Below are 144,179 nucleotides of genomic sequence, written 5' to 3' on the forward strand. Positions count from 1 at the left end.
CATAAATTTTTGCTGTGCACTCGAGAAGAATGGTTGAAAGTCTAATTTCTATGGTGGAAAATAGACGGGAGTTTGCTGAAATTAATTCCAAACAGATTTTTTTGGAGAAGTGCAGCTCCGATCCCATAGTTAGAGACATCACATCGAATATAGAAGGGTTTTTCTGAATTGGGAAAGGCAAGACAAAGTGTTCCACCTGTGAGTTCCTTCTATACTTTATTGAATATTTGCTGTAACTCTGGAGTCCATTTAAACTCTGTTTTATCGCGGAGTTGGAGATAAAAAGGCCTCAAAATCACTTGTATATTATATATATTTCGTATTGCAATTGAGAAATCTGATGTAGTTTTGTATTTATTTTTTATTTTTCGTTGGTTGTAGTTTTAAAAATCCACCAATTTTGGATTTAAGTGGATATATGTGATTATTTTGAATTTGGTGTCCCAAAAAATTAACTGAATCAAGGAAAAAACATTCATCAGCAGCGGATTTAAAATTTTCATTTTTGAGAATTTTGTGAGATTGTTCAAGTGGTTGTAGCATTGTGTCTGCTGTAGTGTCTTGTATAAAAACATCATCAAGGTATGTGATAACTTTGTTTTTGCATATTAGTGGTTTAAAAATACTACTAAGATGAAAAAGCTGCTGGTCCAATGGATATGTCATAAAATAGACGTTTAAGGCAACATTTTTGTCCTGCTATAACAAAATTGGAGAGCCGTTGGGATGGTTTATCTAAGGGCATCTGATTAAATGCGCTATTCATGTCTGCTATAGACAAAATATGTCTTTTAATACGTGTGAGTATTATTTGGATTGGCTCTATGGGCCAACTACACTTTGTTTCGTCAATTATTTTGTTCAATTGGCGAGCATCTAAAACAGGGATTCTCTTTTAGGGATTCTCCTTTTTTAAGAATAATAACTCTATTAATGAAAGTGTTTCCCGTGGTAAAAATCGGTCTTCACGGTTGCTATAATATCAAAATGTGTTAAAATGTCGAGTAAGTGTTGTACTCGGTCTTGTAACTGGAGAGTAACGCAATTTGCGCGTGTTTTTCTGAAATGAATACGGCTGGTGCTTTTAATTGTCAAGAAGAATGTAACACTCTCACAGAAAAATAAATTCTTTCTACATTATGTAAAATTAAAAACTTGGTATTACCATTAACGATCTAAACACAAAAAACACCTGATCATACGAGAACAGTTTCCCCAACACACTTGGAATATGACTTCGTATTGGATGCGGGAGCCAAACTGAATGTACTCAAAAATGACACTTGGAACGAAATTGAATTCTACTTTGATTTTCCCTACACCGAATTCAGAAGTAGCGTAACATTGTTTAAATTGTGTGATACATTGAATGTACTCAATAATGGTACTTAGAACAAAAATTAATTCTACTTTGATCTTCACTATATCGAATATCGATGTAGCGTAGCATTGTTTAAATTATTTTAAATTGTGTCAGAAGCTGTGCTAATTGTTCAAACTGTGTTTGTGTTAATTTTGCGTGTTCAAAGTTGAACACCGTGAGAAATTCTCTGTCTACTTCTCTGAGTTTTGTGACGTTAAATGTTTTATGGAACCTTTTGTTGTGTTTTATATTCACGTTGTTGCTGTTTAGTGAGGTTTAAGCAAAAAAATTTTTTGAGTGTTTCTGATGCACCGTTTGTGTGATAATTTGAAGTGTAAGCTTCCATGAATTCAGTGAGTTCATTGATGCGATATTTTGTGGTTTGCAAATCAGTGAGTGAGATATCTTGTTGTGCATACCCAGTTGGGCCAAATATCATTATTGAGTACATTCAGTGTAGCACACAATATAAACAATGTTACGTTACATCTAAATTCGATGTAGGGAAATTCAAAGTAGAAATTAATTTCGTTCCAAGTATTATTATTGAGTACATTAAGTGTAGCTCCCGAATCTAATTCGAAGTCAATTTCCAAGTGTGGTGGGAACTCTGTTCTCGTATGATCAGGTGTTTGTTGTGTATACATTGTTATTGGTAATACCCAAATATTGATTTACATAATGTAGAAAAAATGTATTCTTCTGTGAGAGTGTTACATTTTTCTTGACAATTAAAGTAATCATCTTGGGTATCCTGGTTTATATTTAAGTGTAAATCATTGAGTTGTTGCTCTAGAGTTTGTTCCTCTGAAACGTTCTGTGTTTTTGTATTTTCTGTGTTAGACATTGGGTCGTCTGTGTGTTCTTCATCTAGAAGTGAGTTAATGTAGTTGATTTCATTTCAGAGTCAATTACAAGAGAATGGTCGTCGTGAACGCTTTCCACCTTTATTATAAGGAGGTGATTGTAGTCTACAGTTATCTGAATATATATTATTAGTGTTGTAACCAGACCTATTGTTATTATTGGGGGTCTTGGGTATGGTGAGCCATTTCTGCTCGGTGGTTTGAAGTTACTATTACCGTTATAAGGTTTCAAGTGTGAAGTTTTTTATTTAGACTTCTGTGTCGTGAAGTGTCACGTTATCTCTACTGTTGCTTCTAGATTGATAAGAAAATGTTGGTGGTTTACGTGTCATATTATTTGATGTGATTTGTTTGTTTAGAAGGTTTTGGTTACTTTTCCTTGCTTGATTAGAAGTTTGTTCCTGGAAATTTGGTTTTTCCAGTGGTTTTGTGTATCTTTTATCGAGGCATGTAGAAATGCTGTGTCCCCAGCGTGAACATTTTTTTGCAAAATTTCAGAAAGAGTGGTCTCCCTTTAAAATTTTGGTCATTTGAGTACTTTTTTCATATCACGTTGATCCCATGTGCAATATCTTTTTCCATCATACGTATATCATCTACTGTGAGATGATCAAATTCTTTTGAAAGATTATTTATTGATGAAGAAAGAGTGGTTTACGTGTTTAGCTTGTGTCTATCTATGTGTGTTCTTGTGATATCTTCTTGATGTTTTGTTTCTACTAATTGTGCAAAAGGAAGTTGTGGCTCCAAGGCAGTGGATTTGCGACTCACAATCTTCTTAGAGCTTTTCTGGCTAGTTGTGGATCGAGTGTTTTAACAAATGCGTCATTCAATTGTGCATTACGCATATCTGAGGCGTTATTAACATATGCTTTTCAAGTCTTTTGTTCAATTCTAAATGCTAGTGTTTTTATTTGCTCACCAGAAGCATGCGTTATGCTTTCCAATAATTGTTTCGCTTGTGTTTGCGATTGCTGATTATCAAATTTCATTTGAAATTCATGGCAAAACGCTTGCCAGTTCTTTTTTATTTCTAGTGGTGGGTGTGAATACATTGATGTGCCGGGCCAATTAGGGTAGTTTGTATCATGGCAATTCGTTTCAGGACCCAAGCTTTATGGTATGGTAAATCAATTTGCTCTGGTCCGGCAGTCATTACCATGTTTGCTGTGATAGCATTCGATAAATCCTCTGTTGTATATGTCGGATCAGTGCCATCAAAGGGTTTTAAAGACTGTTGCATGAGCACTGAACCTACTAAATAAGGGTACATCATTTGTGTATTCCTGCGGCATACAACTGACGGTTTTTTTGTAGAAGCCGCCCGTCGATATTAAGGGGTTGGAGCGTTTGTTGTTCGTTTAGCATTTTGTGAATTGGGTTGTCTAACAAGATTTCCTAATTGTTGTGAAGTTGTTTGGATATTTTGGTTATTGGCCAGTGTTGGTTGTAGTGAAATATTTAATATAACAGGTTCAGTGGTAAAGTCTACAGAGTTTTTATCTTTTTAAGCGTGGTAAAGGTGTGTTTACATTTGGTAATGTAGATAGAGTTGTGTTTAATGGATGATTTTGTTTTTGTTTATCTTGATAAATTTTTGTGTTATTAGTGGTTTCATTAACAATAGTAATTTTATTATTTCAAGTGGTGTTTTGACCATGGTCCTCGAGATCAATTACTATATTTACTGTGTGTGATGAAAAGAGTGTTCCATCATCTAGTAATGCTAAAGTGAAGTTAAAGACTGTCTCTGTATTTTCGTTAATATAAGTGTCCTTGGGTTGCGAGTGGGCAATAGTATGTAGCTTTTCTATCGGTGATGCTTCAAGAGACATATTTGTGTTTTCTGGAGTGTCTGTACATGTAAATGGTTGGGTTTCTGCGTTTTTATTTTCTATTTCGATTTTATTATGGTTGATAGACAATTTTTGTATAGTTTCCGATGTTACTTCTGTAATAGTTATGAAATTTTGTGATAATCAGTTCGGTTCATTGATATAATGTAGTGTTTCTGGTAGTTTAGATATTAGCTGTTTATACGTTTCAGCTATTAGTTTTGTGACTGGAAAAATATGCCATACCATACTTTTCAAAAATCTTTGTTTATACCAAGTTAGAAGAGGTAGCGAGTCGAGAATCTCTTCTTTATTTAAATCTGTATCTTTTACAGAGCTTATGTATGTTTTGAAAAGATGAGTGAAACCTTCAATTTCTTGTCGAGCGATTTTAAGTACACATTCTTTCCGTGATTGTAGAGCAGCGGTATTAAGTGTAGAAGCTAAACGTTTAAGAAATTCAAAAGAAGATTTTCTAAATACACCCGCTCTATCCAAGGGTTGTAATTCTGACCATACTCCGTTAAGGAATTCAAAAAGTGAATCTGATAGTGGGTTAAATAAAGTGTCATATACGAGGGAAATATTTGTGTTCGTGAGAGGATTACAAATAAATTGAACGGAGCCCTTTGTGATTTGAGCTCCATAAATTTCAATTAGATAGGAAAGAAAAGCATTTCGTGAAATTTGTGATGCTTTCTTTGGTACAGAGAAGAAAAGTTGTTGCTCTACTGCAAAATAGTGATATTTGAGTTGTTTTGATATGTTTAAAAGTATTTTTAATTCATCTTGGTGTTGGTAGTGTTTAACTTCAAAAGGTAAAATTTCGCGTGCTAGACGCTTGTTCTGTTGTGTAAGAACAGCTATTTGTAGTTCGTCAGATTGTTTATCAAGATTAGAGGAAGTTTGACCAGTGTGGTGGTTCATTTTATTAAAATTTATGTTTTAATATTAAGTATTTTGATTTTGTTGCGATTGTGTTTCCCGTTTTCTAAATTTTAAGCGTAAAAAGAGTATAAGATTATATAAGCTAGATCTAAGTTTTTTCTCAAGAGAGAATAGTGTGTCTTGTGTGAGTTCTTTTAACGGTTAGAGTTTGTTAACTCACGAGTCGCATCAGTTAAGGCAAACCCATTGTGGGCTCCTTTTACAGCCTTAAGATACAAAGAGTTAGGGCTACTTATTTCTGCGCGCGAAGGAGGCTTATCTATATCTCTCAGACTAACCGACTCAATAAAACACTGAAGACGTAATTCAATTATAACGGTAGTTATAAAGAAGAACACCGGAGTCAGAGATACGCACATCGTGCAACTACTCTATTAGACTTATGAGAATTATAAAGTCTTTTCATAAGTCGACGTCTAAACCTGGGTATAAAGATCACAAAACCATTAAAGTAGTGCAGTGTGAACAATGAGTAATTCAAGTCTTCTATTCAGTCCATAAAACAGTGGGAGCAGGAACGTGGGAGCAGGCACCAAAAGCCATACAGAGATTCACAGCAGGAAAAAGCGGGAAAAAGATTCTCTTTCTGATTTTATAACATACTTTTAGGGAAAAACTTAGCTTGGAGCTGTTGCGTAGCACCAAACTTTGTGGCGCGCGATTCATGCGCTGTTGTCGAAGACTGGATTGGAGCCATAATAGAAGAGGGGCTGTATTGAATCACCTGAAAATTTTCAAATCCAAATTTAAAATTATCTATTATGCCCTTTATCAATCCTACAGTGGTTATCTTCATTTATTTATGACACTAAGATTTTGGACAAAAAAACTGAACAACGTCTCAAAACAATTAAAAATCTCATAAAAAATGAGCTCAAACCGATGTTGTTTGCTCAGCACAAAAGAAAAATTCCTCAAATTTTTGCGAGTGAACTGAAAAAATTTTGTGATATTTAAACCATTTTCACGACGCGAAAATTCACAACTTGGTTGCCCACCTTGAGATCCTTTGAAAACTCTGAAATTGCATGTTATATATAAAGTTACATGTAATGGATGCAATTTCATCTATGTTGGTCAAACCAGCCGACATGTAACTACTAGAAGTTCGGAACCACAAAAGAAAGACTCCCCTATGGGATATAGTATCCCATCAAAGCCGAAGTCTTTATTTATTTTGCAAAATAGAAGTATTCAGCGGGTTGTTACAGAGCTAGATCAAAATAAATTTAAAGAATAAGTTCCTAAGAAAGTTATTACAGAATATGAATGAGTTTTATTGTTAACGAGAAAGGCAGCTCGATTATATGAGAAGAGGTCTTGATTATGGTTTTTGGTTGCCGTCATATCAATGATTAATTTATCTTGGGTTATTTCTACCAATTTCTCTTATCAGTTTGGGATTTTCTCATGATTATTGTTAACCGCATTGGTCCCTGCTGGTTAAACAAACAGATAACAGGTCTTTCTTTTTGAAGAATCTCGTCAATAAGAAAATCTGTTGACATGTCAAGATCAAAATCCGTGATAATTCCCATCATAATTTATGAATCTTTTCAATTTTTTTGGTTAAAATGCGGTTCGATTTTTTTGTTTATAATCTATTTTGCTGCTCATATTAATTGTAAAATTTTCGAATGGTGCACTCATTTCGTATTTTACAAGTATGTCAAACACTTTGTACTGTCGGGAAACTAATTCGTCTTGCTCTTAAAGAACAGAGTGCTTCACTCGCTCAGAAGCCTGATTTCTATGGATCCAATTTTGGGTCCAATAGTTTTCTGCTTTTCTATTCCGTAATTATCATTTAGGTTTCGGGCCTCCTTGTCTTCCGTAGTTTTTTCTGCCTCCAGTTTGTTTTTGAAAAAGTCCTCCCGACCACCCCTGTTCGGTGACATAGCAACAATAAAGTTTTGAAATGTTTCAGATTTGTGGCGGTTGTTGCACTCTGAGGCAGAAAAAGAAGCTCATAAAGTTTCAGAGAACGACTCAAAGACTCTGTGCGCTCATTGCGTCCAGCCTTCTCTGAATGACTTTTTCGGATTTCTGTTCACTTTTTACCCTTCCTCTAAGTTTTATGATACATTTAACGGCATTCTCTAGCTCCCAATTTAAACAGTCCCACTCACCTACCAGAGTGACACAATCCCATGTTTTTCGCTTCTGCTAAATTTGTAGCCTCTTCCAACTCCTTGTTCAACTTTTAAACTTGCATCTTGCAGGGATCCCGTTGATTTCCAGCGTTAACTAGTAACCTCTACGTCTGTAGAAAGCAATCTTGTAATCTCTGGTAAAACAAATTTAACAGCGGAGCTCCTTTTTGAGCCCAGCCTCGGCACTTCCCAGAATTTCACTGTTGTCCGCCTTACTCTTCTGCTCTTCTATATTCAATGCAATTCATTCACCTCCATCACACTGATCGGAGCTCTGTCCAGGGCTTAAGCTGCATCAATGCTAATACATATCTTTTTTAGACAACACTGTGATAAACCTGGTATCTTACTGTTGACTTGAATTCGTTTAATTCGAGTAAACAGTAGCAGTATTCGCCATAATATGTTCTTGCCATTCCTACATATTATGGAATACAATTAATCAGGTGCATCAATCTCAATTTTGGCTATTTTTGGCGCAGAAGTAGCCATTTTTACTTTTAAAGCTACAGTTTTTGATCACCGTCACACAGTTCATGATATTGCGCTTATCAATCAGTTCTAGTGGTCGGCCACAAAAAGTCCATTAGCCTTTCTGCAATTCAAGTGCGTTCGGGTACAAAGTGTTGCAATTTCTATAGACAACTTTAGAAATAGGGTCCATTTATCTTATTCCTTCTGAACTTTTGTCAGAAGACAACCTATCTGGTAATTCCTCGGTACAAAACCAGTTTTCTACTTGGACGAAATTTTAGCGCAATTCTTTTCATCTAATACTCCTCCCGTTCTTTCCACGTGCAATACCAGGGCGTTTCGTTGAATTATGAAAACATGGTAAGAGTTTCCATTTATTGGTTTAGTTAAAAACCTAGCTCTCAGCAGTTTTTCTATTTGACAATTTGGTAGCTCTATTTCTTCCCAATTTTTGAACCTACCTCGAAAATGCCACAAAAAGATCTAATCTAGCTTTGTTTCCCTGAGATATGTCTCAGACATATCTACCTATCTGTTGGTGGAAAATATTTTTCTCTGACCCTCAAGGTTTCGTCTATGTAATATAAGTTTCTGTGGTTTGTTTCAACATTTTATTCTTGTTTGGTTTTGTTTTTACTTGCACTACTAAGTATCTGTTTTGCCTAACTTGCTTGTCAAAAACTCATTATTTCCAGCGTTGACTATCTTTGCTATTGTCGAGTTCGATCATTTAACCATCGTAAACTTTTTAGATTTTGTATCTTGGGCAAATAAATATTCTACCGAATCTCATTCAAATGTATTGCCTTGATAAAACAAGGTTCGATCTTGTCAGAGGGTCTTTAAAATATAACCAAGTTCCTTCAGTTGTTTCCTAGTTTTGAATTTCAAATTAACAAACATATCTCAAAAAACATACATCAGACATATATCAAACTATCCTTCTTCTGTTGGGTGGTACCTTGGGCGCAGGTATCTTTGTGTTTCTGCCATTGTTGCTTGTGATAGTAGTAACTGACACACCTGTACTCCGACTTTTTATTGTTTCTAAAAATTCTTTCTCAAATGTCTCAATGTTATTCAAATGTTATTCAGTCTCAATGTTATTCAATCTCATTCAAATGTATCGCCTTGATATAACAAGGTTCGATCTTGTCAGAGGGTCTTTAAAATATAACCAAGTTTGTTCAGTTGTTTCCTTATTTGGAATTTCAAATTATCAAACATATCTCAAAAATACCACACAAAGAATTGATCAAGCTATTTTCCATTGAAATCTGTCTCAGATATATTTGTTGGTGAATTCCGTGATCCTCAAACTTTTGTTTGTGAGCAATAAACTTCTGTTTTGCGTTTCAAAAAAATGAAAATTGTCTACCTGTTCGGTTTCATTTTTAAACTGAGCAATTAATTTTTTTTCCTGTCTGATTTGCTTGCCAATTTTTTGTTGCTTCTAGCGTTGACTCTCTTTGCTGTTATCGAGTCGGAAAACCTAATTATCGTAAAATTTTTCGGTTTTGTGTCGTGGTCAAACAAACAATGTACTGAAGTTTATTCAAATTTATCTGCTTGATATAACATTGTTTGCTCTTGTTTCAGAGTGTCTTTAAAATATAACCATCTTCCTTCAGTTGTATCCCTAGTCTCAATGAACAAGATTCCCATGAAAACTTCAGCATTTATCATGATGTTATCTTTTTGTTTTCCAGCTTTTAGATTTATTCAGTCCACGGGGTTGAAATATTTCACTCGTTTCTCATGTTTACTATGCATTAATGTTTATGATACCTCGAAAATGCCACAAAAAGATCTAATCTAGCTTTGTTTCCCTGAGATATGTCTCAGACATATCTACCTATCTGTTGGTGGAAAATATTTTTCTCTGACCCTCAAGGTTTCGTCTATGTAATATAAGTTTCTGTGGTTTATTTCAACATTTTATTCTTGTTTGGTTTTGTTTTTACTTGCACTACTAAGTATCTGTTTTGCCTAACTTGCTTGTCAAAAACTCATTATTTCCAGCGTTGACTATCTTTGCTATTGTCGAGTTCGATCATTTAACCATCGTAAACTTTTTAGATTTTGTATCTTGGGCAAATAAATATTCTACCGAATCTCATTCAAATGTATTGCCTTGATAAAACAAGGTTCGATCTTGTCAGAGGGTCTTTAAAATATAACCAAGTTCCTTCAGTTGTTTCCTAGTTTTGAATTTCAAATTAACAAACATATCTCAAAAAACATACATCAGACATATATCAAACTATCCTTCTTCTGTTGGGTGGTACCTTGGGCGCAGGTATCTTTGTGTTTCTGCCATTGTTGCTTGTGATAGTAGTAACTGACACACCTGTACTCCGACTTTTTATTGTTTCTAAAAATTCTTTCTCAAATGTCTCAATGTTATTCAAATTTTATTCAGTCTCAATGTTATTCAATCTCATTCAAATGTATCGCCTTGATATAACAAGGTTCGATCTTGTCAGAGGGTCTTTAAAATATAACCAAGTTTGTTCAGTTGTTTCCTTATTTTGAATTTCAAATTATCAAACATATCTCAAAAATACCACACAAAGAATTGATCAAGCTATTTTCCATTGAAATCTGTCTCAGATATATCTGTTGGTGAATTCCGTGATCCTCAAACTTTTGTTTGTGAGCAATAAACTTCTGTTTTGCGTTTCAAAAAAATGAAAATTGTCTACCTGTTCGGTTTCATTTTTAAACTGAGCAATTAATTTTTTTTCCTGTCTGATTTGCTTGCCAATTTTTTGTTGCTTCTAGCGTTGACTCTCTTTGCTGTTATCGAGTCGGAAAACCTAATTATCGTAAAACTTTTCGGTTTTGTGTCGTGGTCAAACAAACAATGTACTGAAGTTTATTCAAATTTATCTGCTTGATATAACATTGTTTGCTCTTGTTTCAGAGTGTCTTTAAAATATAACCATCTTCCTTCAGTTGTATCCCTAGTCTCAATGAACAAGATTCCCATGAAAACTTCAGCATTTATCATGATGTTATCTTTTTGTTTTCCAGCTTTTAGATTTATTCAGTCCACGGGGTTGAAATATTTCACTCGTTTCTCATGTTTACTATGCATTAATGTTTATGATACTCTCTGAACAAACTCTGAGTCGCTTCGGACAACATCCATCCCGTTAAGAATTTCGTTAGGAGCACTGACTTCAAGTTCTCCTAGCCCATGTAACCACATTTTTTATCCCTGCTGCAGACCTATTGTTTTAAAGGGTAAAACGTTGGATTTATTTGTGATTTTTTGTTGAGGTACGTTGCTTCGTCATGCCAATGACATTTTTTCAGAACAGTTAAAGTATATGCGGCTCTCTAAAAGCAGTATTTTGATATACTCACGCTGTTCTCAGGTTAAATGAGTCCTTCTCGCTTTATTTGCTCCACATTGATGTGTGAGGTTTCGCAATTGGTCCATTCCGTCGTAGTGAAATATTGCGTCTGCAGAGTTTTCTCAACTTCATACCCCACAATCTCTAAAGATTGTAAAAAACTTAATATGCTAACCAATTGGAGAAGCTTCCAGTTCAGCTACACGTTCCAATGTGAGTTCAACTGACTCTGTATTTTGTTGTATCAACTTTTTTTTTGAAAAAGTACGTCATTAGCAATTTTTTCGTCTGAATCGTTATCCTTTAATAAAAAATAATTTTCCAATTTCCGTGATCTTGTTATTCCCGACGCACTTCTTGTTTGATATTGCCGTTCGCTGACATTTTGCAAAGTAGAAACCGTGCTTCTATTTGGAAGTTCGTCGCTTCTTTCGGTTGTTTCCACCAGGCTATCGTTCTTCTGTTGGGTGGTATCTTTGTGTTTCTGCCACTGTTGCTTGTGATAGTAGTAACTGACACACTTGTACTCCGAATTCTTATTGTTTCTAAAAATTCTTTCTTAAATGTCTCATTGTTAATTTCAGCACTCGGGTTAATTTGACTATATTCCTTTTCAAGAGTACCTTCTCTTTTTTTCTTTGCATTTCAATTTTATAGTAGTTACTTCAATTCCCACAAATTTGTTGGCCACCCTAAATTTGTTTTGTTTTATTCTCGGTTTACTGATTGCATTCTTGGTTTCTGTTTTATCAGTTATAGCACTTCTACTGTTAAAACGTTTCAGTTGTTTGTTGTGCTATTTTCTTTTTTTTAATGGCACATTTTCAGAAATCAAATTGAAATCGTTGATTTTTTTCTCGTTTTAATTCTGATCCACTACAAAAAACTTGGTATACGAGTTTCAATGGAGGGATTGAACACCCTTACTAAGACACCTCCTGTACATTGCGGTCCAAACGCGCTATGGTGATAGTTTGTTTTCGTCTTTCTGGCTCCACGTCCGTGCTTTCTCTTACATGTTCATGGCACGTCTGTAGTTCTTCTTTCATGCAACCGATATAATCACTCAAGGTCTGGGAGACCATTGTTTATATAGTTTGATACGTGCAATGAATTGGCAGAGCGCTAGATCTTCGAAAAGAGAGGTTAAAAAGGGCGATACTTCGTCACTGAGGGAAGTGATGATCTACACGCCATCACTGCTAGCGGAAGACAATGGCTCTACTTGTTGTGATGTTCACGCAGAAATGTTGCAAGACTCTCTTCTATTGTGCTGTTAGTACGCTCTATCCTTGGGTTTCCTTGAGGACGATAAACTGTTTTTGATTTCCTGTCAAATTTCAGCTCTTTACAAAATTTCTTGAAAAAATTTGACATAAAGTAACTGCCCCTGTCACTAAGGAGACTTGTCGGACGACAAAATCTTGAGATCCGATCGATTAAAAGGGCCTTAGCTGCCGTTGGTTGCTCATGGGAATTGGTTCGTACCATTTTGTAAATTGATCTCCAATTATGAAGTTGTTCCAACATGGCTTGTGTGAAGGTCCCATAATGTTCAACCCAACTTGTAAAGAAGATGAGTTGGTTTTCAAGCTGTCAGGCTTTGTATGCGTTTCTGGTGTGGCGACTTCTTTTGACTGCATACTTTGCAGGAACTTACCCAATCGTGAATATCTTTTTTCATCCCGCACTCAAAGAAACGTTTGCGAACCAATCAAATGGCTTAACTTAACCAATGTTTATGAGGGACTGGTAGAAATAACTTTAAGTTGATCTTTGAATAGTTCTTTGTATTAAATTGTTCAATTCGTGTTACGTTTGTTTCTCTTAATTAGATAAATTTCTTTTGGTAAACTTCTAAAATTAATCCAAAAATTTCCAAAATGCCCTGGAAGCTGCTGCCATGTTATCCCACTGAGTAAGTTTCACGCTCTTAATCCAGTATTTCAGTACAGTAAATTCGGCTGTATTCTTCTGATGCTCAAATAATTGTTCTAGGTCCTATTCCAATTGACCAGATGTTTTTGTCTTTCGGGTTCACTTGGTTCACTTGATTGCAATTGTTGTATTCTTCTTCAATCTGTGGGACTTTCGACAGACATTCGTGAGGAATATTCATTCCAGCTTCGCATTTGATTTCAAAATCAAATTTTTACCCATCCGGCTAATGATCTGTCTGGTTGCTTAAAACTATATAACCACAAGAGGGTCCTATGGTTGGTAATGAATTAAAATTTTTTGACCCGGTATAAAATTTCTGAAGTGTTGAGTAAAATAGACTACAGCAACAAGTTCTCGTGTTGTCGCAGATTTGTTTTGATTACTTCTACAAAGCGTTTTACTGGCGTATGTAATCACTCCGTTACCACACTGTTGTCTTTGGGATATATTTGCGCCAATGCGAAGCAGAGAGGAGTCCCTGGTCAACGTATATGGGTCAATGTCTTTCAGATAACGCAAAATGTTTGCTATCTGTAGTGTGTATTCTGGTTGCTCAACTGCTGTTTTTCACTCCTTGCTGAGAGTCAAAATCTTTCATGAATCTTCTGTAGGAACCCTCTAGTCCCAATATAGCTCTCAATACTTTTGGTATTTGTGAACTTTTAATTTTACAGACTGACGCTATCTTCTCTGGATTCACCTCTACGCCTGTACATGATACAATTTGATCCAAGACACGAATTTTTTCCTGAGAAAATTTACTTTTTTACCCTTTTATTTTTAAACCGACCTTTTTGGCCGTCCAAATACAAGATCCAGACGATTGAGATGCTCCTTAGGTGGTCTACTGAAAGGTGTCCATAGGTGTCCAGCTACACTAAAGCCACTTTGTAGGAGAATCCCGCAACGATCAACTCCATTAAAGTTTGGAAAGGCCCCGGCGCTAACACCAAGCCTATGAGCAGTTTATTCCACATGTAGAGATCATTAGATTTACAGAAGCAACTCATGTTGTGCGACTCTTCATTTAACACCATTTGAAAATATTTCGATGTCAAATCGAAATCGGAAAAGTAGCAATTTCTTTCTAGAGAGTCAATAACGTCATTAACTCTTGGCAGCGGCCTACTGGTTTTCTCGATTTGTTTCTTCAGACCTCTGGAATTCAAAACTAATCCTGTGATTGCCATCTTTTCGTTCACCAACATTGATGGTGCTGCACAATACGAATTGTTTGTTTGCTTCCTCTAAATCTTCAATTTTCTATCATTGCATTTCTTTTGCAATAATTCCTTCGGAACGGCTGTGCGTTATCGTTGAGTTTTTTCTGTTTGAGTTTGCCACAGTTTCCTAATTCATTCACGTTATGGGAGAATGCTTGTGATGTCTCATGAATGACTCTTGTACTTTTTGTCTCTGCTGATTTTTTAGATTAGACCTTTCCCAATTTGCGTGTCTTCATACTTGAAATGTTTCCAATGATTTTATTTGTTTTTGATCTGCAAAAATTCCTTTCCCCACGAGGTTTTGTTTGTTTTTGAGATGGGTTCCCATTTTCCTGCTCCTATAAACGGTCACTGGTGCGCCCGTTATATAAAATTTTTTTCCCAACTGAATCCATCTTTCATTGATATCAAACTGGTGGCTAAAACAGGCCAGCCCTTTTCAAATCAAAATTTGCAATTGATTCAACTAATCCCTCCAATCCTGAAGTTTTTTCTCCGCTTCCATCAGCCAATCTAATTTTCGTCAGACATTCATTTTTGTTTTGCATATAAGCCTATATAAAAGTGTTTTTCCCTGCAATTACAAAAATTTTAACACCTTGCCTTTTCTCTGCTAGAAACGGCGTTGAAATTTTAATCTGTTTATAATATAATTTCGCCACGTGTAAGTTCAATACACATTTATTGCTTTTTATGAAGTCAAATCCCGGCAGACATTCCATACCTTTATTCTGCCGTCATCACAAATTCCTGTTCGATCTCCGGTAGTCTTAGTTGTAACTATACAAACAGAATTACTCCTGTTTTCGCAGCTGAGTTATTGGTTTTTAAAACTCGTTTCGTTTATGTTTGCGCACTTCCCCGTTTCCCAAATTTGTCTTATGTGGACCAACTCATAAGCGTTACACTACTTAAGCCATCTGTTCTCATAAAGTATGATTCCTGCGTTTTGTACATATGTGTTGGTAGAACAAATTCTAATGAGTTTACAGTTATTAGTGGGTTTTTTTGAAAAGGCAGTCTAGTTTCAAATGTTGGGAACTTCCCCATAGGAAACGATTTTGAGTAGATCTCGAGATGTGTCCTTCTTGTTCACAGGCTCTGCACTTGAAACCTTGTCCTTCAATTCTCTTATCCAGTTCATTTCTTCCAAAGATCTGTCTCAGTGGCTAGGTCCTGGCGGTGGTATACGATGCCTTTCGCTGAACCTGCGATCTTGTTGCTTGCCTCTATCATCTCTGAGGTTTTCCATTGTCAAGTCTGTTGTCGCGCCGCCGTCCCGGGAATTGCGTTGTTCCCTCGATTGATTCTTAAGGCTTTCATACTGTTTGTCTGACTGTTTGTTCACCAGCTTGGTGACCGTCTCCACTAAACTCTTTGTTTCGTCCGTTCTAAGAACCGCACTTTTTGGTGCTTGCTCTTCGTCCTCTTTTCTGGAAACAGCTTCTAGATGCAACGCTTGTTCCAAAACTGTTTCAATTTTCACGCCGATTTAATATATGAGGTCTAACCTTACCTGACTATGGTTGATTCCTTCTAGGAATTCTCTCAAAAACAGCTGATAACTAATGCTTTGCGGCTCCGTTGGATAAGCCTTCACGACCATCTGCTTTAGATGTTCCAGAAAATCTGTCAAATTTTCTCGTGGTTGCTGTACGTGGCGAGCTAGTTGCAAAGTAAAACAATAGGTTTTTCCTTATAGTTTTGTCAAAGAAACTATACGCATCCATCTTAGTTTTCTCATGTAGCTTGAGGTAAAGTGCGATAGAACTATATGGCAGATTTTTGCAGCAGGGTTTCATCATCTTGGCAGGCTGGATCTCTTTCTGTTCGTCTCCACTTTTGCAATTCGGCTAATAGCTCGAAGTGGTTCACGTAGCATTCCTAGTTGTTTGAACGCGTGAACGCTTCCGGCAATAGTACTCTTTAAGTCGCGCTCTTTGCCATTTTTACGTTCCCCTTCTTAAACTGTACGCTTTAAAAAAACCTTGTTTTTTTGTCCAAAAAACTTAATTCTATTCAAGCAATTTAGTGGGCTGACCGTCACTGAAATCTGTTCACTCCTTTTATTTCTGAAAAACTAATTTAATTGATTTAATTTACTGTCCACAGTTTTTTTCGCAATTTTAAACAATTTTTAAAGTACAATCTTATTTTTGAATTTTGTCCCAACTAGGTCTTTATAGGTTTTGAGATTTTTAAGTTTTCACTGAACTCCAATTTGCCTTTTTAATCCTTTTATAAAGTATTGAAAACTATGGTCCTTTTTTTGCTCTAACTACATTAAAAGCAAAACTAGGCGCATCATTTTTCTGTCATTAATCCATTTATTGAAATCTCGTCGACTCCAAGAACTTCTTTGTGTTCAAAAACAAAATTTTTGCAGCATAATTATCCTGAAGTTTTACTGTTTGGTTCTTTTCGTTTGGCCGTTGTTACTCAAAAACTCACAATCACAATTAGGATCGAAATATAGCTTTTGCCAAGACTAAAAAACGCATGCACTGATTACCCTTTTAAGTTGTCGATAACAACAAGTGAACAAATTTGTTATTTCTACTCACTTCATTTTGCACTCTTTCCCCACATTGTACTTCTCTTTTCCACAAACGATTGAAAGACAGAAACCACAAGAGTAATTTCTCACTAGGGGTTCCGTTGGGAAAATGATATTGGCAGAAATATGGTACTAGTAACGGATGCCAGAGCAATGATGAGCTGTTTTGAATTCTGATGTGTTGTCCCAAATCATGTTTTACAAGTTTTTCAATTCTTGAATGTTTTTGTCAATTTAAAATGCTTTTCTTTGTGTTTGTGTCTACCCACCGACAAATTTGTTGAAGCTTTTGAAACTTTCAGCTGATTTTAAATCTCCGTCAGCAGCATAGTATCCGTGCATGTTTTGATGTTATGATTTTGGTTGAAAAGTTTCTGTAGCATTTTACTTCTCGAGTGTAAGTTGAAGAAAATGTTCAAATTCGAAGCCTTTAATTAATTTGCATAGTTAGATCAAATTGTGTTTAAAGAATGTAGTAGTAGTAGTAGTAGGAGAGTCTTTAGGGTCGGAGCCCTCGGGTGTGGAACCCTTCAGTTTTCGTTTGGCACGAGTTTTTTCATTGGTTTGCAGATTCCACAGTTGCATAGAAGTCTCCAGGTGCAGCTGTCGAGTTCGTTGTAGCTTCTGTGGAAATAGTTTTGGTACATCTCTGTCAGAAGTTTCTTCGTCATTGGCTTCTCCGTTGTCCTACTGATGATGTTGAACAGCTTTGTGGCTCTGAAGAAAAAATTTTCGTCTGATTTATGTAGTCGGTGTTTGGGGAGTTCAAATTCCTGCTTTTGTCTTGTTTCGTTTTCTTTTCGCTTTGGCAGTTTGTCTTCGGGGACGTAGTAATTGCCTTCTAGGATTGAGAGGAGATAGAGGACATCGTGCATTTCCATGTACATGGAGAGTGGGAGTATTTTCAGCGTTTCGAGTCTTTGATGGTATTCGTCGTTTCCACCGCATATCCACTTTGTTGCCTTTTGCTGGATCTTCTCGATTGATTTCATGTCAGTGTTCGAAGGGTACCAGACTTGGGAGGCGTAAGTGAGTACGGGCACTACGTATCCTATGTAAGCGTTCAGTTTCGTTTCCATTGAGGTTCTGCTCGAAACATTTCGTTTGAGTGTGTAGAAGGCTTTCCACGCTTTGGTTGTTCTAAGTTGGCAGTTTGCGCTCCAAGAGAGATTTCGAGACATTACGACTCCGAGATCTTTTTGGGTGGCAACGGTTTCAAGACCTGCTTCGTCACGCTGGGCTAGATCCCCTCTGATGAGGAGAGTTTTACTTTTGCTAACATTTAGGTCCATATGGTTTGCTTTGCTCCATTTCTGTATTTCCCCGAGAGTGGTCTCGCATTCGTGTTCACCGTGGGTAATTGCTTTGAAATCATCCGCGTATCCGAAGGCCGGGATGTCTGAGATTTCTTCGGGGAGATCGTCAATGTAGATGATGAACATCAGAGGCCCCAAAATTGATCCCTGAGGTACTCCGCTGGTTACATTTCTGGTCTTTGATTTGCTTGTTCCAATTTTGACGCGTTGCGTTCGGTTTGTGAGATAGCTTTCGAGTAGTTGGAGTAGCTTTCCTCCGAGGCCAATGTTCTCGAGCTTCTGGATGAGTCTTTTGTGCGCTACTTTGTCAAAGGCTTTTCTGAAGTCAACATACAGAGTTCGAATGTCATTGCATTTTTTCGATTCAAGTTGCTGGTATAGTTCGTCTGTGAAGAGGATGAGTTGAAGTACTGCTGATCGTTTCTTTCTGAAACCGTGTTGGGAGTCAGAGAGGGTTCTTTCTATTGGTGGGTAAAGCCGTTCGAAGATGACTTTCTCGAAGACTTTTGAGACGTTCTTCAATAGACTTATTGGTCGATACTGTGTGATGTCTGCTTTGTCGTTTGAGTTCATAAGAAAGTTTTTACAGATCCGAAACTGAAAGAGTTTTATTGTATAAGAAAAAGGCTGCTCGATTTTATGAGTAGAGGTTTTGATTATGGTTGTTGGTTGTGGTTATATCAATGGTTAATTTTTCTACCAATTTCTACCAATTTCTCTAATTGGTTAGGGATTTTCTCATGGATAATGTTAACCGTATGGGTGCTTGTTCGTTAAACTAACAGATGAACAAGATATTAAAAGAAGAACTGCCGGATTTTTTCTGTACATTTTTTGGATTGGAAAATGGTAAACGGACTGGTTATATGGTACTAGAGGGGGATAAAATCAGGAAAGATCCGAAATGCCAACAAGCTAATTGAAAATCTGTCTCCAATTATAGCCCCCCCCCCCCCAGCATAGTTGTCAGACGACCTAAAGCCCCCCCCCCCATAAAGGGGCTATAAGTCATCCATAATAGGGGCTATGTTTTTATGGGGGGTATTGGCTGTAATGGGAAAGGCTCGAAAATCTTTGTCGCATGCGCAAGGTTATACACCTTTTGAATAGCACCAAATGTAGTCCGACAATGTAAATTTATTTTGTTTAACTGTAATCAATCAAGTCTTTTACCTCACATCTCGGACAATAACCTCGACTATGTAGAGCATTTTTGACCCACAGACGTTGACATATAAATTAACTTATTTTTTTTTTCAATAGACGAGGTGAGTACATCTTAAGAACCTCTTAAGAACCTCCAATAGACGAGGTTCGTACATCTTAAGAACCTCAGAGCAAAAGCAATGATCAAAACGTCGCTTGGCTCATGAACTTAATTTTATTTTAATTTTATTTCATAAATGATAATGGCGCTTTAATTAATTTTGCTTTCAATCTAATGTTCCTCTCAATAGATTGCCCTTTAACAGACAACTGTTTTTCATTACACTCAGACTTTGCTGAACCCGAATTGTTTTATGCACTCTCTTGAAAGGACTTCCACTATAATTGCTGTCGAAATATACCTTACAGTATTCTTTGAAATGAATGTAAATTGTTTGTTAGTTTGTTTCGGGGGTAAATGTTCATGGTTGCAGCAAGATACCACATTGCACGTGACGGAGACAGCTTTTCGCAAATAAAAGGTTTCAAATAACTTGTATACTTAGTTGGTTACTTTTAGGCTATGTCCTCAGTCGATAATTTCTGCGATCGAAATTTCGTTCTTTCAAATGGCTGACCCAAGTAATCCTTACGTACGAAATCGTTAAAGCTTGCGTAGCTGGAGTTTCCATGCTCGAGTAGCAAAGCAAAGCTCTACATGGAATTGCGTATGGTATTTGAGCATAGTAAGTGAAGATATCTCTACTGTAATGTAAATCAAACCGAACTGCAATTAGACAGACTATATTGACCGTGAAGCGTAATGGTCGCATTACATGTATATATGCATCAACTGAACGCATTGTCTGCTATTAGTTGTGTCGGCTAAGTAATATATAGGGCGCATTTCTAAACAGCCTTGGAAATATACATGTTGTATTGTAAGGCAGTTCGTTGTATGCTGTTACTGTGAGGTTGTGAGTTTAAATGCCACCGTTATTCTCCCAACGTTGAGTAGTAGCACGTTATATACTGAGACAACCACACGTCGTATATGCTTGCTGCCTGAAAGTGCGTTAGTATATGCGCTAAAATAGTGTAAGAATTTTATGTGTTAAATTTTGTCCTCAGCATTTACTGTACTATTAAAATCCAGACTTACGAGGTAACACTAATTGTATTCTGCGAGTTTATTAATGAGCGGAAACTCAATGTTTGATGCAAAGTCAATTTAAGTCACAGAAATTAACAGTTCAAATTTTGCAAAACTGGTCTGTGCATGCTCAACTGTTTATCATATGATACGTTCTGACTGAAGCTTACCTAGTTTGTTATACAACGACAGAACAAATATAAATTTATTACTCGCTCTGTAGATTGTCATTACTTAATCTCGCTTTTGTTAAGTAAGCTTTGAATTCAATTGCCCTTTGACTTTGCTGTGTGGTCTTAGAACGTTACTGTCAATCGATATCATTACTTTAAAGTCCATAAAGGTTGATTAAAATGATGTTGGACAAGTTTGGCCTGCGTGCCTTTTTGGGTTTCTGTTTTATCATCCCGAATGTATTTCTGGCACCGGCTGACTCCAGCGGCGTATTTGTAGATGTGTGTGCAAATGTACAAGGGAAGAAAGAGCCAGTTAGTGAGTGGGGAACATACACTCGCATCACAAAGGATCAGACAAATGATTTCTTTGACTACATATTCTCAAAGATTCCTCCCGGAACTACCAAGTGCAAGGTGACTACCGACTTCCGGCTTAGCAGGTCAGGTTTATTTTCCTTCACACTCACAGGTGAGACCAAGCGATCCTGTATAATTTTCTGGGCAACGGTACGCGTGCGTGCTGTATCATTTTTCACTGGAGCGAGTGTTCTTGTTCATTCGCGTGATTAAGTGCTGGTCATGCGGGACTTACCTCACTCTAAAAAATGACCTCTTCGCTATCAAAATCACTTTACTTTAAAAAATCCAGCATTAAAAACTGTTTGAATGCAAACAAAATGTATGCAATTGATCTAGCCTCTGAAAAAGGAGCTTCATGTTGGCTTAATGCCATGCCATTGAAAAAGTATAACTTCAATCTGTCCAAGTCTGAATTCCGAGATGGTATTGCTCTTCGGTATGGTTGGGAGCCCCCCAAACTTGCGTCCAACTGTGTTTGTGGCGAGCCGTTCACAGTTGCCCATGCCCTTCACTGTCCCAGAGGCGGGTATACCCACTTAAGACATAACGACATCCGTGACTCGCCAATCTGCTTGAGGAAATTTGTTTTGATGTTGAAATCGAGCCTAATCTTCTGCCGCTGCAAGGTGAGTCCTTTGCAAATAAAACTACCAGCACTGAAGATGACGCACGATTGGATATTAAAGCCAATGGCCTCTGGGACAGCAGATTCACAAAAATGTTTTTCGATGTAAAAATCTTCAACCTCTTTGCCAAAAGCTGCCCGAAAAATATTGAAGACGCGTATAGCTACCACGAAAATATCAAAAAATTGAAATACGAGCCTCGAGTTATAAATATTGAGAAGGGCATTTTCAGTCCGTTGATTTTTTTCTTGCACAGGAGGAGCAGGACCTTCAGCAACTCGGGTGATAGAGCAAGTTGCCAGCAAACTGAGCCTTAAGAACGACGACTTGTACGCCAACATCATCACGTTTATCCGAACGAAAATCAGCTTTGCGCTACTCCAGAGCTCCGTACTCTGCCTGCGCGATTCCCGCTCGCTCCGACGACCGCAGCCGGTCGAGGCTTCCATGGGGGCGGTTGTCGAGGAAGGGAGGCTTTTAAGTTGACACTCCTTTATTTGATTTTCTTTTAGATTTGTTTTACGTTCTGATAATTTTTATCTCACTTTAAGTTAATTGCTGGTTTGTAGCAAACCCTTCGCTGTACCCAACCTTCTCTCTTCTCCTTTTTATATTCGTTCTTTTTCTTAACTGGTACCGATTGAACTAATTTTTGTAAATACTGTTCTCGACCTTTCTGTAACTGTTCTGATTAAACCTCACATACATTTTGTCTATATGCTATTGTAGTTTGTTCCCTTTTAATTAAAATTTACACTTCTTAATTCATAGAGATAAGGTCAGCTGAGTGTGTGTCACTTGAAGGTTTTGTCAAGACCATCTAATAGAAGCACTAATAAGTTATACAGATTATAAATCAAGATATAACATCTCAGCAATTAATAATTAGAAAAGAAATTTTTTGGTCTATTTTTTAATTAATAGCCGCCCTCATCTTCTCGGCCGGCTATTATAGCGCTCCTATTTTTTACAATTCAAAGAATTTGAATTGTATTGGGGCGCTGTCTTTTTACGACTCGGAAGAGGAGTATTGGAGAAAACAGCGGAGCGAAAAGAGAGTGGTTTTTGTTCATACCGCTGTTTTTGAGAGAGCGAGAATTTGATGTGTGAAAATTTTCTCTAAGCGAGCGAATTTTTTTGTTCACGTGCGGCTTTTTAAAGCAATTTTTTTATCTATTTCGGTTAAGAGGTTTGGTTATGATTTTGTTTTAATTTTAGGCTGCTTTCGGTAGTGGTTTGAAGGTTTCTGGAAATTCATGTGAATTTGATGATAATATGCAGGTTTTTAATGTATTTTGCCGATTTTCGGGCTAATCTTTGCGTTTTTTTGACGATTATTTTGTTTTACTGGCTCAAATGGGTATTGAAAAAACCCCTTCAAATTTATGATAACAATTGTTTACAGTTTTGTGGGTAAGAATCCTTTTTTGTTGAGAAATATGACAAAAAAACTGCGAAAGTTGGAACTTTTTCTTAATTTTTTTGCCATTTTTCGTTTTTTTTTCTGTTTTTGGCTAAGTTTCTTAGCCTATTATGACTTGCCTATTGTTTTGCGAGCATCTGGATACCCTTTTGGTTGAAGGAAATTTTCTTTGGATTTATATGCTTTAGAAATATTAAAAAATTTACTAACCTGTTGCAGTTTTTCAGTGAAAGTTGTTTTTAAGAGCTTTTTTTCATAATTCAGCCTAAAGTATTTTTTCAAAATTCACATAAATGGTTTTTGTAAGTTCTAGTTGTAAGACATGTTCTGAGCTTACCTTTATTAGGGTACTTCTGGAACTGTCTTATGGTTGTCTCAAGAATAAGGTGTACTCTTAAGGCTTACCTGACTAACTAAAGTTCTAAATCTCTAGTCTGTTACTCTTCTATCTGAGCTTCAGTAGACAGTGCACGGGCCCCAATGCTAATGTCTAACGTATATCTCAATACAAAACAAGAGCGGAGTAGAGAGAGAGAAATATACTTTATTATTATATCAGGTAGGTAACTGGTACTGACTAAATAGCCTTCTCTTCTGAGAAGAGGGAAAACAGGTAAACATCCAAAGGAAAGAAAGGAAAAGATACTATTCCCTTTTTATCCAATCAGGGAAGAGTATTTTCAGTCTTTATTTATTTAAATAATAAAGTCTTTCAAATAGTCTTTTCTGGAAGTCAGACTTGACTCCATCTTTCCGGGGTTTTGAGTTTTTTGAAATTATCTTGTATAATCTAATAAGTCAATTTCTCTGTATTCTCTCTGAAGGATTTTCTTTTTTGAATGTGCTGCTTTGTATCGGTTCGTCAGCAAGTTGATTCCTAGACATCGGTTGCCCAAAGAGCAAGGAGTGAACATCAACAACCACAAAAGTATCTATTCCATTACCACATCCAGTGGGTAAAGATCATTTCGGGTAGGCCCAGTGTTGATGTTAGTTTGGTTTAGTTTGTTGTTGTTAGTTGTTAGATGTTCAGAAAAGTTTTTCTCTATTATAACCTGTGTTAGGTTTCAATGTTCTGTTATACTTAGTATCCCTTCCGGTTGGAAAGAAAATTGAAATCTATATGTTAAGTGTTAAATATATTATGTTATATGTTATGGAATTCGATGGAAAAATTGAGGGTAATTGGTTGGTTAGGTTGTCAACACAAGTTGTTGACACGATTGAGAAGTGGCATGTGACTATTTGGCCATGTTGGATTAATACAAATTTTGTTATCGAATATGAACATGTATTAGTAATTCAATTTCTCCGCGAAATCAGAAGTTATTCTGATGCAATCAATTTTTACGAATTGTATTGCTATACTTCTACATTTTGTCTCTGTGTTGTTTTTTGTAAAAGGTTTATAGATCTCGCTTATGGGTTTGTAATGGATATGTCCAAAAATGTCGAATTGCCTTATTCAATCAACTTCTATTTCTTTAACTTCAGAAATTAAGTTAAAGTCTCTGTCTGCGCGCTTATTTTCAATCATTCCAAATAATCCAAAGACTCTTTCGGTATTTAGAGTACTACTATATTAGTTGTTACTAGATAAAGGTAAACCTGTTAGTTGTTACTAAAACTTTATGAACTAATGGAGTGTATTCCATATATACATGTGTTGTATTTTTCTAATGAGTGATTGCATGTTTTACATTCGTTTAGTTATCGGTTTGTTTTCATGTTTTTACATGTGAAATTTTCGAAGTTGAAATACTTTTGTTCTATCTGTGTTGGAATTTCTTACACTGTGATGGTTTGTTTGGAAAATCATGTAACACTTCGTTGTGTTATTTTAATTTTAAACCTGTATTTCTGTTCCAATGTTGTGTAGTTAACTAGATTGTCCAAGAATTTAAAGTTCATATCTGTTAAATTGTCATGTGAATGACTTATAGTTTGAATGATGTTATGCGTAAAGCTTATACATAAAGCTAGTATGTCTATTGCATTACTCATTGTTTATTAGTTGCATTTTGTTCACACTGTATAGTGTATATTATTATTTGTTCTACTTTCCGTCAGTTTTGTGTTGAATTACAGTTGTTAGTTATTTTTTGGAATTTACTTATGTACAACATTGCATATAACTAACTATGGGAAATTCTTTGCATATATACATGTACAATTTAGAAATAATGTTAGAGTCTTAGAAAAAAATAAAAATTATTTTTGTTTTTTAGATTTTATTAGGTATTAAACATCTAAAAATTAGTACAATGGTACATGACTGTAAATAATACAAATCGTTAATCTGAGGTATGATTAGTCAATATAATGATATGAAAGGGTTTTACAAAGTTTTTGAGTACGAAGTATGGGATTATACAAATACATTTAGAATGAAGGGGTAGATTATGAGTTATGAAGAGATAACTAATTATCTAAAAGGAACATAAATAACCATATATGCAGAGATCAATTTCATGGTTAGTTGTTTATTGTTACTGTTGAAATAGATTTAAACTATCAGAAGTTGTTACTTGTTACTGTATTGGGATTGTTATAATCTCTCCGTTTGTTTCGGATGGTTTGTCCGTTCTTTATAGGGATTATATTCTTTTACAAAGTGGTCATCCTTCGAAAGGAAATATGCAAGTAAGTTCGTAATATCATGTGTTGGGATGTCCGTAATGGATGCTTTGACTGTATTGCATAACTCTTGTTCTAGTTCTGGTATTTTCCGTTCGTTATTGAAATTAATTCTGTTCGTAAAAGCGCGGTTTGCTACGCTACCTTCGAGGTGATAGACATGGTATTCCTCGCAAGGTTGTAAAGCTTCGAGAGGTACCATTAGAGGCCGTTCAGGTGTATCTTTCGGTTGAAAGACGTAGTAATTTTTTATTGGGTCAAAGTTTCTAAGTGTGCCCAAAGTATACTCCCATTTCAAACGATATCCGTAGTTTAAAAAATAGGGCGATGTGAGCTGGTCGTTTATGTGAATGTAGCTTTTCGAAGTATTGTGGTTTTTATCCCGTAAAAATGTGTAGTATATGAGATTATGGAGAAGTTTAGTCTCATGTACTCTGTAATTATTATTTTGTACGTCTTTTGGCGTTGGGTGAAGAAAATTGAAACTAAGTTGAAATATTTGATGTTCATATATACTATATGCAGATAGATCTTGAGAGGCTGTCGCTATTAGCAGATCATAATTACATGTTACTGGAAGCTGGAATTCGTAATCATAATCGTACAGAAATCTTTCAGTTAGACTGTAGAATTGTTTGAGTTTAGGATACAATGTCTGGCGGAGTTTGTCTCTCCCCATGTTTTTTGTGCTACGTTTAACTGTGTTCGTGTTTTCTGGTGGCAGAGGCGGGAAGTACTCTGACACACGGTCTTTAAGATTGTGTAGGGGTGTCATGAAGAAGTTGTATTCTCGTGAATCGAATGGCATGTTAGCCCAATTTCTATATGACAATAATGGATTGTAATTGCTACTGTGTGGGCTATTAAGTGCTCTAGGATCTTTGTACTGAAACCAAATCGTTTCCATAACTGTTGCCGTTGGTGTTTGCTCATTTGTTGATTGATGGAAAAATGATTTTTTATTATTTGATCTCGGTGTTACTGCATATGGGAATCTTAGATTGTTCGGCCTGTTATTGGCTGTTTTCGTAAATAATTGTTGTTGAACATGAGTTTGTGTTCTCGGGTTTCCTATAACATAGTCAGATGGTGGTGGCGGTCGCATTGGTGGTGGGTAATTTGGAAGTGGGGGTGATGTGTACGATTCCGTAGTTGAACGGTTTTGATTGTTAACTGGTCGGTTATGTTCATAACTATGTAATTTTGTACTTGTGCCTTGTTCACTAGTATTAGTAGTTCTGTTATTATTAAATGATTGTAAATTCCGTCTATCCTCATTTTTTCTTTATTGGTGAAATTTATTTCTAATTTTACGCGCTATTTCCTGTGGAGTTTGGGTGTTCTCTGGAGTGTTATCCAAGTGTACTCGCATAGTTGTTACTCTTTCATCAGTGTTCCCCATTTGGTCATCTGTTTGAGTTCCACAGTCCGAGGCGTTGTCTCTGATTGTACCGGGACTTGATCGTCCGGATCCCGGGCTTAGTTACCCCTCTTCAACGTCATAGTTGAAGGGTGAATCTACTTTGTATGGTGAATCGTGATCCATACTGGTAGCCATATGCTAAAACTCATGGATGATTACACTTTGAATAACATAATGGTTACAATTGGTATAACGACTGTTATAAAAACTGTTTGTACTTTTATTAGTTATATACCCACTCGTTAGTGGTTACTTTGTTATATGTCTTCATGCATTTTGTTTTCAATAAAGTAAACGTTCTATTTTTTAAAATGGAAGGGGGGTGTGGTGGGATACAAAACTATTGTTAGTTGTTCTCTAATTCAAATCTGATCTTAAATTTCGTATGTATCAGCCGAATGAGTGTCAAAGTATGTGACTTCATTTGTGTGTGGCTGATCATTTTTGAGTATGTCTAAGCTATGACTGCGGTTATGCATTTTGTTAGCCGTTAATTTTAGTTGGTCAAAATCAATTGGTGGAGGGTTTTGTATATCGAGAAGTTTTGATGTAGGTATTAAATGTTTTTGTTCGTTAGATAATGATGAAGGTTTCGGAATTTCATACGGTGTTGGTTGATTAATTGGTAATGATGTTTCATATGGGTGGTTGTTAAATAAAATATTATGTTGCTCGATCTTTTGTGCACTAGGGATGGGTGCTGATAAACTGTTTCCTAGGCATTGGTATGCCGGAGGTGGTGTGATCAGTTGTGGTAGTATTGTTTGTAGTTTATTCTCTTTTATTGTTTCTAACGGTTCTATTTCAAATGGTTCTGGTTTATATTTTCTTTCTGGTAATGGTGGTTTCTGTATCTTTGTCGATGATTCCAAAGTTCGTAATTGTAATCCGTTTTCCGTTCTACGAATTGTAGTGTTATAATGTTTATAATTCGTATCAACATAAATTTCTGTTGGTATTTCATTGTTATTATGAGTTGATGTTGTTACTTCTGTTGAATGTCTACGAAAGTTAGGTTTATGTTTTTTTTGGTCTGTTATTCAAGTTCCCATAATTTGAATTATTATCATCACTGTCGTTATCTATATCTTCTTCTTGTATTTGAGCTACTAACTGTGTAAGTGTTTGTGAGAATAGTCCAAAGATTCCGGTTAATAGTATTTTTGTTATGCTCGCTTGTTTTCCAATTGCTTTATGAATAGCAAAAGCGTTATAGAATTTTATAAGATTTATGAATAGTATCATGCTAATCATAGCATAAATGATAGCCATTTTCTCTAAGATGTACCATGGCCAACCAAAGATTGTTAAAATTTGTTCTTTTAGCCATGCGCCGTCAAAAATTTCTTTCCAGTTAACACTTGGTTGATCTATTTGGAAGTTATATCCATTGATGTTCAAATCTCGTAGCAATCTTAGTGACTGTTCATAGTTTTTGTATGTTTGTAATAACCCTAATTGTTCGAGTTCTAATAGTTTTAGTGCATTAGCTGATTGTGCTTCCTGTAATGGTTGTTCCCGATCTCTCATGTATTCATGTAGTAAATCTTTTTCTTTCTTGCACTAATTGTTCCTTACTATAGATTCCGCTTTCTATTAAACTTGCTTTACTAAACATGTTGTCTAATACTATTTCCTCAGGTGATATAGTGTTTAGTACTGTTTCGACTTTAACTGGATACGGTGTTAATCTGTATCTAGCTGCTCCTTCGGTATCTATAGATATGAGTTGATCAAAATTACTATATGAACACGGTACCTGTTTTGCCCAAAGGTACGTTTGGCGTTTTAATTGATGTACGTCTTGTACTCTATTTTTGTATAGAATTGGTATTTTATCGTAACATTGACGTGTTTGTGGTACATAAAGTGGTGATGATTTTTTTGCACATTTGTACATTTTCATGACGTTAACTCCTTCTTGTTTGACAAATATCGATCTATCTCCTGTAAGGATGTATTCTAGAAGTGGTGTGTTCTTTTGTACTTTTGTTAAAGTTAGTTGTCGGAGATTCCGAGTTTGTTCACAAATTTGTGAATAAAATTCGATTGCTTGTAGACTGATTCGTGAATATATGTTACTCATATATAAGTCCATTTTCATATGTAGATGTGTGTTTTCATTTACAAAGCCGTAGTAAAATTGTTGGTTATCTTCATCTTCGTAGCGTGTGTGTGATGATGTGATTTCTTTTGTTTTTATTTTTATGAATTTTTCATCGTCGAATTTATCTTTCTTTCTTGTGACTTTTTGTCCTGTATGCATATCAAAGCCATATTCGTATATTATGTAAATATCATCGTATTCTGTTTTATGTATTGGTTGTGGTGATCCGCATTCGTGTTCAACTATTGGGTATACCTCAAATCGTGTCGCTATTGAGGCTGTTTTATTTAATTTTATTTTTTCTTGTATATCTGGTTTTTGTACTGTTGTCCATTCTGCATTTGTTTGTATCCAGTATCTGTCTTGGTATTTTACCATGTATGCATCAAATCGAATTAGTTCAAATAATTGACAATGTGTTTGTGGTTGCCAAACTATTGTTGCTTTTGTGAAAGGTGTCGGCAGACACTCTCCTTTGTGGAGGTCACATGGTAGTTTTGTTCCCATGTATGATATTTCTTCTGTGTCAAGATTAAGTATTAGTGATACTTCTCTTATTTCTAATGTCCAATCTAGTATGTCTATTCTATTTTGTTTTCTTACTCCGGTCAAACAGTTTGATTGTGCGTTTTTTATTTCAAAAGGTATCCACGTTGGATTTGTGTAATCATATACTATCCTTCCATATGGTGGTACCATTGGAGTATCTCAGTGAAATTGTATTCTACCTTGTAGATCTTCAATTCTCTTTTGTAATGGTGGATTAGCTATGTAATTGAAAGATATGTTGTATCGTGTTGGTTTCTATTTTGTATTTTTTAGTAGTTTAAGTCTGGCGAGTTCGTTACGAACTTCGTCTGGGTCTAATATTTTTGTTCTTTGTGCATCTGATACATAATAGCTAGGTCTGTTTGCTCGAATATAGTGAGTGTGTTGTGAACACCATTCTACTCGTTCCTTAATTGTTCCTGCAACTGCGTATGCTTTGATTTCTACTGCTTGTGCTTTTGATAATAGTTGGACTTCTGTTTTGGTCATGTCTAAATCTAGTGGTTTGAATTTACATGTACTGATTTTGTTTAATTCGTAGTACTTAACATTCGTTATTTCTTCTGCATCACAATCATAATGTTCGATAAAGATGTCTTGAGGTCCGATTGCTGAACCATTTATATTTTGTCCTGTTAATTCTACATAGTCTTCCTTTGTTTGGCGTTTTTGCCTTTTGTTATTTAGTTGGAATTTTTCCATTATACTATCTGTTAGACGTTCTCTATAGAAATTCCAGTTTCGTGTCCATTTGTTAATAGCTATTTCCCACATTTGTTCATAGTCTGAACTATTTCTATATTCTTCTAGTTCTTTACTTTTGTCAGTGTATATGAATAAGTTTGAGTTCGTTTTGAATTTGGTTGTGTTACTAGATATATGATCCTCCAATTTGTTGAAAGCTCCTTGTGCTGTAGTGTGTGACATATTTGTCTTTGTTTTGTTTTTATTTGGAAATTTCTGGATTTGTTTTTCCATTCGTTCATTGATACGGTTCCTAATTTGTTCTTTGATTCTATTTCGTAATTTTTGTTGTGATTGTATTTTTGTTTCAATCTTCATATAAATAAATAGTGTTATTAATAATAATAGTATTATGGATTTTAGTTGAAACGGCATGTATATGATAAGCCTGTGTGAGGGTTATAAAATGTTGCAAAACCTAAAGTTTGTTTAGTATATCTGTCGAATTTATTAAATCAATGCAGATGAACGGTGCTGGTGTTGTTGTAGTTACTATAGAGGGTGTTGTTGCATGGAATGGGCGATTGAATATAGTGTTGTATTTGATCGTTGCATTAAACTTTAGCTCCAAAGATGGTGTTGCTAAAACTTCAAGTGCTGTGTTTCGTTGGCGATGTGTGAGATTTAAAGTATTTGTAAGTCTATCTCTTGACCAATTGGTAAGGGTATCTCCAAGGTTGGTAGGTCCGTATAACGGTGGAGGTGGATTCCAAGTTTTGTGATCTAATGCAAAAAGATATGTATGTTCATTAGTTCTACTTAAGGTAGGTGGATTCGGATTTAGTACTGGTGTTGCTCGAGTTCTACCTGGATGGCTTGATGCTAATCTTAATTCCGGTATAAATGATGCTGGTGAAAGTGCTGTATTTCGTGGTGGTTGTAATGAATTTGTTAGTTCTACTCGTGGTACACTTATTGATGTGTTAGATGATGACGGTTGATTTGATCTTTGTGGTGTTGTATTTGTACTTGCTGTTTGTTGTGGAGAAGTTGCTGACCAGAGTGAGCTATGTGGTGAATGTACTGGTTGTATACGAAAATGGTCTTGGACAAAATTGAAATCTTGTCTTTGTTGAAATGTGGGCGGTAAGAAAGGATTTGCTCTTAATTCAGATGATGTAGGTGTTGGGATAGTATTAACACTTGAGTGATCGCTTGGTGAATTTATATTAAAATTATGGAGTGTTGGTGTTCGGGTTGGTGTTCCGGTTCGACTAGGTGGTTCTGATTGTCTGGTTTCTATAGGTCTTATTATGTTAGATTCTATATCAGTGGAGCCGTACGAGACTAATGTTGAGTCTTGTGTTGGAAATGATAGTGAAGCTCTACGTTGTCCGCGTAGTAGATGTCTAGTTTCTGTTGTATCACGCCGTACTGTATACGGGTTTTCGTTTCCAGGGTCTGTATCGTCTACTTCTGGTGATGTCGGTGTATTTGTTAGATCTGTTACTTCGTTATGATGTGGTTGTTCTTGAGTATTGTTACTACTGTTATTGTTAATATTACTGTTATTACTTAATGACTCAATTTTTGCTGACTTTGTTTTTTACGCTCCGGAACCTGGTCCGTTTGGTGGGATATGAATATATGGAGGTGCTATGATTATCAGTGGTGTCAATTCTTGTTCTGGTTGATGTGTTTGTGCTCCTAAGTTTGATATCCAAATTTCGTTATTTTGGGGTCATAAGTTTAACTGGTAGATTACAACGTTTCCGTGAAATGGTGATTCTTCAGGAAATCCGATTTGTAGGTAGAACTTTTGTGAGTGTAGTGTGTAATATATAGATTCTTCAATGTCGGGGTTTGGATCAATTTTTATGGGTGTACAAAGTAATCTATTAGTCCTAAACACATTCGTACTAAAAAAATATACTATTATTGCAATTTTAATGAATTTAAATATTTCCAGTTCTACTATATCGATATCTGTTTTACATATATGATAAATATCAGAATGAGCGTTTTGCATTTACCTATTGTATCGGTGGGCTTGCATATACCACTCTACGATTTCTGATTACTTCGTTTATTGTTACTATAGCTAAGTATGTGGATATAACTACTATGCAAGGTACCAAAAATATAGTGAGGAAGAATATTATTTTAGATAGTATTAAATAGATTGCTACTAATGTGTCTGAGAAATCAATTGTTGAAGCTGGTTTATCGTGTGAATGTTTGTACGTTGTTGTTATTTGATGTTTGTTTTACTTTGGAATTTGTTAATGCTTCACTGAAAAGTGACAATTATTTGCTGTAGTAACTGACACTAAACTGTGTCGCACTGTTTAATAATTTATTTCAATTTAGTGGTATACTACAATAACAATGATTGGTATCATGTTATTCTTTCAGTTTATCGTCTAATAGTTCGATAGCTTCTTTTTTGCAGACTAAAAGAAAACTGTTTAGTTTATTGATATCAACACATCGACCTGTGTGTATTTGTTTTTTCAATGTTTCGAATTCTGTAATGGTTTCGTTGCAGAGCGTTATGTCTTTTAATAATTCAAAGTGCTTTTCTCCCCAAAAAAGTTTTACTTCTTGTCCGGTTTCAGTTATGCCTTCAACAATAAATTAAACAATTTTTGTCTGATATTTTGCAGTCTGATACTCTGATACTATCGTTATTGAAGTGTATATGATTACCAAAAGGAAAATCGAGCTGAATAAAGTTGTCTTTTTGTACTTGAATTTTTATGAAAAGTTGATTGTTGTTTAATGATTGCATAAACTCTGATACGCTTAGCATTGGTGGTTTTTCATCACAATGATGACTATAGTGGTGAATTAGCCTTTCTGAAAAGAAGTTAAAGTAATTCACGTTACCTGGTATTGCTGGATTGTTTTCTGATGGAATGATGGTAAAATTGTTTATTAGGAAGAGGCAATGCAATATTTCTTCATTTTTGCTTATCGAGTTTTCGAATAGGTTTACTATATCTGAGATATGTTTTGAGAGTTTATTTTCGATTTGAAAAGGTACAAAATAGAAGAAGTTTTATTTACTAAGAGTGTTGAAATGAGAACTCCGAATGAAGTTATCTGAATTTTCTAACTGTTATTTTAGTCTTCAGCTTAGCTGAAATTTTCAAAATTTTTTCGAGTTATTCAGTGGTTGTGACTTGTGCGAGACAAAATCGGAGTTGTGATTTTTACTTTCTTGTTTCTTGCTCTCTACGATGTTTCTGACATTTACATATCTTCCGTTTTTCATTTTTTGGGTTTTTAAGCTGTCAATTTTAATAATTACTGGGTCTAATTAGATTGTTAGGTTCCTAGTTCTTGAATTAAAGTTTCTTATGACATTTTCCGGATCTTTTGTTCTCAAGATGTTGTTTTTCTTTGTAATTGGTGTATTGGTATATAATTAGTGTATTTGATGGTTAGTTGACGTACTTCCATCATGGTATGTTATGCTAATTAGTCTGATGTTGGTGCCAATTTTACCATTGTCTTTTGTTTTGAAGTAGGTTGTTTGATCATTGGTATGGCTGGTGACGCCAACTTATACCAAGTAATTTGGTGCAAAAAGTCTAATTACTAAACTTGTGTTACTAATAATTGGATACGTTGTTGCAGTCTTTGCAACTTTGCAACTTTTAAATGTTAATTGGTAGTTTGGTACGAATTGCTTTGTTGGAGAAGCTTTGACGTAAGAGAAGTTTTGACGTAATTGAAATGTGTATTTCAACTACTAATGATCTTGGTAAGATCTGTCTTGTTATTCACCATTTTGTTCATGGTGCTGTAAAATGTTAATTGGTTTGACATTTTATTTTTTTGTTACTAATTGCGTCTGCAAAGAGACAGTGTGTCTCTGTAAATTGTTTAACATCCTGTAATCCTCTTATGGATGTTTGTTAATTTGTTAGTTTCTTCCCTTTAATGGGTCCTTGTTGGGTTTTAGTTTTTTTTTGTGTTACTAATGAGATGTACTAATGATGTCGTATAACGTCCGTTTCTTTACTAATGATTTCTATGATATTTGTTAGATAACGTCCGTAAGTTCACTAATGAGATGTATGACGTCCGTATTCGGTATGACGTGTATATGTATGACGTATTCGGTTCTGTGCGATAGAGGTGCACAGTAGATTAACTGTTCATAATATCGAAGGTCTATTGGCCGAATGTTCATGTGTAATGTCTATTGGCCGAATGTCTGATGGCCGAATGCCTAAATGTGTGTAGGGTACGGGTGTGTCGAGAATGTGAATGGATATAGTGTTCTTTTATGTGAATTTATATATATTCAAAGATAACGTGTATTTATGAATGTAAACGTTTATTTGTGTGTTTTAGATCTGGTTGTTGGAGATTACGTTGCGTTATTGTTGGAAAGGAAGTTATTCCATTTATTACACATTACAGGATGTTATTTTCTGAGGATGTTATTCTGTTATTCGTTCAACCGATACGTTATTATATTTGTTACTAGTGGTATATTCTTTTTTATCTATTTGTACTCATTATTTTTAGCTTCGGTTTTTATTGCTGTTACAACCGTTTTATTAATTATTGTTTTGTTACTTTTACCCTTTTTCGTTTACTTCTGAGTCATCATTATTGTGTACTTATTCCTTATTATTGTTTAGTCCCTATTTTATTTTCATTAGTGTTCTAAGGAAAGAACGTCGTGTTCTTAAATGTGTTCTTGAATGTCAGCGTGTTCAAAATATCTATTCCATTCCGTGAGGTGGATAGATCCTCAATCCTGTTAGAAAGGATTTGATTATTTGTTTTTTGATTACTTGTATCTTTTGTTCTTTGTTTATTGTTTAACATTTACGATCTCGAAACGTCTATTCCAGTTTTAAGCTTCGCAACGTAAAATAATTTTTATTCTTGTTTCTTTGATTCTTGTTACTTGATTTTGTTTACATGAGAAATTACCCTTTGTGACATTCATAGTTAAGGTTCCAAGGGCTACTATCAAAAACCTATTTGTATTAGTATATCTTTTATGGAGATGTTGTATTTGTTACTTGATTCTTTGTTATTTGAACATTTGTTATTTATTTTGCCAATGGTAATGGATGCTGTTATCAATTGGATGCTGTTGTCAATTACTATGTCTGATGGAGAGTTCGAATGAAGGTTGTATATGGATGTTAGTCGGAGACGAGAAGATATTTTGGTCAGTAATGTTTACAGCGGTTATTTAAACTTTCAGTGTGCATGACTGTTAAATCCCTTTTTGTTTTTATATTCTGTTGCTTTTATCAATTTCTCACTATAAGGTGTTAAGCTATATGGTGGTAGTTATTCCTTAAAGATATTCATGAAATGTTAATATCCGATTTGTTATTTCATAATTAATTCATAAAATGGGTTGTTATATCTCCGGGTATGATCCAATGTTTTAGAAAAGGTATAATTGGTTAGTGGTTAGGTGAATGATAACACCTTGTAGTAGTTTCATTCTTTTTATGTTTTAATCATGTTTGTTGTTTATAATCTGTTCCTGTTTTAATATAAATATCATTTTGTTTTATGTTTTTACTGTTCCTGGGGTTTTGCACACAAGGTTAGGGTTAGGTATGTGTGTTCGTAGAAATACTGAATGTACTTAGGACCGTACATAGGAACGTGCATAGGAACGTATATAGGGATATTGTAGTGATTGTAATCCGATAGATTTTAGAATTATTCGTAAATATTATTTAGAAGATGTTACGAAGGTGGGTGTTAAAAATATTTAGTATAAATAATATCGAGACATTAAGTGGTTACGAAATCTGATTCGTAGCTGTACTACTGATAGCTGTGTGTATGGTTTATCATGAAATGACTTTTGGTATAATGGGTCAAGTGAAATGAATATTTTATACATTTATAATTTTGAAGTATTTGCGGATTATTATACGTAGGTTAGCGAAAGTGTTAAAATTGAAAACACAGTATATAATGGATTGTTGTAAGAAATTAAATGTATAAGTTTTCAATATCAAATGTTACAAATACAATGAATATCGTTGTATTTATACTAGGTATTAGTATTAGTATTATTATTCTTATTATTACTATTATTATTAATTTGGTTACTATTATTATTATTATTATTATTATTGTTATTATTGTTATAAATATTATTTATTATTGTTCTTGTTTATTGTGTTAATGTTATTTTCTTCTTACGAAGATTATAGTTATGAGTTTGTTTAATTTCGTCATGTGTTATATGTTTCTTGGCTGATGTTTGTATAGTAGGTTGTTTTAATATTGGAATGTCGTTTGTTAATAAGTAGTTTTGTAATTCTAGTTCAATGTGTCTTTCTTTCGGGTAATACGGTACGATGTGATTTCTGTGTATTGTAATATATTCCTTATTGTTGTCTTTCAATATGTATGTTGTTTCTGTAGGTTTGTCGATAATAAGATAAGGTCCTGTCTTTAGTGGTAGTAATTTTTTTGATACGCCGTCAATCTGTTGTTGGTTTGTTATTAATACAAAGGTATTTTTCTCAAGAGGTTTTGCTGTTCTGAATAGTACGTTCATTTCATCTGTTAACTTTTTCCTGTTCTGTAAAATTCTTCTTATTGTTCGATATGTGTCGTTATAATGTTTTTCTTTTTCGAGGAACCATTTTGCAAATGTTCCTTTTTGTAATTTTGCTATTTTTGGGTGACTAAATTGTTTTTCTAAATGGGTATGTGCCGGTTGTGTGTTGCATGCACTTGTTTCCGTTGGGTTGCAATTTCCCATTTCTTCTGTTGTTGTTCCAAGTTTAATTTTTGTTGGTTCTCTTGGCTTTTGGTTGAACACAACTTCATATGGTGACATACCTAATCGTGTTTGATATTGTGTATTGTACGCATATGGAAAAAACTTTGCTTTTCTTGACCAATTTTGGTATTTCTCATCTAATAAAGTTCTGATAAATTGTCCGATTATTCTGTTTGTTCCTTCTACTAGTCCGTTTGTCCAAGGTGCATATGTTGTACTTGGTCTAAACTTGATTTCGAAATAGTTACATAAATGCGTTAATTCTGTATTAATGTATTCCGATCCGTTATCGGAACGAATTTCTTCTGGTAATCCGAATTTCATAAACCAATGTTCAAATAATGCTGTGAATGCATAATGTGCATTATTTTTGATTGCACACATTATTGTTACATAGTGTGAAAATGCGTCTACTATCACAAAGATAAAATTGTTTCCTTCTGATGTTGGGTGGATTGGTCCTTTTGTATCTATCATAATCATTTCGTTAAAATATGATTTTGTCGGTGCTAATTGTTCTTGTTTACTTTTTGTTTTATTGTTCGCGAAAACTTTGTTGGTTTGGCATTTGATGCAATCTGCTATTAGTATTTTTATCGAGGTTGTTAAGTTTGGAAAATAATATTTCTCCATTATTTTTTTGTTTTTTCAAGTCCTGTATGACCTACTGTGTCTGTACAATGGTTTTCGTAGAAAACACATAATAATAATGTTAGTGGTAGACATATTCGCTGTATTGTATTTTTGTGAGTTCGAATTATAATTTTAATGACTCCAGTTTGTTCATCAATTATTATTGATTTAAATTTTCGATAATATGCGAATAGTCCTTTGTTTCCGCGTATATCCAATGTTACTGAATGTGGTTTATTGTTGTGTTTTTTCCACATTTTTACTTTGTGAAGTACTGGATCTATTATTTGTGTTTCTCTGATCAGATCTTCTGTTATTTTCGTTTTTTCATCATAGAAAATGTCTGTTATTTTTGCGTTATCGTAATTATTTTCTTGTTTAATATTGTTTATGAGTCTAAGGTAGTCATCGTCATGATGAACTGTGTATGATCCTTTTTGGTTTCTTTCAATGATGAGATCGTCTTTCTCTACGATTGGTGATTGCCAATTTTTTGTTTTTTGGTTTGTATTTCGGTATTAAATTTGTTTTTGTTTCTTTGTTATATTTCTCGTATGAGATTGGATGATATTCGTTTTTATCAATATTTATTTCAAAATAATTGTTATGTATGTTAGCTAAAACTGGGTAGTGTGTTTTTTCTTTATTGTCTTCATCTGTGTTGTTACATATGCTGTACTTGCATTCTAAGCTGTTAGCAAATGGTGTTTTTGCGAAGAAGAATTTTGTTTTCCGGTATTTCTACTGTTATATCGCGTGTTTTAGTAAAGTGTTCTTCATCTATTGTTCTGCTGAGAAGGTCTGGTAGGGCTAGGTTTTTCCCTTCCGTCCAAATAATGTGTAAATTTGGAATTTTCATCAGTATAAGTTGAAATCTGTAAACTCTGTGATTAGGTTTGTTCTTTTGTGTGAACAGAAAAATTATTGGCTTGTGATCTGTAAATAAGATAATTGGGTGATTTGAGCCTGTTAGTATAAACTCATATTCTGTTAGGGCGAATATAATCGCTGAGCATTCTCTAATTAATGTAGATAATCGCATCTCAATTGGTGTGAAGAGTCTAGAGTTTGCTGATATTAATCTCATCTTCTTTTCAGTTGGATGCTGTTGTAACAATGCTGCTCCAATGCCTGTGTTTGAGGCATCTGTTATGATATAGAATGGTTCTTTGGTGTCTGGCATTGTTATTTCGAGTTTATGTGTTATTGTTCTTTTCATTTGTTCAAAAATAGTTTGATGTTCTTTTGTCCATTTGAAATCACTTTGCTTGTGTAAGAGATTGTACAGTAGTTGAAGTATTGGTTGCATACCGTAGACATATTTCGCAAGGAAATTTATTGTTCCGAGGTATCTCTGTAATGCTTTCATACTGGTTGGTGGTTCCAGTTTCTGGAATCCATCAATTCTTGATGTAAGTGGTTTCACTTTTTTATCTTCGATTATGTGTCCAAGGAATTTGACTTTTTTCACAATTAAATATGTTTTATCAGGTGCTGCTTTAAGATTTTCTTTGAGAAGTATTTTTTGATATTCTATTAATGTTTCAAACATTTGTTCATAAGAAGTTGTTTGTATGAAGATATCATCAACATATGTTATGACTGTTCCTTTCCTTATTAGAGGATATAGGAAATGTGTTAATATTGATGCAAATGCTGCTGGTCCAATTGATATTCCGTAGAATAATCGTTTGAAACAGTATTGTTCGTTTCCTATTGTAAAATGGGTGTATCTCATTGATTCTTCGTCTAAAGGTATTTGGTTGTATGCACTATTTAGATCAGCTGTTGTAAATATTGTTCCGTTGATTCTTGTGAGTGCGACGTCAACTGGTTCTATAGGCCAATTGCATTTTGATTCGTCTATCATGCTGTTCAAGTATCTTGCATCGAGTACAATTTTTAAGGATTCTCCTTTTCGTAATATTATTACTGGATTTGTGAATGTGTTTCCTGTTGATAGTTGTTCTTTGTTAACGGGTGCAATTATGTCATATTTTTTCAATACATCTAATAGTTTTTGTATTCGTTCTCGAAGGTGTATCGGCACTTTGCTTATTCTTTGTTTTTTGAAAATTGCATCTGTTTTCATTGGTAGGTTTAATTTTACTTTTGTTTTTCCGACGTCAAATTTTGTTGTTGCATATACTTGTTTATAGTATAGTATGATTGTTACTACCTTTTCAAACTCTTCTTGTGTTAAGTGTGAATGTTGAAAATCAAACATTTGTATAAATTCTTTGTCTTGTTCTGGATATTTGTTAATATTGAATTTGCATTTAAAGTTTGGTTTTCTTTCAAATGTTGCTACTTGATCAATTGTTTCGTTTTCTTGTATGTTAAGTATTTCATTAATATCGTTTTCATTTTCGTATGTTAGATGATACAATGCTGTGAATAAGTCTATTGAATTTGTCTGGTATATCTCTTCATTTTGCCGTTTAAATGTAATGTTTCTGTTCATGAAGCCAATTAATCCTGTATTTATGGTTATTCGGTGTCTATTTTTGTTAATTAATAAAATGTCTATGAAGTACTCTTCATCTGCTGTGAAGTCCTTTATATCTGTAAAAGATATATTCTGATATTTGTTTATTGGTTCAAAATAGAAATGTGATTTATGAATGGTTTTTTCATTTGATTTTTTCATTTGTTTGAATATCGGAATTGGAAATGTTATATTTTTATTTTGATTTTGTTCGATATAAATTATTTCTCTGTTAAATATCGGGTATAATCGAGAATAGTACGGATAACCTTTTGTGCTATTCATATAGAATATGATATCGTTATCTAAAATCGTGTTTGTATTTAATGTTAGTCTATTAGTGTTAACATTTATTGTTTCTATATATTCTTTGAAGAATGGGGTTCCTAGGATATTATGGTTGCATTGTGTTACACAGAAGTGTATGTGAAAATTGTTTTGAGGCTTATTTCTGTTATTTGAGATTCTGTCTGGTGTTAATGTTAGTGTCACTGTTCCAAATGTTTCTGTGGTTGTGATATTCGCTGCTGTTAAAGTTTTGTCTGCTCTTTCTAATTGTATTTCTGGGTTATTGTATTTGATCTCGTTCCAAGTATCTTCATTTAGTAAATTCAATGTTGCTCCTGAATCTAAAAGGAAATCGATTTCTAGTATCGGTTTTTGTTTTGTAAAATCTTGTTCAAATTTATTGCATTGATACATTGGTAGTATCCAAGTTGGGTTACTCTCCAGTGTATTTATTATTGTATTGCAGGTGTCTTCGTTCGCGTTGTAAATATTATCTAATATTTCTTGATCTTCATCTGATGATTCTGATGTGTACTCATATTCATCAATGCCAGGTGGGTCATCGTTTTGTTTGTCTGATTCTACGTTATTTATTCTGTTTTTGTTATTATTATAATTATTGTTACTGTTATATCTGTTTCCATCATTGCGTCGTTCTTTATTATAATGTCTGTAATTGTCATTTTGTGATTGATTTCTGCTGTTATCCTTGTTATTAATGTTTGAGTAATGTCTGTTGTTACTATTAGAACGTTGTCTATATTTGTCGTTTCTACTAGAATCTCTGCTGTTGTATCTTTGTCTATTATTGCTATTATAACTATTATTTTTGTTATATGGTGACTGTTGTCTTGAATTGTTTCTGTCTGTATATCTTGAACTTGATCTACTATTGTTGTGTCTATTATAGTTATAATTTCTATTGTAACTATTACTTCTGTTTCTACTGTAATTATTTCTGTTATAGCTGGTACTTCTGTTATTGTAGATGATTGATCTCCGATATCCTTGATAATTTCTATTATCTCTAGGATTTGTGTTATTATTATTATTATAGCTATTTCTTGATTGTGATCTATATGGTGTTCTACTTCGTGAATTGTTATATATTGGTGACGTTGATGGTAATTGTCTTCCGTTAATGTTGTTTGAATCAATTCTTCTGTGTGGTAAGTTTTGGTTATTTCTCATATGACTATAGAATGACTTTTCTTTTGGTCGTGCTATGCTTTCTCGACGTGATCTTTTAAATCATCTACCTTTAGTATGTCCATATGAACTGCAATAACTACAGAATAATGCAAATTTCGGTCTTCCTTTTAAATTCTTTTTGTCATATGTATTATTAATTCCGTTAAGAACGTTACATATTGTTCCTTCAAATTGTTCTAGGCCATTTTGATTAAGTTCGTTTATATTGTTACAAGCTATACTCATTTGTTTTATATATTCATTGATATTACTTGTACTTTGATTGACTTCGTACAATCTTTTGTGATTATTAGTTATTGTTCTTGTTAAATCCATTTGGTCTATTTTGTCTATTAATGTTTTGAATAGCATCTCTGGTTCCCTTGGCGTTTGTTTATGATTCGCATGTTTTTTCAACGCTGCTGTTTTTAGTTCGTTGTCTAAGCATCTAATGAATGTTTGATTCATTACACTATTTCTATAATCTTCTGTATAGAGTGAATATGCTGTTTTTACTAGTGTTTCTATTCTTAATGCAAGCGATCTTAATGATTCGTTTGTGTGTTTTTGCAATTGTTGTAATACTATTTTCGCTTGTTGTTTTGACTTTTCCGAGTCGAACATATCTGAGAATTCTTTACAAAATGTTTCCAAATCGAGTTTTGTTTCACTCGGTAGTGTTGAATACCATTTTTGTGCTGGTCCTTGTAATGTATGTAATATTAAAGCTGCTCTTTTAACTTTCCATTGGTGATGTCCAGGTTTGTTTACTGGTTCTATGCCGCTGCTGAATATCATTGCTGCAACTATACTATTTAAGTATTCTTCAACAGTGTATGCTGTTTCTGTACCATCGAATGGTCTGATTGTTGTAGGTACTGAACCACTACTAATGTTTTGTTCTATTTGTGGTTCTTCATTAATACTCATTGATGTTAATTGTTTATAGAATGGTAAAGGAGGTTCTGTTACAGTTGTTTCTCTTTTTTCTGTTGTAATAGAATTTGTTCTTCTAGTACGATTTTCTTGTTGTCTGTTATTTTGGTTATTGTTATGATGCATATTAATATTATCTATGTTTCTATTGTTCTGTATGTTTTCGGTTTCTGTTCTGAAATTATTTTGTCTTTGAAAGTTTTCTAGAGTTTTGTCTAGTCTATCGAATACCATTTCGAGGGCTTCGTCTTGTCGTTTTTCCATTTTTCTGTTCATTTGTTGATATTTCATTTCCAGATTATCTATTAGTTTATTTGTGTGGTTTGTTACTGTGGCTGTTATTTCATCTTTTAGTTCCATGTAATTATTTGCTTGTTGTCCCCAATATTGTTCGTGTTGTTCTTGGTTATCATTTAGAGAACTAATATATGTATTGTTTCTATTATGATTATCTCTCGTTGGATATCTCTGTCGCAAATTTTGATTCACTGATGGTGGTAATTGGTTTTCAAATCTTATCTCTCTTCCTTCTGAGTCTGAGATATCTATGTCATCTACTATATTTTGTTGATTTTCAAATAAATTCGATGTTAATAGTTTATCAGGTTTTATTATTGATTTTTGTTTTGATTGTAAGTTATTATTTGTTTGAATATCTTTCGGTGTCGATGTCGATGTTAGACTTCTTGATAAGTTAAATGAAGAAGATCCTGCCTGTCCTTGATCCGTGATTTTTACATGACTTTGTAATCCTTCAATGAAATTTATGCTATCTGAGCATACTTTTAATGTGCTTTCAAAATGTTCTGAATAGTGTTCGCTATTCCAAATGTTTTGTAGTTCGTTACATAAATAACTGATTTCCTCGGGAAATGTTTCTCCGAATTGAATTCGTTTTTCATCAATGTGTTCGAAGTTGTCTAACCAAAATAGGAATGTAAATTCAGATACTATTTTTATTATATCTAATGTTGATGTTTTCAAATCAGATTTTAATTCAATTATTTTTGTTAGCCAATTGTTATAATTTTTTATGTCTAGTCGTAATCTATCGTTTACTGACTCTATTTGTTGACGATGTTCGTTTAGGTATCCGGCTGTATTCCTTAGTGTTTCGTAAGTTGTAGATGTTATTGCTGTCAGTTTTGTTTCATCTTGTAATTCCTCATGTCTTTTTAAGAATATTTTAAGCATATCCGATAGTATTGTTTCATTTTGGAAATTAAAAAATATCTTTTTATTTCCTTTTTCATCTGTTAGTGTAAATGTGTAATGTTTGTTATCTTGATCTCTATCCAGTAGTATTACTGGTAGGTAATGTACTAGATGTTTTCTGTTTATATTAATCTGTTGTACATGTTTTGTTTCTTTGAAGAGGTTATTCTTCAAGTTTGTTATTATTCTGTATATAATTTCACGGTTTTCTTGTGGGCAATCGCTAGCAATTGTAAATGGTATTAAGAAATTGTTAGTACTTGTTTGTTCATCGTAGTTGTAAGCCATAATGTTCTTTTCTTTATATGCGTTATGTTTACCAACAATAATTTTGTTATTAGTTTATTAAGAGTTGTTTTCCCAATTTAGTTCAGCACTGGTCGCACCAGATAAGACGTGTTCTGAGCTTACTTTTATTAGGGTACTTCTGGAACTGTCTTATGGTTGTCTCAAGAATAAGGTGTACTCTTAAAGCTTACCTGACTAACTAAAGTTCTATATCTCTAGTCTGTTACTCCTCTATCTGAGCTTCAGTAGACAGTGCACGGGCCCCAATGCTAATGTCTAACGTATATCTCAATACAAAACAAGAGCGGAGTAAAGAGAGAGAAATATACTTTATTATTATATCAGGTAGGTAACTGGTACTGACTAAATAGCCTTCTCTTCTGAGAAGAGGGAAAACAGGTAAACATCCAAAGGAAAGAAAGGAAAAGATACTATTCCCTTTTTATCCAATCAGGGAAGAGTATTTTCAGTCTTTCTTTATTAAAATAATAAAGTCTTTCAAATAGTCTTTTCTGGAAGTCAGACTTGACTCCAGTTGTTTTGATGAAGTTATTTTGGCAGAGATAGTTTTTTCGAGATCTCAATTTATAACAAAATTTGATCAGATTTTTTATCATATTTTAAGAGATTTGATTTTATTGTGTTTTGTTTCATGGTTTTGTTTCAAGATAATCATAAATTAGAAACATGTTTTGTTTGATGAGTAGTTGGATGGCTTTTAAATCGGTTTTCACTTCGAGTCGTTTCCGGAATTCTTCCCGCAATGTTTTGTCTTTAAGATCTGTTCACACATTTTCATGATTTTTGAAGTCAAATTGGAGTAGTGATTTTGGTCACGCCGAAACAAGAAGTGGAGCGAAAAAGCGAGTGGTTTTGCGACGTGAAATTTTTTGCTCTAAATTTAAAGTAGAGTGACAAAATGGTGTTTGAACAAAAATTCGCTTTCTCGCTAGTGGTTTTTTGTTCACATGCGGCAATTTCACTTTGATTTTTAAATGATTCTCCCAAATGGTTCTTTCTAAATGGTTTTCCCAATCCATTCATAGTCCGTTCTAGGTCTAGTTTGCTGTTTAGTCAATGAAAATTCTTCGAATTATACGCCAGGACTTGTCCTGCTATGTTTTTACAATTCAAAGAATTTGAATTGTATTGGGACGCTGTCTTTTTTTTTAAGATCTGTTCACAAATTTTCATGGTTTTTGAAGTCAAATTGGAGTAGTGATTTTGGTCACGCCGAAACAGGAAATGGAGCGAAAAAGCGAGTGTTTTTGCGGCGTGAATTTTTTTGCTCTAATTTCAAAGTAGAGTGAGGAAACGGTGTTTGAACAAAAATTCGGTTTCTCGGTAGTGGTTTTTTGTTCACATGCGGCAATTTCACTCTGATTTTTACTGTTTTTTTTTTGTTTTTTGGATCGGATTTTTTTCTTAATGGTTTTCCCAATCCATTCACGGCTCATTCTAGGCCTAGTTTTTGGTTTGAATTAAATTTTCAATTCTCGCTAGTGGTTTTTTTGTTCACATGCGGCATTTTGACATTGATTTTCTGTTTTTTTCTTATTTTTTTTATCTGATTTTTTTTAAAAATGGTTTTCTCAATTCACTCATAGTCCATTGTAGGTCAAGTTTTTCTGTTTAGTCAATGAAAATTCTTTGAATTGTACGTCAGGACTTGTCCTGCTATGTTTGTTTACTTCGTCGAACAAAAAATGTTTCGCTTTACCTCATTTTGCCGCTTTTTCAACATTTTGCGTGAAATCTTTTTGACTTCTCTAGGCTAGTTTCTCCCTTCTCTCATTCTGCTTAAAGTGATTTTGAACATCAGTAGCTCAGCAAAGCAATTCAAAATGAACAGAGTCAGTATAAAAAATTGAAGTCAGAAATAGAAACGGGATAAACCCATCAAGCCCAATTTTAGATGCCCGCTATTCGAACGTCGTTCCTATAAGTCTTAGTGACCGTCTCTAATGCTTATTGGTATTGCTAATAACCCCTGTAGCCTCTCTCTAAGAAACAGAAATTGTTCAACTATGAAATGCCATCAAAATAAATCGGACTTAAAAAATGGTTTTGTACAAAAATCTTTTTTCTCGATATCTATTCTTTCAATATCCCAATCATGCTTATTGGAATCAACGGCGGCTATTTTCTGGCAATCTGCCGGGTATGTTTATCTTTTTGAGATAGTCTGCTAGCAATGTTTATGATTAGCTTTTTGATTTTGGTTTAGACACTACGCTAGCTTGGCAGACCCGAACAAACAGATCTTCAGTTACTATTGCGCACAAGCAGCTGAGCGTGGCTACGAACACATTCTGGCCAATATGGAGCCGGGCAAACAACAGTTTATCAAGTGGGCGGAATCCCTCTCTGAGTTTGGAATTACGGGAGCCAAGGGATACCCCGACACGGAATATAGCGACGAGGAGCTGAACGAGAAGAAAGAGTATGTCGGACCAATTTTCGACGCTATCAAAGACCAAATTCCTGAAGGTACTTTTTATATTTTGTTAGAAGGCTGAGAGAACAAACTTATTGAAATTGTAAACAAGATAAGCTTGACAAGAAGATCTACCTGTTCAAGAGAATGAGTTATAAGAGATGCCCAAATTCGAGAGCTTAGGAACAGCTATTGAGTAATATGGTCAATTTTTTGCTCTCATTTCTTTGTTCTGATCTCATTAATTGGTGTGGCAACCGCTAAAAATTGTAGCAAACTAACAATTCCCGACTTAACAAAGGGTGTCAGAAAATAGTGCGAATGCCCGAATTTTCTATAGCTCTTTCTTTCAATCAATTTTAACCGACTGATTTGTTTCGAGTAAAGATATTCGAGTAGTAGCAGTGAAAAACTCGTCAAACTTCACTTTGAAATTTTTGAAAAGTAAAGCATAACCCCTTCTCTTGATATTTAAACGACTCAAAGAGTGAAGAGTGTGTACCGCCATAACCCCAATGCGTTATTCAGTCCCCAGTTACAGAGTACGTACAGGAAGTACTATTTTTTTTACCGGAAGTACTATTTATTCAGGCAGTGTTCTGACCTAAAAGCGAAAATGGGTAGAGTTTTTAATGTGAACTTTTTTCCGATGGAGAGAAGTTTTTTGTTCATGTGCTGCGTTGAGTGAATGACTTTTCGACGTATGAAAAATGTTTTTTTTGGAGATCAGTGCGAATAAATAAGTTTTTTGTCTGTCATTTTTCGTCCATTTGGCTCATTTTTTGCTTTTAGTTTAGTTTCTTGGTAGAAGTATTTTTTGATCGATGTTGCTTCAATATGTAAACCTCTGTAATTGATATCAAATTGTTGTCGAGAGCGCAATAATGCGTTTAAAATTCGAATTCGGCTAATTTTTCTCAACATTTTAGTGAATTTTTTGCTTTTTCAAAAGTCAAAAATCTAAGAAGTTGAAAAATGAACCAGTGTTGTGTATATGATGACATCCCTCTGATCATTCATACGATGAATGCGTTTGTGTTTGATTTGAAAGGATTTTGTTTTATGAAATTGTACATACACTAGTCCGATTTCAACTCTGTCCGATTTCTTTCAAGGTTTTTGTATTTTGGTTTGATTGAATAGAAACAGGCTTTCTATTCGCCGCAAGAATTTTTTTCATGTTATTGATAACTCAATTTTTTTAATGGTGTTCGGAATGTTAGCCGACTTCAAAATTAGCCGAAGTAGTCAAAATTAGAAAGTTATCCGAATTAATTGGTGAGATAATTTCTTTAAGCAAGCATAAGTGGGACGCCCAATTATCTAACTCACTTAACATGAAATTAACGCATCTGGCCATGCCTCGCAGGCCAAGGCCATGCCTCAGCGGCCTATGGGACTTAATACGAAACTATCACAACCGAACATAATATCACGACCGAACATATTATTCTCCCAATAACATTTGTGCGTTCTCAAATCTGATTGGTACATTTTTTTTCGGCTATTACTCACAGCACCATTTTTGAGACAAGTGTTTGAAATTCATTGAAAAATTCTTACTAAGCTTTTAACAACGTTGACATTTTCGGATCTCTGGATTCTGTTTTTTACTTTTTTATTTACACAGGAGGTTTGCTTTGTAATATTTATGAACCTCCAATGATAGAAAAGATTGGTGTCAAAATTTCTTAGAATCTAAAAGTCATGATCTTAAAGTTTATGTTTTTTCATGGTTTTTGCACGAGGTTGTGATCGTTTTGATGATTGCTTGCTTCAACAATGTGAATGCTGAAATGTTTCTTATTGCGACAGTGGTTTAAAATATTACCAAATATTTAAATTAGCTCGGGCTACGCAAAGAATTATTGTTCTCATTCAAAAGATAATGGTTTGGGCTGCAATTGGGATTTTCTGAGATGAGCCCACGCTTCGGGTCGCTCACGGAGTTTATCGGCTTTTTTTTACACGTGACATACCTCGCTCTCAAAAATGACTCCTTCTTTCATAATTTTTTTCCTGCTTTAGTTCAAGGAGATACTGTCAACTGAGTGAATTTCACTCTAATTTGATGTTATCTGAGACGGGCTAACGGAAGAAGCAATAAGTTATACTTATTGTTGTATACAGTGAGTATACAAAATACAAAATCTCCGCAATAAATAAATAGAAAAATTTCTCTCTAAGTTCTACCTTTTCAATTTTTTAGCCTGCAGATTAACCAAGCTACGCTACAACTCTGTTGCAAATTGCCACAGATGTTCATCTACTTAATTTTGAAGCAGTTAGAATGATCTGAATTTTCGGAAAATTCTGACTATATCGTCGCTGTGATAGTGGCATCTTGCGCCGTTTTACGATAGTGGTTTGGGCTTTTTTAAAATGCTTTTTGTAAAAAAATGGTTTTGTTTGTTTCTTTCTTTATTGAGTTAGATTTTTGACATATTAGCCGTTATTTTTCCTGTAACTTTGTCTCATTGAGTTTCTACAAAGTGGGGTTTCCAAAATTTGAAGTTTGAAAAATGAGTTTTTTTGTTCACTTTTGTCACTTTTCGACATTTCCTTGTAAATTAGAGAAGAGTTTGAAATCAAGCTAGCTTTGTTCTCACACTACCTTTGAAATGTTTGAAATGGAATTAGAGATTGTTGTTTGAACAATTTTTCGGTTTTTGAATGTGAATTTTTTTCCACGTGCGGTAATTTGATTTTTAGGGTGTTTCTCCTAATTGTTTAAACTAACTTTTTCAAAAACTCTTACGCGTGTTTCAGTAATGTATTAAATTTTGTGAATTCGTTAAAGGGCGGTAAATGGTTTATTTGACTTGGACAGCTTGTTTTAATAAATAAAAGCAGTGATTTTCTGTTTTGACAGTGTTTGTAGTTCTTTTTGTTGTGCTGGCCCCTTGCCTTTTTTTAATGTTCTCACTGTTTAACAAAGGGTGTCACATAATAGTGCGAATGCCCGAATGTTCTATAGTTCTTTCTTTCAATCATTTTTAACCGACTGATTTGTTTCGAGTAAAGATATTTGAGTAGTAGTGGAAAACTCGTCAAACTTCACTTTGAAATTTTTGACAAGTAAAGCATAACCCCTTCTCTTGAAATTTAAACGACTCAAAGAGTGAATAGTGTGTACCGCCACAACCCCAATGCGTTATTCAGTCCCCAGTTACGGAGTACGTGCAGGATGTACCATTTTTTTGTTACCGGAAGAACTATTATTCAGGCAGTGTTCTGACCTAAACGCGAAAATGGGTACAATTTTCAATGTGAACTTATTTTTTTCCGATGCAGAGAATTTTTTTGTTCATGTGCTGCGTTGGGTGAATGATTTTTTGACGTATGATAAATGTTTTTTTAGAGATCATTGCGAATAAATAAGTTTTTTGTCATTTTTGGTCCATTTGGCTCATTTTTTGCTTTTAGTTTAGTTTCTTGGTAGAAGTATTTTTTGATCGATGTTGCTTCAATTTGTAAGCCTCTGTAATTGATATCAATTTGATATTGAGAGCGCAATAATGAGTTTAAAGTTCAAATTCGGCTAATTTCTCAACATTTTAGTGAATTTTTTGCTTTTTCAAAAGTCAAAAATCTAAGAAGTTGAAAAAAGAACCAGTGTTGTGTATATGATGACATCCCTCTGATCATTCATACGACGAATGCGTTTGTGTTTGATTTGAAAGGATTTTGTTTTATGAAATTGTACATACACTAGTCCAGTTTTGACTCTGTCCGATTTCTTTCAAGATTTTTGTATTTTGGTTTGATTGAATAGAAACAGGCTTTCTATTCGCCGCATGATTTTTTTCTTGTTATTGAGGTCTCAATTGTCTTTAGTGGTGGCAGGAATGTTGGCCGACTGGAAAATTAGTTGAAATAGTCAAAATTAGAAAAGTTTTCCGAATTAATTGGTGAGATAATTTGTTTAAGCAAGCATAAGACGCCCAATTATTCAATTCGCTAAACATGAAATTAACGCATTTGGCCATGCCTCGCAGGCCAAGGCCATGCCTCAGTGGCCTATTGGACTTGATACGAAACTATCACAACCGAATATATCACGACGGAACATATTATTCTCCCAATAAAATTTGTGCGTTCTCAAATCTGATTGGTCTCTTTTTCGGCTAATATTCCATTGGGGTAATTTTTCTTTCGGCTATTTCTCACAGCACCACTTTTGACTTAGGTGTTTGAAATTCATTGAAAAATTCTTACTAAGATTTTAACAACGTTGGCATTTTCGGATCTCTGGATTCTGTATTTTACTTTTTTATTTACACAAGAGGGTTGCTGTGTGATGATAGAAATGATAGAAATGAAAAATGAATAAAGAATAAAAGATTGGCGTCAAAGTTTCTTAGAATCTAAAAGTCATGATCTTAAAGTTTATGTAGTGTTTCATGGTTTTTGCACGAGGTTTTGATCGTTTTTTATGATTGCTTGCTTCAACAATGTGAATGCTGAAATGTTTTTTATTGGGACAGTGGTTTAAGATTTTACAAAATAGTTTAGTAAACCCGGGCTACGCAAAGAATTATCGTTCTCATACAAAGATAATGGTTTGGGCTGCAATTGGGATTTTCTGAGATGAGCCCACGCTTCGGGTCGCTTCTGGAGTTCGTCGGCTATTTTTTTCACACGTGACTTTCCTCGCTCTCAAAAATGACTCCTTCTTTCAAAATGATTTTCCCTACTTCAGTTCAAGGAGATGCTGTCAACTGAGTGAATGTCACTCTAATTTAATGTTATCTGAGACCGGCGAACGGAAGAAGCAAAAAGTTTTACTGATTGTTGTATACAATAAGGTATACAAAATACAATATCTCCGCAATAAATAAAAAGAAAAATTTCTCTTTATGTTCCATCTGTTCAATTTTTTAGCCTGCAGATTAACAAAGCTACGCCACAACTTTGTGGCAATCTGCCACATATGTTTATTTATTTAATTTTTCAGAGATTTCGGACTATATCGTCGCTGTGATAGTTGCATCTTGCGCCGTTTTGTGATAGTGGTTTAAGCTTTTTAAAATGCTTTTTGCTAATAAATGTTTGCTTATTTCTTTTTTGAGTTAGATTTTTGACAGATTAGCCGTTATTTTGCCTGTAGCTTTGTCTCATTGAGTTTCTACAAAGTGGGGTTTGCAAAACTTAATTAAGTTTGAAAAATGAGTTTTCTGTTCACTTTTGCGTATGCAATACTATACGTTTTGTTGAATGTCAAGGCTGTTTTCAAATGAAATTGATTGCCAAGTCGATTAATTTCATATCTTCTGATAATCAGGCAGGACTTGTCGAGCTCTTTTTTACCGCCCCAAACACCTGGTTATATAGGTGTCTATAAGATCTTACCACGGTTTTCGACATTTCCTTGTAACTTAGAGAAGTAAGTTTTTGAAAGCAAGCTGGCTTTGTTCTCAGATTACCTTTAAAATGGATTTAGAGATTGTTGTTTGAACAATTTTTCGGATTTTGAATGTGATTTTTTTCCACGTGCGGTAATTTGATTTTTGTGGTGTTTCTCCTAATTGTTTAAACTAACTTTTTCAAAAACTCATACGTGTGTTTCAGTAATGTATTAAATTTTGTGAATTCGTTAAAGGGCGGTAAATGGTTTATTTGACTTAGACAGCTTGTTTTAATAAATAAAAGCAGTGATTTTCTTTTTTGCCATTGTTTGTAGTTCTTTTTGTTGTGCTGACCCTTTGTCTTTTTTAATGTTCTCATTGGCACTCTAATGCGGTGTAATAGAAGCGATGTAATACATCCATATGATACCTAAAAGTTTTCACTATTTTGTCACAACTTGTTTTCAAAATTTATCAGTATTTGTTTCATACCCAGTTTTGATGCCTGATCACTTGTTGATATGACATTAATGAGTCTAATCAATTATATCGGCTTATAGCTATTGTTTTTCATGACTTTGACTGTTTTGTTTTCTAATTTCATAAATTTTTAGATAACATTATGAAATCAACTTTTTTTTGAGGAAATTTTATGAGTTTTTGCCTCTTCTTGTTCGTTTTGTTTTCTTTTAACTTAGTATCTTTAATCCTAATCATCGTCGATTGCTAATGAAGAATAATTGAATGAATGAATTAGTAAATTTATGACTCGAATTCATAAGGTGGGCTTTTACGAATTTTAAAATATTTCTGGAGAAAATATTGTTGGTTTTTCGAGTTTTGCCCGTTTTCGTAGCTTTTCTTTGGTCTTGTGCGGCGTGTCAATCTTCAGTTTTAATGGTTCCAACTATGAGCTATCATTTTCATTGATTTGTCGTTTTCACCATTTGTTTTTGAAAGTTTTTGGAAAATTTTTAATTAGCGGAGCTACTAATGGTCGATTTATGGCTTCTAAGGTTGTATGTTATTCTAAGTATTTAGTTTTGTTCTTTCTTGCTCGTACTTTGACGCTGTTAGTTTCCAAAAACGATTCTAGTTTTTGTCAAATTTCTCAGTTTTTGTCCTTTGCTAATTTTGTATTTTAAGCATTCTTAGGATGGTTAGTTTCAATAAATTTATCATTTGTTTTCAATTGATTTTTTAAGCTTTATTTTTTGAAATATAAAATTTTGTTTTTAGGGTTTTTTGTTTATATTTGCGCATACAAGATTATGTGCTTTGTTGAATGTCATTAGAAAAACTCTATAAGTCTCAAAATATATCTTACTCGAAATATGTCTCAGGATTATTTTAAAAATGATGTTCCTCTTTGATTTTATTCTTTTTTGTTATTTTGAGAGTACAAGTCAAAGATATATCCCAGCTAATTTTAATTGCTCTTGAACGAAGTTCATAGCAATTATTGTAAACGTGTGTCTTTTTTATGCAAATTTTTCGCTTGACAATTTTGACTTTTCGCGTGACTTTTACGCCCCTGACTTTTTGCGTTTCGCGTGATCTAAAATTTTGTCTCAATCGCAATTTCAAGCAGCTGAACTCAATTGGCGGCAATTTAATACTAAAAGTCAAACGAAAAATGCGCCGAAACTGGTGTCATTTTTTTTACTTTAAATGTTAATAGTGGTATATATTAACCTCTAATGTGGTTATTTGAAGCCCACCATTGAACTTCTTAGTCCTATTAAAGCTCCCCCTCCCTCCCCCCCCCCCCCCCGGACTGAAGCAGGCTGCAATTGATTAGAGCTCCCACTACTTTGTTCAAGAGCAATTCTTCCGATGTTCAGTCGGTTATGTTTTAATCTGCCAGCTAGTTTTTTTGGTTTAATTGACCTGTTGAGTGAGATCAAGTTTCAGCATGTATTTTTTTGTAGAGTTAAGCAACTACCAGTTTCAAAACCTTCAGTTTTCTGTGTTTCAAATTTTCTTGTCTTCTCAGTTTTCCCAATTCTGAATGTCATAAAAAATCCGAACATTATAGCCCCGGTACATTTCCATTTTGATGTGTCGTGTGTCTTCAGCCTTTCGTATCTGTTTAAGAGCTGTGCCCTGAGCCGTCGTTGCAGACAATATTCTACTTCAAGGAGAAAGATGAAAACCATCTTCACTACTGGAAATTCCCAGTCGCATGTGGGGAAAAGGCTGACACAAAAATAGAGATAGAGGTCATGCAGGACATAGAGAACTGTGCTGTCAAGGATGGCAAACTCACTCTGGCCTTTAACTCGGAATTTGCCGTTGGCAACCAGCAGTACCATGAAATGCTTGATAAGATAGACCCAGAGACTGACAAGCAGAAGGGTGGGTGCGCAGGTCTGTCATCGTCGCCTATGACCGTGATGGTGGCAATCTTCGTATCATCAGTTGCAGCTCTTCTCTCCTTGTAGGAATAATCGCAACAAATGATAATCACACTTGATAAATTCTTGACTCTTATTAAATTAATAATTGCTCTCAAAAAATAATGCAGCAGTTATTTTAGTAACTCTCGAATTTCTCCACGTATCCATACATAAGATTTTCGATAACTTTACCCCACTTCCAAAAAATGTGAGTATCTATAATTGATATTCCTGCTCTTTCTATGGCAATTCGCACCTCTTACAGGTCTAAATATAATAGCACTTTCAATCTAAAAACGTGGGTTAAGTTGCGGACGCATGTTAATGGAAACAAAAATTTGCTTATGAAATCAACCCCCCTCCCCCAAGGATAATGAAATTTTCTCAACGTTGATTGGCAAGCCGTGGAAATTCGACATTTATGTAAATTTTGTTTTCTGTGGGCCTTTTCTATTTTGGGCCAATTTTCCGGCGTTATTTCCATAAAGAACGTTTCTGGTTAGCTTCTGCTTTTTACAGTTTCAGAGCTTTGATTGACAGAAATCAGTGATTGTTTGAGAGCAATTATAGTAAGTGTCATAAAGTTGGAACGCAAGCGAACGTTCGAAAAGCCCGGGGCATGCAAATGGGCAGTGTTTTGCTAGATATCTGTATGTTTTAAATTTGAACTTTGATCTTTGAAACGTTCGATAGCGTTGCAACTTTATGGGACTGACTATGTTCAAATGAAATTTGTTATGTTTTGTACTGAAGCTGTGATCTAAATCTGTCCTCAGATTACATCAAAAATGGGATTTACTCTCCACTTACAAATTGTGTTGATAAATAGTACATTAATGTGTAAAAAAATAGCATGCCAGCGGCATGAAATTTATATGCCATCTAAGCTGGGGAAGAGTACAGAATAGATCCCAAAATTATTATTGTCTTAAAAGATATAAATTTATACTAAATTTATACTACGATTCACCCGGGCCGAGTTTGTCACCATCAAAAATTTTTGTGGACTTGAATTTGAAATGACTGTGTAAGCGCACGGCGACTTTGCAAATGATAGCGGTTAAGATAATGGATTTATATAATTTTGCCGCTAACTTAAGCGTGAAATTACATAAATGTACTACAATTACCGCTGAAATAACGTTTTTGCTGTTAAAAAACTTCGGCTGTGCGTTTCATAATTCTTCCAAAACTTGCATTCAAAAATTCATCGGCCCGGGTATTATTTGTTGGATTGATGTATTTTTTATGACGGAATGTTTTTTGCTAATTTCCTTGCGATTAATCTTCGCAAGTTTGATTTAATTGACGTTCTTTTTTTATTACCAAGTTTTTTATGCCCAAAAGAGGATTTGTGAAGTTGTATTCGAGTTTTATGTTGAAACTTAATTTATCAGGTCGACTGAAGAGGGAGCTCAGTAGTAGCCCGTACCAAACTCCAAGTGTAAATCAGTACTGAGCAATTGTAAGTGCAAGTCTTCCATGTATTATGTTTTGCTCGCTTTCTCACTTGAAATTCGCTTCCTTCAAGCGTATACTAACGGCGCAAAAGACACGCTCAACAGTCATGTTGGCGGAGAAAGGAGAACGAACGTTTAAGGATCGTACCCCGTACGTAACTTTGGTTTGCACTTGGCCCAAGTCTGACCATTACAAAATCAGTCTGAACGCGTCAAAAGTCTGACACGTCAAAAAAGGAACATGAATCAATCTATGATTCAGTTATGATGAGGAATTGCATTTATACTGGCCTAGTACTGAAACTCACTTGAGGTTAGTTACGGGAAATAGTAACGACGTTCGTAATGCTCACTTCTACACGTACGAATTCCTTGGTATGTTAGGTTTGTTTGGTATATTCGTAAGTGTTTCCGGGTAGCTTATTCAAAACTTTTTAATCATAGTTCTTTAAAAACTGAACAAAATTTATGAAGCAGTTTTGCTGAATTGACTTGCTTTCTTTTTGTCATATTACAGAGAATGATGTAACACTATGTGCGTAGCGCTCTAGGTCCAACCTTGCTTCGAGAAATAAACATATTTGACATCACGTACAGAATCTACGGCATTTTTCAGGGATGATATGAAGACATAAAAATTCCGGCGGTGACTACAATGAAATTGATTGGCTGAATTAAATTTAGTGGTCCTGATACTAAACATGAGGTTATTTGGAAAATGGAAGTAGAGATGACAGGAGCGCTTCAGTATAATTTTAAGGAAAATGCTTAAGGATGTAAGATTTTTTAATATAAGGTGTTATCGGATAAGAATTTTCAGCTCAAAGGGTCAAATGTCCTCCTGTATTTAACGTATCAAGCTGTCATATACTACTTTTCAGTGCAATATAATCGTTTTAATATGACGTTTTGGCATAAGAATGCAATTTGGCCGCCAAATAGTTCACGGAGCCATTTTTTTCCGCACTGAATCCGGAAAAGTATTTAATTGTTGGAAAAAATAGAGCAAAGGAAAATGAAAATCATAGCAATGAAGTAATTTTCATGAAAACTGCGGTTTTTTTATTGCTGTAATGCTGCTGTGCTGCATGTTTATTCCACAAAAAAAGTTTTCTCAGTAATGTGGAACATATGGAAAAGGAATTGAGTGCACGATCATTAGGGCAACACACGCGCTAAAGCCGATATGCTCAATTTCTCTTTACAATCACTGTTACAATTACACGCTTCCCTCGACACCTAACGTGCTAGATGCATTTATCCATTATGCAATAACCATTTCTAATTACCCTAAAATAGCCTAAAACTTCACTCTTTTAAATAATAAGACTGCAGTTTTTTAGGTTTTTTTCTCCCCAATTATGTTTAACCTGAATAAACCTGAATATTTTAGTTTTTCAGCAACTGCTATGGGTATACCACTGAAATTTTAGAAAAAGTAAAATCACTCAGATTTTGGAGATAAATAATCTCAAACTACAATTTTGAGCAAAATTATTGCAAATATACCATTTTAACATACAAAGAAGTTGTGTGGCAAAACTTGTCGACGATCAGCTTTTTAACAGCTGCACACGTTTTTAACAGTAAAACTGTTACAAATGAGCAAGAAACCTGTCAGAGACGGGTAAAACTTCGGCAATGAGTGAACAGACTGAACTCTTTTTGTTGTAAACAAAACGGCTGCACACATCTATTTGTTCAATTTTTCCACACAATTAAACAAGTAACATATGTTTCTGAGAATTAAACACATTTACTTCAGCAATATCCCTATTTTTTCTTGTGAAAATTTTGAGGACAAAAATGTTTTTAAATGATAGTTTGTGGATTTCATAATTATTTAATCCTAATAAAATAATTAAAAAATAGAGTGTTCAATTGAATAGAACAAATTAATTAAGAACACGTTGTAAAAGAAGTCAACATTCGATAAATCTTAACAATTTGAAAGTTCTCAAGCTTGTTAGAATATTTTAGAAGAAAACAATCTAGAATATGCTTTGCGTACTCAAATTTCACTTATCTTTCAAAAACAGGTAGAATGAATTTCGCGGATGAAACTTTTTAAGGAAAACTTATAAGAAAAACTTTTAAAGAAATTCATTATCTAGATATGAAGTGAGCTTGATAACTGCAGCAGAATTGGAACAATTGGGACTGTAATGATATGATCAAATGACAATAACGACACTGACTGAAAAAAGTTTGCGAAAAATTTTTGCACAATTTTTGCGAATAAAGACAGTGACTTGAAAAGAAAACGATGTTGAAATGAAGAAGTCATCGAAAGAAGAAATCTTTTTTTTTCAAAGGAGAACTGCTTGCTTACGAACAGTTGGAAACGATTGACGGTATTAATATCAACATACTAGAATACATGTCTTTTCGGGAAAAAAACGATTTCAAGTTTGTGCTTTGGGAACAGTATTTATCAACTATCAGTTTATATGAAAAAAAACCTCAACAGAGCTTTTCTAATGCTATATGCCGAAAGCTTGGGACAACCATGTGCAAAATGATGGATTAAAATTTCATGGAAAGATTATTTGAAAGAGATTGGTTGTTCCTACTCAAAAATTAATGGATGTATTCATCTTTTAACGTTGTTGGAAAACCAACCAACAATACTGGTCTAAATTTTAAGAATTGTTTAAAAGGAGATCCAAAAAGATTCAATTAGTTTCACGATGCAACTCAGATTCATTAGGACGTTTATTAGAAAAATTATTGGAATCTGTTTTTGTTTATTGTCAAAAAGAGTTGTTTTAGGTACCAGCAATGAACGATAGAAGGCTTACTGGAAACGGATTTTTGTCCGACGAAAAACGGCGTTGAGCTTTCTTAAATTTTCTTCTGGTAAATGCAAAACGGACTTGAAGATCAGGAAATTTTTGTCGTTGGCTGAAATTTGGGACCAACTAATTTGATACACAGCAAAAATAAAAACCAAATGGAGTACCTAAAACGTAAACATGATTTTAAAGACATGAAAAGAGTTTAATCTTGAATAGAATCAAATCGCTCAATTTTGGCAATCGTTAAACAGCGTGAAGAGCATAAATGAACTAACAATAAACCGAAAAATTGCAATTTAATCAAATATAACCACAAGATTCAACAGGAACCGAAAAATGACCTCAGCAGCGCATAGAATTATAGACTATGCTAGACAAAAATTTATATGGTAAAAGTCCTTCATATAAGTTGAAGCCCTGTGTGATTGCTACATATGTAATGATTTTCATGAAGATTGGACAAAAATTGCAGAAAAAGTAGGATTTTTTATAGTTTCACTTCTAAATTTAAGGATAATTCGATTCAAGTAGGGTTTAATTTGAGGCCAGTGTTAAGACACTGAATGTCTGTAGTTGCAAAATATTTCTTTTGAATGAACTAAATTTCAAATTTCATAGTTGTTGCGCTTCTCGAAATAATACAACAGCACTTATAAAAAAGAAGCAAAAATATAACAACGGACCATGGATCAGGCAACCTGCAACTACGTTGTTTTTAATTCCTAACATGAACAGTTACCTTGTCCATTCATCGTAAAGAAACTACAACTCTCTACTTCAGTTTAAATAGCTTTAGAATATTAAGTCCTTTACACTTTAAATTCTCATTAAAAGAGAATTTAAGTTTATCACTCTCGATAACTTGCATATTTGTAAAAAATTTAATGACTCTAGAAAACGTTGAATAAGAATAGCAGATTTTAGTTTAGGAGAAGAATTGATCAAAGGAAAGTAGCATGGTAAAAACTTATGGTTAAGAATGGTTTGTAATCTTGAGACCAAACCGTTCTTAACATAAAAGAAGATTTTTACCACGATTTTCGTTCTTCATTCAACATGAATTTTCAAATAAGAGCTTCTATAATTATTTTACCTTTAATACAATCATATACACTTTTTCATTTTTTGATTAACCAAAAATGAATGCTTGAATCTGCTCTTGGATTACAATTTTCTATGCTAAATTTCTGTAAAAAACATATCTCATGGAAAAGTTGATTTGTTTCTTTCTGAAACCAAACTGCAATAAGTACTTTTGACTGTCTTTGCGAGACAAGGTTTATAAGTACATTTATTTACATCCAAAGTTTCTGCTTTTATACATTATCTTCGATAATAGTAAAAACAGGTTTCTTCTCTTTTTTTTACATTAAAACAACACTAAACTGTCTACGCTTACATTTGTCACAATTTGCATCACAAAGACCCTGCTTTCGTGTATATTGACCAAACAATTAATGAAAACTTGGCTTCTCCTTTCCACGTTCAAAACAATTGTACAAAATTACAATTAACCAAAATCTCAATTACATTATTAATTTAACAGTCATAATCGAAAAGTTCTAATTTAGAATACCATTTTGGTTTAGTTTTTTATCTCTGGATCAATAATCTTTGTAAAAAAAATCCTTATTCTCTGTTAATGTATTGCAAATTAAAGTTTTTCAATAAATCTTTGAAAACTCAACATTTTAATACATTTGTCTTTCGAAATTTTAATATTTGGAAGAAGTGGTTCTGGTTTAGGTGGATAATCATCAATTTCTTCATTTTTTGGTGTTTTTTCATTATTGACACCACACCCTTTCTTTATATGCCTATCAGCTTCCATTAGCATTATTTATCTCTAATTTTGATTAGTTTTTGTTCTTAATGTTTTCGTTATTTGATGAAAGAAATAGCAATAATACCAACTCAATTAACACTTGGGTTTTCACTAGCAGTTGCAAATGCATAATTACTCCATACCTTGTCCATTCATCGTAAAAAACTACAACTCTCTACTTCAGTTAAAATAGCTTTACAATTTTAAGTCCTTTACACTTTAAATTCTCATTAAAAGAGAATATAAGTTTATCACTCTCGATAACTTGCTTATTTGTAAAAAATTTATTGACTATAGAAAACGTTGAATAACAATAGTAGCTTTTAGTTTAAGAGATGAATTGATCAAAGGAAAGTAGCATGGTAAAGACTTATGGTTAAGAATGGTTTGGTAATCTTGAGACCAAACCGTTCTTATCATAAAATAAGATTTTTACCATGATTATTGTTCTTCATTCAACATGATTTTTCAAATAAGAGCTTCTATAATTGTTTTACCTTTAATACAATCAAATCCACTTTTTTATTTTTTGATTAACCAAAAATGAACGCTTGAATCTGCTCTTCGATTACAACTTTCTGTGCTAAATTTCTGTAAAAAACATATCTCATGGAAAAAATAATTTGTTTCTTTCTAAAACCAAACTGTAATAAGTACTTTCAACTGTCTTTGCAAGACAAGGTTTATAAGTACATTTATTTACATCCAAAGTTTCTGCTTTTATACATCATCTTCGATAATAGTAAAACAGGTTTCTTCCCACATTTTTTTTACATTAAAACAACACTAAAACGTCTACGCTTACATTTGTCATAATTTGCATCACAAGGACCCTGCTTTCGTGTATGATGACCAAACAATTGATGATAACTTGGCTTCTCCTTTCCACATTCAAAACAGTTTTACAAAATTACAATTAAACAAAATCTCAATTACATTTTTAATTTAACAGTCATAATCGAATAGTCCTAATTTAGCGTACCATTTTGGTTTAGTTTTTTATCTCTGGATCAATAATCTTCGTAAACAAAATCCTTATTCTCTGTTAATGTATTGCAAACTAAAGTTTTTCAATAAATCTTTGAAAACTCACTTTTTTTATACATTTTTCTTTCGAAATTTTAAAATATGAAAGAGGTGATTTTGGTTTAGGTGGATAATCATCAGTTTCTTCAATTTTTAGGTGTTCCTTCATTATTGACACCACCTCCTTTCTTTATATGCCTACCAGATTCCATTAGCATTATTTATCTCTAATTTTGATTAGTTTTTGTTCTTAATGTTTTCGTTATTTGATGAAAGAAATAGCAATAATACCAACTCAATTAACACTTGGGTTTTCACTAGCAGTTGCAAATGCATAATTACTCCATACCTTGTCCATTCATTGTAAAAAAACTACAACTCTCTACTTCAGTTAAAATAGCTTTACAATTTTAGGTGCTTTACAATTTAAATTCTCATTAAAAGAGAATTTAAGTTTATCACTCTCGATAACTTGCATATTTGTAAAAAAATTTAATGACTCTAGAAAACGTTGAATAAAAATAGCAGATTTTAGTTTAGGAGAAGAATTGATCAAAGGAAAATAGCATGGTAAAAACATTTGGTTAAGAATGATTTGTAATCTTGAGACCAAACCGTTCTTAACATAAAATAAGACTTTTACCATGATATTCGTTCTTCATTCAACATGACTTTTCAAATAAGAGCTTCTATAATTGTTTTACTTTTAATACAATCATAATCACTTTTTTATTTTTTGATCAACCAAAAATGAATGCTTGAATCTGCTCTTCGATTACAACTTTCTGTGCTAAATTTCTGTAAAAACATATCTCAAGGAAAAGTTGATTTGTTTCTTTCTAAATCCAAACTGCAATAAGTACTTTTAACTGTCCTTGCGAGACAAGGTTAATAAGTACATTTATTTACATCCAAAGTTTCTGCTTTTATACATCATCTTCGATAATAGTAAAAACAAGCTTCTCACGTTTTTTTTACATTAAAACAACACTAAAACCTCTACGCTTACGTTTGTCACAATTTGCATCACAAGGACCCTGCTTTCGTGTATGATGACCAAACAATTGATGATAACTTGGCTTCTCCTTTCCACATTCAAAACAATTGTACAAAATTACAATTAAACAAAATCTCAATTACATTTTCAATTTAACAGTCATAATCGAATAGTCCTAATTTAGCATACTATTTTGGTTTAGTTTTTTATCTCTGGATCAATAATCTTCGTAAACAAAATCCTTATTCTCTGTTAATGTATTGCAAATTAAAGTTTTTCAATAAATCTTTGAAAACTCAGCATTTTAATACATTTTTCTTTCGAAATTTTAATATATGGAAGAAGTGGTCCTGTTTTGGGTGGATAATCATCAGTTTCTTCAATTTTTTGGTGTTCCTTCATTATTGACACCACCTCCTTTCTTTATATGCCTACCAGCTTCCATTAGCATTATTTATCTCTAATTTTGATTAAATTTTGTTCTTAATGTTTTCGTTATTTAATGAAAGAAATAGCAATAATACCAACTCAATTAACACTTGGGTTTTCACTAGCAGTTGCAAATGCATAATTACGCCATACTTTGTCCATTCATCGTAAAAAAAAATACAACTCTCTACTTCAGTTAAAATAGCTTTACAATTTTAGGTCCTTTACAATTTAAATTCTCATTAAAAGAGAATTTAAGTTTATCACTCTCGATAACTTGCATATTTGTAAAAAATTTAATGACTCTAGAAAACGTTGAATAAAAATAGCAGATTTTAGTTTAGGAGAAGAATTGATCAAAGAAAAATAGCATGGTAAAAACATTTGGTTAAGAATGGTTTGTAATCTTGAGACCAAACCGTTCTTAACATAAAATAAGATTTTTACCATGATATTCGTTCTTCATTCAACATGACTTTTCAAATAAGAGCTTCTATAATTGTTTTACTTTTAATACAATCATAATCACTTTTTTATTTTTTGATCAACCAAAAATGAATGCTTGAATCTGCTCTTCGATTACAACTTTCTGTGCTAAATTTCTGTAAAAACATATCTCAAGGAAAAGTTGATTTGTTTCTTTCTAAATCCAAACTGCAATAAGTACTTTTAACTGTCCTTGCGAGACAAGGTTAATAAGTACATTTATTTACATCCAAAGTTTCTGCTTTTATACATCATCTTCGATAATAGTAAAAACAAGCTTCTCACATTTTTTTACATTAAAACAACACTAAAACCTCTACGCTTACGTTTGTCACAATTTGCATCACAAGGACCCTGCTTTCGTGTATGATGACCAAACAATTGATGATAACTTGGCTTCTCCTTTCCACATTCAAAACAATTGCACAAAATTACAATTAAACAAAATCTCAATTACATTTTTAATTTAACAGTCATAATCGAATAGTCCTAATTTAGCATACCATTTTGGTTTAGTTTTTTATCTCTGGATCAATAATCTTCGTAAACAAAATCCTTATTCTCTGTTAATGTATTGCAAATTAAAGTTTTTCAATAAATCTTTGAAAACTCAGCATTTTAATACATTTTTCTTTCGAAATTTTAATATATGGAAGAAGTGGTCCTGTTTTGGGTGGATAATCATCAGTTTCTTCAATTTTTTGGTGTTCCTTCATTATTGACACCACCTCCTTTCTTTATATGCCTACCAGCTTCCATTAGCATTATTTATCTCTAATTTTGATTAAATTTTGTTCTTAATGTTTTCGTTATTTGATGAAAGAAATAGCAATAATACCAATTCAATTATCACTTGGGTTTTCACTAGCAGTTGCAAATGCATAATTACGCCATACTTTGTCCATTCATCGTAAAAAAACTACAACTCTCTACTTCAGTTAAAATAGCTTTACAATTTTAAGTCCTTTACACTTTAAATTCTCATTAAAAGAGAATTTAAGTTTATCACTCTCGATAACTTGCATATTTGTGAAAAATTCAATGACTCTAGAAAACGTTGAATAAAAATAGCAGATTTTAGTTTAGGAGAAGAATTGATCAAAGGAAAATAGCATGGTAAAAACATTTGGTTAAGAATGATTTGTAATCTTGAGACCAAACCGTTCTTAACATAAAATAAGATTTTTACCATGATATTCGTTCTTCATTCAACATGACTTTTCGAATAAGAGCTTCTATAATTGTTTTACCTTTAATACAATCATAATCACTTTTTTATTTTTTGATCAACCAAAAATGAATGCTTGAATCTGCTCTTCGATTACAACTTTCTGTGCTAAATTTCTGTAAAAAACATATCTCATGGAAAAATTAATTTGTTTCTTTCTAAAACCAAACTGTAATAAGTACTTTCAACTGTCTTTGCATGACAAGGTTTATAAGTACATTTATTTACATCCAAAGTTTCTGCTTTTATACATCATCTTCGATAATAGTAAAACAGGTTTCTTCCCACATTTTTTTTTACATTAAAACAACACTAAAACGTCTACGCTTACATTTGTCATAATTTGCATCTCAAGGACCCTGCTTTTGTGTATAATGACCAAACAATTGATGATAACTTGGCTTCTCTTTTCCACGTTCAAAACAATTGTACAAAATTAAATTTAATCAAAATCTCAATTACATTATTAATTTAACAGTCATAATCGAATAGTTCTAATTTAGAATACCATTTTGGTTTAGTTTTTTATCTCTTGATCAATAATCTTCGTAAACAAAATCCTTATTCTCTGTTAATGTATTGCAAATTAAAGTTTTTCAATAAATCTTTGAAAACTCAGCATTTTAATACATTTGTCTTTCGAAATTTTAATATTTGGAAGAAGTGGTTCTGGTTTAGGTGGATAATCATCAATTTCTTCATTTTTTGGTGTTTTTTCATTATTGACACCACACCCTTTCTTTATATGCCTATCAGCTTCCATTAGCATTATTTATCTCTAATTTTGATTAGTTTTTGTTCTTAATGTTTTCGTTATTTGACGAAAAACAATAGCAATAATACCAACTTAATTAACACTTGGATTTTCACTAGCAGCTGCAAATGCATAATTACTCCATACATTGTCCATTCATCGTAAAAGAACTACAACTCTCTACTTCAGTTAAAATAGCTTCAGAATTTTAAGTCCTTTACACTTTAAATTTTCATTAAAAGAGAATTTAAGTTTATCACTCTCGATGACTTGCATATTTGTAAAAAATTCAATGACTCTAGAAAACGTTGAAAAACATAGCATATTTCAGTTTAAGAGATGAATTGATCGAAGGAAAGTAGCACGGTAAAAACTTATGTTAAAAATGGGGTTGGTAATCTTGAGACCAAACCGTTCATAACACAAAATAAGATTTTTACCATGATTTTCGTTCTTCATTCAACATGACTTTTCAAATAAGAGCTTCTATAATTATTTTACCTTTAATACAATCAAATACATTTTTTTATTTTTTGATTAAGCAAAAATGAATGCTTGAATCTGCTCTTGGATTACAATTTTCTATGCTAAATTTCTGTAAAAACATATCTCAAGGAAAAGTTGATTTGTTTCTTTCTAAATCCAAACTGCAATAAGTACTTTTAGCTGTCTTTGCGAGACGAGATTTATAAGTATATTTATTTTCATCCAAAGTTTCTGCTTTTATACATCATCTTCGATAATAGTAAAAACAGGTTTCTTCCCAGATTTTTTTTATATTAAAACAACACTAAAACGTCTCCGCTTACATTTGTTACAATTTGCATAACAACCTGCTTTCGTGTATAATGACCAAACAATTGATGATAACTTGGCTTCCCTTTTCCACATTCAAAACAATTGTACAAAATTACAACCAAAATCTCAATTACATTATTAATTTAACAGTCATAATCGAATAGTCCTATTTTAGAATACCATTTTGGTTTAGTTTTTTTTCTCTGGATCAATAATCTTCTTAAACAAAATCCTTATTCTCTGTTAATGTATTGCAAACTAAAGTTTTTCAATAAATCTTTGAAAACTCACTTTTTTTGATACATTTTTCTTTCGAAATTTTAAAATATGAAAGAGGTGGTTTTGGTTTAGGTGGATAATCATCAATTTCTTCAATTTTCAGGTGTTCTTTCATTATTGACACACACCCTCTCTTTATACGCCTTCCAGCTTCCATTAGCATTATTTATCTCTATTTTTAATTAGTTTTTGTTCTTAATGTTTTCGTTATTTGACGAAAAACACTAGCAATATTACCAGCTGAATTAACACTCGGGTTTTAACTAGCAATTGCAAATGCATAATTAGGCCATACCCTGTCCATTCATTGCAAAAAACTACAAATCTCTACTTCATTTAATTTCGCTTAATAATTTCAGTTCCTTTACACTTTAAATTCTCATTAAAATAGAATTTAAGTTTATCACTATTGATAACTTGTGTATTTGTTAAAAAAATGATTCTAGAAAACGTTAAAAATATATAGCAGCTTTTAGTTTGAAAGATAATTTGACTGAAGAAAAATATATTGGTAAAAAAGATGGTTAAGAATGGTTTGGTAATCTTGATACCAAACGATTCTTATCATAATGTAAGATTTTAAGATTGTTACCATGCTTTTTGTTCTTGATTCAACTTGACTTTTCAAATAAAAATTTCTATATCTGTTTACGTTTTATAGAATAATGTACCTACATATATTTTGATTAACCAAAACTGAACGAATGAATCCGTTCTTTGATTACATTTTTCTAGGCCAGATGTATGTTCAGAACATATCTCATGGAAATGTTGATTTGGTTCTTTCTAGAAGTTATCTACAATTGAAAACAACTCTAGTGTCATCATAATGAAAAAGAATCATTCTTACATAATGGAAAAGAATCATTCTTACATAATGGAAAAGAATCATTATCACTTCTTGAATTTTGGACTGTTTTTCTTTGCATTTTTTTTCTTCAAAAAATTCCATTTTTTGATGATTGAAGTTTTATTCAAAATCTTTTGAGTTTGTTGTTAGACTTCTTCAACTTACTATTTACAAGATTGAAAATTTTTTAAAGAACGCATCAGCGCTTTGTCCCAATTTGTCTTCATTGAATTATCAATGTTTCACATCAAATAATTTTCTGTTTTCTTTTGTAACCCATGGTTTATCTGAAGTTATTGTTATATCTGAGTCTTTCTGTTATTTAAAACTAGTTTCATCTCCCTTGGTGCGTGCATCTCTAGTGTTTCAAAAATGCAGTTTCTTACTAAGTTTTTCTCAATTTTTTTCTCTGTTCTCCAATATGTAAGAATATCAATTTGCAAAGTATTTGTGTCCTTCGAAATTTCGTAATAAGGCCCCTGTTGTCCTGATTTTGAGGATAATTGGGGTAAAAGCTTGATCGTTGCGATAAGCCTAAAAATTCAGAAAAAAATTGTTAGATAGCATCTGCTGTTTAATATTTTCCTCCTTTAGATCTTGTTACGGCCATACGGTGAGCGTATCCATGACAGAACGCAACTAAAGCACCCGTCAGTCTTCAACATCACCGTTTTGTTACTCTCAGATCAGATTTTTCAAAATTGCTCTAAAATTTTCCGCAAATCTGCATTCAAATGGCATCCAATTTGCATAACAACCTGCTTTCGTGTATAATGACCAAACAATTGATGATAACTTGGCTTCCCTTTTCCACATTCAAAATAATTGTACAAAATTACAACCAAAATCTCAATTACATTATTAATTTAACAGTCATAATCGAATAGTCCTATTTTAGAATACCATTTTGGTTTAGTTTTTTTTCTCTGGATCAATAATCTTCTTAAACAAAATCCTTATTCTCTGTTAATGTATTGCAAACTAAAGTTTTTCAATAAATCTTTGAAAACTCACTTTTTTTGATACATTTTTCTTTCGAAATTTTAAAATATGAAAGAGGTGGTTTTGGTTTAGGTGGATAATCATCAATTTCTTCAATTTTTAGGTGTTCTTTCATTATTGACACCACACCCTCTCTTTATACGCCTTCCAGCTTCCATTAGCATTATTTATCTCTATTTTTAATTAGTTTTTGTTCTTAATGTTTTCGTTATTTGACGAAAAACACTAGCAATATTACCAGCTGAATTAACACTCGGGTTTTAACTAGCAATTGCAAATGCATAATTAGGCCATACCCTGTCCATTCATTGCAAAAAACTACAAATCTCTACTTCATTTAATTTCGCTTAATAATTTCAGTTCCTTTACACTTTAAATTCTCATTAAAATAGAATTTAAGTTTATCACTATTGATAACTTGTGTATTTGTTAAAAAAATGATTCTAGAAAACGTTAAAAATATATAGCAGCTTTTAGTTTGAAAGATAATTTGACTGAAGAAAAATATATTGGTAAAAAAGATGGTTAAGAATGGTTTGGTAATCTTGATACCAAACGATTCTTATCATAATGTAAGATTTTAAGATTGTTACCATGCTTTTTGTTCTTGATTCAACTTGACTTTTCAAATAAAAATTTCTATATCTGTTTACGTTTTATAGAATAATGTACCTACATATATTTTGATTAACCAAAACTGAACGAATGAATCCGTTCTTTGATTACATTTTTCTAGGCCAGATGTATGTTCAGAACATATCTCATGGAAATGTTGATTTGGTTCTTTCTAGAAGTTATCTACAATTGAAAACAACTCTAGTGTCATCATAATGAAAAAGAATCATTCTTACATAATGGAAAAGAATCATTCTTACATAATGGAAAAGAATCATTATCACTTCTTGAATTTTGGACTGTTTTTCTTTGCATTTTTTTTCTTCAAAAAATTCCATTTTTTGATGATTGAAGTTTTATTCAAAATCTTTTGAGTTTGTTGTTAGACTTCTTCAACTTACTATTTACAAGATTGAAAATTTTTTAAAGAACGCATCAGCGCTTTGTCCCAATTTGTCTTCATTGAATTATCAATGTTTCACATCAAATAATTTTCTGTTTTCTTTTGTAACCCATGGTTTATCTGAAGTTATTGTTATATCTGAGTCTTTCTGTTATTTAAAACTAGTTTCATCTCCCTTGGTGCGTGCATCTCTAGTGTTTCAAAAATGCAGTTTCTTACTAAGTTTTTCTCAAATTTTTTCTCTGTTCTCCAATATGTAAGAATATCATTTTGCAAAGTATTTGTGTCCTTCGAAGTTTCGTAATAAGGCCCCTGTTGTCCTGATTTTAAGGATAATTGTGGTAAAAGCTTGATCGTTGCGATAAGCCTGAAAATTCAGAAAAAAATTGTTAAATAGCATCTGCTGTTTAATATTTTCCTACTTTAGATCTTGTTATGGCCATACGGTGAGCGTATTCAAGACAGAACGCAACTAAAGCACCCGTCAGTCTTCAACATCACCGTTTTGTTACTCTCAGATCAGATTTTTCAAAATTGCTTTAAAATTTTCCGCAAATCTGCATCCAAATAAAATTTTTCACGCTGTACAGAAACAATATCGGCTTCAAACTCATCACTGTCTTGATTAAAAATCTGTCAGCCATTTTCAAAGAGTTTTAACGCGGAAACTGCAAAGAACTTCGCCATGTTATTGCCTCTTCAAACTCATGCACGAAAAACAACAGAGAGCTCTTCCTCAAACACCAAAACTTTTGAATGATTTTTGGATCAGCGGATAATGTTGGACATCGGCTGCTTGTTTCTCGAAATAAAAGTTGTGCCAGAAAGCGTGGGCAGAATTAAAGCAAAACTAAATGTTGATGAAAAACAAAATTCGAAAATTACATGTCAACAGGAAATATATTCAATTCAGTTTGCAGTCTTACTGAAGTAGCAAGAACTATCCCATCTCTCAATGAGAAAGTTGACAAGATAGCAGTTCTTTTTGATTGGTGTTTTGGGCGTGAAACATCTAAAAGCATGCAAACAAAAATCGATTTAACTATTTGACCATCCAAACTTTTGCCATAGGCTCGGTTGCTATTTGAAAAATTCAATGTCTCAATGGCTACTAAAGGCCGCCTTGAAAAAACATGGAAGCTTCTGGCTTTGACGCCAAGGAATGGAAAAAGCTTAAGACATCCTCAAAGGCGTCTTCGTCTGGTCTTTAAAAAAATTTTTAGATTAGTAAATTGCAATGCCACTTCTCATTTGACATTCTCTTTCCCATATAATTCAAGTCGAGTTATAATTCATGGTTAATGCCAGTGAGAATAACCGAAAAAAATGGGGTAGTTCTAGAGCCAATTAATGGAAAAACTACTGCTGAATGTGTTAAATCAGGCCTCAAGAAATTAGATGGCAATCGTCAACTATGAATGGGCCAAACGGAGAAATTGAGCAGGGCATTTAGATATTGTTTTGATAAAAAAGATTCGGAAGCGATCCTGCTTTTAGCGCAAGAAAACGCTTTCCGTAGACTCCGGGAATTAACCTTGAACAATGTCGAAAAGTCATGCCCTTCCCTCTGTCATTCCATATGTAGTTCATATCGCGGACCATTGGAATTGTTCAACAGACAATACTCTATCAGGAAGGTACAACCTAAGGAGATCTCTTTGCTCCTAGGATGTTTGGTATCGACATAATCCCCTTTATTGAATTTTTCTGATGACTGTTTCCCAGCTCAAATCTTGTATGCGGACGATGATGATATTGTAGGTTACCTTGATGACCCAAAAACCGTTCGATTCGTAGAGAAGACATGATCCGGCTGTCGGTTTTTATCTTATCAAGAGCCACGTTATTGCATAGAAAACAAAGGAGATTTTTCTAATGCGCAGTAGAAATTGTTAAAGGTTGTAGAGTGTTAGTTTTTTTATAGTTTCTAATAACGCAAAGATGAAAAGTGAAATTGGTAGAAAGATCACTAACACAGCAGAAGTTTTTGTTGCAAAAATGGCCTTTCATACTAATGTTTCACTTCAAATTGTTTATGGATTTTGGACTTCTTCTCTTCAGTACAAATTGAACTTTTAGCTCGTACAGCCCTTAACGTCGTGGAGTTGTTAAAAGAATTTATTAAATTAGTCAACGATAGTCTTTCAACGAATCTAGTTAACTATTCTCGCCCAGAACCGAAAAAACTGGAATGTCTACGTTGTCAAAAATGGATGGTGCCCTTATTGTTTTCAGACCAGAAGACCATTTTAAAAAATATGAACCATCATATCAACTTTAAGACTCTATCCCAATCACAGCCCGGAGATGCACTGCAAGTCAAATTGCTATTAATAAACAGAAAGCTTGATATCAAATGGAACATTGAATAAAAGCTAGATTCCCTCACTTGCTTCGGATAGTGATAAGGGAGCATCAAGCTGGTTAAATACTGTACCATTGAAATGATATCATTTTGACCTAACAAAGAACAACTTGCGTTATGGCGTTGGCCTTCGCTTTGATTGGGACCCAGTAAAGATGTCTTCATTATGCTCGTAATGTAAATTTCACATGCCATTCGTCCGAAAAGAGAATACACCCTCATGAGACAAAATGCACTTCTCGATTCTTTTGCGAATCTCTTAAGTGATATCCGTCTTGATTTGGAGATGGGACCTCATCTTCAGTCGTTGCAAGGAAGAAATTGCTCTTCAATCAACGAAAATTGATGGTGATGAAAGGTAAGACATTAAGGCCAACGTACGTTGGGAATACATGTTCAACTAAGAATACTTTGATGTGAAAATTCTTATCGTGGTAGCATAAAATTGCCCCGAAAGCAGTAGCGAAATCTTTAGCCGCTTGTCTTTGCGAGCACTGGTGGAGCTGGGCCATCAGCTTCGAAAGCACTGAAACAACCGCACATCGAATTTCCCTGCGCGAAGAGGACAGCTGTTTTTCATAGCTAAGGACAAAAATCAGCTTCGCTTTCCTAAGGAGCTCCATCCTCAGCATTTGGGGCTCTAGGATACTTAGGAGGCGCGAGATTGTCGATGCTAATGGGAGCTGTTTTTGAAGAAAGGAGGTTGTCAATTTGATTCCCTTTTTACCGTTAGTTCTTTTTTGTCGTTGTTGTTGTTTCCAATAGTTGTCTATTGTTTGCTTACATTTTTCTCATCTGCTGTTTGTGTGTGATATCATTATAATGATAGAATTGAAAAATACGCAATGCTTTATGAAAACGTAGTGCTCGGAGGGCCCCGGACCAGCCAATAATCACTGTGATGGGGAGGGACATTTCTTAATTTAGTTGTGTGTACTGGGGTTAGAGGCATGGGTTATTTGATGACTAAGCAGCGGGAGAGTCTATAATGGGAAAGACCTTTTTATATATGGTATGATACGTGTAAGTGTTACATGTGCGCTATGGGTTTCTTGAAGCTATATGACCATTATGATTTACAAATGTCATTTAAAAGGATAGTTGCTCAAATTTGAATGGTCATTTTGTTTTAATTATATAATTGTATTCTATTTTGTTCTTTGTCTCCCACACCAAGATTAGGAGTCCCCCAGTACATGTGCTATTTTAGCAACTAATGAGTTACTATGTAATGGAACGACGTGTATTGTAACTAAAGGTCAAACGAAAGAGATCAATTTTTAATATCCCACTGTTAGAGTCGGTTCCACAATTGGTATTTCGTCGTTTACTTGACAAAATTCAAAGCTCATAGAGCACTCGAACTTTGATCAGTTTTAATCTGTATAATGTACGAAGTGTTCGGGTTGTCTAGAACCATGAAAAGAGAGCGGAATCTATTTGCGTTTTGTTACTGTAGCCGTTTCTTAGTTTCACGTTCGTCTTCATGAGAAAAATTTCTATTTCAGTTAATGAACAAGGCTGGGAAAATTCGCTTTCTCAATTTGGTCATTGATAATTCGGTTGTGTAAATAGTACCCTCACTGTATGTTTGGTGACGAATTTTTCTATTGGCTCAATGACATCAAAATAGAGTAATTTGTTAGTTCACAGCTATCGTTATGCGTACTTGGTTCTTCCTTTTTGAGAGAATGTTTCACTTTGAAACACCAAACGACAATTGAATTTGAATTCACTACACTATATTCATTTCATTAGAGCAGAAAGTAAATATAATTAAATGGCTTTCAGCGACACGCGTGTTTTTTATTGACTTCATACTATGGTTAAAAATATATTTCCTACTTGCGTTGCTATTTAATTTATGAATTCAGATCAAGTATTTGAGCCAGCTGATCCAATGCTGGCTGTCACAGCCGAGTATGTGGCAAATTTGCTGCTTTCTCCTGTTAAGGAAGAGAAAGTGAACGTCAAACTAGTTGACTGTTCGCCGGCTGTTCGATACAACAATGCACATATCAAGACTTCAACTCATTTCCTCTGCACGGCAATTATTTTGCGGAGGTACAGTCAAAACCCACTCAAGTTACTCAAACATATTCTGGGAGACGATTGCACGTCGTTTTTGGAAGGTGATTTGTCTCATGTCGTTCTGTATAACACAGCTGGCAATCGTTGTTTGACAATCAAAAAGGGACTTCAAGTATTGCAAGCTGCAAAGGACGAGCACGGATTGAATGACCTTCAAATTTGTTTATTATCAGGCTAGTGAATGATTTACATTTAATCAGGAAGTGCTTTAATACTTCGAAGGTTAATTTGACGACGTGAAGTGTTAACATTTTAGCAGTAAATGCAGTTTATTCCAACGACTATTCAAACTATTGCGGTTTTGAATTTTTGCGAATTGCACGTATTCGGTGTATATTTGCGCGGATTTATAGCAACCATCTTAGTTTTAAAAAAGTCACTGGAAATTAGAAGATTAATGCCACATCGTAAAAAGATATCATGGCGTGAATCAGGGCACAGTCTGAGCCGATGTAAGAATTGAAATAACCAATTTTGAACACTCGTATCATTTCTGCTGTCTTTGCAGCTGAGGTTCTTGAACTTGGATTTTACTTGAAAAGGTTATCGGTATAACAATTCATATCAAAATCGATACAATTATTAATTACCAGAAAGAACCTACGAAGAAACAAGCTATGAAATCTCAATATATTTGAATTAATAGAGTTCTAGTTCATCTGCTTTCAATCCGCCAGAGGGCTGTTGACGTGGTTGTGATTGGTACTTTTTTTGGGAACTCCGAAAGACTAGCTTTGCAGTTATTGAGAACTTCAACAGGAAGCGTTAGATATAAGGATGCTTTATAAGAATCAAATTTATTACAATCACTTTATTATAAAGTGCTAAAAGACCTATTTCTGTTCAGTAATATTGTCAAAGGGAAGTACAATGTTGATTTTTCAAAGCAAGTCAAAATAAGTATTACCGATAGAAGACGTGTTATTCTTCCAGAAGCAAGATATGAGATACAGGCAGATTTTTTGGCACATAACTGGATTCAGAGTCAATGTTTTTCAACAAATCTTCGATTTCTTTAACCCCGAAAACTTGAAATATAAACTGATTCAACTCATGTGGATTTACTTTAATAGACATTGGACTGAAAACAACAGCTCTACCAGAAGTACATTTGTCTTTGTGAAAACTGTCGTGCTAATCCTAGATTATAACTGCGGGGCATATTTCCCCAGTGGTATATCCAAGAAGTAATAATAATAATTTGTAATCTCTTGGTAGCTCGATGTCCTTTAATTTGTAATCAGGTGTAGACAGCATCGATAATTTCGAAAGCAACTAGAGATGTTTAATTGCTCACAAATAAATAATGTAGCAATTATATTAGTCCTACAGTATTTTTCGCGTGATTAATATTATATCTCACGCTTTTGACTTCTCTTTACACCTCCCACGTCACTGACTCCAGCCCACACAACCCCCACCCCACCAAAAAAAACTAATACATTCCCTTTTCTTAATCAATCTCTTCCGCAATGTTCAGTAAGCTTAAGGTGGCGTCACTAAACCAAAGCTAGCTTCTACCGAAACAAACCGTTTGAGAGTAGTGCGATCGACGTTAGTCGGTCATATTCGAGTATCATTTATGTGACAACGCGTGCTAATGTATTCACGTTTAAACGAATAAATTTGTCCTGAGTGAATGATCCTCTTAAAAAAATTTAGAGCGAATTTATTAATTGCTCTCAAACAAAGATTGTAGCAATTATATTAGTCCTCTCGCTCTTTTTTATGCGATTTTTCGCTTGACTAATTTTTCGTCTGAAGCATTAGACTTTTCGTCCTCAAAAACGGGATAAAAAGGTAGCGCTCAGTGGTCATTAAGTGCTCTTAGAGTCTTTCAGCTCACTAGTCTTAAAATATGCGATTCACAGAATCTGTTTTGGAGACCTAAACTTAGGGTGCGAAGGGCGGTTCTTAGGGATTGACCCACCCCCCACTGTTCCCACCCCATCAGCCCCCCGGTGCAACCCCCCCCCCCCCGCCGACGCTGCGCTTACTTACGCCCCTTCAATTAAGCTATAGCTAGCATTACGAAACCGTGCCTAGCTGCTGACGAAGCCAACCGCTTGCCGGTCGTTTGACAGCAATTCGCCCGACGTAAGTCGGTTATGTTTAATAGGAGTAAGGCTGCTGGAGAATTTTTTGTTAATGCAAAAAGATATCCCATTTCTCCATGTTTGATTCCTTTATTGTTTGATAAATTGTTGAACCCGATGTGGGCTCTTGCTATTAATACAATCAAATGAAAACAACAGTCCAGAAGCAAGAGTTCTTGTTGTTTAACACTCGGTTTATTCATCTTCCAGGTTTTTGAAAATTGAGATGAATTAAAGGTAAAAATATTTTTTGCACTCAGAATGTTTTGCCGGTATTACATCTCGTCCAGTTTCTCGAAAGAAGTTTGAGAATTGCTCTCGAACAAAGTTTGAAGCAATTATGCAAACGTATTGGTCTTTTTATTCAAAATTTTTGGCGTTATTTTTATACAAGTAATTTTTATTTAAACAGGTGGATTTGAGCAGTTCAGCTCCCTCTACCCACACTTATGCGTTACTCAGGCTCTAAGCACATTCCAAGACACTGAGAATCTGGATGCAGTGTTTGAGACAAATGGGTCTGACTCAGGAGCTGCAAAGAGATTCAAATTTCCAACCAACCTGCTCCTGCCTGTTTCGAGACATTCTCTCTTGCAATCTTGTTCATCTTTACGAGATGAAGAATATGCTGTTGGAAAAGCTAATGGTGATTACAAAAGACAGGTCTGTTTTAATTTTACAATTTAACATTTTTAAGAGAAGTAAATTCAAATTCATCAAAATTTGCTTAAAAAAATTATAACCAGTTGCAACTGGTTATAAATTTATACCCAACAATAATTTTTTACTGCTATTACAATTTAAAATTTAATGTCCTGATAACAAAATCAAATGTTGCATTATAAAAAGGTTTATTGGGTTCCAAAATTGATAGCTGAAATCCCGAAAGCTGAAGTCAACTGAACTATAGCTGCACAATTATGTTCAACTCAATCTTAAACTATTTGGTTATAAAAGAAATGAAACATAGCATGCTCTATTTGTGGTATGATCAAAGTATGTTGTTATGTACTTAAGTAGCAATTGCAACCATAAATTTATGAAATCTGAAACTAAGAAACTACCTCTTTACATTTGAGGAAAGGTTCAAAAAGAACCTGCACCCACGTATTCCGTTATAAAGCAGAGAAAAAACACTTAAATTAGTGTTAAAAACTTGCATGAGCGGGTTTTAGAGTGCTGAAAGTCGGAATGCCCGAAATTCCTGTATACATAGCCAGAAGTTGACTTCCCAGAACTTTCGGCTTTTTCAAACTTGCAAGTTACGTGTTTTAAGCAAGGTGTCGTGACTCGGAAGAATTAAGTTTGAAATTCTGGCTGCACATCTTGAACTGCTACGTGGTTTTCAATGAACGCCAGAAGTTGTCAGTCACTTGAAGCCGAGTCACGTAACCTATCCTTAGTGTTCTGAAGTGCAGGTAATATGTTACTGCAGGTGTTAGAAGTGCCGAAGACAGCTGCGTGTGTTCCACCGAGGCGAGCTCCTGCAGCATTTGACATAACAATGACTACTTCTGACCAGACTAGTGATGGTGATGGAGGTGATAATTGTGTAGAGAACAGAAATATTCCTCCACGGCTAGTTCTACCTCAACAGCAGCAACACACTCCACCACAGAACGATGAAAATCAACTTCCTAATCAACTCAACAGAACCCAGGGTTAGTTCAATTCGCTCAGCTTTCGGCCAATTTAATCAGATCTAATAATGGGAAAGAAAACTTTGTTGTGTTGAAAAGCAATCGCTCAGTCAATGATTTTGTTCTCTAAATTTTACTGCCCAGCAACATAAATCATCATATTTCTCTGGTCAAAATTTGAATTTCGCTAGCTGTATAGCAATAACAAACCTAGTCAACACACACGTAGGCGAATTACAAGAACGATTGCTTTGAAGTTCTCGAAATGAACTAAAAATGGAACTCAAGTTTCTGTTGTTTGCAATCTGAAAACTACTAGAAGCGTGTCCGAATCTTGACTATGTTAAGTATCTGCTGTAAAAATTCAACGAGTACTCAACTTGATTCTTGTGTTCTTTTAGGATGTCCTCAACAGGGTGCAATATCAAATCCTAATCCTAAGGAATCAAATTCTCACCTCAACCCAACTACTAATTCAACAACAACCACTGCAACTCTACAACAAACAGCTCAACTCTCTACAACTTCTGCCTCGCCTTCAGTCCAATCTGACTCTGTAAACTGCAATTTAAATGAGAACGATGGGAAAGAGCAGAAGGGCGGGGATGATAGAAAGGAAGCAACACCGTGTGAACTTCTGCAATTCAAGCCTATGCTTCAATCTAGACTGTTACACAAGGAACACTTGACAGTCCAGGCTGCGCTCAGGAGGAAAAGACGACATTTTTCAGTAAGTTTTAGACAGTGAAATCTGAACCAGAGAGTTACATGAGGTTAAATCTGCCAGTCTATTGACCCATTTTGTAATTCCAGGGAAATGAAAACGACGCAGCAGAATTGTTGAATCAAATGAACATGAAGCGTTAGATGTTTTAAGCTCTAATGGGAAAGAACGGATTTTTTTTCTTAAAAAAACCATCTCAATGACATTTGTGTAACCACAAAATTGAAGATCGTTCTTTCACCATGATCCAGCGCCTTAATCAAATGTTATTGCAAAAATTGTGAAAAAGGAGAGCAATGAATTCTTTCGTAACCAAATTCCACATTTTAAGTGTTAAAAATGTCCTAAGAAGCGTTTCGTTCAATTGATGTTTGAAATCGGACCAAATGGGCGGTGAATCGTCTTAATTGATCTAACAATCTAAGAGTTCAATTTTTTCATAAGCTTGAATTTTAATGTGGTACCAATGTTGCCGTTTTGTGACCTAATTGAATTTGGATTAGGTTACGACGGAGTGCGATGTTCATGATAGCAATGAATCATCCTCGTCCAGTGGTATGAACGAAAACAAAAGTGCCAATAGCAACAGTGTGACCTCTACTCGACTGGGAGTGGGAGCTGTCCCACCCTCCCCCCTCCGCGAGATCCCCTCTCCACTGCCAGGGAACCTACCCTCTGGTGGAGCTGGTAGTTTCTCCATGTCCGGAGGAGGTGGGGGGAAGCTGCCGGTAAAGGTGACAGAGGGTCTGTTCTTGGGAAGTGCGCAACACGCAGCCAGAGAAAGTGTTCTGATTGGATTAGGAATAACTGCCATTCTCAATGTGTCAAGGTGAGAGAAGCTGTTTTTTTGCAATGCATTGGAAAGATAAAATCAAAACTTCAGAATATGAAAATGTTTGTCAGAAAAACTTAGTTGTTGATGAGTGCTGCCCTAATTCTTTGAGGTAAAACTTCAGCAAATCTTAGCAATCATTTCGCATCATGCTCCAAGTGATGTTAACTAGGGTTATTTTTCGGGGTTTTAATTGCTCTAAAAGAAATTTTGTAGCAATTAGTTTTGTCCAGCTGGTCTATTTCATTGCGATTTTTTTGTCCAATAGTTTTTACCGCACCGATTTTACTGTTTCTCTATAGAAACTGAATAAACTGGTCCAGTACTAATTTGCTAGTTTTGTGAAACTTTTAATGCAACTTTTAATGGAAAACTGATATTTTTGAAACTCCATGGGAAATCATTTCTGTTCCGAGAAACAATTTTAAGCGTCCTTCCAGGAATGGTGACAGCTGGGAAAGTATAAAATTGCTGTTAATTCTTCATTATCAACAAAAGCAAATTTTGGAAATACTCTTACAATATTTTCGACAACTAAAAGCAGCATGTTTCAACTTAACATTGTATAAAACTCCTTTGAAGTGAAGTTGAAGGTATGATAAGTCTAGATTTCATAACCAATTTTTAGCTGAAAATTGTAGATCTATCTAGCTATGCTTTCAGTTCTCTGATTGGCCAGCTATGTTTTCATTCATTATCCTGTAATAAGTCTTGTTGAATTAAATTGGTGGGTTTCTTTTGAGTGTGCGGTTTATGTTCTTTTGTGAATCTCTCTCTCTCAAGTGCTGGAGAGCCACCACAAGTTGTCTTACGAACTTAATTGTTCTATTTCGCTGAATTTGATTGAACATTTTCGACGTATATGGTGGTTGTCTAATTTTATTGCTAATCACTTTTGTCTGAGGCGGGGATACTACGGAAATAATGAATGTAGTGATGTGTTTAAATTGCCATTTGTAGAGAAACACTTGGTATTCAATTTCCTTCTCCATATTATGCATTATAGTGGGTTTAGGCGTGCGAGGAAATGTTAATGGGTTAAGTTTCAGTTTTGCTTGTTCTAGTTCAGCGTTGAAGCTCAGAATTTCATGCGGAACTTTTGTGTCTTTTTAATCTAAAAGGGATCAGTAAAATTTTGTGAATAAGTTCGAAGTTTCTCAATTGTGTTCCAACTCTCAAGCCATGCTTAGGGTAATAATCGATTGAAAAGGTGAAAACGGGTATTTGTATACGGAAGGTTAAATTATCTTACTGGAGTACCTAAAAGAAAATTAACACAGATTTTGAAGCGTGAACGGTAATTTGTATCGTGTTCTAATTGAGCCCCATCCTAAAAAACTCGGAATTTACCAAGTTTAACCAAGGTTACTTTTCTGTGAGTGATAATATTTTTGAGCACGTGTGGTGTAATACTGAAGAAATCTTAAGTCGATATTTCTGCACGTCAAATAATTAAATTCGGCTGCTAACGAAAAAGCTTATTGGTTTTATCACTTAGACTGGAACAAATAAATTGGCCATAATTTTTGAAAATTTCAGAAAATAAAACTTAAGAGATGCCTTTAACAAAGCTGTTAACTTTAAAAAATGTTATAATAATGAGTTTTAACAGATATTTACATGATTAATTGCTCTCGAACGAAGTTTGATGCAATTATTGTAAACTTTTGTCTTTTTATGCAAAATTTCCGCTTGATGATTTTGTTCTAGAGCATTCTTAGACTTCTTGAGCAAATTTTTCACGATTCACTTCATTTTTTTGTGATTTCAATTGCTCTCGTTCCAAAATGAAGTTAAATAATAAGCGAATACAGAAGCGATTGTTGGCGGTTGATTCTGAATGCCATTGTAGCTTAGTGGTTAAGATATCTGAATGCTAAAACTGGAGGTCACTGATGCGAACTCCTATGAGGTCCGAGTTTTTGCACCCACAAAAATGTATTCTTAGTTGCTTCACCCCTAAATTAAATCCCCCGCCTGTCGTTCGAGAGCAATTCATCAGACCTTAGTCAGTTTATGTTATACACGCGCCTACGGTATACTTCAAAGCTGTTTTCTGTGATCAAAATTTCTTTTTTTAAATCAGTTAGCAAGCTAGTTCGCTTTTGCACTAATAATGGTTTGCATAGCCTGTTTGAGGTTGTTGCAGCCATTACAATTTAAACATGGCATTATAAAGGTGTAAACATGTCAATTATATATGGATATGTTCCGGCGGTGAAAAAGGAATTAGTATTCATCAAAATTTTGTGAAATGAAAATTCCCTGGTATGGAAAGTAAGTTTTAACTATGACTGTGTTTCAGACGTGTGCCCAACTACTTCCCAAAATGCTTCCTGTATCAGAGGCTGGAGCTGGAAGACAGTGTTGGTTGTTCCTCCTTGACCCCAGAGGTGTTTGACCTGTGCAACAGGTTCATTGACAGTATCATATTCAGTGGGGGAAAGGTACTCCTCCATTGCCAAGAAGGTGAGCAGTCACTCTAATTTTGTTTACAATTTTCAAAACACTGTCTGCTTAATTTTATCGTTTAGCTATATTGGAGTACTCTTGGCTTTTTCTTTTTGTTTCGTCGTCCCACGCTTTTTTGTTCAACATTTTTTTTCGCGATTCGTAAAGTTCTCGAATATTGAACGTATTCAGAAATTGAAAGTAACCTTTCTTCATGTTATCGTGATGATGAACAAGCAGTTTTGGTTAAGATAAATTTGTAAAACAGAGTCTCATTTTCTCTTATTCTTGCTTGATTCGGTTTTCTTGTCTGATCGTTTTGTGATGGCTTTTTTAATAGCCGCCCTCATCTTCTCAGCCGGCTATTATAGCGCTCCTATTTTTTTTTTTTACTTCGTCGAATAAAAAAATGTTTCGCTTTACCTCATTTTGCCGCCTTTTCAACATTTTGCGTGAAATCTTTTTGACTTCTCTAGGCTAGTTTCTCTCTTGTCTCATTCTGCTAAAAGTGATTTTGAACATCAGTTGCTCAGCAAAGCAATTCAAAATGAACAGTCAGTATAAAAAATTGAAGTCAGAAATAGAAACGGGATAAACCCATAAAGCCCAATTTTAGATGCCCGCTATTTGAACGTCGGTCCTATAAGTATTAGTTACCTCTCTCTAATGCTTATTGTTATTGATAGTAGCCCCTGTAGCCTCTCTCTAAGAAACAGAAGTATGTTCAACTACGAAATGCCATCAAAATAAATCGGACTTAAAAAAATGTTTTTGTACGAAAATCTTTTTTTTTCAATATCTTCTGTTATTTCAATCCCAGTCATGCTTATTGGAATCAACGGCGGCTATTTTCCGGCAATCTGCCGGGTATGTTTTTGCTTCAGTCTCATCTAATTTGCTAGCCCGGCTCTTCTTTTCCAGACATTGCGGATTATAATTGTTTTCTAAGCAGATTTTCAGATTTCGTTTTTGTCTGGTAGATGTAAGGTAATACAAAATCTTTCAAAAAGTAAACTGAAAATCTGGAAGTAATACTTGAGATTGCATTGAAGATATTTTGACGCATCTTTCTTGCTCTTTTGAGTATAAGAATGGTAGAGATAATGCTGAAAAACATTTGTATCGCGCGAATTTTGATATAAATGACGGAAATATGATCCCTTCAGAAATTGAATTTGCTAAACGGCACTAGGATTCGGAAACAAAAAATTACAAGGTTTCAAAATTTGAGAAATAATATAAAGTTATATAATAATATTGATTGAAGGATCACGGAATGCTGTTGAAATCTGTGGAATGCTGAATAATAAATTCTTGAACGTATTACCAGAGACTTGGATTTGGTCTGATTTTAATCAGATCAGGGATTTTCAATAGTTTGAAATTCTTTGTTTTGATCGCGTTCTTCCCTTTACATAAGTCGAATTTTTTACATAACTTTTATCTTGCCTTTGATTTCCAACGAATGGAATTAAGAATTAATTCATTAGATTTACACAATGTTGTGAATACATATGTTAAAAAGTGAGGTGAATAGAAATGTGATAAACAATAAACCGCTCAAGCCGGGGCATTAAGACTTAGTATATATAGTTATCTAATTTTATTAGATTTAATGCTACCTGGTATTAATATTAGTTTATTGTCCTCCTATTTAAGTGCCAAATTCACAATAATTTGTTTAATTGCTCTCAATAGAAATTTGTTTCACTTATATTAGTCCTCTGGTCTTTTTTAATGCGATTTTTTGCTTTGACCTTTTAACTTTTCCTCAAAAACCGGATAAACAGGTAAAGCCCGAAGGGCATTAAGTGGCTCAGTAGCTCTCTTAAAGCGTTAAGGCCTTGCTAGTCTCAAAAGAAGCGATTCGCCAGAACTGTTTTGAGGAGACAATTTCATTTACTCCACGTCGCAAGAAAAACGAAAAACAGAAAGGAAATACACTCAGAACAATAAGGACACTGAAAATGGAGGGCAGAATGTTTAAGTGTCACAGTATAAAGAAACTATAAGACGCAAAGAAGAATAAGGTACTGGTCCCAGATAGAATAGTGCCAATCCACCTACACCATCTAGGCTCCATAGCACGCAGGTACCTCACTAACACCATAAACCTTTTTGTAAACATTGCAAAAATCCTTTATATCTTGAAAGGTTGCCGGATTATACCCCTACACCAGCCTGGAAAGCCGATAGGAGAATCTATAAGCTTCAGGCAAATTGTACTTCTCTCACCCGCTGCAAAACTAACAGAACAACTTACTAAATGATTTTAGAAAATATCCACTAACAGAACATCAGCACGGTTTCAGACCTGAGCACTGAACAACAACAACTCTCAATATCGTTACTAACGACATTCAGAAAGGCCTTAATAAAGAAAACCGTGCAACCGTTATCTACTAGTAACCTTTGATCTCACCGCAGCTGTCAACACTGCTGATCACAACTTACGACTAAAAGACATACTTGAGGCACAACTACCAAGTAGCACAAATAGATCGTTCGCTTCATAATTTCAGGGCAGGTATTCTTGAGTGGAATATAATAAAAATCAAAATGGAGAAAAGTCAAACAGGGTGTCCCCCCAAGGTGGTGTACTTCCGCCAATGCTCCTCAACATCTAGGTGAGCAAGCTGCCTCTACCCCCGAAAGGTATAAACGTCTGGTCCTACGCTGTGATAACTTCAACATCTCACCCACAGGTTGAAAATTAACGACTTAGCTCCCTACCTTAATATTTTACACTATTGGGTAGAATCAAGAAAACTCAAGTTATCAGCTGAGAAATGCCACTGTTCACAACCTGTATTAAGGAGGCCAAGTTTGACTAATACCTCACTAGCAACATTTCGCCATTACCCTTCAAGTCCTAAGTACTTGTCTCATCTTTGATAGTATGCTCGACTTGGAAAACATGCAAGTACCACCAATTGTCAACGTGTAAGAAGCTACAAAACCGTAATAACATATTGAAAAAGATTGCTGGTAGCGACGGGCTGGAGAAAAGAGAACCAGTGACTTACAAAGCTATCGGTCGGAGCGTCTTGAACTACGGTGCTCTCACTTTGGCTTTCGCAATCAGCAATGCCAACTGAAATCACCTGTAAACACAACAAGACATTGCTCTTTGAACAATTACTGGCTGTGTAAAAATGTCGGACATCATTAACTTACACAATGAGGGTGAAGTTCTGCATGTTCAAGCACAGCAGTTTCTGGCCGCCTGTTATCAGAGCCACCGTGCCCACCACAAAACAACTTCTACAAGCAGTTTTGGTCTCATGAGACCGACACTAAATGATACTTAGAGGGACTCTGTTGAACAACACACCAACAATAAGACCAAATAATTCGCAAATAATACAAAAATGCTCTCAAAAGCTTTCACCGACACACGGTCCATTTTCAGCTGAACAAAGACAGTAAACAACTACATACGTTTCCACCAAAAATATCAGAGAAAGAGCAAAGGCTGCCACTCATTGCACCCATCCAATTGGCACAATTGAGAACTGGATACTGCCCTCTGCTGAACTTACTTGGGTAGGATTTGTAGCAATGTAGGTAACCGGTGTCCCTAATGTGAAGCAACACCGCATGACGTGAATCACATTTTCAACTGCAGTGAGAACATCGCGGACCTAGAAGTGATTGACTTGTGCAAGGACCAGTAGAGGTAGCTATCTGGCTGAACTTACCATCAGTCCAACACGATCGCACTGCACAGAAAAATCCATCCCTCCTTGCCCCATAACCCGGGGACCGCATGTCATTAACCACGGCGTAGATGCAGAAAGGTCGCCACACCATTAGCAAAAAGTGGACAGGCAGTCACACTGCTAATATATCATTTTTTTAATACAAATGCCACTAAGGAACCAGTTAAAAACCGCTATAAACGCCGATATCCCGCCATGATTTCCCACAAATTGCAGCTCTCTGCGACAGCTGCAACAACAACAGGAGACAATTTCATGCTGTGAAGGGAGTTGTTAAGCTTAAAATTTGACCCTTTCAGCCTTTTTCATTCATCGAGGGCAGTCGTGAACATTTTCTTTAATTTTTTTTTGTAATTATTAACAAAAATTTCATGTTGGAACTTAACAAAGTGTGTTCGCCAAAATGTTTTTGTGCCGAAATTCTGTTCGTAATATATTGCAAACTCTAGAGTGTTTGAACTGTTCTATTCATCAGAACTCAAATTTATAACCACATCTAGTTTGCTATCAGCGGGAATTTCGATAGCACATTTTGAATCAATAAGCACAACGGAAATATGGGCCTCAAACATAAAAGATAAAAGATTGTATCATTTTCCTCAGTGATTTTGTTTTCGTTTGTTTGCTTGTGGGTGTTTTTTTTTGGTTTAGTATTTCGAGAAGTTGCAAAACTTTGTTTGATGTGCGATAATTGAATCCTGCGTTTTTGATGTTGGTTGACATTTTCGAATTTGTTTAATTGGGAGGAAATATTTCCCTTCTCTACGGAATGGAGTAGGAGTTTATTTCCTTTGACATTCTGAATACTCAATTAAAGGGGAAAAGAAAACATAATTTCACTGAGTGGGAAGCAAGTGTATTAAATTGAGGAAAGAGTGTTATTATTCCATGCTTTAAGTGTTTATTTTAAGCCTCATTAATTGGGAATACGGATTAATTTTGTATATTGAGATCGATTCTCAATTATTTACTCCAACGATAATTCATTCATTCACTCTTTCCCAGCATGCTTTTCATTCAGTTTTTCCTCACAGTTCATTTTGTGAATTAATAATTAATTTTTGTTTTCTCAAAACAGAAAAAAAATGACGATTTGTGGTCGCAAGTTGCGCGGATTCGATTTTGTTTACTTTGTAAAAAAGCATTTTCATAACTTGTTCTCATGGACTCTTTTTAGCAAATAAAGCGTAACTAACAAATGACCGTTTTTCATTTTTTAGAAGCTGGATATGTTTGAAATCTGGCATTGGAATTTTGTACGCAACGTCATGCTTGCTTTACTTCCCGTAAATGCTTTTGTTTGTCCTCGAAAACAAAATACAATTTGTTTGTTCACGCTAGTGTGTATGGTCAAGTAAGAGGACGTCAGAAACACTTCAATTGCTAATAAGCATGACACGTTACAAGATTTTGCAGCCGAGCGTGTAGTCATATGAAGTTGCAATACAATCGGTGGTCAAAGCAGGTTATTAATAGCACAAAATTCTGCTGATTTGAAGAATTCAAGATGATCTGACCTGAATAAAATCTCAAAATCATGAGCCAGATTAAACTCAGTTTATACTTGAAATTTATAAAATTTGATTCCATTTTGTAGAAATCTGTATTAAACTCATTTAGACACTGTTCTTACACGCGCTAGATTGATAACAAACATTTGAATACGCTTGATAATGTAAATCAAGCATATTTTACTGTTCTGATTTTAAACGAGAAGATATTTCTTAGCACCCTGAACCTGTTTTTTGCCAAATCTCTTGTATGAATTTTGGTGTAATTCGACAGTTGACTTATTGAATTTTAGGCTTATCATTTAGACTAGAGCTGACATGAGTACTATATTGATGTTCAATATTTTGGTTCAATATACACGCATGTGCTTTTCTCATGAAATCTTGATTCAATTTTGACTAAAAATGAGGAGAGCTTTGCATTGCTGTGCTTTCAATTTTTGACCTAATAATGTTTTTTTGCTTAATGTTTATTTTAAGGTCGAACGGTCCAGCACATCGCTGGCTGTTCAATAGACGCCCTCAGTATCTCAGCGGGCTATTAATGGGCTCCTAATTTTTACGATCCAGGAATTGGATTGCATTGGTCTGTCTTTTTTGCAAGATGTTTTCACATTTTTTCCATGACTTTGATCAAAAACAGGTGTAGCGCCCTGTGGGCATTAGATTTAATCAGAGACGCTTAGCCGGCTTCAGTACTCTTTAAAGTGCTTAGGGTGCTGAAGCTGCTCGGACGGCCTAAATTCTAGGTGAAATGGTCATTCTAGGAGTTTTTGAGTTTTAATGTTTTTCGTCATTTTTGAGTTTTGTTTGGTTAGCCGCGAATTAACGTTCGTTATTTTTTATAAAGGTCTTTTGCGAGACATAAATATTTTTAATGTCCATTTTAAGAGCTATATGTCTGGTACACCAAACACTTAAACACGCAAATTGATACTGATTTTTTAACATTTTTTCAAGTTCTTTGAAAATTTTTTGTTTTAGTTTTTGCAGCTCTATGCTAGTTTTATTCTTCGCCCATTCTACTCAAAGTGCTTTTATACAGCAGCTACTCAGCAAAGCAATCTGAAATAAATGGAGTCATAAAAAACGCAATCAAAAACAGAAACGGAATAAACCCTTATCTCACTATTTTAGATGCCCGCTACTGGAACTTTGTTGTGATACGTCTTAGTTGTTAGCTCTAATGCTTATTGGTATTGATACTAGCCCCAGTATCTTCGCATTTAGGAACAGGGGTTTTTCTAAATACGAAATGAAGTGAAAGAAGACGCACTCTAGAACTTTTTTGTAGCTGCGAAGCTGTAAGCTGAGCGTAGCTATATTGCGGTGCTCTTGGTTTTTTTTTGTTTCGTCGTCTGACGCTCTTTTTTCGTTTTACATTTGTTCACACAGCAAAGCTGAAAAAGTCAAGTTTTCTGAATGACTTCTTCCTCTCACTAACGGCATTTTCGCGCGTGACGTCATTTCTCACTCGCTTTAGCGAAAGTTTTTAGGTTATTTGCGTGATTAGATTTTGATCATACGTGACTTACCTCACTCAATAAAATGACTTTTGCACTTTAAAACTTAGGTTTAATTTGAATTTGTTTAAGGTCAAAGGAACTCATATGTGCAGTAAAGGTCCCTAATATGAGGCTTCTGTGGAATGAGATTTAACAAGCTTTATTGATTTATCGCCGAATGTTTTTTAGCCTAGTTTTTTGAGCGGCGTCGATTTTTTTTCAATTTAGATCTGTATGTTTCTATCTCTATTATATGGCATGCAGGTCTATTCTTTCGCAGCTATTCCGGCAATCTGCCGGCTATTTATAGCTGCGAAGCTGTAAGCTGAGCGTAGCTATATTGCGGTGCTCTTGGTTTTTTTTTTGTTTCGTCGTCTGACGCTCTTTTTTCGTTTTACATTTGTTCACACAGCAAAGCTGAAAAAGTCAAATTTTCTGAATGACTTCTTCCTCTCACTAACGGCATTTGCGCGCGTGACGTCATTTCTCACTCGCTTTAGCGAAAGTTTTTAGGTTATTTGCGTGATTAGATTTTCATCATACGTGACTTACCTCACTCAATAAAATGACTTTTGCACTTTAAAACTTAGGTTTAATTTGAATTTGTTTAAGGTCAAAGGAACTCATATGTGCAGTAAAGGTACCTAATAAGAGGCTTCTGTGGAATGAGTTTTAACAAGCTTTATTGATTTATCGCCGAATGTTTTTTAGCCTAGTTTTTTGAGCGGCGTCGATTTTTTTTTTTCAATTTTGATCTGTATCTGTTTCTATCTCGATTATATGGCATGCAGGTCTATTCTTTCGCAGCTATTCCGGCAATCTGCCGGCTATGTTGTTCAAAAATCAGTTTTCTTTTTCTTACAATTTCAAGGGGGGTTATGGGAATCAACGGCGGCTATTTTTCGTCAATCTGCGGTGTATGTTTATTTTTTCAGATCTTGCAGCAACAATTGTTTTGTGGAATAAGGTCTCGGCTGTTTTTGGGACTCCGGAGAAACGTTGAGGGAAGCTCTCATTTGATATACGCGTTTTTGGTTCTATTCAACATTATTTTGAACCGTTTTTTGTTGCAGGTTTGTAATTAAAAAAAATCCTTTTGGCCGTGTTTATAAAATTTTTTACCAGTTGTACAAATTTTTTTGTTAAGATAATATTCTGCAAGTGCGTTTCTGCGGCGAAAAAAAATGATGTTTACGTTCATGTTTACGTTCAAGGTAACGGCGCAAAGAAAACAAGGAATGAATGATTAAACAACCCCTACCTTGCAAAAAATGCGGCAATTGGAAAGCAGGAGAGCGTTGCTTTTTGACATTCTCAACTTAACACCTTGCTTGTTAATTGCTCTCAAATGAAATGGGGTCCCTTTGATCTTTATGATGCATCTTTCGCTTTGATCGTTTTTGCGTCCTAATGAGCTGAATTTGTGGCCTCAGAATTGGTGAAGCAAGTTATAATTTCTCCTCTCACCCATCGTTACAAAACATATCCTCACTGGGCACTTACATTTATTAAAGTCAATACTTAGTATTACTCGTCATGCCAAAATGAGGGTTAAAACTTTTTGTACCTAAAACTACTGAGGTGGCACACGAAGTTCATAGCAATTATTATAAACGTGTTAGTCTTTTTTAATGCAAATTTTTCGCGTGACCGTTTGCGCTTTTCTAGAACATTCTGGTGAGGGATCGGGAGGTCCATGGTTCGAATCTCGGCGTGGTCAACTGTTTTTGCACCCATAAAAAATTGATCTATGCTACAGCCCCTGAATTAAAATGCCTCGCCTGTCGTTCAAGAGCAATTCTTCCGACAATAGCCGATTTGTTTTTAATAGCCGCAAAGCGATAGCTGGGGCGATTATTGGCCTTCTCTTGGTTTTTAAACTTTCAAAGAATTCAAATGGTATTTGAGTGCCGTCTTTCTTCTAAAGATTTCTTTAAACATTTTCATTTTTTTTTGAAGTTATTTGACAGGATTTGGACAATGTAACCTGTGTACAGGTCTTTTTGATTGCTAGACAAGAAGTGGAGCGTAAAAGTGGTTTTGATCCGTGACTTTTCTAAACTCTAATTCGAAAGTAGAGTGAGAAAATGGTATTTGAACAAAAATTGACTTTCTCGATTGTGATTTTTTGATCACGGGTGTTAATTTTTCTGCTGTTTTTACTGTTTTTTCTCGAGTTATACTCAAGTTTTTAAAATGTTTTCCGAATCAGTTTCTAGCAATTTTTAGTCTAGTTTTTTGTTTACTCAATAAAAATATCTTTGAATTGTTTTTCAGGACTTGTCCTCCTGTTTTTTATAACAGTCGATAATTTTTACAACCAAATGACGGAAAGATCTCTTAAAATATGCTCCTTAATTGCTCTCAACTAAAATTAGTTGCAATTATAGTAGTCCTGTCGGTCTTTTTTGATGCGATTTTTCGCTTGACCAATTTTTTGTCTGACCTATTTGACTTTTCGTCCTCAAAAACGGTGGAAAACAGGTAGAGCCCAGTGGGTATAATGTGCTCTGAGAGCCTTTCAGCTCTGTTTCAGCTCAAATTGTTTTTGGAGACTTATACTTCTGGTGTGAAGGGCGGTTCTTCGAGTTTGAAGACCCCTTCACTGTTGACCCCCCCAATACTGCCCCCACCCACACTGCACTGTTGTCCCACCCCCATCTGTTCTTCCAGCCTCGGGAGCCACGGAACCTCCTTTAAAGTTTGATAAAACGGTACTGCATAGTTAAAGATGTAATAAAATGTTTTTTAAGATTTTAATATCACGAATTTGAGCATTTTTGGAAAACTATATGCAATTTTTTCAAGTTTATGAATCTTTTAAATTTTTTTGTACCCTGGGACCTCCTCTAAGGTTTGAGAATAAGCTGCTGCATAGTTTCTAGAGTTAATGGATTGTTCATCAGTATTTATATGACTCCAGTTTCAGTAGTTTTTGGATAAAAATTTTTTTTTTCAAATTTTCGAAAAATTATTATCGTATTCCGGTTTTATGGATCTTTAAGAGCCATTGAAGCAGGGATAATGGATTGTCTCTTGAGACAATGAAAAGGTTTCGAAAATATTAATATCTTAAATTTTAGTGAGATTTTGTTAAAATTTACTCTTATGTTAAATTTTTATTTATTTTTTGTCCCTTGCTGAGTTTACCGATAATTTTTGGCCAAGTCAAGTATTGCAGATGAATTACATGACAGAACTGCAGAGACAAAACATGGTTTAAAATTTTTTTCACTGCGAAGTTTGGAAACTTTTCTTTTAAACGTCCTATATGATTTATTTACTAAAAAGGCTAGAGTACTAGAAGTTGCAGAGTCGAATCACATCATAGAAAATCTTCCTAGCTCTTCCTCTCTCTCTCTCTCTCTCTCTGTGTGTGTTGGTTAGGGTTTCTTTCCTTCTCTTCCCGTTCACATTTTTTTATCTCACTCCACCACTCTTTTTGTTAATGCCGCACTTCAGCTGCTGTTATGTGGCGTCATCCATTATCCTCATTAACGCTGAGTTATAGTAGAAATGTTTCTGGTCATAAATGAAATAGCAAGCTCTTTTTAGGAAATCATTGTTAATTCGTCTCAAAAGCAGTTTGTAGCAAATATATTAATGCAATTTGTCTTTTATGCAATTTTTCGCTTGACCGATTTTTCGTTTGACCCATTTGACTTTTCGTCTTCAGAAACGTAGAGGTAGCGCCCAGTGGGCATTGAGTTCTCCTAGAGCCTTTCACCCTGCTAGTCACAAATTATGCGATTCGCGGAATCTGTTTTTGAGACTTATACTTATGTTGTGAAGGGCGGTTCTGAGAAATTGATCCATCACCCCTACCCACCGCCCCCACGTCAGTCCCCCAATCCACTTTTGCACCCACGCTGCGCTCATCTTACGCTCTTTCAATTAAGCTAAAGCTAGCCTCACTAAGCCGTGCCTAGCTGACGAAGCCAACCGCTTGCCGGTCGTTTGAGAACAATTGGCCCGACTTTTGTAGGTCATGGTTGTTTATTCGTTTATGCAACTTCAACTGAAATTCGTGCGTGACGTCATTTTTCACTTAGTGGAGCGGGTTTTTGTTTATTCGCGTGATTTAATTTTTGGTCACAAATGACTTACCTCAATCTCAAAAATGACTTCCTCTGAAATTGGCTTCTCTTTACTTTAATTTTATAACATGGGGCCAAGTGATTCTGTGTGTCACTCTAACTGAATGTTTTTTTGAGAGCGGCTAATAGAAGCAGCCATAAGTTAAAAAGATTTTTAATAAAAAAAAACATCTCAGCATTTAATAAAAAGAAATAAGTTTCTTTTTTGTCTGTTTCTTTTACTATCTTATTGAGACTGCAGATTTACGAAGCCTTTGCTGGTATTTTCCGGCCATCTGCCAGCTTTTCTTAGCCGGAAAGCGAAAGCTGGGGCTATTAATGGCGTTCTCTTGGTTTTTTACAATTAGAAGAATGGGAACTGTATGAGGCTGCTGTCTTTTTTATGATTTGTTCACACATTTTAATGATTTTTGAAGTCAGATTGAATTGATGATTTTAGTCACGCCTTAGCAGGCATTGGAGCGAAAAAGCAAGCGGTTTTGTAGCGTAAAATTACTTAGCTAATTTAAAAATGGTGTTTAAACCAAAATTCGATTTCTGGCTGGTGGTTTTTTTTTGCATGCGCATTTGACATTGTTTTTTCAACATTTTTTTTATTCTTTGATCTGAATTTTTTTTGAATGGTATTTGCAATCCATGAGTAGTCCAATCTAGGTCTCGTTTTGTCTCGAGTTAATGAAGATTCTTTGAATTGTGTCAGGATTGTGTTGAAGTGATTGCTACGTTTTTTATTTCGTCAAGATTTTTGTTACGACCATGTGACGTCACAATCACTTCGTATCTGCTTTTTGTTCATTCGTTCATGCAGTTTCAACTGAATTGTGTACACGACGTCTTTTTTCACTCCTAGTGGAGCGAGTTTTTTGTTCGTTCGCGTCACACGTGACTTGCCTCACTATCAAAGATTACTGCCTCACTCTCAAAATGACTTTTTGTTACTTGAATTCAAGGATTTAAGGTCAGCTGAGTCTGTGTCACTCTAATTGAAGTTTATTGGAGAGCGGCTAATAGAAGCAGCAATATTTTATACAGTGTCCTAAACAAAATTTCTAAGACATTAATGAATAGTTTTCTTTGTCTTTTTTATAATATCTATTTTGAGTCTGCTGATCTACGATGCTATTACGCTATTTTGTGGCAATCTGCCAGCTATGTTTGGTTATTGCGTGGGTCTGTGGTTTAGGAATCAGCCGATCGCCTGCAATCTGCCTGGCCTATCTGATGTGTAGTAAGCGCATGAGACTGGACACTGCATTCGATCTCCTCCTCTCAAAACGCAAACTCATCAACCCAAATCTCAGGTAACAACAAACAACCGTTTTAGCCGACGAGCATATGAACCGGTAAACAACAATTAAACACTCATTATTTGTTAAGTTTTGAAGTGCCGAAAGTGTTCTTTGCCATAAACTCCTGTACGCATCCCCCGAAGGTTAACTTACCACTGACTTCTTGTATTTTAAAGCTTTTAAGATTACGTGAGTCTCCAAAGTCACTTCGAAATTCTGACCGAACAACTCGAACCTGAACCCTGTTCTTGATAAACACAAGAAGAGCTCAGTGACTGCTTGCTGAGCCAAGTAATCTATAATTAAGGAACTAGAACTAGCGAGATTTTGGTGAACGAGCTATACGACGTCAGTTGTTGGTTTTGCTGTGCTTGATACCAGAAAATACGTTTGAGCGATTACGCTTGTCTAATTGCAAATGTTCTTTGTGGGAACAGTTTTGCTCGTGCACTTGTTGTATAGGTTGCGTGACTCTGGTGAAGTCGTCTAGAAAATCTAACATATGTCGAGAACCGCGCAGCATTTCGAGATATCAGTTAGAATTTCGACGTAACTTCGAGAGATTAACGTAACTTTGGTTAAATTACGCACTTTTCAAGTTTTCGAATCTGGCATTGTATAAAAGAAAATGTTGTACTGCAGTTATCTGACATCTGTGCTTTGAGTGTTGATCTTTCTCGCGAGTGTTTCAGCTCCTGTTAAACAGAAAGGCACTGTATACAATTTGATTTCTCCGCCTCACAATTACCTGCAGTTCAGTTGGAAATAATAATGTTATATGAGGGGGAAAAGCCTGCAAAATTTGTTTTAGACTTTGTGTTATAACTTGTGGCTATCAGGCTTCTATCCGAATAGTTTCAGGATGAATTAAAAGTATCTGCTTTGCACCAGCAAAAATTTCGAACAGGGTGGAAATTTTCATCATGTGACTAAGAAAGTTTGGTTTCAGTTTCATGTGCCAGCTAGCAGAATATGAGCGAATTCTGTTCCCCTGTGGCATCGGACTAGCTTCTTCCCCGGGTAGTCGAGGAATGCGGGGTGGTGAGATAGCGGAGAGATCCAGAGACCGTCTGCTATCCGGGGGAGGGGGAGGTGTGGACTGGTACATGTGGCACAAGTGTCTCACTGCGCCCCCGTACATCATCAAGAGACAGAATTCTTCAGAGACTTCTAATAATGAGAATCACACTGCAGAATCAGAGGAGAATAGATCAGGTGCTAAATACTCTTTTGCTTAACTAAAACTCAGCAGAAAGTTATTGAGCGGAAAGTTGCGAAATGAGCTCTAATAGGAATTGCAAGCGCAGTTATAGGTTTTTTAAACAGGAAATGAGAATTTATAAGACATTTCTGCTTTTTAAGGTTTTCAAAAGTAGAATAAACATTTGCATTGGTATTCATGATTCTTCGCAACTTCGATTGGCGTTCATTGTGATCTCGTGAAATTTTCTAGTAACTACTAAGCTAGTGTAAGCACCTGGTCAAATTGAGTCTGGCCAAAGCACGTGGAACCGCAATTTTTAGTTCAAATTTGATATAAATATGAGTTATAATGCGATAATTTGCTAATAAATCCCGTTTATTTTGGAATCGGAAGTAACTGTTAGTCAAGTGTTGTCTGTAGTTATTCTGCGTCATATTTCAACATGTCTTCATCTAATAGCTGAAAGAAAGAATTAGTCTGTGGAAGTAATTAAAAGAAGCCTTGCCTTTTCTTTGTACTGAAACCACGCAATTGACTATTTGTCTGTCGCTGTTGTTTTACTCTAAACGTAAACTGACGCAATACCCAGAAGGCTGTGGCGTGGGTAATTCTGTGTCAATTGGAGCGAAGTTCGTGGTGTTATAACGCGACGTTATCAGATCAGGTTCCATGAAATGATATGTGGTATTACATACTTCAAGCAACTGATGAAGTGAATCGACAATATTGGTGTAATAATGAAATCAAAAATTGCTACCATTATTGAATTTTGTAGACAATCGCTCTCAAACGAAATTGGTCTTTTTTTTGGGGTGGGGGGGGGCTGTCGGTCTTTTTTATCTTTTTAATGTATTTTACTTTGCTGGATTGTTTTTTTCGTCTGACCGGTTAGACTTTTCATGCGTAAATTTGTTCCTTCTTTCAATTGTTTTCCTTTTGAACTAAGTGATCTACTGTCTCGAGTTTTTCGCATGGTGATTTTTTACCCCATTTTTTTCAGCCAGATTTTTGCGATTGTTTTTCTGGCTTTATTTTGCTTTTGAGATTCTACTCAGCGTTTTCAATTAACATATTTTGCGAGGCTCAAAAGGAAACCTTACTCGAAATTTTTTAAATGAACTTTTCAGATGAAACGTTTGCTTTGTTCACATTTTTAATCCGTCTATTTGAGTATAATTTACTGAGATCTGTGACTCTTTTCGAGCTTGGAAGTTTAATTTTTACGTGTTTCTGCTACTGTGGGATACTAAAGGTATAGGAGTTACAGCCGACGAACAGAAGACACGCCAATTGGTTGACGGAAATCATCAGCAAGAAGTCAAAATCATCAAAATAAAAATTACAGATATCAGAGCATTATTTTAATACTTCAGAAAAATTTCGATTTAGTTATGATTGGTTGTGTTTCTTGTCAAGACCCACTTGCTTCTGAAGCATGGCCGCTAAATAATTTTTTGTTATAGCTAATTAGTGTTAGTTTAAAAGCTTACTGACATTACTTTTTTTAACCAAAATACCGATTGGTTCAGTAATTAATAGCTGTCGTCAGCCTCTCAAAGGCTGTTTATCATTTAGGTGCTCTCTTCTTTCTGATTCATTTTACCTTTCGATTACGTTTTGTTTTACACAGGTCACGACTTTCACACGGGACTTGTGTCTTATCGCCGTTACTGTTGAATTGCTCTCAAACGAAGTTTGTAGCAATCATTTTAGTCCTGTCGGTCTTTTTTAATGCGATTTTTTGCATGACCAATTTTTTGTCTGACGCATTTGACTTTTCGTCTTCAAAAACGGGATAAACAGGTAGCACCCAGCGCGCATTAAGTGCTCTTAGAGCCTTTCAGTTCTGTTTCAGCTCAAACTGTTTCGGAGACATACTTATGGTGTGAAGGGCGGTTCTTGGGAGGTTGAAGACCTCCCACTATTGCGCCACCGCGCCGTTGCTTCCCTCGCCCACTGATGCCCGCATTATTACCCCCCGCCCCCTGGCTAGCTACTGACGAACAACCGCTCGCTCAAAACACGAAATTTTATACTAATTTTTAATAGCCGCCCTCATCTTCTCAGCCGGCTATTATAGCGCTCCTATTTTTTTTTACTTCGTCGAATAAAAAATGCTTCGCTTTACCTCATTTTGCCGCTTTTTCAACATTTTGCGTGATATCTTTTTGACTTCTCTAGGCTAGTTTCTCTCTTCTCTCATTCTGCTAAAAGTGATTTTAAACATCAGTTGCTCAGCAAAGCAATTCAAAATGAACAGAGTCAGTATAAAAAATTGAAGTCAGAAGTAGAAACAGGATAAACCCATAAAGCCCAATTTTAGATGCCCGCTATTTGAACGTCGTTCTTATAAGTCTTAGTTACCATCTCTAATGCTTATTGGTATTGATAGTAGCCTCTCTCTAAGAAACAGAAGCTGTTCAACTACGAAATGCCATCAAAATAAATCGGACTTAAAAAATGTTTTTGTACAAAAATCTTTTTTTTCAAAATCTTCTATCCTTTCAATCCCAATCATGCTTATTGGAATCAATGGCGGCTATTTTCCGGCAATCTGCCGGGTATGTTCACAATTTTTTCCAAGCTTTTTGAAAATTTGTCATTTTTTGAGTTTTATCAGCCCTTGGTGTCAAGGAACCTCCTCTAGCATTGGGGTGCTCTTTGTTTTTTTTGTTTCGTCTGACGCTCTTTTTTCGTTTTACATTTGGTCACACCTCAAAGCTGAAAAGTCAAAATTTCTGAATGACTACTTCCTCTCACTAACGGCGTTTGCGCGCGTGATGTCATTTCTCTCTCTCTCTCCATCAAAAGTTTTTTGCGTGATTAGATTTTGATCACAAGTGACCTACCTCACTCAATAAAATGTCTTCTGCACTTAAAAATTAAGTTAATTTTGAATTAGGTTAAGGTCAAAGGAACCCATATGTGTAATAAGGGTCCCTAATGAAAAGGCTTCTGAGCAATGAATTTTAACAAGCTTTATTAATTTATCGTTTAATTTTTTTCGTAGCTTTTTGATTGGTAATAGAATGGTTATGGAATGGTTTCAACATTTGAACATCGCGAATTTTAGCATTTTTTTGACAAAAGGTGCATTTTTCATTTTTTTGACATTTAGTTTTCATTATTCAAGTCTTTTCAAACCCAGAGGCCACAAAATTTCCTTAAGAGTTTGATAATAAGTTACTGAAAAATTTTCATTTGCCAAGGATTAGTTTTCAACTTTTTAATATCACAAATTTTAGCAATTTTTTGATAAAACTTGTTTTTTCAAATTTTTTTGAAAATTTTTGACGTTTTTTAGGTTTGTCCCTCCTCAATAGCCAAGGAACGTCCTCTAGGGTTTGACAATAGGTTACTTTATAGTTTCTGGTTGTAATTGAATGTTTTTCATGATTTTAACATCACGAATTTTAGCTTTTATTGTCAAAATTTGCATTTTTTTTTCAATTTTTCGACATCTATTTTTATTATTAATTGCTCTCAAACGAAGTTTGTAGCAATTATATTAGTCCTGTCGGTCTTTTTTTATGCGATTTTTCGCTTGACCGGTTTTTCGTCTGACGCTTTTGATTTTTCGTCCTAAAAAACGGGATAAACAGGTAGCGCCCAGCGGGCATTAAGTGCTCTTTGAGCCTTTCAGATCTGTTTCAGCGCAAACTGTTTTGGAGACTTATACTTGTGGTGTGAGGTGCGGTTCTTAGGGATTGAAGACACCCCCACTGTTGCCCCCCCCCCCCCCCCCCCCGTGGCTAGCTACTGACGAACAACCGCTTGCTAAAAACGCAAATTTATACTTTTTTGCAATTTTTTTTCAAGGTTTTTGAAAATTTTTGGCATTTTTTTTATTTTTAACAGCCCTAGGCGTCAAAGAACCTCCTCTAGGGTTCGATAAAAGTTTACTGCAATGTTTCTAGTAGTAATGGAATGGTTTCAACATTTTAACAATACGAATTTTAGCAATTTTTTTGACAAAACGCGCAATTTTTTCATGTTTTTTTTTACTTTTTTTCCTTATTCAGGTCTTTCCAGACCCAGAGGCCAGAGAAGATTCTAAGGGATTTGATAATAAGTTACTGAGAAATTTTTAATGGCCATGGAATAGTTTTTCAACTTTTTAATGTCACAAATTTTAGCAATTTTAATGCAATTTTAATCAGATTTTTTGAGCCTCAAAAGTCAGAAAGCCTCCGTTAGGTTTTAATAATTACTGAAAAATTTTTGTTGGTCATGGATTAATTTTCAACTTAAATATTACAATTTTTAGCAATTTTTTTTCTAAAACTTGCAGTTTTAAGTTTTTTTATTTTTTTGTCATGTTTTAAGTTTCTCTAGCTTCAACGGCCACGGAACTTCCTCTAAGGTTTGATAATGTATTACTGCATAGTTTATAGATGTAATGGAGTGTTCGTCAAGATTTTAATAACAAGAATTTAAGCAATTTTTTAAAATTTTTGCAATTTTTCATGATTTGAACCTGTGAAACTATTCCAGGCTGAAACAGGGATACCGGATAGTCTCTTGAGTCAATAAATTGGTTCTTTTGATATTAATGTCTTGAATTTTAGCAAGGTTTTGTTAAAATTTGCAATTTTCAAAGTTTTTCAATATTTGTCCTTTTATGAGTTTAACGACCATTACCTGCCATGTCTCGGAGATAGGTTACTTGTCAGAACTTTCGAGACAAAATGGTTTTAAACTTTTTTATTGCGAAGTTGAAAACTTTTTTTAAATTTTGCCTTCCAATTTTTTTCTATATGATTTATTTATTAATAAGGTTAGAAAACTAGAAGTTGCAGTGTCGAATCCAATCATATACCTGTCTCTTTCTCTTTCGGTTAGGTTTCATTTTCTTCTCGTTCGCGTTTTATCTCTCCCTCACTCACTCTCTCTCTCTCGCTCTCTTTCTCTCTTTTTGTTAATGCCGCACTTCAGCTGCTGTTATGTGGCGTAGTGTAATCATCTCTGATCCTCATTTTCAATGAGTTATAGTTGAAATGTTTTTATCATAAATGATCTAACAGGCAATTGTTTAGAAAACCACTCTTAATTGCTCTCAAACGCAATTTGCTGCAAATATATTAATGTTGTTTGTCTTTTATGCAATTTTTCGGTTGGCCGATTATTCGTCTGACGCATTTGACTTTCGTCTTCAGAAACGGGATAATGAGGTAGTGCTCTGAGGTCACTAAACCGTGGCTAGCTGTCGACGAAGCCAACCGCTCGCCGGTCGTTTGAGAGCAATTCGCCCGACGTTATTCGTTTATGTTTCAGGTTTTTTCAGCTTCAGGAGTCAGAAAACCCTTGTAAGTGTTTAAAACAAGTTACTGGAAAATTGTTTTGGCCATGGATTAGTTTTCAACTTGTTGATATCACAAATTTTAGCAATTTTTTTTTATAAACCTTGCAATTTCAAGTTCTTTGAAATTTTTTGTCATATTTTAGGTTTCTCCAGCCTCAAAAGCCACGTAATCGCCTCTAGAGTTTGATAATAGACTACTGCATATTTTCTAGATGAAAAGTTTTGAAGTTTTTTTTTCAAATATAAGCAATTTTTTAAAAGTATTTTCAATTTTTTCGAGTTTTAATCTTTCTGATTTTTTCCGGCACCAGGGGCCCAGGGACCTCCGGTCAGGTTTGATGATAAGCTGCTGTATAGTTTTTAGTGTTCATAGAGCGCTTATCATTTTTTAATGACGCCAGTTTTTTTGTTGAAAATTTTTTTTTTTAATTTAGTTTTTTTGTTCCAATTTTATGGATCTTTATGGGCCAGTAAAACTGTTTAATGCTTAAAATAGGGATACAGTATAGTCTCCTGAGACAATGAAATGGTTCTTAACATATTAATATCTCGAAATTTTGCAAGATTTTGCAGTTGTTTCCAAAATTTTTCAATGTTTTTGCCCTTCTCTCAGTTGAACGAACGTTACTGGCCAGCAAAATTTTTTGTCTTGCAGTTGGGTTACATAGCAGAACTCCAGAGACAGAAAATGAATGTGAACTTTTTTTCACTGTGAACTAGAGAACTTTTACATTAAATTTTGCACTTATCAGTATTTTTCTATATGATTTAATTAATAACAAGGCTAGAAAACTAAGTTGCGCAGAGTCTCATCATGGAAAATATTTCTAGCTCTCTCTCTCTCTCTCTCTCTCTCTCTTTCTCTGTTGGTTGGGTTTCTTTCCTCTTTCTCGTTCACCCTTTATCTATCTCTCTCTCTCTCTCTCTCTCTCTCTCTCTTTCCTTAACTCTTTGCTGATGCAGCACTTCAGCTGTTGTTATGTGGCGCGATACCATCATCTGTTATCCTCATTAACGCTGAATTATAAAAGAAGTATTTTATCATAAATGACTTAACTAGCACTTCATAGGAAATCATTGTTATTTGATCTCAAACGCAGTTTGTAGCAAATATATTAATTCTGTTTGTCTTTATGCAATTTTTTGCTCGACGAATTTCTCGTCTGACCCATTTGACTTTTCGTCCTCAGAAACGGGATAAAGAGGTAACGCCCAGTGGGCATTAAGTTCTCTTAGAGCCTTTCAGCTCAATAGTCTTCAGGTATGCGATTAGCAGAAACTGTTTTGGAGACTTACACTTTTGGTGTGAAGGGCGGTTCTTAGAAATTGATCCCACATCCCGCCCACCGCCCCCACATCGGTCCCCAAAATCCACTGTTGCACTACAACCCGCTGATTTACATCAGAGGTCCTTCAATTAAGCTAAAGTGTCACACTAATTTGTGGCTAGCTTTTGACGAAGCCAACCGGTCGTTTGAGAGCAATTCGCCCGACCTTAGTCGGTTATGTTTCCAATTTCAGTCATTGAATTGTATGTAGTGAATCAAACGGGATGAACCGATGAAGCTTGGGCAGTAACGTTTAAGTTCTAACGTGAAAAGACTCTGTGCATCAAGTTTTCAAAGTTCCTTAATGTATACTGCTAACTGTTTTTGGTTTTAAGCTTATTGGCCTGATTATAGAATAATTCCAATTAAGGTTTCTAAAGACAGTGAATGGTTTCATGGGCAAGAGCCAAAGAAACGGGATAGAAAGGCCGATAAAGCGCGGTCATTTATTCACAGTGTGTTAGGTTATTGAAGTTCATTAGAGCGATCGCTAGCTGGCATAACTATTAGGCGTAAAGCACTTCACTTTAGAAGTTGAATTAATTATAGTTGTGTAATCTAAGTTAAACTGTATACCAAAGTAGAGCTTTTTGTAACAATAAGCTATGTTTAGTAACTTTTATCGGCCTAATTTTGTGGCCAATTGACCGGTCACGCTGTCTGCTTAGTCAGGAAGAACAGCAAAGCATCAATAAGTTGTTTTGAGGACAGTTAATGTGCCAATATTTTCACTTTATTAAGGACATTTGATACATTTTTTAAGACAAAAGTTCATTTCATGCTATTAAGATTGCATTGACACGGACATTTTTTTTAAGCAAATATGTTGTTACAAAATGAAAATTAAATTGGATTGGCGAGATTACAACTAAAAGCGTTTTGAGTAATTCTTTTTAAGACAATCTCTTTGGAGTAATAACGCACATCGTCAAATGTGTTTTAAATTTGAATTATGAACTGTCCCACCATTTAGTGCAGATTATTAACTGATTTACATCAGAGGTCATTTCAGTTTCGGTTTGCCATTCACTTTTTACTACAGGTGACCTTGGCTCACATTTACTGAAAGACAACAATCGCTCGTTAATTAAGACAGAATTAATCGCTCGTTAATTAAGACAGAATTAATCGCTCGTTAATTAAGACAGAATTAATCGCTCGTTAACTAAGACAGAATTAATCGCTCGTTAATTAAGACAGAATTAATCTCTCGTTAATTGAAAGCTCTGTAAGCCGTATATTCGCTCTACAAAATGAAAAATGGAAATTGCTATTGATAAATAATATTAAAATATGCGATCGATACATGCGTATGAAGGCACACGGCAAGGGGTTATTTAACTCCATTGACATCAATCCTCATTAAATACTTTGACGAAGCTTCGGTGTGACGCAAGACAGATTTTAGATTGATTTTTTGAATGTGAAGCGGATCTATGAAAGAAGTATTTTACTATAGAACTAAAAAGTGCTCGCATGGAGAGTAACTCAGATTTCTCAAAGGAATTGCCTGCCCTTCTCGAGTTCATGTGCTGTAATTTTTTCTGAATGTAAATTTATTTTCAGGTGGAACTATTGAGATAATAATGCTAATTATCCAATTTCTTCATCGTTTCAACCTCAATTTTTAACGGCCGGAACTCTATGCTGGGCCGTTTTTTTGGCAAATTTGAGGCCCCTAATTATTAATACATCAGTATTGAAAGCTCTCGGAGAGTATAATATAAAGGGTTCTCTTAGCATATGGTTTGTTAAGAAGAAATGACGTTTTCCGTTAAAGTTCAAGTAGAATTCAGAAAATATCAGAAGAAAGTCCTGTGCGTAATTTATTTGATCAATGATTGTTTTTAAAATTGTTTTTTTTTTAGTAAAAAGAGTTCAAAACTGGGTTAAGGAAACTCGAGGTTGGCTAGTCGTTGCTTTAAAAGCACTCTTGGCTGATCAAGAACTGAAAAGGGTAATTTTTCTCCTTCGTTTCAAAAGTTTTAATGAGGTTCTATCTCACAAAAATTTTTTAACTACAGTTTTTATGGTGAAGGAATTATATGGCTAAAATTGATTCAGTTTTCACAAAACGGTTCTAACCTCTCAATGGCGATTTTTAATTTGCTTAATTTATTTTTAATTTACGTAATATAGTGAAAACTGCCAAGGGCAAAAGAGCAAAGTACATAGTGGAATATAGGGGTTTCTAATGACGTCATTTGAAGCTTGGAGCCCCCCTTAGTTAGTTTAGATTTAGATGCCCCTCTCCCCCCGCCCGACTGCAACAGGCTACAATAAATTTGAGCTCATAGTTTTTTGAGAGCAATTCTTCCGATGTTAGTTGTTTATGCTCTACATTTTAACAAAAAAATTACGTAACCTAATGATGAAAGTAGCCTAAATACATTTTGAAGTAAAGATTAAAAAAAAACGGATCGGTTTTTGGTTTAATCTCAAAGAAAAAGTGCCGGAATTTCGGAACAAAAGTGTTGGCAATGTCGTTAGAAACTGTGAAAACTAAACAGAAAATCCGCTGTGCATTAAAACGCTACACTCATATTGGCTTGTTACTAGAGAACGGTTTTTAACTAAAATTGTTATTTGACATCTGGCGTTTTTAATTTTTTCAGGTGTACGTAACTTTTTATGCCATAGTGTTAATAATAATAGAATGTAGAAGTAATTACGGGTTATTGAAACAGATACGTGACAGTGTTATGTGCTGATATTCATTTTATGATTACTTTTTTGTTCAGGTGACAATCATGATGACAAAAAGATGTCGTCTCCTGTCGAGCGCAAGAGGGCGAGGAGGGAGAATATGGCACCTGAAGTGTTTGTATTCTAATTGTATCTACTGAAATAACTAATTGAGGAACAGTGATGATCGAACAATTATGACAATGGGAAGCATATCAAGATGTACGATATTGTCGATAAGAGTGAATCTGACACAATTATCGAAGAAAATTGAAGTCTGCTATGTGCTCTGAGATTGTCCTGTACGTACAACTGCAAATTTGACAACTCCTTCTTTCTAATCGATTTAATTGATATTGAAAACGAAAGAAGAAAAGGATGTTCGTTCGAGTCATTTAAACTGTACATTTTATCAATAAAGATCGCAAGTTTGAAGCTCGTTAGTGCAGAATTTTGATTTGTATTGAAATTCTGTTCAAATGGTCTGGATCAGGGAACCGATATCATTGGTAATGTTTTGAAGTAATTTTTTTTGGATTGAATCAGATCTTAAGCGTAGTGAATTCTGCTTTAGTTTATTTATTTCGGGTGAAATCTATTTTCCTATCGCTTTTATTAGTATTATTGACCGCTTCAGCCTATGTGTGTGTGGAGCTGTTTCCTCGCTTTACTAGATCCCCAAAAATTTTAAGATAATTTGTGCGACTCAGATTCGACGCCGAATAAGGAACACAATTTTCAGAAATGTTTTTGCACTAGAATATTTACAAATATTTCTACAACAATAAGCCCTATCAATATCCTGTTTTGTTATGATTATCCCCCATTGTTGTATAATTACCATGCTGCGGGGCGGGGCTATTGGTTATATGACCAATAAGCCATTCAAATTTAGTTTATTTTAACAAAATTTGAATGGCGATTTTTAAAATTGATTCGAGGAAAGAGCAATGATTGTCTTTGATAGTTTGCTGTTAAATGTGATAGTGTTTTTCATAGCTGCCCATTTTATAATTGTGAGTACAATAATTGCTGTCTCTTTTGAATAACTTCCTTTATTTATTGCAATTAAACCTCCCTCCCATTTTAATTGATATTTATTGATGTTCTACCTCGCCATAGCGCAGTTCAGTTACCCATTATGCACAAATTGTAGATGCCGATTGCTTTGAAAAAGCTAAAAAAAAAATAGGCATAAAAATTTTCTGCGGTCTAAAATGACAAATCTCTAAATTGCTGTACTATGTTACCTATGACCATTTTAAGTCCTGGTACACATTTTGGTTTCTCGGTTGTTTAAGGCGATTTTTCTTACATTTTCAAAGCATTTTTGAAAAATTTTTCGGGGAAACAGGTTTTGAAATGATTTCGAAAGTTTTATAGCCTGAATTGAATTTACTACAATTGAGTGATAATGGGTCGAACGTGTGCATTTGGTATAATTTTGTACTATCAAATTAAATTCCCACTCTAATGAGAGGACAAATGCTTTATATTATCAATTTTTATAGTCTCTGTCGTATTTTTATGCATAATTTATCACCATTGCTGTGCGTCATTCCATGAATAAGAGAGAAGTTGTTTGAAAGGAACAATCAGCAGTTGGCTCTCTTTCTTTCCTGATGCATTCATTATTTATCATCTTTGTTCCAAGTCCCTTTATAAACAGTTCAACTAATTTAAACTTTTTCATAGAACGCTTTTCAACGCATTTCGATATTAAAGCGAGTTTGTGAGGCGCGTGTGGTATTGAGTTTTCAGCATAATTAATTGAGCGACATTGATTGAAGGCTTTGTGCCCTCATAAAGTGAACGGGTGGTTAAACATACGTAGGTTTTCATGCTTAATATATTGCGTTTTTTAACCGTAAATTTTGATGCTGAAACCAAAAAAGACACACATAAAAGTTAATCGTTTCACAAAAAAACAGTGTCTAATAATGATAGTTAACTGTGTAGGCGCGCATAAGTGAGAAGTACTGCGAGACAGCTTGCGGCGATCGGTAAAAATTACTAGAGACTGATCAGCCTAGAACTTTCTGCCTGCGACTCAAGTCTCTGATCAGAGGAGTTTTGGGTCTCAGACTTCGGCCTGGATTGTGATTAGCCATCATTTAAGCACTCTCTGATCCCGATGCCGTCTATTGGGAACTCGATGTCATATCCCGAACAGTTTAAAATTTTGAGGTGTCAAAATTTTAGGTTGGGCCGTGAAGAAGGGGGTTTGTAAAATGGAAAAGTCTGGTTCTGCATGTAGCAATTACCTAAAATTTCTTGGCCCATTTTAAATGAGAATTGATGTTAAGTTTATGAGATATATGATCGAACAGCACTGTTCAGGAATCTCTTGAAAGAAAATATTTTTCACTTCTCATGAGAACTGAACGTGTGACGTAGGAAATGGTACATTTGGTTGTTAATAGCCGCACAGCAATAGCTGGCGCTATTATTGGCCTCTTGGTTTTTTTATGACTCGAATAGTATTGGTTTTATTGAGATTTTTTAAACCCCGGAGATACTATTTAAACTGTTTGACTAAAAGTGAAATTGCCATCTGAACTAATTTTTATCTAAGCGAAAAAAGTTTTTTGATCATGCGCTGCGTGCAGTGAATGACTTTTCGACTTTAAAAATCGTTTTTGACAGAATGGCTTATATAAATAACCGTTTTAGCCGTTTTTCGTCCAATTGGCCCAGATTTTGTCTTGTTTGTTTTTGTAGAAATAACTTTTATTTGATGCTGCTTCAAGATTTTTAACCGTAAATTATGATGCTGAAAACAAAAAAGAGACACATAAAAGTTAATCGTTTGACAAAAAAAACAGTGTCTAATAATGATAGTTAACTGTTTAGGCGCGCATCAGCGAGAAATACTGCGAGACACCTTGCGGCGATCGGTAAAAAAATACTAGAGACTGATAAGCCTAGAATTTTCTGTCTGCGACTCAAGTCTCTGATCAGAGGAGTCTTGGGTCTCAGACTTTGGCCTGGATTGTGATTAGCCATCATTTAAGCACTCTATGATCCCGATGCGGTCTATTGGGAACTCGATGTCATATCCCGAACAAAATAAAATTTTGAAGTGTCAAAATTTTAGGTTGGGCCGTGAAGAAGGGGGTTTGAAAAATGGATAAGTCTGGTTCTGCATGTAGCAATTACCTAAAATTTCTTGTCCCATTTTAAAATAAGAATTGATGTTAAGTTTATGATATATATGATCGAACAGCACTGTTCAGGAATCTCTTGAAAGAAAATATTTTTCACTTCTCATGAGAACTGAACGTGTGACGTAGGAAATGGTACATTTGGTTGTTAATAGCCGCACAGCAATAGCTGGCGCTATTATTGGCCTCTTGGTTTTTTTATGACTCGAATAGTATTGGTTTTATTGAGATTTTTTAAACCCCGGAGATACTATTTAAACTGTTTGACTAAAAGTGAAATTGCCATCTGAACTAATTTTTATCTAAGCGAAAAAAGTTTTTTGATCATGCGCTGCGTGCAGTGAATGACTTTTCGACTTTAAAAATCGTTTTTGACAGAATGGCTTATATAAATAACCGTTTTAGCCGTTTTTCGTCCAATTGGCCCAGATTTTGTCTTGTTTGTTTTTGTAGAAATAACTTTTATTTGATGCTGCTTCAAGATTTTTAACCGTAAATTATGATGCTGAAAACAAAAGAGACACATAAAAGTTAATCGTTTGACAAAAAAACAGTGTCTAATAATGATAGTTAACTGTGTAGGCGCGCATCAGCGAGAAATACTGCGAGACACCTTGCGGCGATCGGTAAAAAAATACTAGAGACTGATAAGCCTAGAATTTTCTGCCTGCGACTCAAGTCTCTGATCAGAGGAGTCTTGGGTCTCAGACTTTGGCCTGGATTGTGATTAGCCATCATTTAAGCACTCTATGATCCCGATGCGGTCTATTGGGAACTCGATGTCATATCCCGAACAAAATAAAATTTTGAAGTGTCAAAATTTTAGGTTGGGCCGTGAAGAAGGGGGTTTGAAAAATGGATAAGTCTGGTTCTGCATGAAGCAATTTCCCAAAAATTTCTTTTCCCATTTTAAAATAAGAATTGATGTTAAGTTTATGAGATATATGATCGAACAGCACTGTTCAGGAATCTCTTGAAAGGAAATATTTTTCACTTCTCATGAGAACTGAACGTGTGACGTAGGAAATGGTACATTTGGTTGTTAATAGCCGCACAGCAATAGCTGGCGCTATTATTGGCCTCTTGGTTTTTTTATGACTCGAATAGTATTGGTTTTATTGAGATTTTTTAAACCCCGGAGATACTATTTAAACTGTTTGACTAAAAGTGAAATTGCCATCTGAACTAATTTTTATCTAAGCGAAAAAAGTTTTTTGATCATGCGCTGCGTGCAGTGAATGACTTTTCGACTTTAAAAATCGTTTTTGACAGAATGGCTTATATAAATAACCGTTTTAGCCGTTTTTCGTCCAATTGGCCCAGATTTTGTCTTGTTTGTTTTTGTAGAAATAACTTTTATTTGATGCTGCTTCAAGATTTTTAACCGTAAATTATGATGCTGAAAACAAAAAAGAGACACATAAAAGTTAATCGTTTGACAAAAAAAACAGTGTCTAATAATGATAGTTAACTGTTTAGGCGCGCATCAGCGAGAAATACTGCGAGACACCTTGCGGCGATCGGTAAAAAAATACTAGAGACTGATAAGCCTAGAATTTTCTGTCTGCGACTCAAGTCTCTGATCAGAGGAGTCTTGGGTCTCAGACTTTGGCCTGGATTGTGATTAGCCATCATTTAAGCACTCTATGATCCCGATGCGGTCTATTGGGAACTCGATGTCATATCCCGAACAAAATAAAATTTTGAAGTGTCAAAATTTTAGGTTGGGCCGTGAAGAAGGGGGTTTGAAAAATGGATAAGTCTGGTTCTGCATGTAGCAATTACCTAAAATTTCTTGTCCCATTTTAAAATAAGAATTGATGTTAAGTTTATGATATATATGATCGAACAGCACTGTTCAGGAATCTCTTGAAAGAAAATATTTTTCACTTCTCATGAGAACTGAACGTGTGACGTAGGAAATGGTACATTTGGTTGTTAATAGCCGCACAGCAATAGCTGGCGCTATTATTGGCCTCTTGGTTTTTTTATGACTCGAATAGTATTGGTTTTATTGAGATTTTTTAAACCCCGGAGATACTATTTAAACTGTTTGACTAAAAGTGAAATTGCCATCTGAACTAATTTTTATCTAAGCGAAAAAAGTTTTTTGATCATGCGCTGCGTGCAGTGAATGACTTTTCGACTTTAAAAATCGTTTTTGACAGAATGGCTTATATAAATAACCGTTTTAGCCGTTTTTCGTCCAATTGGCCCAGATTTTGTCTTGTTTGTTTTTGTAGAAATAACTTTTATTTGATGCTGCTTCAAGATTTTTAACCGTAAATTATGATGCTGAAAACAAAAGAGACACATAAAAGTTAATCGTTTGACAAAAAAACAGTGTCTAATAATGATAGTTAACTGTGTAGGCGCGCATCAGCGAGAAATACTGCGAGACACCTTGCGGCGATCGGTAAAAAAATACTAGAGACTGATAAGCCTAGAATTTTCTGCCTGCGACTCAAGTCTCTGATCAGAGGAGTCTTGGGTCTCAGACTTTGGCCTGGATTGTGATTAGCCATCATTTAAGCACTCTATGATCCCGATGCGGTCTATTGGGAACTCGATGTCATATCCCGAACAAAATAAAATTTTGAAGTGTCAAAATTTTAGGTTGGGCCGTGAAGAAGGGGGTTTGAAAAATGGATAAGTCTGGTTCTGCATGAAGCAATTTCCCAAAAATTTCTTTTCCCATTTTAAAATAAGAATTGATGTTAAGTTTATGAGATATATGATCGAACAGCACTGTTCAGGAATCTCTTGAAAGGAAATATTTTTCACTTCTCATGAGAACTGAACGTGTGACGTTGCAAATGATACATTTGGTTGTTAATAGCCGCACATCAATAGCTGGGGATATTATTTGCCTTTTTTTACGACTCGAATAGTATTGGTTTTCTTGAGGTTTTTTTTACCCCGGAGGTACTATTTAAACTGTTTGACCTAAAAGCGAAAATGAGTGAAATTGCCATCTGAACTAATTTTTATCTAAGCGAAAGAAGTTTTTTTGATCATGCGCTGCGTGCAATGAATGACTTTTCGACTTTAAAAATCGTTTTTGACAGAATGGCTTATATAATTAACCGTTTGGCCGTTTTTCGTCCAATTGGCCCAGATTTTTTCTTGTAATTTGTTTTTGTAGAAATAACTTTTATTTGATGCTGCTTCAAGATTTTTAACCGTAAATTATGACGCTGAAAACAAAAAAGAGACACATAAAATTTAATCGTTTGACAAAAAAAACAGTGTCTAATAATGATAGTTAACTGTGTAGGCGCGCATCAGCGAGAAATACTGCGAGACACCTTGCGGAGATCGGTAAAAATTACTAGAGACTGATAAGCCTAGAATTTTCTGCCTGCGACTCAAGTCTCTGATCAGAGGAGTCTTGGGTCTCAGACTTTGGCCTGTATTGTGATTAGCCATCATTTAAGCACTCTATGATCCCGATGCGGTCTATTGGGAACTCGATGTCATATCCCGAACAAAATAAAATTTTGAAGTGTCAAAATTTTAGGTTGGGCCGTGAAGAAGGGGGTTTGAAAAATGGATAAGTCTGGTTCTGCATGTAGCAATTACCTAAAGTTTCTTGGCCCATTTTTAAATAAGAATTGATGTTAAGTTTATGAGATATATGATCGAACAGCACTGTTCAGGAATCTCTTGAAAGGAAATATTTTTCACTTCTCATGAGAACTGAACGTGTGACGTTGCAAATGTTACATTTGGTTGTTAATAGCCGCACATCAATAGCTGGGGATATTATTTGCCTCTTAGCTTTTTTATGACTCGAATAGTATTGGTTTTCTTGAGGTTTTTTTTACCCCGGAGGTACTATTTAAACTGTTTGACCTAAAAGCGAAAATGAGTGAAATTGCCATCTGAACTAATTTTTATCTAAGCGAAAGAAGTTTTTTTGATCATGCGCTGCGTGCAATGAACGACTTTTCGACTTTAAAAATCGTTTTTGACAGAATGGCTTATATAAATAACCGTTTTAGCCGTTTTTCGTCCAATTGGCCTAGATTTTTTCTTGTAATTTATGTTTTTGTAGAAATAACTTTTATTTGATGCTGCTTCAAGATTTTTAACCGTAAATTATGATGCTGAAAACAAAAAAGACACATAAAAGTTAATCATTTCACAAAAAAACAGTGTCTAATAATGATAGTTAACTGTGTAGGCGCGCATAAGTGAGAAGTACTGCGAGACAGCTTGCGGCGATCGGTAAAAATTACTAGAGACTGATCAGCCTAGAACTTTCTGCCTGCGACTCAAGTCTCTGCTCAGAGGAGTTTTGGGTCTCAGACTTCGGCCTGGATTGTGATTAGCCATCATTTAAGCACTCTCTGATCCCGATGCCGTCTATTGGGAACTCGATGTCATATCCCGAACAGTTTAAAATTTTGAGGTGTCAAAATTTTAGGTTGGGCCGTGAAGAAGGGGGTTTGTAAAATGGAAAAGTCTGGTTCTGCATGTAGCAATTACCTAAAATTTCTTGGCCCATTTTAAATGAGAATTGATGTTAAGTTTATGAGATATATGATCGAACAGCACTGTTCAGGAATCTCTTGAAAGAAAATATTTTTCACTTCTCATGAGAACTGAACGTGTGACGTAGGAAATGGTACATTTGGTTGTTAATAGCCCCACAGCAATAGCTGGCGCTATTTTTGGCCTCTTGGTTTTTTTACGACTCGAATAGTATTGGTTTTATTGAGATTTTTTTAACCCCGGAGATACTATTTAAACTGTTTGACCTAAAATTGAAATTGCCATCTGAACTAATTTTTATCTAAGCGAAAGAAGTTTTTTGATCATGCGCTGCGGGCAGTGAATGACTTTTCGACTTTAAAAATCGTTTTTGACAGAATGGCTTGTATAAATAACCGTTTTAGCCGTTTTTCGTCTTATTGGCCCAGATTTTTTCTTGTAATTTATGTTTTTGTAGAAATAACTTTTATTTGATGCTGCTTCAAGATTTTTAACCGTGAATTATGATGCTGAAAACAAAAAAGAGACACATAAAATTTAATCGTTTGACAAAAAACAGTGTCTAATAATGATAGTTAGCTGTGTAGGCGCGCATCAGGGAGAAATACTGCGAGACATCTTGCGGAGATCGGTAAAAAAATTCTAGAGACTGATAAGCCTAGAATTTTCTGCCTGCGACTCAAGTTTCTGATCAGAGGAGTCTTTGGTCTCAGACTTCGGCCTGGATTGTAATAAGCCATCATTTAAGCACTCTCTGATCCCGATGCCGTCTATTGGGAACTCGATGTCATATCCCGAACAGTTTAAAATTTTGAGGTGTCAAAATTTTAGGTTGGGCCGTGAAGAAGGGGGTTTGAAAAATGGAAAAGTCTGGTTCTGCATGTAGCAATTACCTAATAATTCTTGGCCCATTTTTAATTGAGAGTTGATGTTAAGTTTATGAGATATATGATCGAACAGCACTGTTCAGGAATCTCTTGAAAGAAAATATTTTTCACTTCTAATGAGAACTGAACGTGTGACGTAGCAAATAGTACATTTGGTTGATAATAGCCGCACAGCAATAGCTGGCGCTATTATTGGCCTCTTGGTTTTTTTACGACTCCAATAGTATTGGTTTTATTGAGATTTTTAAAACCCCGGAGTTACTATTTAAACTGTTTGACCTAAAAGTGAAATTGCCATCTGAACTTATTTTTATCTAAGCGAAAGAAGTTTTTTGATCATGCGCTGCGTGCAGTGAATGACCTTTCGACTTTAAAAATCGTTTTTGACAGAATGGCTTATATAAATAACTGTTTTAGCCGTTTTTCGTCCTATTGGTCCAGATTTTTTCTTGTAATTAATGTTTTTGTAGAAATAACTTTTATTTGATGCTGCTTCAAGATTTTTAACCGTAAATTATGACGCTGAAAACAAAAAAGAGACACATAAAATTTAATCGTTTGACAAAAAAAACAGTGTCTAATAATGATAGTTAACTGTGTAGGCGCGCATCAGCGAGAAATACTGCGAGACACCTTGCGGCGATCGGTAAAAATTACTAGAGACTGATCAGCCTAGAACTTTCTGCCTGCGACTCAAGTCTCTGATCAGAGGAGTCTTGGGTCTCAGAGTTCGGCCTGGATTGTGATTAGCCATCATTTAAGCACTCTCTGATCCCGATGCCGTCTATTGGGAACTCCATATCATATCCCGAACAATTTATAATTTTGAGGTGTCAAAATTTTAGGTTGGGCCGTGAAGAAGGGGGTTTGAAAAATGGAAAAGTCTGGTTCTGCATGTAGCAATTACCTAATATTTCTTGGCCCATTTTTAAATGAGAATTGATGTTAAGTTTATGAGATATATGATCGAACAGCACTGTTCAGGAATCTCTTGAAAGAAAATTTTTTCACTTCTCATGAGAACTGAACGTGTGACGTAGCAAATGGTACACTTGGTTGTTAATAGTTGCACAGCAATAGCTGGCGCTATTATTGGCCTCTTGGTTTTTTACGAATCGAATAGTATTGGTTTTATTGAGGTTTTTTTAACCCGGAGGTATTATTTAAACTGTTTGAACTAAAAGCAAAAGTGGGTGAAATTGCTATCTGAACTAATTTTTATCTAAGCGAAAGTTTTTTGATCACGCTCTGCGTGCAGTGAATGACTTTTCGACTTTAAAAATCGTTTTTGACAGAATGGCTTATATAAATAACCGTTTTAGCCGTTTTTCGTCCAATTGGCCCAGATTTTTTCTTGTAATTTATGTTTTTGTAGAAATAACTTTTATTTGATGCTGCTTCAAGATTTTTAACAGTAAATTATGATGCTGAAAACAAAAAAGACACACATAAAAGTTAATCGTTTCACAAGAAAACAGTGTCTAATAATGATAGTTAACTGTGTAGGCGCGCATAAGTGAGAAATACTGCGAGACACCTTGCGGCGATCGGTAAAAATTACTAGAGACTGATAAGCCTAGAACTTTCTGCCTGCGACTCAAGTCTCTGATCAGAGGAGTCTTGGGTCTCAGACTTCAGCCTGGATTGTGATTAGCCATCAATCAAGCACTCTCTGATCCCAATGCCGTTTATTGGGAACTCGAGGTCATATCCCGAACAATTTAAAATTTTGAGGGGTCAAAATTTTAGGTTGGGCCGTGAAGAAGGGGGTTTGAAAAATGGAAACGTCTGGTTCTGCATGTAGCAATTACCTAAAATTTCTTGGCTCACTTTTAAATGAGAATTGATTTTAAGTTTATGAGATATATGATCGAACAGCGCTGTTCAGGAATCTCTTGAAAGAAAATATTTTTCACTTCTCATGAGAACTCAACGTGTGACGTAGCAAATGCTACATTTGGTTGTTAATAGCCGCACAGCAATAGCTGGGGCTATTATTTGCCTCTTAGTTTTTTTACGATCCGAATAGTATTGGTCTTCTTGAGGTTTTTTTACCCCGGTGGTACTATTTAAACTGTTTGACCTAAAAGCGAAAGTGAGTGAAATTGCCATCTGAACTAAATTCTATCTAAGCGAAAGAAGTTTTTTTGATCATGCGCTGCGTGCAGTGAATGACTTTTCGACTTTAAAAATCGTTTTTGACAGAATGGCTAATATAAATAACCGTTTTAGCCGTGTTTAGTCCACATGGCCCAGATTTTTTCTTATAATTTATGTTTTTGTAGAAATAACGTTTAATTGATGCTGCTTCAAGATTTGAACCTCTGATATTCATACCATCGTGTTTTTGAGTGCCCAATAATGCGTTCAATTTCAAAACGGGCACATATTTCGCCATTTAGTCAATTTTTTGATGTCGACTTCGATTGACCGACTTTTCGACTGAGACTTTTGACTTTTTATCCTCAAAAACTGGTTAGACAGGTAGCGCCCAGCGGGCATTAATTGCGCTTAGAGCCTTAAGCTCACTAGTCTCCAAGTATGCTATTCACAGAAACTGTTTTGGAAACTTATATTTATGGTGTGAAGGGAGGTTCTTAGAGGCTGAAGTCCCCCCAATATTGCCCCCACCCACTGCTGCGCACCCCCGTCAGCCCCCGGGGCATCCCCTTCGGTGGCTAGCTACTGGCGAAGCCAACCGCTCGCCGGTCGTTTGAGAGGAATTGGCCCGACGTTTTTCGGTTTTGTTTCCAAGTTGTTTACACTCTGTCTTTATAGTCTCAATCCTAACAACCATATCGTTTTATTTGCTCTGCTTTTATCAGTTATTAAAAAAATTTTTTGCTTTAAGTTTTTTCTATTGTTTTTTATCTTTTCCTCTGTTTGAAAAAATTTCATTTGACGTAAAGCAGCACTGAGTTTCCGTTTCAAATTTTGACCATTTACTTCTTTCTGCAAATATTTTGTTCACTGATCTAATTCATTTCGTCTGTTCACTGAATCTAATTCATTTCGTTTGTTCACTGATCTAATTCATTTCGTCTATCCAATTTCCAACTAAATAGATGCAAATCTGTTTTTGTCTTAATTGCAGTGATTCCAAAACTATAGTAGTTTGAATTGCAGTATTTCCAAAACTTTAGTAATTTTTGTCCTAATATTTCATTCTTTCTTATGGAAAAATTAATTTAGATTGAGAATATTATCTGGCTTTCTTTTTTGCGGTGTCTTTGGGCTATTACAGTTGGTTTTGTAGTTCTAATTTTAAGACCAGTATCATGAGTTATTTAACCGCAATTTTTAGCCACGTCAGTTTTTTGAGTTTGTCAGTATTTGACAATCCTAAGAGTGGAAGCCATTTTTATCGTTACTAAATGTTTTTAGTAATGTGAGGTTTGGCGGGATCAAGGGTTTATCCAATTTTTTTCTTATGTTATGGATGTGTTCGTTTTTTCTTATCCTTACTGACCGATGCATTGATTGTTTGTATTTTAACTTTCACCAATAATGTCAATGTTCAAGTCGTTCTCGTATAAATTTGACTGTTTTATTTCAAATCTGCTGAGATAAGGAAGGAAGGTTTTATGACAAAAGAAAATGGTTTCAGCTGAAATTACGGTCTTCTTTGTGAAGGTCAGACGCTTTGAGTCACTTCCGGAATTCTTAGGGCTATGTTGTTTGTTGACAGAATGGAGCATATAGATAACCATTTTTAGCCTTTTTTGTCCAATTGGCCCAGTTTTCGCTTGTAATTTTAGTGTCTGTTGTAATATTTTTTATAAGCAGCTGTATTAATAAGTTAACCTCTGAAATTGATGCCACAGTGTATTTGAGAGTCTAATAATGTATTTCATATTCGAAATGGGCACATATTTTTCTTTTTTTTTTGTCAATTTTTTGTTTTCTGTTCAATTAATTTCTTCATTTTGTATCTGACAGTAGATTTTCTTCAAACATATATTCATATGGCAATTGACTTTAATATTTCATGCCTTCAATGCCTTCTCATAACGTGATGTTTTTTTTAAACAAAATTATAAACATCGATGTCAAATTTTGGCGATATTTGTACAATTTTTTTATTTTTTATATTTTAGTTTGAAATACTAGAAAGTCTTTTTTACCGTTTTAATTTGTTTTACTAGTAACCCATTTTCTCGGCATTCAGTGTTTGAAATGAAATAAAACATTTTTAATGAGTGCGATTTCAAAAATAAATATTTGCTAAAAATATTTTTGCATATCATCCTTGAACTGTTTTTACTTTTGAATCTAGACAGGAGGATAGTTATTTATTTTTTCGTTGCCTCGAATGCTAATTAATGAACTGTTTTTGTTTTTCTCCTTCAGTTTTTCAATTTGGCTTTTAATTTTCAAAAATCATAAACTAGACTTTTTTAAATTTTTGTATTTTTGCTTTATCCCATATTCTGTGCGTTCTAGCTTTTATCATTCTAGAATTATCGAAGAAGCTATAATTCTCTTTGCTTTGCTTTTATCAGTTGTTTTTTAGTTTTTTCTTGGATTTTCTTTTTTGTTTGCAATTGATATCATTTAATGGTTCAGAACTGAAAATTTGTGACATTCAGTTTAAAAATTTGGGCTGAATATTACTTCTGCAAATATTCTTGGGACCCCTGTTTTGGTATGAAACGTTTTCTGTCGTTAAATATTAGTCTGCTTCGTTGGTCTTTTCGTTGGTTAATTTATTTTTTACAATAGTTGAACTCATTTTGTCCATGATATCTCCAATAAGAGAGAATTGAATCTCATTGTAGTGACGCCAGAAGGAAGTTTGTGCTTTTGTGTCCTAATTTTTTGTTTAGTTCCTAAGCATTTTATCTGCGTTCTGCTTTCCGAGATTACCGAACTAAATAATATCTAATGGCAACACTTATGCTTCTTTCTCCAAATATATCAGTCAGCGGAAAAAGGCTGAAAATAAATCAATTATTATTAATGTTAAATTGACTTGGTACCCGCGATGCGGGAATCGATTTAATAATTAATTACAAAAACAGGACCAATTAACAGGATACTGAGAGTTACTAAAGTTCACAGCCTTTCATTTCAAAAGAGAGTTCAGCTGTTTCCGAAATAACACTGTTGGACATGTCCAATCAAAAGTTGAGATATCATTTCGCTGGGTGAGAACAGTTGCATATATCACAACTCTCAAAACAAAACACTCTTCCAATTTGACTGATTTCGTCCAATTAAAATTTGTCTTCAAAAACTGCTTTGCTGCCGAACGGTTTTTGCGTGGTCCCTTAAAAACTTTCCAATAATCATCCAACTTAAGGGCAGTATCAAAGTTGTAAATTTTTTTCAGCATAAGAAGATCATTTCGAACCAAAACTGATTGGCAACAAATTATTGTAAATGAGGCTCTGTTTGTAGTTATTATCGGTACAAAATTTCTGGTTCAAAGCCCACTTGAGCGCTCGTCTTTGCATCTTTTGTAGTTTTCTGCTGTTTGGCCGATTCGAGAACCATACATTTGACGCGTAAAGGAGAATCGATAAAAGTAACTTTTGGGTAAACTTACTTTTACTCTAGTATTTGTAGAAAAGGAAACGCTTCTCTTTAAGAAAAAAGCTTCCGTTGTGCCTTCGATAGCCGCTCATTAATATGACTGTCCCATTTCAAATTATTAATAATTATGCCAAGATCATTCACCGAAGATTTGCTTATATTTTCTCTATCATCTGCATACAAATGGACACTAGACTAACTTTTTCTAACTTTTTTACATCAAAACATATAGTTCAAACTTTGCATTGTTGAATTCCAACCGGTTTTCTTTTGAACATTTGATAGCATTGTTTAAATCATTTTTGTAGCGGAAATAATTTCATATGACTTCCAATATTTTTTGTGTCATCGGCGAAAAGATATGTGCTGTTCTTCATTAGAGATGGAAGGTCGTTAATGTACACAGCGAACATAAAAACCCTAAACACTGAACCCTGTGGACCACCACTCGTAACAGTTAACTCTGACGGATACTCATCTTTAACATAAACGCACTGAGTTCTTTTTGATAAATAATCTGCAAAAAACTTGAGAAATAGGTTATCAAAACCAAAATGCATAAACTTCAACAAAATTGCATTGTGGTTTATTGTATCGAACGCCTTTGCAATATCGAGATAAATGCTTAATGCAGACTCTTTAGCATTCAAACAACGAAAATTTTTTTCACAATACTGGGCATTTGAGTGATTGTAGAATGTTTGGGCCTAAATCCATGCTGGCGATTGTCTAAAAATTTCAATAGACGATCCCTAAATTTTCTATACAACAACTTCTCGAAAAGTAAGGAAAGTGCGCATAACATTGAAAACTGGTCTGTATTTTTTTATGTCAATTCTCGACTCTTTTTTATGCAGGAGTTTATTTATTAATTCCTTCCAGCTCTTTGGAAGTTCTTGCTGATTTATATTTTCGTTAAATATCTCGGTTACAACTGGGACAATGGCAGCTGAAAAAGTTTTCAATAAAATTGGCTGCAGATCATCGTATGACTCAGAACCCGAATGACAACTAAGGATCATTGATTTTACTTCACTGTTAGTGAAATACATATCTAGACAGATTGTGGGGTCTGCTGAAGCGAGTGGCACTGACAAAAGGCTCGTGTCTTCTTTGAAAACAGATGCAAAATGTTGATTGAAAGAATTGGCAATTTTCAACTATCCAGAAATACTTTTTCCAGCAAATTTCATCTTGGTTGGCAGATCAGGAATACGACAAAAGCTCTTAATATTTTGAAAAACTTCTGTCAAAGTTAAACCTGCAAAACAATACAGATATACTGTTTTATCTAGTTCAAGTGAATCAGCTAATTTCTTTTCAAGTTTCTCAATTGTCGTGTTGTCTCTTTGACGTCGTCTAGCTGTATTTAGAACATTTCATAAATCTAATAATAAATTTCCCCAATTACACAAACAAGAGTGGTTGAAACAATTATGAGTGCAATTTGGATAGAAAACTTTTCAAGAGCAGACAATGGCTAACACAAAAATAAGTAAATGATCTTTTTTGCTTCTAGCTCGTATATCTTATTTGTTCGTTTTTCAAATTGTTCAAATAATACCGGAAAGAGCATCATCATAAAACGATCTTGATGATCCAGCAAAAGTATATAAGAATTGTTTTAAGCGTCTTGAATATCTGGTTTCATAAAAATGTGTTAAACATGCGCAATTCATAAATTCTACTAAAACATTAAAAAGTCATCAGACAATTAGCAGGAACATGAAATTGCCAATATTCTTTTTCTTCTCCCTCAAGACCAAAATGGCGTAAACATGTCTGTGTAGTCAGACTAAGTCATTTACGGCACAAAATTTATCAAAAATGGTTCTATTGGGTTTGGAAAAGCTCTGTTAAGATTATTTTTTTGTGTTGAAAATCAATTTGATATTGGTTTGATGATAACCCCCAAAAACCAAAAATGAAGACTAACTTTCTAACATCAATCACACTAAAACAATTTCGTTCATTTTATTTCAATTCTAATAAGATTTTTGCCAAACAGGAAACTGTTTTACGGTTCCTATAACCACGCGAAGATCAAATATTTCTCTTAGTTGTTAAACAATAATCACAATAATCATATATGGATCTGAGTGAACAGTGCAAGCTCATTCTGATTTTTTTTGCTTCCTCCATTGAGTAACATGGATGGATTCCGCGGATGAATCTGTTCATTTTATTACCCAATATGAGCTCCTGTATCCAAAACAAGCATGCGCCTGACTGCATTACGATGCAGAGGTATACCCCAAAATTTCCGCCTTAGTAAAATTGGCTCGAAAATTAGTTACATACAATGAACGAAGTTAGGTGACATCCTTTGTATCTTAATTTTCGCAAAAGGGGTTCCGCCAATTTTGCAAAATAAAAGAACATTCGGTGCAAAAATTAGGTAACAAATCTGGTAGCGCGTTTCCGCTCAATTTAGGTATCTATTATTCGCGCGCATTTTGAGCATGCAATGAGCACTTTAATAAAGATTTAATTGAAGCCTTCAAAGCTTTAAAGTGCTTTAAATACATGCTACCACAAAAACTGATTTTTTTTCCAAAAAATCCCTCGCACATCAAAGACTTTGTATATCAATGTGGGATTGGCCAATTTTAATAAGTAGTAATAAATAGTACTAATAAGTAGAACTAAGTAGTAATAAAGAACTATAAGTAGTAATAAAGGAGTAATAAAGTACTACTAGTAGTAATAAGTTAGGCTTAATTGCGGATTATATGCAAAATCGAGCTACATTGCGTGCGAAAAATCAATACATAAATGGAGCGGATGCGTGATACAACTCGCGCGAAAAATAGGGTATTAAGTTTGTACTTGTATTCCGCGGCTAAATTTAGGACACTTTTGCGAACACGGGAGACGATATCCCCTTCCATTTTGCCAGTTTCTGCTAAAGTAGCTATTTTCCGCAATATTGTAACACTTTCAATGTATTAACATAGTAAAAACGAACACGAGATACACACATCGGGCATATCTGCTTGTGACGATTTGGGTATACCTCTGCACTGTAATGTGGTTGGTCGTAAGGACGGGGGAGCACCGATCAGACCGAAATTCAGACGGGGGCAGACCTCCCGGGGACAAACAAAACCAATAGAACCATGGACAAGCCAAAGATCTTTTCAACAATAACCCCCCTTTTGCAAAAGGGGGGTCTATTCTTGAATAGAATTTAAACGAGCCATTTATTAATCAATCAGAGACGACTAATAACTTTCCACGCATGCTCATACTATGTTAAATTGAATAGAATAAAATACGCCATGGTATGGCAACTAGCCGAACCGGAATACAAAGCGAAAGGAATTTCCGACTGGCGGGTCGGTGGGCGCGTAGAAGCATGGCCCTGAACAGCGGTCCGCCATTGCGCTTAAACTATTATTCCGCTATCTAAACTGTAGCCCAAGTAGTATCTTGGTAAAGTTTAGCACAGAAGGGGTGGCGATTCTCTACTAGGTACTAAAGGGGGGGGGGCAATTGTTGAAAAGATCCCAAGCCAAACAGACCAAGACCGTGGACATGGACAAAGAGCTAACTTTTATAAATTTTCAGTGGTAAATTTACAGATATTATTACAAACAATCAGCGCTTTCACGGAACTCACGGATAACAGATGCGTCTTGAGTTGGAAAATACTTCTTTTCATTGCTAGTTGTCGGAAGTTATTTCCTTGGAAAACCTCACCACAAAACAATGTCATCAACAAAAAAAATGTTGAATTTTTCACCTATACCCGGGTTGAAGTTTCTTTGATTTCATACAAGGATCATATATGATTTCATACTGTCCACACTTGATTTCTTAGTACGATCCTTGTATGAAACCAAAGAAATCATATATGATCCTTTTATGATTACCAAGAAATCATATATGATCCGAGTACGAATACCAAGAATCATACATCTAATTTTTGAAAATCTTTAACCATTTGTTTTTTTTGTTTTTTTAATCCGTAGGGCAACACCTATATGATACCCCGGCATCACATTGTGATCCACCAACAGACCCTAACGTACAATATCAATTGCAAGTTGGGCACATAATAAAAGAGATTTGTAGTATGATTACTAAGAATCATATATGACCTAGTACGAAATCAAAGAAAGTTGTATGATCGTTGACCCGGGTATACTCTTTTTCGATCAAAACTGAGGTAATTGAGGCAAAATTTAGCTATGTAGTTAGTTAATAAAATAATTTCTCCCGTTAAAAAAATTAATTGAACAATTTTTCACCAGAGGAAGCATAGCACTGATAGAAAGCAATTACATTTATCTATGTTCATTATTTTTTGAACGCTTATTTTTATACTTGGCTGCTAAAGCTGAACAGCTGTCCTAAAACAGGTTTATAAACTTTTCTATAAATGAGAAAACAACTGAGTCTGAACAATTAAGACGCATTTAATTCTTTGAAGTTGTAAATCATGGTAAATCACGGAGAGTGAACATTACGTGTAATCAATTCTTTAAATTATGTTTGCTAGTTGTCCTCTCTTCGCTAGATCGCTTTCTAAATCAAGTATAATTATCCCGATCAATTTTCTCACCATCAAAGCAGTTAAATCTTTACAAAGAAGACTTGAAATTTCGCTTTCTTATTTAATTAACCGCTTTCAAGAGAACTGATATGATGAATTAGTTATCCCCTGAAATAAAGTTATTTTAATCGTAATCCAACACCTCTCTGACGCCCACACTCATTGACAAAAGTAACCGCCCAAGTTGCAATTTTACACCATAAACTGCCCGTTTTTTGGCCAATATTTGGCCGTAAGCTGCCCGTTTTTTGGCCAATATTTGGCCGTAAACTGCCCGTTTTTTGGCCAATATTTGGCCGTAAACTGCCCGTTTTTTGGCCAATATTTGGCCGTAAACTGCCCGTTTTTTGGCCAATATTTGGCCGTAAACTGCCCGTTTTTTGGCCAATATTTGGCCGTAAACTGCCCGTTTTTTGGCCAATATTTGGCCGTAAACTGTCCGTTTTTTGGCCAATATTTGGCCGTAAACTGCTCGTTTTTTGGCCAATATTTGGCCGTAAACTGCCCGTTTTTGGCCAATATTTGGCCGTAAACTGCCTGTTTTTGGCCAATATTTGGCCGTAAACTGCCTGTTTTGTGGCCAACATTTGGCCGAAAACTGCCCGTTTTTTGGCCAATATTTGGCCGTAAACTGTCCGTTTTTTGGCCAATATTTGGCCGTAAACTGCTCGTTTTTTGGCCAATATTTGGCCGTAAACTGCCCGTTTTTGGCCAATATTTGGCCGTAAACTGCCTGTTTTTGGCCAATATTTGGCCGTAAACTGCCTGTTTTGTGGCCAACATTTGGCCGAAAACTGCCCGTTTTTTGGCCAATATTTGGCCGTAAACTGCCCGTTTTTTGGCCAATATTTGGCCGTAAACGGCCCGTTTTTTCAGCCAAACTGCCCGTAATTGGCCAATATAATTTTTATCTTTCTTTTGATTTTTATATCAATTGAAGCCTATTCATCGGAATTTTAATAGATATAAATTAAGAAAAAACTGACAACTCTGCTTACTGGGAAACCCCGGATCAAAGTTGGCCAGTAATGTGATTCCCATGTGAAATCTTTTCTGCTTATTCAAAAGTTACTGAATTCACAAGAAAAATTTTGATTAGATTAGTGGAGGCATCAAGTTGAACAGAGTTCACGTTGGACTCGAAAAAGTGCTGATTACTGAAAATGGCAACATTCTATATGTGTTTTCTCTGCAAAAAGGGTTGTCGGTTTTTCTTATTTTTGAGCTATTAAAACTCGGAAGGTTGTGAGTCGATTGAATAAAAAAATCAAAAGAAACAGGTAAGTATATGTTGAGTAATCATCCCTTCAAAATGGGCGGCTTGCTAAGTATAATGGCAAATTACATTTTGTCGAAGGGTGCATTATTACTTATTAATGGCTACAATAGCGAGCTATTAATGGCTTTTTTCTTGGCCTTTTTATATGTGAGCACACCTATTTCGATGATCGGATGAAAAGATTAAGTCCATACAGTAAGTAAAAAACTTTTATTAGAGTCACAGATAATTTTGATAGACTTTCAATTGCTTGAAGGGGTCAAATTCAAGAAGAAAAGGTCTGGATTGAGATTTTTTTGAGCCAAAAGAGCTACAATTTTTCTCAGTTTTTTGTTAAATAACAATTTTAACTTTTTTTTCGTTGTTGACTGTATGCCCATTACAAGTTAAATCAATTTGCTGCTAAACTACAAGTTAGGTTTTTGAGCGCTAAAATCTGAAAAAATCGGTTTTGAATTCTTAAGTATCAAGAAAGTAGAATAATTGCAATTTCTTTTCAAGTATTTTGCGTTCATTTGTCCATTTTAGGGTTTGAGTGGTCATTTGAACCTCTTTTTAGCTTAAAACTGTGCTCAAAATTGTGATTTGTTGGTTCTCAAGATATAAGATATAAATGCAAGAATCTGTAGCAAAATTTAGTATTTCTTGCCGATTTTAGTATTTGCTATTTGGAAAGCCTGATATTCAGCATCTTCATTCCAAACGAATCTAAAAATTGATCGCCAATTAGTTTCAATTTCGCTTCTTATGTCGAAATAATTTTGTCTCATGGGTTTGCAATTATAAATTGCGATCAAATAAAAGATTTTGTTGCTTTTATTCAATTTTTTTTATAAATTAAGAGTAGAACTGATGGACTTCACCTTAGTTTAAGAGTAGAAAAATGGCTCAAAGTGAAATTTTTTTGACGGTTGCTCAACTATGAACAAATTGGCTTTTGCATTAAACATTTGAAAGAAATTAGATTTGAAGATGTGATTTATTGACAAGTAGACTAGAAAACTAAGATGGAGTTTATCATCTTTACATTGTGATTTCTTGTAAGTGAACCTTGAGTTTAGATGAAGTTTATCATCTCTACATTGTGATTACTTGTAAGTGAACGTCGCTTTCTATCTGAAGTCCATAGGTAGACAAGAAAACTAGTGTAAGGTATAAATGATGTAGGAAGTTTTTTCGAAATTGGACTAAAACTTTAAAGTTATATCAGCTAAGAATTACAACTAATTTGTTGTAAAATTATGAGGTGCTATCCAAATTGTGTTGTTCAATATAAAACAAATTTTTGATCAAAATATAACATCTCAGCAATAAGTGAAAACTGAAATTTTTGTTTTCGGTCTGTTTTTTGTTACTATGGTTCAAATTTTTCGGTCTATGTTTTTGAGACTACAGATCTACAAAGCTATCTGAACTTTTTTTGGCAATCTGACAGCTACTTTTTTCTTTGATGAAAAAGTGCATACCCCCAGACGAATAAAAAATTTCAACAAAATATAAAAGTTGCTAACTTATATTATTATTTGGAAGAACACGAATTCTCTAAAAAAAAAAGTTCGGGTACTTTTATCAACCGTGTTCAGGTAATCGGAAGTTCAGGTGAATTTCAGCTGTAAAAGCACTTGAAACACACCTGAACAGTATTTCAGGTGAACTGTTACCTGAACAAGTTCAGGTGTGGTTACATGAAAATAACTTTTTATTGCAATCAGTACGGAAACAACAAAAAGTTTTCTTAAAATAAAATTAAACTAAATCACAAAAAGAAAGCAAGTACTAGGAGAAACATCAACAATTTTACTAGGCAGTGTCCAGCCGTTTTGTTACTTTTTCAAGGTTACGCTTAAGTTTAACATAAAATTTTCCCACTCTTCAGCCCAACTGATGTTTTGAGCTCAAACAAGTTTTTCCTGGCCCAAAAAAAAATAATTTTGAGGTGACACCAACAGTGAAGTTTCAATATTTTGGTTTAAAGAAACTTTAAAACTTTTAAACTCATAACAACAGGAATCGCAGTAATTTTAAACTGGATCAACTAGAACCCAATCATTCTTCCTTGCGTATTTAATCAAAAAGAACTTTCGAGCTTAAAAAAGATCATTGGAACACTGGATTCCATCAATTTTGAAACGGTAATGACATATGGTCCTCATTTAGCTTCTATTTTTTAAAGGTCTGTCAGATTCAGGTTGTTATTTGTTTTAATTCGAACTGATGCCTTTTCTAACATAAGCAAAGCTTCAAAACCGTGGACAGCGAAATAAAGCCCATTTCTTATTTTTCAGTAATTGTTTCCAAAATCGGGCTCTCTACAAAAATTATCAGGTGTGTTTACCGTAAACACACCTGAAAATTTTGGATCACCTGAACAGTTCAGGTACTTTTTTCAGGTATTTTTCAGGCAAAAGTTCAGCCAGTGACGCCTGAAAAATTAGGTAAATTTCAGGTAAAATTCAGGCAAGTTCAGGTGTAGTTCAAGTGAGAACAATTTGCCTGAACGGTTCAGGTAAATTCAGGTGTTTTTTCAAGTAAATTTACCTGAACTTTTTTTAGAGTGAAAAATGAATGGAGGCAACTCATCGAATACGGATTTATGGAATAGAAAAATTGTTAATTATAACTATCATCAATCCTTGCGTGGCAAATTTTTCTCAACCAGGTACAAAATTGCTTTGCTTGGATTTCTGGGAATTGGCACTTTGTTTGCAATGCGAGTTACTATGAGCATAGCTATTGTTGCCATGGTTACGGGGCAAGATACGTATGATAATTCTTTCAATGATAATTGTCCTGTCTCCCACAGTTACAGTAAGGGTAACAGTACCGAAAAAGCGCGCCACGTGGCAACATTTGATTGGTCGACCACTACACAGGCTTATATTTTATCCGCGCCTTCCATTGGCTATATGTTTACACAAATACCCGGCGCTTATTTATCTTCAATATGTGGTGGTAGAATTGTTTTAGGATTGGGAATCTTGATACGAGCAATTTTACTTTTGCTAAACCCAGTTATAGCGTTTTTAGGTTATAAATGGTTAATAGTTATACGGGTTATGGAGGGTATTATTGAGGGGTTAACCCTACCTGCATTTAGTCACCTTACTGCTCGATGGGCGCCAGAAATGGAGAGAAGTTTCTTCTCAGGATTCGGCTTTTCTGGAGGTTTTCTTGGCATAACGTTGTCATACCCAGTTATCGGACTACTATGCTCTGCTGTCGATTCCAAATCAAGTTGGGTTCTGGCATTTGCGGTTAATGGGGCTATTGGCATTGTTTGGGTCGTCTTCTGGATGTATATAGCGTATGATACGCCGGATAAACACCCACGAATATCAAATAGCGAGCGAGAATTCATTAACGATCATACACAAGTTGGAATGTCAAGAAACCGGTATCCGATTCCATGGAAGAAATTAGGCATCTTTTCCCTCTTGCATAAATTTTAGGTGGAAATTTTTGTTCATAAAAGAGTGAGTTCCTGCTAAGAGTTTTCACGCTCATTTCAGTTTCTCTGTCATCTCCTGAACATAGTCGTCTTGTCAGCACTTATCCGATAAATTTTTGCCGGTCTAAAACCTTCCATGACATTTTTTCAGTTTTCACATAACAGAAATTTACTTTCAGTTCTAAGGCAATAAAAAGTTGATCCTAAGATTTTACGGTTGTCTAATTATAAGGAGACATTTTTGAAGATCTGGAGAGACTTCAGACAACAAATATTATATAATAGCGACCACTAACAACACTGAGGGCTAATAAGGAGTGGTATTTACCAGTAAAAAACGACAAAAAAACGAAAAAAAATTGAAAATTGTGACAAAATTATAACAACTGCTGTCTCAAGAAAGTGAAAGCTTTAAACTACACAGTTTGCTTCAGCGGCTTCCAAACAGTCCGAATATTACATATTAAAAAGTAGTTTTGGTGAATTGCATAGCCACCACACCGTTGATTATAATCCCGTACTTATCGCAAACTCAAAAAGCTGATAATTAATTTTCAGAAATCTTGGAAAAAATTAGATCAATTTGTTAACGCTAACTACTTCTTACAATATTTTTTCGTTGATAACATATGTAGCATGAGTCAAAACAGCCAAGGTCGGGCAAGGCCAGACGTTCTTCGGGCGTGGATAGGATGGTTCGACCTGGCCCATAGTTTGGTATGTTTGATCTGCCCATACTACCCAATTTCGTTACTTTCTTGCGGTATCTGCCCCCTACCCATCGATGGGTTTTTTATTTGACCCATGCTCGAAATCTGTTTCTCCCATGCCCCTCTTTCGTTGTGTCCCATAACAGAATTCCGTCTTTGGTTTTGAGTCGGTTGTTGACTCCAGTTTCTAAAAAGTTTTTCTATTTCATTGAAAAGATAATGAAAGAGTGGTAACTGTAATCAGGATCTAAACAAGCTAAGTAAAACAATAGACGGTTATTTGTAAGTTAATTCGTAGCTGAAATGGAAGATCCTTGGCAACTGGCAAGATAATTTAGTCAACCAAACGATCGCCCAGTTTGAATCCTGAAAACTGTCAATATGAGAAGTGAACTTTTTTTAGAGAAAAAGCTAAGAAAGTTCAGACTGATTTTTGGTCCCAAACACTGAAACCTAACTATTTAATTTTTCCTGGGCTAGTGATTGTCTTGATTCAATTTGGTTATTCGAGCCTTGTATCCGACAATAAACTCGAATGTAACAGAACGGAAGACGGGAAATCTTTATTCAACAATTACGAATCGAATAAGATTCAAGAAACGGCTTTTTATGCCAACTAGAGCTGGTGTACATAACATACGACACATAAGAAGTTCACTTCACAACGTTAACAAAAGTTATTCAAAGTAACATTGGCGGCAAAAAGGCTAGACACTACCTGTTAGCCTTTTGCTAGCCAATATCGGTCTATTCAGTTCACATGTATGACGTAATTTGGCCTTGCATTGGCCTTAAAATTGAACCAATCAAAGCGTTTTGATTCTCTAATAATTTTATATCTAAGTCATCTTAGTCTAAATTGGGCTGGTTCGGCCCAAAAACAGTCCGTTGCTCAACGTACATGTGTTAGAATACTGATTTTGCTTTGCCAATTTGGTCGTAGTCGGGGGCTCGAACCAGCGACCCTTCGATTCGGAGTCGAGTGCGTTACCGTCTGCGCTATGCCGCCTTGAGTGCTTGCTATTCAATTCAAATATATACGCTTACGCGCTTACAAACATACGCTGCTTAGTTTATATCTATACGCTTACTTTGCATTCGCAACATCCTCCGGCCCCGAAAGTGTTGTTTCTAAAACAGGTATTAGTTTTACAACCGGTCGGATATACTTACCAGCATTGGTCCTTATCTCAGCCGAACGGGCAATGCCATCGCTGCCATAACGGAGGTTTTCAATGCGACCCATGGGGAAGTGTCCACGGGGGCTCAATTCGTCGGCCACCCATACGAGATCCCCAGATTTAAGCTCTGTGTTTGCCGGTGTGGACCATTTACTGCGACGATTCAGGTTTGGGACATATTCAGCTAGCCACCTTTTCCAAATTGAGTCCGCGTAGCACTGAGCTCGCACGTATCTCTTGCGGTGGTCGAAGTCCTCTTCTGACAAAAGCGAAGGCACAGTGCTTGACCTGTTTCCGAGAAGGAAGTGATTAGGTGTTATGGCATCAAGATCCGTAGGGTCAGAGCTTACAGGGGTAAGTGGCCTGTTATTTAAAGTTGATTCAACTAAACAGAATGTCGTTTGTAAGACTTCGACAGTAAGACGTCGGTTGCCAAGAACTGCATAGAAAGTGCGTTTAACACTCCTCACCATTCGTTCGCACGAGCCACCGTGATGTGGGGCAGATGGTGGATTGAAGTGCCACAAGATTCCCCTTTCAGACATTTGACTCGCAATGAATTTTTGATTCCAACTCTGTATACACAATGATAGTTCCTTCTCGGTAGCAATAAAGTTGGTTCCATTATCCGAACAAAGGACGCGGGGTTTTCCTCTCCGAGCAATGAACCTTTCAATTCCCATAACGCAGGAATTCATGTCCATCGATGGCACAACCTCAATATGCAAGGCGCGTGTTGTGAGGCACGTGAAAAGGAAACCCCAACGCTTTTCACTTGAGCGTTTCACTGATACATAAAATGGGCCGAAATAATCCATTCCCGTATTGAAGAAGGGAGGGGAACCATAGGAAAAACGTTCGGCTGGTAAGTCGGCCATCATTGGCTGAACGGACTTTTTGCTACGCTTACGGCATAATACGCAGTTAAATTTGATAGATCGTAATGCGGAACGCAATTTCAGGACTGCGTAGCGTCGTTGTATGCAAGCTCGCAAAAAGTCAATGCCCTCGTGGTGGTTAACTAAATGCTCTTTTTTCAGAAAGAGCCTTACAGCGGGGTGACGGCTATCAAGTATGATGGGGTGTTTGATGTCATAGTCGGCTTCAACTAATAGTTTGATGCGGCCACTAGATCTGATCAGAGCATTGGGACCAATGAAAGGGGTATACGGTGAGATTGGGCTTTTTCTGATAAGGTGCTTTTCATCCAGAAGTTGTTTTTTTTCGAACGGGAATGATTCAGATTGAACGAGGAACTGAAGTTTTGCTTCAGCAACCTGGAGTTCATCGGGCCTAAGAATTGAAGCATCTGATGACCGGAAATGGGCGTGCTTCGGGAGGATGCGGAGGAGATAAGCGGTTATCCTAACTAGCTTAAAGTAGGAGCTAAATTTTGTGTAATCGAACAGTTTTTCTTCGTAGGAAACGTTGCTCGCAAGACTGCTTTCTTGTTTTTGAACCGGATCGCCCAAGGGACTGGTTAACGGTTTTTTCAGATTGCCCAATATCTCGTTTTTTGGCTGGAAAGGAAAATCTGACGTAAACAGGAAAATTGGACCTTTCAACCAGCTACTGGCACACAGGCCATCGGCTGACATTCCCCTTGTATCAGCGTCCGCGGGATTGTCTGTCGATGGTACATGAAACCATTGGTCGACTGTTGTGGACTCCAATATTTCCGAAACCCTATTGGCAACAAAGATGGGCTGTTTATCGAAGGATCTCAGCCACTGAAGCACAGTCGTGCTATCTGTCCACATGAACGTTTTACTAAGAGGTATTGTTAAAGCTTTATATATGTCTACCTTTAGGCGCGTTGCTAGGAGGGCTGCTTGAAGTTCGAGTTTGGGTACGGTCAAACATTTCATGGGTGCAACTCTTGCTATTCCTAAAATAAAGGCAATTTCGGTATGCGTAGTGGGTCCTGACCTTACTTTTGATCTCAGGAAGGCAACAGCGCTGAAAACTTCCTGGGAACTATCCCCGAAAACATGAAGCTCGGTTGAGTTGAACTCGCCAGAGAAAAAACTCCTAGCGACTGTTAGGTTTCCTAATTTGGGTAAATCTGAACTCCATGCACTGAACCTATCAATCATGTCATCGGGCAGCACCTTGTCCCAGTCTTGACCACTCAACCTCCATATATCTTTCAGCAACTGTCGGGCGGTAACTGTGAAGGGGGCTACTAACCCAATTGGGTCAAAGACTTTTGAAACTAAACGAAGTACTAGGCGTTGAGTTACGTTTTTGTTGTCCACGTATTTCGTTCCACGGCTAACAACTAGTGTGTCTTTTTTGTGGTCCCATTTCAGACCCAATACGTGTGATGAGGCTTCTTCCTCAGAACCTCCAATAACTTTTGGCTCTTCTTGGTCATTGGTTTTGAAGCTGTTGTCGAGTTCATCGAGCAGGTGTGGAACGCTGCTTACAAACTTTGTTAATTTAAATTCTCCCAACATAAGTAGTTCTACGAGTTCCTTGGCTCTCTTCAGTGCTTTCTCTGGTTCGTCTAAGGAGTCGAGGTAGTCGTCCATATAAAATTTTTCCAACACAGCTTGCGATGCATCTGGGTACTGACGGCTAATGTCCTTGGCTGTTCGTTGGAGGGCATAATTCGCGCATATGGGCGAGTCTTTCGCACCAAAGATATGCCTGGTGTACTGATATACCATCACATCAGTTGATGGATCCTCCCGCCACAAAAATCTAAGGCACGGTTGATCCTGAGGAAGCACTCCAACCTGGAGGAACATGCCTTCTATATCAGCAGAGACTGCGTACTGATACTGGCGGAAGCGGATAAGAGTATGAATCAAACGCTGAAGTAAATCAGGACCTGTCAACAATGATTTATTTAATGATGTTTCATGAAATTTTGCCGCACCATTTAACACCCTTCTCATCTTGTTTGGCTTATTGGGATTAACGACGGGGTGATGAGGCAAGTACCATTCGCGTCTAGACCGTTCACTGGGATCTTTAGAGTTAAGCACTTGAACCACATAGCCTTTGTCTACGTCGTCCTTTCTGCTCTTTTCGTACTTCACTCGGAGGTCTTGGTCCCTGAAAAGTCTTTTTTCAAGGGACTTCAGTTGAACGAGTGCTGAGTAGTAGTTATTCGGTAAATGAAGGTCGTCTTTTGACCACAGCATACCAACTTGATACCGTTTTCCGTCATTAAAAGTTGTCTTTTCTAGTATTTCAACTGCTCTACGGTCTGAAGAAGACCTGGGGTCAACCTCTTTTACAGCTCCGTATGACTCCATGTCATACCAGGACTTCAGTTGTTTGGCTAGATCTGTTTCCGGTTCAGTAACAATTTTAAAACAGGAGGATATGAAACTAGAAGTGGCAGGCAAAGGTCCACTTAGAACCCAACCAATTGGAAGACGGACGGCAACGGGTGCACATTTTGAATCGCTTTCAAAATATTCGATAGGTCGGATTGCATGGTAAACGTCTTGGCCTAGAATCATTTCGACATTTGAGTAACTGTACTGAACGGGATCTAGCACACTTAAATACGGATATGTTTCCTGTAGTTGAGGTACATTGATAATATCAGAACCAACATTTAGCGTGTCTCTTATGTATGGACTTACGTCGAAACTGTCACAGGTGTTATCACCTAATGGTTTAACTGTCATGTCTGTAATAAGTGTATCAATAACTTGTTTTGCATTTATTCCGCAAACAGTCAGTTTAAGAGGTGAACCTTTCAGATTGATTCTTGCCGCAGCACTTGCCGCAATCCACGAGTGACTGCAGGCAGGATCACATAAAGCCAGCACTTTTGTTTCCTTAGCTGTGGGGCCTTTGAGTTGGACTTCCTTAACCTGTAAAAGACCTTTAACGTCGGACACAGCAGGGAAAGATGACGAGTTTCCATCTTGATTGGGAGTACAGATGTTTTCCGAATTGAGTCTAACTAGAGATGTTGACTGCGGTGGATCAGTGACGCTTTTCGTTTCACTTGGTTTCTTTGCATTGTTCTTAGTGAACATGCGTTCGGAACCGTGTAACAGAATCTTATGTGTACTAGCGCAACCAGGTTGTTGGCACTTTCGTGGGTTGGGACAATTTCTAAATTGATGGGAACCATTGAGACAGGAGAAGCATAGTCTATGTTCGGCTACAATTTTCGCTTTCTGAGTTGGGTTTTCACTTTTGAATTTCGGGCGTTTCCAAATTGGGTGATTTGCCTTGCAGTGCGGGCAACCAAGTTCGTTCCCGTTTCTTGTTGACGGGTTCCTCTGTTTTGCGTCGGCAACTTTTGAGTTTGACGCGAAAGCCTTTGAAGTTGTTTTTGTTTTATTTACAACTGGTGTTTCGTCCGACTTAGTCTTAAATTTGACTGCTTTCATGCGGTCATGTGTGTCCGCTTTTTCTTGTAACCAATCGTTGAATTCTAACAAGGTAGGCCTGAGCCACTGCTTTTTCACTATATGTGAACACCAGGATTCCTTAAGATTGGGCGGGAGCTTTTGTACCACTTGATTCAGTAAAGATGAGCTACGCAAATCGGCGTCATATGACAATGACTGGAAAACTCCAACTAAACTTGAAATTACTGATGCGAAAGCAATTACATTTTCCGCATTGTGCATTTTTAAGGGCGGGTAATTGTTAAGTTTATCAAGATGAGCGCCAACTACGGCATGGGGTTGGCCGAATTTCCGTTCCAGAAATTTCATGGCATCGTTATACAATGCACCACTATACGCAAACTGCTCAATGGATTTTTTAGCTCTTCCTGTTAGAAGAGTTTTCAAATAAGTTAATTTTGCTGCATCAGAGAGGTTTTGAGAGTCTATGGCAATTTTGAACTGCCCTATCCACTCATGCCAAAGAAGTGGATCCCCATTATATTGCGCAAGCGTCCATTTTGGTAATGGATTGAGTTGACTGGAGGTTATTGCGTCCGCTAGATCCTTAACATTGAAGGAATTATCGTGTGCGGGAGCAACAGATGTTGATGGATGATACGAATGGAAGGGACCAGTAGTATTGGCTGGCATGGTTGCGTAGGGCAGCATTGGGTTTGAATACAAACCGTGCTGCACCGGTAATGACGATGAGGGGTTGTGTTGACCGATAAAGGTTGCAGCGGAAAACGGGTTTTGGTTGTAGTAGGTTGTACCTCCACGTGAATAGGATACAACAGGTTTATTCAAATTTGTTTGCAAAACTTGTTGTTGAACTTGTTGAGGATGTGAGGAAGTTACGGTTGCCGGATGAGGTACATGCCACAAAGTCATGTTTGGCAGGAGGTGGCTAGCCATGGGATAAAAACTACGTTGCATGTTTTGGACAGGGTATTGTACGTTCTGATGATCAGAAGTAATAGATGGCAAGTTTGTCAATGTGGGGTTGTTTATGTTTGCTAAATGATGATCGGGTTGATTCAAATATTAAACTGCGCTGGGGACTGGTGCCCAGCTCGAGGGTTCTGGTAACTGCGAGGATTGAGGCGCTGATGCTCCCGTATCAGCGGTCTGGTTAGCGACGTTATTACTTGCCTGCGGACTGATCTGTCTGTCTTCCTTTCCAAAAGACAAAAAATATGATACTCCTTTGGGAGTACGGACGACGTTTTCACGCGGGTTACCGTCCTTTGGTGGTGAATGATTGCTTTGCTGCAATAACGGACCTGGGGCAGCATTTGGAGCGTTCACCGAATTTTGCAGCATCGAAGGGCCTGTTAGGAGATTATCCGTTTCATGTGGTGGTAATGAGTTCGAAGCTTGGAGGAAACCATTTTCTTGAAATTCGTTTTCTGCGCGGTTTGAACGAAGAGTTGTAGACAAAATATTGCTTGCCACTGAATTGTCAACCCATTCTGTTACACGCTCGGATTTTTTATCATTATTCAAAATTGTTTGCTCCCCGAGATCACCATCAAGGCTCTCATCGGATGACTCCATTGCCCGAATCTCCTTGACTTTTGCGTCAAACAATCTTTTCCTGTTCTCTTCGCTAATTGTGTCTAGCTCTAATTGATGCTTTTGTTGAGCGAGTTTGATTATGTTCTCATTCTCTCTCTCAATCTCTTCTCGTTGAATTCTTGCTATTTCCTGTTCTCTTCTCCTCTGGCTAGACGAGATTGAGACAGTTTTCGATCCACAGCTTGATGTTTTTCGGCGGAATGTTGATTCACCATTTGTCTCATCACTGAGCTCAATGTATTGTCGTGCTTTTGCTACATAATTGTCATGAGTTTCGCTTGCTTCTTTGAGCCAAAGTTCAAGCTCCTCAGTAAGTTTTATATTATTTGGATGTCGTGAGGCTAACTGAACCAGTTGATCGTTTTTGTCAAATGCTGTTGACAAGAGTTCCTTTGCTTTGTTAACTAATGTCTCGACTTTTGTTTTTCGTGTTTTACTATTTATTGCTTCGTCGATTCTTTTGTACAAGTCATTCACACTTAATTCAACTTTAGATCTAGCTTCAGACAACTTGATGGCCTGAGCTTCCATCTTGAAAACAACGGTATTAAATGTTAGATATTTGTTTCAATGAATTAGGCACACTTAATACAATATTCAGAATTTCAGATGACTCTTACCAGCAAAAGAATAAGAAAGGGGAATCGTTACAAGCAAAAATTTCGTAAATCAAATACACTATGAGGAATTGGGAAACGGACTAGAATTTAGTTTCTTAAAGGCTCAAAAGAACAGATCAACCACTAACGAGGAAAAAACTGCAAACAAGCTATAGCCTTGCACTTAAGCTAGCCACGGCTCGTCAGCAGAGTTCCCTTCGAGAGCGGCAGCCCTGTTTGCTCGAGCTTTTCGACGGCGCTGGTTAAGTCTTTTTGGTCTGGTCTTTTTTATCAGACAATTTAGGTTGGCGCTATGAAATCTCACAATAGAGAGTGATTTTATTTCACAGCAGAAGGGCGGATGAAGTTGCAAATAGTCGTTCAGAATCGAAGGATCCTTGGCTTTGCGCTCTGATAGGAGGTCTTTTATGACGTGAACCACGACGAAACTTGTTTGCTTCAGGTCCTCGAAGATATCTGGGGCGCCCTGTCGTGGACAGTAAACAATAGCTTTTATCTTATTTTCGATTGCGTAAAGTTCTTGAATGAGTTCAGACGCAGATAGTGGGCTATGGTTATTGTCATGATGGGGTGTTAAGCTATTGTTTATAGCGTCGTGCCAAATTATTACTTCACTTGCCTGTGGGTACTCGTATTTGAGCTTAAATTGTACGGTCTTTCTCTGTTTAACGGCCTTAAAACTGAGTCCGGGCTCAGCTATAGATGTATTAAGGTGTCGTGTATACTGAGGGTCCCGTAGTTTGTTTATTGTGCGGCTCAATGAACTAGCACCTACTATAAAAAGCATTGAATTCGGCTAAGTGAACTGCTAAAAGTTTTCGGCTAAATGAACACCCAATTTTTCTAATTGAATACAAAAATTTTCGGCTAATTGAACACTCAAGAAATTTTAGGCTAATTGAACACCCAAAAATTTTCGGCTAACTGAACACCCAAATTTTTTCGGCTAATTGATCATCAAAAATTTTTCGGCTAATTGAACACCCAAAAATTTTTCGGCTAATTGAACACCCAACAAATTTTTCGGCTAATTGAATACCCAAAAATTTTTCGGCTAAGTGAACACACTAAAAATTTTTCGGCTAAGTGAACACCCAAAAAATTTTCGGCTAATTGAACACCCAAAATTTTTTCGGCTAAGTGAACACCCAAAAATTTTTCGGCTAATTGAACATCAAAAATTTTTCGGCTAATTGAACACCCAAAAATTTTTCGGCTAATTGAACACCCAACAAATTTTTCGGCTAATTGAACACCCAAAAATTTTTCGGCTAAGTGAACACACTAAAAAATTTTTTCGGCTAAGTGAACACCCAAAAAATTTTCGGCTAATTGAACACCCAAAAATTTTTCGGCTAAGTGAACACCCAAAAATTTTTCGGCTAATTGAACACCCAAAAAATTTTCGGCTAATTGAACACCCAAAAATTTTTCGGCTAAGTGAACACCCAAAAATTTTTCGGCTAATTGAACACCCAAAAAATTTTCGGCTAATTGAATACCCAAAAATTTTTCGGCTAAGTGAACACCCAAAAAATTTTCGGCTAAGTGAACAACCAAAAAATTTTCGGCTAATTGAACACACAAAGTTATTCGGCTAACTGAGCAACCGAAGTTATTCGGCTAATTGAGCACCCGAAGTTATTCGGCTAATTGAGCACCCAAAGTTATTCGGCTAATTGAGCACCCGAAGTTATTCGGCTATTTGAGCACCCAAAGTTATTCGGCTAATTGAGCACCCAAAGTTATTCGGCTAATTGAGCACCCGAAGTTATTCGGCTAATTGAGCACTCAAAGTTATTCGGTTAATTGAGCACCCGAAGTTATTCGGCTAATTGAGCACCCAAAGTTATTCGGCTAATTGAGCACTCAAAGTTATTCGGCTAATTGAGCACCCGAAGTTATTCGGCTAATTGAGCACCCAAAGTTATTCGGCTAACTGAGCACCCGAAGTTATTCGGCTAATTGAGCACTCAACGTTATTCGGCTAACTGAGCACCCGAAGGTTTTCGGCTTAGTGCTATGGGTTCAAAAGTATATCTAGGCTAAGTATGTGCCGCCAGTGTAAAATATTAGCACCAAGTTTAAGAGTCTGACAACGTCTGATCAACTACTAAAGTAGTCCCAACAGTTGAGCTTACAGTTTTGGAACTCTATGCTCCTCACGTCGTTATGAAGTTACCCGACTACGCCTCTGACTGTCAAAGTCACTCCACAGGACACTGACCCACTAGCAATGCTCCACGGACCACTATCACCAACGTTGACCCGGCCTCTGACTGCCAAAGTCACTCAACGGGACACTGAACCACTAGCAGTGCTCCACAGAACACTATCACCAATGTTGACCCGGCCTCTGACTGCCAAAGTCACTCTACGGGACACTGAACCACTAGCAGTGCTCCACGGAACACTATCACCAACGTTGACCCGGCCTCTGACTGCCAAAGTCACACTACGCAACACTGAACCACTAGCAGTGCTCCACGGACCACTATCACCAACGTTGACCCGGCCTCTGACTGCCAAAGTCACTCAACGGGACACTGAACCACTAGCAGTGCTCCACAGAACACTATCACCAATGTTGACCCGGCCTCTGACTGCCAAAGTCACTCTAGGGGACACTGGACCACTAGCAGTGCTCCACGGAACACTATCACCAACGTTGACCCGGCCTCTGACTGCCAAAGTCACTCTACGGGACACTGAACCACTAGCAGTGCTCCACGGAACACTATCACCAACGTTGACCCGGCCTCTGACTGCCAAAGTCACTCAACGGGACACTGAACCACTAGCAGTGCTCCACAGAACACTATCACCAATGTTGACCCGGCCTCTGACTGCCAAAGTCACTCTAGGGGACACTGGACCACTAGCAGTGCTCCACGGAACACTATCACCAACGTTGACCCGGCCTCTGACTGCCAAAGTCACTCTACGGGACACTGAACCACTAGCAGTGCTCCACGGAACACTATCACCAACGTTGACCCGGCCTCTGACTGCCAAAGTCACTCAACGGGACACTGAACCACTAGCAGTGCTCCACAGAACACTATCACCAATGTTGACCCGGCCTCTGACTGCCAAAGTCACTCTAGGGGACACTGGACCACTAGCAGTGCTCCACGGAACACTATCACCAACGTTGACCCGGCCTCTGACTGCCAAAGTCACTCTACGGGACACTGAACCACTAGCAGTGCTCCACGGAACACTATCACCAACGTTGACCCGGCCTCTGACTGCCAAAGTCACTCAACGGGACACTGAACCACTAGCAGTGCTCCACAGAACACTATCACCAATGTTGACCCGGCCTCTGACTGCCAAAGTCACTCTAGGGGACACTGGACCACTAGCAGTGCTCCACGGAACACTATCACCAACGTTGACCCGGCCTCTGACTGCCAAAGTCACTCTACGGGACACTGAACCACTAGCAGTGCTCCACGGAACACTATCACCAACGTTGACCCGGCCTCTGACTGCCAAAGTCACTCAACGGGACACTGAACCACTAGCAGTGCTCCACAGAACACTATCACCAATGTTGACCCGGCCTCTGACTGCCAAAGTCACTCTAGGGGACACTGGACCACTAGCAGTGCTCCACGGAACACTATCACCAACGTTGACCCGGCCTCTGACTGCCAAAGTCACTCTACGGGACACTGAACCACTAGCAGTGCTCCACGGAACACTATCACCACGGATACAAGGCTCGAATATTTGGTCCGGGTTGGTGGACCAAATATTCGAGCCTTGTATCCGACAATAAACTCGAATGTAACAAAACGGAAGACGGGAAATCTTTATTCAACAATTACGAATCGCATAAGATTCAAGAAACGACTTTTTATGCCAACTATAGCTTGTGTACATAACATACGACATATAAGAGGTTCACTTCACAACGTTAACAAAAGTTATTCAAAGTAACACTGGCGGCAAAAAGGCTAGACACTACCTGTTAGCCTTTTGCTAGCCAATATCGGTCGATTCAGTTCATGTATGACGTAATTTGGCCTTGCATTGGCCTTAAAATTGAACCATTCAAAGCGTTTTGATACTCTAATAATTTTATATCTAAGTCATCTTAGTCTAAATCGGGCTGGTTCGGCCCAAAACCGCTCTCTAACAGTCCGTTGCTCAAGGTACATGTATTAGAATACTGATTTTGCTTTGCCAATTTGGTCGTAGTCGGGGGCTCGAACCAGCGACCCTTCGATTCCGAGTCCAGTGCGTTACCGTCTGCGCTATGCAGCCTTGATTGCTTGCTATTCAATTCAAATATATACGCTTACACGCTTACAAACATACGCTGCTTAGTTTATATACATATATATATGCGCTTACTTTGCATTCGCAACACCGATGGTTTTGTAAACGTCATCAACACTAAAGCACTTCAGGAAACATACCCGCACCTAGCAGTTCTAGACCCATTTACATTTTGCTATAGAAACATCGAGATGATACTTGGACAGGATGTGAATCACACCATCCGACCGTTAGTGTACTTCGCTGCCGACGAGAAGTGCTCGCACTTTGCTGTTCGCTTACCAATAGTTTGGGTTTTAAGCGGCCCTCTACCGTCGTCTACAAGTTTAATTTCGACTCGTTCTGAAACAAATTTTGAACTCACTAGTCAGGTAAAATCTTGGTACGACATGGAGTCGTACGGCGCACTTAAGCAAGTAGACCCTCAATCCGCCGCGGATGCACGTGCGCTTGATATTTTTGAAAACATCACAGTGCATAATGGAAAAAGGTACGATGTCGAAATGCTATGGGCTGAAGATAACATCGAACTGCCCAACATTTAATTCTCAGCGCTGGTTCAATTGAAAATTTTTGGAAAAGCGGCTGACGAAAGACCAGACTTTAAGGAAAAATTATTCCAATACCATCATAGAGGACTTAATCATGGGCTACGTAGTAAGGGTCAAAGATGCTCATAAGGTGGAAAGCCACTCGGAACGAGAGTTGTACCTACCACACCATCCGGTTGTGAACCCGAACGAGCCGGGCAATGTTCGTAAGTTACTAAACGGAGCAGCTAAATTCCATGGCGCATCCCTTAATAAGTCATTTCTCACCGGACCTGACTTACTACAAAACCTAATCTATGTACTCCAACGGTTCAGACAACATCCATTTGCCGTATCCGCCGAAATCGAGGAAATGTTCCTCCAAGTTGGAGTGTTACCATGTGATCAGCCATCATTGCGCTTTTTGTGGCGGGAGGACCCCACATAAAAAGTCGTGGTACACCAGTATACAAGCCACATCTTTGGGGCAAAAGATTTGCTCACCTGCGCCAACAATGCACTTCAAGGCACGGTAAGTGATAATGCTAAAGAGTACCCAGAAGCTGCGAAAACCGTCCATGAGAACTTCTACATGGACGACTACTTGGACTCAGTGTAATTCCCCGAGAGAGACTTCATTAGGTCAAAGGATTTGTTATATCTTCTCCATCTAGATGGCTTCAAGTTTGCTAAGTTTGTAAGCAATGTACTAGATCTGCCTGACCGAATTGATAGGTCTGCTCAATCCACTGAACCGAAAGTCATCGTTTCCTCCAATAGGAGTCAATGCACGTGCTCGGGCTAAAGTGGGATCACAACGCCAAAACTCGGGTTGTGAGTAGGGGTACTAACTACACCATCACTAAAACTTCAACACAGCGCTTGGTTTTAAGTCTAGTGTCAAATGTCTACGACCCAATTGGTCTTGTCGCACCTTTTACTGCTGGTGCTCGGTTAATCTTGAAAGACATTTGGCGTGTCAATGGACAAAGTTGGGATGAAGAGTTACTTAAAGAGACAGTTGACAGATTCCTTGTCTGTTGTGTTGAACTGCCGCGGTTAGCTGAGATCACTATACCGAGAAGTTACTTTTCAGTACCATTTCAACATCTTGAACTCCACATGTTTGGTGATAGCTCGCAAGACGTTTTCAGTGTAGCAGGTTTTCTTAGGGCTCAAGTAACTTGCAACTTCGGGGATATTATAACAGAGCTGGCGTTTGTCCTGGGCAAGGCCCGTATTGCACCTAAGAAGGTAATGACAGTTCCTAAGTTGGAACTACACGCCGTTCTGCTCGCTGCCCGTTTAAAAAGGGAAATCTGTCGAGCATTAATGGTTACTGTGGATAAAGGACTAATGTGGACAGTGGATAAACTCAACCAATTGACACCCAATCTTCATTGCAAATCGTTTTAGTGAAGTTCTGGAGAACACCAGCGTTGACCAGTGGAACCACGTCGCCACTTGTGATAATCCGGCAGATGCTGGCACGCGTGGTATGTCCGCTTAAATTTTGCAATCCAGTAGCTGGTTGAGGGTTCCTGAATTCTTGAGAACTAAGCAGTTCCCTTCCTTTCCAAATACTGACGTCGTCGATAACATCAAGTTCGGCGTTTAAAGAAAAAGTTAGGAAAATTTGAGGAAAAAAATTATGATGACTCCATCTCATCTCTAGCCGCATCTGTAACCAAGCCCCCTACGGAAAAAAGCATTAACTTCATCCCGTTTGATAAGTTCAGTTCTTATCAAAAACTCTTTGGTCTCATCCGAACTTCTGGTCGACTCCGACGGCTGGTGAAAATTGACTTTGACACTAAGCATTCTATCGTGCTGGATGCGCGTCATGCCTTTGTTAACCTGTTCCTGTGGCATACTCATTTAAAAAACTCTCATCATGGCATCGACTATTTACGGTCAAAGGTACAGGAACGTTATGCCATCCCTAAACTTCATTGCACACTGCGTTCCATCAAATCAAACGGCGTCTGGTGTAGAAGGTTCTGTGCAGCAACCATTCAACCTATCATGGCAGACCTCCCAAAGGAGAGACTCACATACCAGTCTTCTCCCGCGTTTACCAACACCGGGGTTGATTACTTCGGCCCATTCTACGTCACAGTTCGTCAGACTACCGAGAAGAGGTGAGGATTTCTCTTCTGCTGTCTCACTACTCATGCTGTCCATGTTGAACTCATCCCGTCCGTGGACACTAGTTCCAGCGTTATGGGAGTGGAGCGGGTCGTCTCCCGTCGGTGTACTCCTGCTATAATTTGGTCGGATAATGGTACGAACTTCTTTGAAGCGGAGAAAGAGCTCCGTGAATGTATTGAAAAATGGAACACGCTCAACATCGCCGCGGAACTTACACATAAGGGCATTAAGTGGAGGTTCAATCCACCCAGTGCGCCACACCAAGATGGCATCTGGAAGAGGTTGTTCCGTAGTTTTACAGGGTACTGTACATCATCCTCGGTACACGCCTCCTCACGGACGAGGTATTGAACGCTACTTTTTGTTTTGTTGAACATGCACTAAACGCACGCCCGTTAACGCCTGTTAGTGCCGACCCGTCCGACTTAGGCGCAATAACACCTAATTATTTTCTACTCGCAACCAAGCAACTGGAGTACTGTCCATCGTTGGCGTTGACGAGTTCGATCATCGTAAGCGGTAGGCCCCTGTACAGTCATAAGCCAATGCAATTTGGGCAGGCTGGCTTAAGGGGTATGTACCTGCGCTGAACCGTAGATCTAAGTGGCAGATGCCTCCCGAATATCACCTCAAGGGTGGTGATTTAGTTTGTGTTGTTGAAGAGCGCAACCCTAGGGGTTACTATCCAACTGCTCGGATTGAAGAGCTCCGTTTCGACTCCGACAGCGTCGCCCACTCCGCCGTTGTACGCACGTCGTCCGGATCGCTCGTCCGCCCGCTCATTAAGCTTGTTCAGATCCTTCCAGCATTTTCATCCGGGCCGGAGGATGCTACCGAGTAAACTAAATGAGCAACGAGAACACTAATCAAGTCTATCCAGCGAGAAATTTATAACGTCATATTTCTTAACCACGCAAGATTTATAGGCGTTCTAATATGCGTAGAAGGGTTGGAAACAATTCATTTAACATAATTTCCTTTGAGCCTACTAATATACTAAATCGATTGCACTCTCTTTAGGCGCAATATTTTTATGTTTCAAAAACGTATCGGTGACAAATCTGAGCCAAAAATCGGCTCAGACAAAATACCTGCTAACAAATAGAGATAGATTTGCGGGGCCATTGCGATGTGCTTTTTGCCTTGACGATGCTACAAAACAGATGCTTAAACGTTGCGATATAGCTTTTTTGCCTTGATGTGAAGTAGAACCGTTGATCAGAGAAAACTTTCCGTGGAACATTGCCTTTTTGC

General features: G+C 35.8%; 4 protein-coding genes across 4 annotated transcripts; 3 read left to right on the forward strand and 1 right to left on the reverse strand.

Annotated features, from left to right (window-relative positions):
- Positions 1-20,204: 20,204 nt before the first annotated feature.
- Positions 20,205-54,516, forward strand: LOC142343241 (uncharacterized). Its single transcript, XM_075395018.1, has 3 exons — positions 20,205-20,956; positions 46,382-46,644; positions 54,037-54,516. The coding sequence occupies exons 1-3, from the start codon at positions 20,694-20,696 to the stop codon at positions 54,381-54,383; spliced, it is 873 nt and encodes a 290-aa protein (XP_075251133.1). The 5' UTR covers positions 20,205-20,693; the 3' UTR covers positions 54,384-54,516.
- Positions 54,517-73,294: 18,778 nt separating this feature from the next.
- On the forward strand, positions 73,295-104,829 carry LOC142343243 (uncharacterized). Its single transcript, XM_075395019.1, has 9 exons — positions 73,295-73,917; positions 76,253-76,503; positions 77,276-77,501; positions 77,882-78,210; positions 78,708-79,033; positions 81,342-81,505; positions 93,506-93,623; positions 94,561-94,826; positions 104,187-104,829. The coding sequence occupies exons 1-9, from the start codon at positions 73,518-73,520 to the stop codon at positions 104,276-104,278; spliced, it is 2,172 nt and encodes a 723-aa protein (XP_075251134.1). The 5' UTR covers positions 73,295-73,517; the 3' UTR covers positions 104,279-104,829.
- Positions 104,830-124,230: 19,401 nt separating this feature from the next.
- LOC142343103 (sialin-like) lies at positions 124,231-127,499 on the forward strand. Its single transcript, XM_075394790.1, has 2 exons — positions 124,231-124,249; positions 126,604-127,499. The coding sequence occupies exon 2, from the start codon at positions 126,612-126,614 to the stop codon at positions 127,497-127,499; it is 888 nt and encodes a 295-aa protein (XP_075250905.1). The 5' UTR covers positions 124,231-124,249; positions 126,604-126,611.
- A 1,796-nt stretch (positions 127,500-129,295) lies between these two features.
- On the reverse strand, positions 129,296-134,647 carry LOC142343105 (uncharacterized). Its single transcript, XM_075394791.1, has one exon. It carries the CDS (start codon positions 134,645-134,647, stop codon positions 129,296-129,298), a length of 5,352 nt encoding a protein of 1,783 aa, XP_075250906.1.
- Positions 134,648-144,179: the final 9,532 nt, after the last annotated feature.

The sequence above is a fragment of the Convolutriloba macropyga genome, chromosome 7 (assembly GCF_964194025.1).
Source record: "Convolutriloba macropyga chromosome 7, txConMacr16.3, whole genome shotgun sequence".
Taxonomy (NCBI): Eukaryota; Metazoa; Xenacoelomorpha; order Acoela; family Convolutidae; genus Convolutriloba; species Convolutriloba macropyga.

Excerpts from the sequence above, each read along its gene's own strand:
- LOC142343105 (XM_075394791.1), bottom strand. The coding sequence starts at position 134,647 with ATGACTTTGTGGCATGTACCTCATCCGGCAACCGTAACTTCCTCACAT.
- LOC142343103 (XM_075394790.1), top strand. The coding sequence starts at position 126,612 with ATGAATGGAGGCAACTCATCGAATACGGATTTATGGAATAGAAAAATT.
- LOC142343241 (XM_075395018.1), top strand. The coding sequence starts at position 20,694 with ATGATGTTGGACAAGTTTGGCCTGCGTGCCTTTTTGGGTTTCTGTTTT. Across the intron at positions 20,957-46,381 it reads ACCGACTTCCGGCTTAGCAG|ACACTACGCTAGCTTGGCAG; the intron begins GTCAGGTTTATT and ends ATTTTGGTTTAG. Across the intron at positions 46,645-54,036 it reads CAAAGACCAAATTCCTGAAG|AGCTGTGCCCTGAGCCGTCG; the intron begins GTACTTTTTATA and ends TATCTGTTTAAG.
- LOC142343243 (XM_075395019.1), top strand. The coding sequence starts at position 73,518 with ATGAATTCAGATCAAGTATTTGAGCCAGCTGATCCAATGCTGGCTGTC. Across the intron at positions 76,504-77,275 it reads ATGGTGATTACAAAAGACAG|GTGTTAGAAGTGCCGAAGAC; the intron begins GTCTGTTTTAAT and ends ATGTTACTGCAG. Across the intron at positions 93,624-94,560 it reads CTCATCAACCCAAATCTCAG|TTTCATGTGCCAGCTAGCAG; the intron begins GTAACAACAAAC and ends GTTTGGTTTCAG.